Source organism: Leishmania braziliensis (assembly GCF_000002845.2).
Source record: "Leishmania braziliensis MHOM/BR/75/M2904 contig, possible fusion of chromosomes 20 and 34".
Taxonomy (NCBI): domain Eukaryota; phylum Euglenozoa; class Kinetoplastea; order Trypanosomatida; family Trypanosomatidae; genus Leishmania; species Leishmania braziliensis.
Window position 1 is genome coordinate 99,997 of NC_017948.1, and position 108,090 is coordinate 208,086.

Genomic DNA, 108,090 nt, shown 5'->3' on the forward strand with positions numbered 1-108,090 from the left:
GCTCTGCATCTCGACACTCAGGGGCGGCACACGATTTTCACGCTGTCCGAGGCTTGGCGAGAGCTTGCAGATTCATGCGCGCAGCTCACCTGCGCGTTTTTCGTTTCGCGTAGAGTTGCATACTTCTCTCTTCTTTTCTTTTCGACTCTGCCTTAGCCTCGCTTCCTCTGCTCTTCATCCGCATACATTTAGCCAGCACTCATGCACGTGACTTCCTAACAGGGGACCGAGAGAAGGCTACCCTAGAGAGAGAAAGAGGAGGGTGTGCGTGTATGCTGTGGTGCTCCAGCTGCGCCCCTGCAGTTTGCGCTTGCATGAGCGGTGTGCTCCTCTCTTTACACTTTGACGCGGCCCTCGGGCTCTTTCCTCTCATCACTGTACCGACCTCTTCTCCCAACGTGTTCTCCTTCTCCAGAAGATTGATGGGTCTATCACAGCGCTGTAGACCTCAGGTGCTCCATCTCATTGACAGCAAAGGGTCAACCTGGCGAGACACCGCAACGGCGCGCTAGCCTCCCACCTGTAGAGCCAAGAGCACGGGGCATACCTCGACGAAGACTCGCCGCAGCAACCGCTGCGCACGCTGGATCTGCTTCATCGCCCACATATCCATGCGCTCATACACAATCACGTATACCTGTACCGGACATACGTACCGAACACAAGGCGCATATATATGCGCATCCATAGAATCTGATCCACACTACACGCACCCGCGCACTTTTTCTTCTTCTTTGGGGTTGTCGCGTCGCTGACTTGAGACGTCCGCTTCCCGCAAGTGTCTTTACCCAGGTACGCCTGCACTGCTATACGTACTCTGCAAAGGTGCCTGTGCGGCTTCCTCCCTCATTTCCTCCTGAACAATGACACACAGTACATACAACAAGCACGACATTCCGCGAGAGCTGCAGCGACTTATCGACCGCACTGACCACGGCATCGAGCAGCTCTACCAACTGACCGGCCGCGGCGCCGCGGCATCGACGGTGGAAATCGACGGGAGGCCGAGAGCCGCAAGAGTGGTGGAGAGGGGGCAGAAGCGCGGGCAGCGCTGTCATAACAGAGGATTCCAGGACTCATTGCAGGACGAGAGGGATGCCGAGGTGCGGCGCAATAAACCCCACCGCAGCACCCGCAGAAGCTACAGCGATGGTCGCAGCGGCGTCAGTGCAGACCTTCAGCCGAGGTCGACGGTGCAATCCTCTTCCCGGAGAATGAGAGATTCGTACAACGATGGCAGCGCTCCAAACGACTGGCGGCGTTTGCGCGCACCCGTGACAGAACACACGAGACAGATCGAGCACAACGAGTACGGCACCAGCGACGACGACCACTTCGACAGCGACAAAGGCGATGCACTGCCCGACGTCACTGCGAGTGACGACAACACGGACGTCTACGAGAGAGATGAGGCAGGGGAGGACAATGACAACTACGAGGATGACGGAGCCAATCGCGAGCCGCTGTCCGTTAGTCGCCACCACGGACAGTGGCACGCGTCTCGTGCGCTTCGTCAGGCTACTATTGCCACTGTCGGGTCTCCGTCTCTGCAGGCGCAGCCGCCTCACCGGCGTTCTTTGCCACTGGTGTCGACGCCGCATCGAACGCTAAACTTTTCTAACGGCACCGCGCAGTCATCCCCGGCGTCTCTCGCAAAGCCACCGCGCCACTTGCGCCGCCCCGATCTGCACGCATCTTCGTCACACCTACCCGGCTTTTCCTCACCGCCTCCGTGGAGGCAGCGACAGGAACGCCAGGACTGCCGTGATCTTCCTCCTGCCGGAGCCGCCTCCTATACGCCGTCACCGGCGTCGTTCTCTGCTTTATATGGCTCCTCAGCAGCATCATCACCGTCGCAAACAGCTAAGACTACCGAGGCCACAGCGTACCGTGCCCACATGGCGGCGCAGCAATCCACGCAGAGACCTACCGCATCTTCTGCCGTGCGTCGGCGGCGCTCGCCATCGCAGCAGCTCAGCGGAACTCCCGTGTCTGACCCAGCCACACCGCTCTTCATGAGCCCTGGCTCAGCACAGAGCCGAAGTCGAGACGAGTCCTGCCTTCACACCCGCTCTGGCCTGCGGAAGACGAGGGACACTGCGCCTGCTGGGATGCTGTCGCAATTTGGACGGAGGTGGAAAAACATCTTCAAGGAACTGCTCATCGATCCTCCACCACCAGCCCCAGCCTGGGCGACGTCGTCCCCGCCGCAGCGTGCAACTGCAACAGCGACGGTTGCGTCACACCCACGAAATATGCCCGCGTCATCGTCCTTCTCGTCTTCTTCATGCACGACAGTCTCAATGGGGGAGAGGCGTGCGCACGAGGAAGGTGCTGCTGAAAGAGGCAGCCTTCCTCAGCTCAGGGAACTCATTCCACATCCGAAGAGAGTCCATGCGCCTCCGTCGTGCACTGCTGCTGATTTAGTGACTGTCGCACCCGCCGTGTTGCCACACTCCGCCACCTCTGCCACAGCATTCGCTGACGCTCGTGTCGCCGAGCAGCTGCGAGCCGAGCTGCAGGCGAGGGAGGAGGCGATGTTGCAGCTGCGCATGGATCATGCACAGGCGTTGGCAGAGCTGCGTCAGTCCCTCACCCACGAGCGGGCGAGCGCAGCGAAGCAGACGGCTGACGAGCTCGCGACGTCCTTCTCCATCAAGGAGCAGCTCCTTCAATCGTCGCTGCAGACGGAGCGGGAGCGTCTGATGGAAGCAGAGGAACAACTACGGCTTGCGCGTCGCGAGGCAGCTCAGCGTAAAATGGACCATGAAGACTCAGCCCACGCCTTGGAGGTCCTGCAAGGCAAGTATGCCGCCCTCGCGAGCAGTCAAAGCGAGTACGCAGCGCAGGTGGTGCAGTGGCGTGCGCTGGCGGAGAAAGCTGCCGCTGAGGTCGCAGAACATGAATCGCTAGTGAAGGTTTGGAAGGCAAGGGAAGTGGACTGGCAAGCGCGTGAGGCGCAGTTACAGCAGCTGGCGCGCACCGCTGAGGAACGGCGGGAGCAGCAAGAGGCATCGGCGCAGACTGCCCTAGCCCAGGTAGAGGCGGAGTTCACACAAACCTCGCAGAGCTACCAGGACTTGCTAGCGGAGGCGACAAAGCGCATGTCCTACCTTGAAAAGAACCATCGAAAGTACAAATTACTCAAGGAAGCCCACACGGTTCTCAAGGGCGAATACGAGCAGCTCGTGAACTCTTCTATGCACCGCGCACAGCAGTTGGAGGCAGAGCGTGCCTCGTTGCACGCTGAGGCACAAGAGCTGCGCCAGCAGTTGCTTCAGCGAGACTCAGCCACGCAGCAGGAGGCTACCTCCCACCAAGAGATGCTGAGCGACTACAAGCGGCGGCTGGAGCTGCAAGAGGCGAGCGCGGCGGAGCAGGTAAAAACACTCCAACAGCACATAGACACCGCAAACCACACCATCGAGCTTCTCCGGTCGCAGATGGAAAGCCTCAAGCAGGACGTGCTCGAGGAGCAGGCGCAGCACCAGCAGACGCAGATGAAGGCCGCTCAGACGGAGCTGCAGTGGAAAGAGAGACAGCACGAGCATCAGCGCTCGGCAGCGGCCTATAAAGTGCGCTCTGAAGACACCATTGCTCAGCTGAAGCGCCAGCTCCGCGAGAAGGACACAAAAATGCAGGCCCTTGCTGCAAGTGCCGCGGAGCCGCTCCAGAGGCTGCGTCAGCAACTCGACGATGAGCGCGGCCGCCGCGCTCGACTTGAGGAGCAGTTCCGCGCCTACAAAAAGAAAGCCAAGGAGGCGGAGGAGCAGGCGGTGAGCGAGATGCGGCGAGAGCAGCTACGTACCGCTCTGCTGACACCTATAACGTCTACGGGATCCCCGCACCTCCGTTTTGCCCACTCGGCCACCGCAACACCGTCGCCGTCGAGCTCGTCGGTACCCTGCTCCTCCGGCGCAAATGCCATCAGCGGTGTAGGAAAAGTGGGGTTGGAATCCGCAGCCCGACTGGATGAACCAGCTCACCCAGCTGTGCTGGTGTCTGCCCGTGTGGCGCGCGATGTTCAGCGGGAGGGCCGCCTCACCCACCCTGCTAGTTTACGGGGCGCTACCGCCCCTGCATCGAGCGTGCTTGCGAAAGCGCACGTTGCACACTCCAGGGAAGGTGACGCGGCGGATAGACGACGCGTTACAGCCGGCCACTCCCAGGTCACCCCGCTTACAGGCGCGACGCGCTTTGCCTCTGAGGAGAGTGGTCGACTCGCGCGCCTCGCTCCTTCTGCGGAAGCACCATCCCCTTCATCAAGGAGGACTACCCAAATCTGTGGTGAAGATGAAGGCGAGCGACACGATGCACAAGTCCGTCGGACGTCCTCACCAGGCATAGCCGTGGCGGCCACGGATGTATCGGCCATCTCGCCCAGCGCCACAGTAGAGTCACTCTCCGGTATCTCGAGGACGTCTCCCTGCACGAGCACATTGATGGCAGGGGAGGACGACGCAGTAGGGGCTGATGGCACTGTCAAGTCGTCGAGTGTACAAGTTGTGGAGTCGACGCTCTCTCTGCAGCCTCACCCTGCAAACAGCACCCGCCACACAAACACGTCCGTCGCGAGAGTACCTGCCGCGGTTGACGATGCCATGGCCACACGTGTCTACACCGATCCTGGGGTACAGGCGCATGAGTACCGTATGAGCAGCTTCCACACAAGTGCCTCGGAGGTGCTGCGCCGCATTTCGGGAAGCCGAGAAGAGTTCCTGGCGCAGTGTGCCGCCATCGTGAAGAGCACGGCGGCTGCCGGCCGCCGAAGTGCTCAGACGAGACGGCGACTGGCTGCTGAGGACGGACGTACTGCGGCATCCGGTAGCCACGCCAGTGTCTCTGAGACGTCACAGAGCGATGAGGGAACGGACGATGAGGAGTGCCTGTAGTATGCGGCTCGAGGGCTGTGGTGGTCATGATATCGACATACATATCTACATCTCTCTGCGCGTGTCACGAGGCGTGGGCGGGGGGAGGGGGAGGAGTGTGAGGGTGAAGCACTGGATGCCAGCAAGACGCACACGAGCAAAAGAGGACCACCGCTCGCGGACTGCCTTTCCTCTCCCCCCTCCTCCCTTCCCCGTGTGGCACATTGCCGAAGCCCCACGTCGCCATTGGACTGCGGAGACAGCACTGCCCCTACCTCAAGAGCGGACGTGCGCACGGACCGCTGCCAGCAGATGTGCGCGTGCGTTTGTTGGTGGGCATAACTTCGTCATAAAAGTGGCAGAGGGCATCGACGTGTGCGTCTGCGCGGGCAGCTCTACTACGGCACCGCCTATTAGACACACGTGTATACACATCCCTGCATTGACTCACCCAGCTCGCCGAAGGCACCACCCCCCACAGAGACCAAAGTGGTGAATGCGCACATACCGCACCTTGTCCCTGCACCGGCCTCGATCGCTGATTTAAGTCGTTCATCCTACATGACTTGAGTCTTTCGTCCCTCCACCTTCTTCTGGTTCATGTCATTGCCGTTCATTCACCTACGCGGGGAATGAAGCTACTTGTGCTTCTCTCATCTCGGCTCATCTCCTCTCCCCTCCCCCTCTCTTCACCTCTTCGCACTTACGCCCACGCTTTGCTTTTGGCATGGATGTGTAACTGGAGTGCGACGCCTTCAAACACCCACGTCTCCGACCGTGTCGTCTTTTCTGCTCTCCTCTCCTCTCCTCTCTTGCTCACCGTGTGTCACCAATGGGCCGGTGACGGTGCTCATCGTTGAGCTGCTGCTACACGCTCTCTTAGTTCTCTCTGCATTCCCTCTTCCTCTTTTTCCGCATGCGTGTGTGCCACATATTCGCACCACAGGTTAGTCTCTCCCACCCCTTATCCCCGCTGCGTTCAACTACGGCAGTGCGCTAGGGCTCTCAGACATGCTTGGCGGCCGCCACTTCCGCAAGAAATACGATAAGAAACAAAAGAAAAAGGAGGCCAAGAGAGCGTCCCAGGGACTTGTGCGTAGTAGGGGTGGCTCAGGCAGCAGCAGCAGCGCAGCAGCTGCAGCTGCCGAGGCGGCTGTCAAGCGTAAGGATGGTAGCACGCTAAAAGGGCCGGTGGTGTCACATGGCGACTACACGGCGAGCCGTGACTCGGCGAATAACCGCAAAAATGTGCCGTTTTCCAACAAGATGGAGGAGAAGATTTACCGCAAGGAGCATCGCGTCCCTAAATACAACAGCATCGTCGACCCCGGGCGGCAGAACTTGGCCAAGGCAGCCGGGGCTAGTAGCGCCGCTCAGCGCCGTCGTGTTTTGCGGCAGAAAGGTGACGAGGATCTACTCGACCACTTCCGCGCACGTCTGAATGCCAGCACATTCCGTCTCTTGAATGAGCAGGTGTACAACGCCCCTACAGCGCTAGCGAGTCGGCTGCTGCGCGATGAGTCAACCTTCCGCGACTACCACACTGGCTACCACCAACAGCTTGTGCAGTGGCCCATGAACCCGAACACACTCATTGTGGAGGCGCTTCTAGGGGATCGACGTGGGCGGTTTCTCGCGAACAAGGGGAAGAGCATGCCAGGACACCTCCCACCCTCGTGGGTGGTGGCGGATATGGGCTGCGGCGAAGCCCAGATCGCCGCGGCGCTGAAGCCGAAGGGCTACACGGTGCACTCCTTCGACTTCTTTGCTCTGAATCCCCTGGTGACGGTGGCGGACACCACCAGGGTGCCCCTCGAGGACAACAGCGTGGACATCTGCGTCTTCTCGCTCAGTCTAATGGCGACGGACTATGTCAAGAGCCTCTTCGAGGCCTTCCGCATCTTGAAGCCAAAGCGACTGCTCAAAATCATCGAAGTGCGCTCCCGTGTGCCGTTCCCACGCAAGTTTGCAGAGCTCGTCGAAGACATCGGCTTCGACATGGATTATAGCGACGTCGCCGGAGACTACTTTGTTGCCTTCGACTTCATCAAGAAGGATAAGCAGGCGGCTGCCAACACGCAACTGCGCCACGAGCCGAGTGATGTGCTAGTCCCATCCCTTTACAAGAAGCGGTGAGGACTTACGGGTGGGGAGTAAGGGGAATGCCTTTTCGCCTTCTTCTGCCAAAGGTGGCGATCCGCTGGTGTATCGCTCTCTCCAGATGCGTGGGTGTCACTAGGCGAGTGCACCTGTGTGCCGGTAGCCCCTCGGCATTCATACGTGAAGGAGAGAGAAAGCCGTTGTGGGTTGCCCCCCTCCCCTGATGTCACAGGGGCCACGAATAGCGAGCGCATGGACGCACACACTCCTCCACTCATGGAGAACTTCTCCACTGTCTCTCCCTCCCTCTAATGCACTCGCTGCTCTCTCCTTCATTTAGTTTTTCTTTCCTTTGTGTTGGTGTGCAGTGACACACGTGTAATGCATGAGTCGATTAAGCTGTGTAAGAAGCGTTGGGTATCATTCTGGCCATGTGTGGACGTGTGTGTCCTTGTTCTCTACTTCCTTGTCGGGAAGAGGAAAGCGGGGTACCTTGCAAAGACGCTTGACCCTCTGAAGTCCAGATTGTGGCGCAGGAAGTGTGCGCCGCCAGAGAGGCCGATGTACTCGTCCATGCGCCTCTACCCTTCTAAGAAAAATATGGGACGCCGTCTCTACTAGGTAGAAGGACCGTCAGGTAATTGCCTCGGTGCGTTGCGCTGTACCACTCCCCCTCCCCCTCTCGGGATGTTCTCTCGAAAACACTCTGCCGGGCAGCACCCGCCACGCTCGTATACATCAGCGTAGCAGACGCGTTGCTGCCGTGGCCAGCTTCTCTCTCCCTTCTTCTCTTCACATTCCTGCTTCTCCACGCAATGCGTCGTACTCGTTCTTCTCCCTCAATCCTCCTTTGCTTTCGTTTTTTTCCCCGCGCTTCGCTTTTCCGGCGGTACCCCCTTTGCAGCTACTGGGGGACTCGCAAAAAGTGAGGCGGGGGTCAGCGTGAGCTTTCTGCGGAGGAACTCCAGCACCTCACGAGGGACGGAGGCTAGCGGTGACACTTCTGCATACGCACAGAGAAGCAAACGGGCTGGTAGAGCGGCTGAGGCTAACTCACTCGTCTCTCCGTTTCATAGCGACGCGTTCTGGTCTCGCGCAAAGAGAGCGTTACACGTGACACTCGTGTTCCCGGTACCACCCACCCAAGCCCAACCTTCTCTTCAGTGGCATGAGCCGGCGAAGTCGTCGGCTGCACGTGCGCCTGCTGCGAGCTGCAGCCGTCGCCGCTGCCGGGACATTTGTGTATCGGCGGTGGCATCTTCGCTCCTCAAGTGCACTGCCGGCATCGACCTACCGGTCAGCCAGTGGACCCGGCGATGTCAGCAACAGTCCCGCACGCCGCTCTTCGCGCTGGGCGGCGCTGCAGCGGAGTACGGCGGCGGATCCATTTGACCTCCTTGTTATCGGTGGAGGCCTTACAGGCCTCTACACTGCCGTCGACGCGGCACAGCGCGGGCTACGAGTGGCTTTGGTCGACGCGGCAGACTTCGGCGGAGGCAGCACAACCTCGTGCATGCCTTCTGTCTCTCCAGGTGCGCTGCCTTACGTGCAGCGAGCCATTCGACAGCGCAACTGGGACTGGCTGCGGATGGCGGCAACAGTGATCGAGGAGGAGACAACGTGGTGCAACGTCGCGCCGCGGTGCGTGTCAGCCCCTGACACTCTGCTGCGACGCTGGCAGAGCTGGCGATGGGGAGGCACCGTGGGCGGAAGCAACTGCGAAATAGCGACCAGAGCAGGGGCCACCAATGATAACACCGCTTCCTCGGTACACGTGACCGAACTTCCAGCGAGAACTTCATCGTTATTGTCTGTTGATTCGACGCGTACCATAACGACACTGCTGCCAGCCTTGCACACCTTGGAGATGGTTGAGTACGTCTGCGCAGCGATGGTGAGTACGGTGATGAGCATCTTTTGCGGTCCGTTTCGTCCAAACATCGTGCTGCCTCGGTTCGCCGTCGAAGCACGTCTACCGGCCCTCGCACAGAGCTTGGCGCCGTCTTCCTCATCCGTGCAACTTCGAGGCGGCGTCATATCCAACGACTTTGCGCTGCACAACAATACAGTCGCCGTGTCGCTCGCACGCACCGCAGAGGAGCTTGGCGTGACTGTCTTATCCTACGTCCCTGTGTTCTCCATCCAGGAGGCCTCTGCGCCGACCAACACGGAGATGTGCTCATCGTCTAGCTCGACCCGCGCCTCTTCGTGCGCGGCCGTCATGCGGGTCTCTGTTCAAGACGCGCTGGCTGCGAAGGCAGCCACGGCGAGTTCGCCAGTGTCGCCTGAGCCGGCACGGTTTCCCTTCTTGCGGCGGCGGCGGGGACAGAGCAACGCCTCGTCACACCCATCCACTGCCGATTTGGATGCATCGACAAGAAGTGTAGCGTTGAATCCGGATGCGGAGACCACGGCAGACGTCTATGCACGCAGCGTTGTCAACTGCACAGGCTGCTGGGTGGATACCGTCAAGGCCATATACGATAAAAATGCCTGTGACACAGTTCCGGCTGCATTTGCCGGCTACCAGGCGTACTCCTACCTGATAGCTCCTGCCAACGCCGTGCATGCTGTGCCACCCCCACCAACGCCACCCACAGATGGACACGAGGTAAGACAGGAAACAGTGGCCTCATTTTCGCCGCTTTCGGAGACAATGCAGACCGCGGCGCTACTCTTTAGCTCTCCGAGATTGAGCTTTGCCTCAGTGATGGTGCTACCTTGGTGGGACCAGTGCGTGATGCTGGGGCCGAGCATATCTTTTCTCCCACAATTGCCGGCGACTGCGGTGGCGAACACCAACGCCGCGCTGCGCCCTGTGGACGGGTATGCCGCCCAGCGACAGCGTACGCTCTCGATGCTGAGTAGCGCCGGCGTGTCTGTGGATGCATCACGCCTACTCTCGTGCGTGTCGCAAATTGTCCCGCATATGAAGGGACCCAAAGAAGTGCCGTGGGTTGGGGCACTTTTGCATCGAAGCTACGCCTTGCACTTCTCTTCAGTGCCACTGCACCGGGTAGGCGACGAGGGTGGCGTTGAGCAAGCTGTGTCCTTTGCTGGACATTCTGCAGGCGTCACTGGTGGCGTTGCTGGTGTTGCTCGCCGAGACGTCCCGCTCCTCCACGTGTACGGCGGTGCCCCAGTGTTGGCACGCCGGATTGCTGAGGAGGTGGTCGACGCCCTTGTGTACCACGAGCCGCCGCTGTTCTCACAGAAGACGCTCAAGAAGATCCACCGGTGCCGCACGCGTCATCTTCAACTGGTCACACCGACTTCCCTCTGCACCGCTACGAATTGCGGGCTGATGGACGCACAGGCGCGTCTGGTGGCCCTTGTGAAGGACACATACGCCGAGCGCTTAGTGGACGTTTTAGCCCGCCGCACCCATGTCGCGTACACGAGCCCCATCGAAGCCCTGCAGGCCATACCGACGCTGGCGAACATCATGGGTGATCTGCTGCAGTGGGATGAAGCCAGGCGATTATCAGAGATCGAAGAGGCGCGGCATCTTGTGCACAGCGTGACAGTGGCTGTGTGAATTGCTCTGTTGATGTGGCGCGTGGTGGTGGCAGTGGCGCGGAGCATTCGTGTTGGGACAAGACGGTGTCTCTTTTGCATCCCTCGCTCGTGTGCAGCTCCAGCCGTGTTCTTGTGCGCCATGGTAGTAAACCACCTGCCAGTCCATCCCCACCATCATCGCCACCATTACCAACATAGCCCTACGCAGTTACGCACACAGAGAGGCACCCGCACTCTTGCTGCCTTTCTCTCTCTCTCCCCCCCCTGCCTGTACAGATTCTGCCCAGATGGATTTCCCATCGCCTTCCCTCCACTCCTCTGCTTCCATCGGCCTGCCCCCATCTCTCACCATGTCGGTGATATTCATGCACCACCTCTTCACCTGACTGCGCCTCTCTTCTCTTCGCTGTGACTCTCTTCCCTCCCCTCCTCCCTGCTTCAGCTCTCCACAGTAGTCGGCACGAAAATGCAGCCCTGACACAAACGGCAAGCCGCAGTACGAAGGGAGGGAGAGAGAAGGAAAAGGGTCTGGGCAATCCGATCCATCACTGGAGCACCCCAACATGCGTATGTGTGTGTGTGTCACCGAGCGCGGAGGGGGGTTATTAGGTGACATAGATGCTCCAGCGCATCCGCTGTTTCGTGCGATTGTGAGGAGTGCGACTCCTGTACGTTACACTTTCTTGAAAGGGGAAATGCATCGTGACGAAGTGCAGATCCTCACTTCCGCCTCTCTTCCACTGCTCTGGCAGAGCAGCGGATTGCGGACGTGACGGCATGCGCCGCGCTTGGCTTCGGACTTTGTTTTTGCTTCCAGCACTCCGTACATCCCCGGAAGGCCATGGTACCACAGTGCGTGGCATCGCAGAGTCCAGTGTACCCCCCACTCTGTGCGGGGAAGGCAGCCCCCTTCCCCCCTCTCCCCGCCACTGCCGAACTACCTCTGGTACGGACAGGAGCAAGTGCCTACGACGTTGGAAAGTCAGAGCGATGTACCGCTACTGACGCTGGCAGTGAGGTTGTGGACGGCGTTGCCTCAGGGCCTCCTGCAACAGCGAACACGTTTGTACTATCCACATAATAAGCAGTGTTTCAGCGTAACTCCAGTTTATTCCACCCGGCCCTCGCTGCCCACTGCTGTGGGGAGCCTGCGTGTCCCCCCGAAGGATACACCAGGTGGTGACCGGTCAAGCAGGGGTAGGTAGAGTTTGAAACAGAGGCTCTCCTCAGATCACCGAGACAACGTATTGCTGTACTGCGTGTTTACTACCGTTACGCAGGGCGTGATGCGCCTGTGAGAGGCCAGTGCAGAGTAAAGTTGAGCGTATGTTGCATATCGGAAAAGGTATACTTTGAGACCCCCAAAGTCCACCTGTACCCCCATAGCGCATCTGCATCTCTGTACTTGGGCGTTGTCTACTCGTCCGCCCTCTCTAGTGTCTGCTTCGGCCGCCACTCACTTTCTCTAACGTCATTGACGCTCCACTCCGGTTCTCCTCCTCCAACCTCATCTCTTGCCCTGTTTGTGCGAGTGTGTGGGTGCATATGCGCCTCATCCACCCGCACACGTCTCCTCTGGCTACTGATTGCATTGCTAGTGGTGTGCTGCTGCTGCTGCTGCTGTTGCCGGGGGGGGACCTCGTCGCTTTGCTCTCCCTATTGAAGTGCAGACTTTCAGTCTCTCGCCACGCCTCTCCGTTTTTTGTGCTCCTCCTTTATGCACTACGCTGCCACCAGCCGGCACACCAATTTGAGCGGTGCCACTTCGCGCCTCTGTACCCTCCCCCTCCTTGGTGTCGCAGTGACGCCACCGCCCACGCACATAGAGGAACACGTGCTCACTCAAGAGCATAGAAACCTCCTCTTGAGTTTCTTCCAACAGTAGAAACTCCTCCACACGCAGACACACAGAGAGACTCCTTTCCGAGCAGCATTTCCACTGCTGACTGTTCTTCGAGTCTGCGTGAGGGTGGGTGCATTAGTCACACCTCTGTGTACCTTCAGGTGAAGCGATTCATTGTCAAACGTGGTGGCATGAACGAAGGACCCACACCGCAGCGCACTTCTTGCTTACTCTTGTATCCGAACCCACTTGTTTGTCGCGTTAAGCAGGAAGGAAGGAAAGATGGGGCCCACAATGGACTCGAACAAGCCAAGCAGCTTTCACTACTTCGCCTACGGAACCTATGTCGATGCAGCGGAGATGAAAAAGTGTCTTTCCGCCGTCTCCGGCAGTACAACACCGGTCATCCACTCCGCTCACCCTGCCCTGCTTCCTGGATACCGCCTCCTGTGTGATGCGGTGAGTGCTGAGGGGCCGCGACTGGGCTGCGTCAACATTGCCCCGCTCAATCTCGTCGCCCGTGAACCATCAACCACGCGCCACTCCCCGAGCCCGTGCAGGAGCGAGACGCCACCCGAGTACAAGGCGGCTTTCCGCGATGGGGTTCGGGGTGTGCTGTACGAGCTTCCCGCCAACATGCGTGAGCCGCTGCTGCAAGCTGTCGCGCGCGAAGGGTCGTTCAACGTGTACGCCATGCTCATGTGCTACAAGATGAGCGACGTGCACCGAGGCGCGTGGACTCCAGACTCGCAGATGTGCGAGTCGCTCGTGATCGCCGCGCTGGACGTGCCTCTGCTGGAGCGCAAGTTCTTCGTGGAGCCCCTCATGAAGCTGTGCTGGCACCCGCTGCCAAAGCCGCAAGGGGTTCCGGCTCAACCAGGGCTGGTCGCCGCGCTTGCACCTTCCTCCGCTGGCTCACAACGCGGTGCAGAAGCAGTGGAGACGTCGCGCTGGCCTGTGTACCACTGGTGCAATTGCATTAACTCTGCGCGGGTTTCGCCCAGCCAAGCGTACGTACAGCTCCTGGAGAAGGCCTACCGTGAGTACCTACACGTGAACATGGCTGCCGAGCAAGCTGACAGTAGCCTCACTGGAGACACCAGCCGGTGCTCCAGGCCCGGCTCAGCGTCCTCAGATGGCGGTGAAACCGACTCGTACGCGACAGCGATGCACCTCATGGTGTACAAGCAGGCCCGCAATGTGAACACCGAGCCACAGGAGGTCAAGACTTGGTACTTGGCGTATGGCTCTAACATGTCATGGGAGCAGGTGTGCGTCCGCATCGGCCCGCCGTACCAGCGCCGTGCCGCAAAGTTGCTCGACTACGTGCTGGTTGCCAATAAGGTACCCATCGGCTACCCGAACGGTGATAACTTCGGGTATTACAATGTGGAACCGGTGGTGTTGCGAGAGAAGAAGGCGGCGCAGGGGCTGGTGAAACACCGCAGCACAATGCCACCTTACGTCTGCGGTGCTGCGTACGAAATCAGCCAGGCGCAGCTAGAGATGATGGACGCCTATGAAAAAGGCTACTACCGCGAGCTACACCTCTGCACTGACCTACACGATGTGACGGCGGCGCCACTGGAGTGCTGGACGTACATTGCACAGGAAACCTCCGAAGAGTTGTTGCCGTCACTCGAGTATCTATCGCGCGTCTTGGAGGGCGACGATATTCTTCCACTGGAATACATGGAGGGTATCCGTGCCACCCCGACAAATTCGCAGCGGAGTCCGCGACAGGACAAGCGTCTTCGCAAAGAACTCTGAACTGCATCTCTGACCTGCGTGGTTGGTGTAGCACGAGCAGTCTCGTGGGCTGTGCCCTTCAACGCCTCATTTCGCTGGCCCCTTACCCTCCATCTACCAATCCGCTCTGTGCATGGAAGCGTAAGGACTGCGTTAGTCGTGCACAGCTGCGTAATGAACGGCTTATTCTTTGAAGGGTGAACCAAAAGAGAAGTGAGGGCATGGCATAAGCTGGTCCGTGTTGTAGAACCTACTCACCCTCCTCTCCCTCCTGCCTTATTGTTGGCCAGTAGGTGGAACGCTCCCTACCGTGTTTCATATATATGTATGTGTGTGTACCTGTGCTTCTATGAGTGACTGCATCATGAAATGGAGGTGCTGCTCTGCCTCCTGGACTGCTCCACCGCCCCCCCCTCCCCACGCTCACACGCCTCACAGCAAGTCTTTCAACCCCTGCTCTGCGCCCTGAGCCCACGGATGATGGAAGGAAACACTTCAGCTCGTGGCACAACAGGACCCGCTATCCCTCGCTCTCTCTGGGTGAGAAAGCCACGCAGGCCCCCTACCCCTGCCACTGCCGTACCACCGCTGATGCTGGCGGTGGGGCCCTGGACAGCGCTGCGTCGGAGAGACCTGCGACAGTGCACGCGTTCGCACCACCCACGTGTGATGGGCAGAGTGTCGGCGTGACTCGAACGCATCCCGCCGGGCCCTCGCTGGCCGTTGGTGTGTGGGGCCGGGGTCGTGCTTGGGCGACTTGGTTGGCGCTTGGGAGTAAGGTGCCATAAGAGCTGCTTTGCAGGACGTGACATGCTTCTTGACAGACCGGGTTAGTTTGGTGCTTGGCTCCGGTTGTATGTCAGAGTAGGGTCGCGTCGTGGGGTGCTCAAAGTGAAAGGGGAGTACGGTGGCGGTCTTGAGCTGTCATCGAGCGGTCCAGGCGATCACTCCTGCTTGGACGAAAGCAACGATAGCCGGAAAAGTAAGTTTTCGCTTCGTAGTTCTCAACGTGCGTCTGTTGAGTGCACGGTAGCTCTTCGCAGGGCCTCAAGCAAACTCGTTGTGAGGGCGCAAGTTCGCAGCGTCTTTTGTCTGCCCACCCCCGCACACACACAGGCGCTCACATGTGTGTGTGTGTGTGTGTGTGTGTGTGTGTGTATTAGCTGTCTTAAGCCCTCTCGCCTCTCAATGTCCTCCTCGCCATCTTCCAGTTCTTCTCACGCAGCTTGTGGGCTACCTCGGGGTCGGGGCGGTGAAGGTCAACAAGGGGGTGGGGACGAGAGCCAGGAGAGGCTACCGGCCCATGGAATTTGTATTCGTGCTAGAGGCGAAAGGAAACGAACCTGCACCCTGTGGAAAGAGCGAAAAGGCGTCTGATGGATGCAAGTCTGAGCTATGCCCGCAGCAGGAGAGGGTACACACATTTCTTTTTCTCACCGTAAGTGCCAGTGAAGAATTCCATCACCCCAACTCGTGCATAACTGGGGACAAATGCCCACACGCGACGCTCCCTCCAGACTCTCAGGTGCGAGTCGAATGCTGAGGAGAGAAGAATTAACGGGCTCGTTCGTGCATAGAGGGTCTAGGGTAGTGGTGATAGTGCATACCGTGTCTGGGGTGTCGTTTCCCTTGTTTAGCCATTTCACCCCTCATTGCTCTCCGCCTTTCACCCGAAATACTCTTCCGAGGCGACGTCACACCAATCACACACGCCCAATGCCTGTGCCTAAGCCGAGAACGCCACACACGGGATCCTTTTTCCTCTCCCTCTCCTATCTCCCCCCTCCGGCCTCCTCCTCCTCTTGCTCCCTTTCCCTTTTCCTGCTCCCCTAACTAACCAATGGCGCGTCTGTCTACACGGTGTCGATCGTCCTACTTGTGCGCCGAAGAACTCTCCTTGCACTGTATGATTGGGTTGTTTCGCACTTTCTGCGTCAACCAACTGCCCCACTCTTCACACCACGTCCTATTCCTTGACAGCCGAGGCGGATAAACCCCCACCCGGCCCGCCCGCCGTCTCCACCTCCGCGGAGTTAAAGAGTCCCCGAAAGCAGTAAAACAGACCGAAAAAGAAGCGATGTCCTCTACACGGAGAGAGGTGTACGCATAGAAGTCACCGGCTGCGTATCATCGTAGCGCGCACACAAACACACAAACACCCAGACACTGGCACAGCCATCTATAGAGGGCAACAAAACGTGTACACCGGCACACACACACACACACACACACACAAAGGCCAACTCTCAAGATGATGATTCACCTTCCTCTGTATCACGAGCACTACGGGGTGCGCTATGCTCCCCGCGGGCTGTCGTCGTGACTCTTCTACGTGCTTTGTCTGTTGGCCGTCCTCATCGTCCCATTCAGCATTGCTCTTTCCATGCAGAACTTCTAGTTGAGGACGAACTACTTCTACGAGATGCCAACAGTGATCTTCACACGGCGGTGTGTGGTTCGCATCAGCACTGTGCTCGGCAAGGAGTATCTCTGGACCTGTTCCGACCTCTTCCAAGGGGCACTGCAGGGGACATCGCTAAGCATTCTACCGCACTTTTCCTCCGACGACGACAGGGACGGCGACGGAAAGACGGACTACGCGAACTTCTTGATGAGCTTTCCCCTCGGCGTCGCGCTGCGAGGTCAACTTCCTGCCTGAGTTCTCGTACTACATCAACCATCACCGAATGAAGACAAATATGACAGCGGCACCGCTGCTGCGCTACCAACGAATTGCCATGCAAAAAGAACTCGGCAATATCACAACACCCACCTCGACAACGTACAGGTGGAGCGGGGCGCCCGTGTGCGCGCTGACCAAGGCGGACATGCTCTTCTACACGACGCAAAGTCTCCTCAACTCCCCCTCCCTCCCTCCCCAAGTCTCTTACAGGCATACATATACGTTGAGCCCTTTGCAAGGGCTCGCGCACCAGTCGGCAGACTTGTTAGGCCTACCTCACTTTGCCGGCAACTATGCCGCGCGCAATCAATGTGTTGTGCTGCGTCCATACGTCGAGGTGGGAGGTGGACTTGATGTTCTGCGAAACGACGGGAACGTCGTGCGGGGGCTCTGGGAAGATTTAGACGACCTCAACCCCTTCATCTGGTACGTAAAGCTGCGCATCCTGTTGGCGGAGGTACACTATTGTGCCATCCTACGCCGAGGTGTTCAAGTGTGGCTGGATTCAGCACTTTGCTATCGCCTACGTTATCCATTGGCTCCTGTGGAAGTTGCGCATGGTACTGGTAAAGATGGCTCTGATAAACTCGCGAGCTCTCTTTAGCGCCATGCGGCGACAGTACTAAAGCGTACGTACGCCCGGGTAGAGGATCCTACTGTCATCGGTGCGGATTCTCTCACTGGTGCTTCTCCTCTCTGCTGTTCACCGCGAGAGAAGCGTGACTGCACATTGTGTGCAGCCACCACAAGGCAAGAGAACACACCTGAAGGGCCCCCACCAGCAGGCGGTGGTTCGTTCTTCGTTATCCAACCAAACGGCTGAGAAGGAGCAGCTGCTTGCGCATATCAGCATGGCTGCAGAGAAGGAGTGATTTGCACGAATCCGCTAAACAAAAGCACCCAGAGGGAGGGGCACTGCCTGACAGTGTATCCACACACGAGCACACGCACACTTAATTGAGGCTCACCACTTCGTTACGTTTCGCTTCGGCCTGGTGAGCACCGCCGCACCGCCATGAAGGCTTCAGCGCTCCCTTCCTGGTGAACCTTTTTTCCACTATCGTTGGTATCGCTGCTCCACCGCCCTCTCCCCCTACCCCCCCCCCCACACACACACCCACAACACACGCCTAGCCGTTGTTTTCCTCTTTCACACCGAGACACACAAATCGCCACATGCACGTAGCGCCTCTGCGGTGCGTCATCTCCTGTCCGCTAGGCGCCCATCGAAGAAGTTGCTCTCAGCGACGTCCAAGTGCGAGTCTGGCTGACCGCGCCGTCGCCTGGTGGCAGTGGTGCTGATACTGCAGGTGCCAACACGAGGACACGGACACACCACACTCACTTATTGAGGTAACTGGAGGAAGAGATGCACGTCACCCAAGACTTCAGAGTTGCACATTCGATCACCCCGCCCATCCTCCCTTCCGCTCTTTTTCCTCTACACCGCCTACCCTTTGTCTGCGTGTGTGCATCACCCAGCACGAAGACAGGCAATCGAAAAGGGGCAGAGAATGGCTGTTGTCGTGGTGCTGATCGGGCAGTGCGGCAATCAGCTCGGTGACGAACTCTTCACGCAGCTGGCACTGTGCACCTCCTCCGGCGCATCATCCACAGCAGTCAAAACGTCGAGGTCCGTCGCGAACACGTCGCCCTTCTTTGCGCAGGACGGCAAAGCGCGCTGCATCCTCGTCGACACAGAGCCGAAAGTCGTGCTTGGGGTGCAGCAGCGGCACCCCGACTTCATTCGTGCGGAGAACGTGGTTTATGGCCAGTCTGGCCGTGGAAACAACTGGGGTCTTGGCTACTACGGGGTGAAGACGGAGCAGAGCAGGCGCGCCGAGCGCAATGCAGCCGTGCAGCGGGCTTTCCAAAATATTGGACGGGATCAACGCGAAGAGGACGACAATGTGCTGGGAAAGGCGCTACAGGCAATTTACCGCGAGACGCGCCGCACGAGCAACGCCGAAGATGGAAGTGGCGACTTTGAGGCCATTCTTGTTCTTCACAGTCTCGTTGGTGGGACGGGGAGCGGGCTCGCATCGAAGCTAACAACGCGCCTGCGTCTCTACTTCACAGAGCCGCCGCCAGGTCAGCACGTGGACGAAGTCTACGAGTCTAACATGATGCGCAACGACGGCTTCGACGGCGGCGTGTATGGAGTGCAGCGGCGAGCGCGACACCTAGTGAACATCACTGTCGCCCCCCAGGCGCTCGGTGAAGTGGCGACGCAGGGGCTGAACGCCACGTTGACACTGCAGGTGCTGCAGCGACACGCAGATGCGGTCCTGCTCCTGCGCAACGACGACGCGATGGCACCTGGAGAGCCGAGCGGAAGCAGTGTGTGCTCAGCCGCGTCACTGCTGACGCGGTGCGTCACCTTCAAGGAGGCGAATGAGAGCCTCGTAGCGCTGCTTCTACCGGTGCTGGGCTACGGCCGGCACCCTGGCTGTATCACAGATCTTCTGATGCAATGCGTCCCTCCCACGTACCTGCAAACGACAGGCGGTAACAAGATACTGACGCTCCTTGCTGTACCACAGCGCAGCTACGCCACCATGCGGCAGTGCGTCCATCGAGCGATGCTCTTCATTGTCAAGGGCGGCAGGGCCTTCATGCCCGGGTATGTGCCAACGGTCCCCATTGACGACATGCTGAGTCGAACGGCTCTCCAACTTTCCGGTGGCGGCAGTGGTACTGTTCGGTGTGGTAGCGATGGAAGCCGCTGCCCGACTCGATCTGCTTCATTGCCGAGGCTGAAGAAGAGTACCGCGCAAGCTCGGCCTACCTACATAACCGACCCGGTGGTGCCGGCTTACCTGAGTCAGAAACGCACGTGGATAAAGTGACAGGGCAGAAGGTCACCACGACCCGGATTGCGGCGCCATTCGGGGAGACCTACGTGCCCTCTAACCAAGAGCGGTTTGTGGAGCAGCAGCGCGTAGGCGAGCTGAGCCGGCAGCGTAGCCTCGTCAACAAGCCATTCATGCTCGACGAACACGCACAGCTGAACCTGCGAAAGGAGCGTCAGTTGTGTGAGCTACTAGCCTCGCCTATGCCCCAGTTAGCGAAAGCAGACGAAGTGGCACACTTCCTGCTCAATGGCGTCTATGCGCAGAATCTGGCTCTGCAGCCAAGAACGTGTGAGTCGGTGATGCTGCTCTACTCGCACGCAAGCTTTCTCCGTCGACTGGCTGGGCCAACAAAACAGCAGCCTAGTCGCACACACGACATAGCTCAGCTGGCGTCTCGGTCAAGCGGGGCGGACACCGCCGCGGTGCCACTAACCCCGCAGGATGTCCCATTCTTAGATGACATGCGACGCTTGTACACTCACCAAAAGCGTTGCTTTATCAGCCCAACCCCCCTTTCACTGGAGCATCTCATGATGGCTCTCAGCATCGTTACAGCACCGAGCACAACGGCCTTCCATTTCGCTAACCGACTTCTCCTTGATGCGGACAAGTTCGTTCTGCTGCCGACGCGAACGACGTACACGGCGTACTTCACTGTGTGCCACGTGAACAACGCGATGCAGTTTGCCATGGCGCGTTACACTGACGCCGTGCACGCGCTGCAGCTTCCCGTCGACGCGCCAATGCTAACAGCGCTGCTCAAGGGCTTGAACGAGAGCGGCTACGTGGAGGAGGCGGTGGCGCTTCTGTCGCGAGTTCAGCACGTAGCGGTGTCCACACCGCTCCTGAACGCGTCACTGGAGACGCTGCTGCTCTCGGAGCAGCCGCTCTCGTGTTTCTCCCTCTACGACGCCATGCAGGGGTCCTCCGTGAAGTCAAGCGCAGAGACGTACACACTGCTGCTTCTCGCGTGTGAGAAGTCGCAGCAGTGGAGCCGCGTGACGGCGATCCTCGCTGAGATGCAGCGCCGCCGTGTGCGCGGCAATGAACAGACGCTAAACCTGCTGCTCAAGGGCCTGCTGCAGGAACGACTGCACAGCTTTGCGGCCCAACTGTACCACACGATGCTGCGAAAGAAGGTGCCCTTGTGGCCCGCACTGGAGTCTGGTGTGCGGCCGCTGCTGCGGTGAGCTTGAACGGTGCGAGCAGTGCCTGCTTCTGTGAGGTGGATCAGGGTGGGTCTCCCATCTCGGCTGCTCTCTCCCGCTTTCCCTACCTTACGTTACCCCTGTTTCTCTTTTCCCCGTAAGCACACGTACTTTGCATTGACACATTCAAAAAAAGCTGCAACAAACTGAGTGCGCTGCGCCCCAGCTCTTCTCGCAGGTGTGCGTGTGTGTTGTGGGCGTTAGAGTGTTTTTCAGTTTTTGGCGAACTTGACGGGGACTCCCTTTCCGCCGCTCTATGTGCTTGACGCAGAGCCGACTGCACAAGAGCGGGGGAGGAGCAGGGGGGAGGGCGTCACAAGTTCCCGTTCCCTACCGCTCTCACGTCTTGAATTCGGCAGGCGTGCACGGGTACTCCCGTTGTACTCTCTCGGTGAGTATGTGCGTCCATGTGCCTGTGCGCGCTCTTGTGTATGTGTCTCGGTGGCTCGTGCTTCGTTCCATCTTCCTCTGCTCTCCTCCACCTCCATTGTTACACAATACACCTACACACCATCGCCCATGTATACGCACCTCTGCCTGTGCTTGTGTCGGTGTGCGTGTGTGTGCCCATCTGCACTGCAGTGAAACATACGCGGTCATCGCTCCATCGACGACGCGTTTTCTTCACTGCCTGCGCACGAGTCCGAAATCGTCAGCATACGTGCAAAAGCAAAGCAAAGGAGGCGAGCGATGTCTGCGCCGCTAACCAAAAAGGAGGTAAAGCAAGAGGAGGGCAAGTACAGCGACACTGCCGCTACGCAGGAGTCGAAGCACGACATCTTCGCCACCCAGGACACTTTTGGCGACCTCGCGCAGGACGAGAAGGAAGGCACCTTGTATGTCTGTGGTAACTGTACGGCGCAGCTCTACTTCAAGCCAGACTCGCGCCTCCTGTGTCCCATCTGCTCGCACATCACCGGTGTCTCGACTGTCTTCTACAAGATCCGTACCGAGCCTACCATGTACGATACAATCTGAGGCAGTGTGGCAGATGGCGAGGGGGTGGAAGTGTCGCTCTTGCAATGAAAGGTCAGGGAGGCGATGCGGCAGACACAAAACGTTGGTCGCGGCGTTGCTAATGCGCGAACTCCCTCACCGGCCTCATCACGCATGTGTGTGTGTTTTTTTTTTGGGCTGTTTGTCGCGCCGTTTCGATAAAATGTCAGACCTCCTGACGTAGTGGACTTGCTCCCCCGCCTCTCTCACACTCTCATCTACGTGACCCATCTGCTCCCCCTCCCCCCATACACACCTCAGCAAACAAGTCCCAAAATGGGCGCTGACGATTCAAAAAGCTGCCGAAAGGAGGGGGAGATGGAAATGTGGGTGGCGTGGCCTCTATCGCCACTTGACTTGGTAATTACGCATACCTCTTTCCCTCTCTTGCTGATGACCCTCCTATCCTTAAGTTTTAGCTCTCTATTTGTGCGCGTGGGTGGGAAAGTCTTGTCAGGGATGGCGATGGCGGCAAAGTACTACTCATCTCCAACTCACCCCTCCCCCTTCCCACCACTGCATGCCTTTACGCCTTTCCCATCCTCTCATGTCTCTCTCTCTCTCTCTTTCTCTTACCGGTGGCTTCCCCATTGACTTTCAGCTTTTCGCGTGACGAGCGCTGACTGGAGTGTTATTTCCTCCTCCGTTGGCACACAACCCCGCATAGGAACCGAACCCCCCCCCCTTCCCCTCATCCCTTTCAAGAGGTATGAGCGCGTTTCCCACGCCTACCCCGTCGACCGTTGGTCGCGCCGGAGCGAAGGAGGATGGCGCGGCGGCCGCCGCGCCGCAGTGCGTGTGTGCCACCTGTATGATGCGGGTGCCGATGCCTCGCTCTTCGTCCGTTTTCACATCGTTTCAGTGCCCCCAGTGCCGCATGAATGGCATGGATGCAAAGCTCGTCTACACAAGCCGCGCGCACCCGACGGAACACTCCACTCGATGACGCGCTTGCTAGCAAGCTGAGCGTAGAAAACAGGTGACGCTTTCCCTCTGGCCCCTCCCTCCTCCCCACGTTACTGGCCTGCGTCACCATCAGACCCAATTGATGGATTTTGACATGAATGAGCGCTATAAACTGGAGCGCCAACAGAAGGAGCAACAGCTTTGTCTTGATGGCCAGGTAGCCCGTCGACTGCGCTCTCTCCCCTCCTCAACTATGCCTGTTTGTTCGCTCCCACGTACCTTGCCAAGGAGTAGACTGTCGATGGTCTCGCTATGCACATCTTCCTTGTAGTGGTTGCCACAGCGTCAGCACTAACTCGCCCATTTATTTCTCCGGGGGTGTTTTCGAGTCAACGCCCATTGAGAGACGTCGCTCAGCGGTGCTTCCCATCCCCGCACGCCTTACGATCTGCACTAAAGCACGTCTCTACTATCTTTGTACGTAAGAGTCACTCTCCTTCGTTTTTCCTCTGTTCCTCCCACCCCTGCGTTCTCACTATCGCTGATCCTCTCTCTCGCCTTTTGTTTCTACGCTGCTGTAACGCAGTACAGTCCTGCCACTTGCAGAGACGAAGACGCATGTGCAACTTCTTTCGCTCTCCTTAGTTTTCGCTTTAGACCGCCCACCGGCTCTCCTGAAGTTCCCCCCCCCCCCGACACGTTCTCGTTCGCTTTTTTGGTCTGCATCCTCTGTGGACTCCTCGTTTCTGTTTCCCTGCAGTGGACTACCGTCAGTATGTCGATTGACCTCCTTGTGGAGGCGATCCATGCCTCGCCCATTCGTCTGTCACTGTGCATCTGTGGTGCAGGGGCCGGCGTCATTCGACGCCTCACTCGCGTGCCCGAGTGCAGCCGCACCCTGATCGAAGCTAACGTGCTCTATCATCGCTGCTCTACGCAGGCAGCATTAGATGGCCTGCCACGGCATATCGTCAGTGCTGATGCGGCTCGGCGACTGGCACAGCACGCTTTTCACAAGTCCCGTGATATCGCCTTTGCCGAAGCGCGTGAGCAGCTACAGCAGCTTCCACAGCTCACGTCCACGCTACCTAGGCCCCCGCAGGATCTGCTCTTCGGCGTTGGCGCTACATCTGCGATCAAGACGAGCCGCTCACGGCACAGCAGGGACGAGGCGTATGTGTGTATTTGGGGCGGCGCGGTCAACCTACTGGAGGACGTTTCCGATCAAAGTGACGGCAGTCCTGCCATGCTCGGCGAGGTCCGCCACTATTACATGGAGATGCCGGACTGGCTGAGCAGGGCAGAGCAGGATGAGCAAGTGGAGCTGATGGTCCTCCATGCGATTGCGCGCATAGTGGAGTCGTGTATCCCTGCCGACACGGAGATGGTGAGCAAAGGCACTCACACAGATGGTCAGCGCAGCTACCCACGCGCTGTGTTTCAAGCCCTGCTGCCCAGCGCTGGAGAAAACACCGCCGCTTGTGGCGTAGGCGTGAGCGTGTCGCGCTCATCATCTGGGCTTCCCATCGTCACGGACTCTGTGCGACTGTGCTCGATGCCGTCCGAATCCGCTCCGGAGTCGGTGTGCTTGGATCCATCCGGTGAGGTGCGACTTGCGCTGCAGAACGTCCTAAGCGCTGGCACCTCTGCCACTGCGCCCGACGGCAGTGTGCGTGACGTGTGCGCGTTGTGGAACATACACGGTGAATTGCGCTGCAGCGGTATTCCACCGTACCCAGAAGATGCTCGCAACGTCGCGGCGGCGGTGATAGACCACCAACAAGAGAGTGGGTACGATCGAAGCGCTGTCCCAGCCGGGTCCCGTAAGGTGATTCGTCTTCTCTACCCTGGATCGTTTAACCCGCTTCACTACGGACACACGGAGCTTGTACTGGCAGCCACGCGGGTACTGCTTCAACAAAAGCAGCAGAACGTGGAGCAGATGGCACTGCCGGCGCTGATCGAAGTGACGTATGAGATCGCAGTGAAGGCGGTTGATAAGGGCGTTATCGAGGTGGATGACCTGATGCGGCGTGTGCGCCAGTTTTTGCACCGCGGCGAGCGGGTTGCCGTGACAACCGCGACCCTCTTCGTGGCCAAGGCGAGACTGTTCCCAGGCCACGGATTCCTCATCGGCATCGACACCGCCGTGCGCGTCCTGGATCCAAAGCACTACAGCAGGAACGAGGACCCAGCGGAGGCTGAGGCCGCAATGGTGGAGGCGCTGACCCGCGACATTGCGGGCAGGGGGTGCTACTTTGTGGTGGGTGGGCGCAAGATGAGCGATGCTACGGGCTGGCAGGAACTATCGCTGCTAAGAATCCCGGAGAGCGTACGACACTTGTTTGTCGGCATCCCAGCCACGGAGTTTCGCGTCGATGTGAGCTCAACGGAGCTGCGTGCCCAACGCAACAGGCGTGGTGCAGAAAGACGCACACTCGGGAACTAATCTCAGCAGCGGCGGCGTGGCACAGTGCGTCGCTTAACTGGAGCTGCCTTCCCCCTTCTTCCTCTCCCCCTGTATGTGTGCGTATTCAGTAGCATCTTTGGTAGCCGCATAAGGCCAATTTACACCCCTCCTTGCTATTCCCCAGCATTCCTTTGTCAGTGTGAGGGCTACAACTGCGTCATCAATGTTCTGATTTGTTGTTGTTTTTTGGCGGGCGGGGGCGGGCGGAGTTCTGTTTTACTCTTCCCTCCCTATCCCCCGAGCGCGTGTACTCCTGCTCTCTCCCACTCTTTGTCTCTTCGCCTCTCCCTTGCTCGTGCGCTGGCCTCTCGGTGTGTTGCGCCTCTCCCCTCCTCTCTCTGCCCTTACTCCCCGAATCGTGGAGTGGTGCCGTATGTGTGCCTGCGAAGCTGACGGGGTCGCACGAAGTGTACACATGCAAAGAGAAAAAGAGGCGAAACATATATGGCATGGCAAAAGTCATTTTCGGCGCCGCAACGGTGGAGGTCTACGCGCCCACAGAAACGTGCAGACCATCGCTTTGATCGATGTGCTCTACATCCAGTGGAACTGCCCCATTCAAACAGCGTATCGCATCATACGCCAGGGAGTCTGTGCTCATGTTGGTGAGTAATTTAAGCATACGAGCCCACCGGCAAGGATGGGACGAGAGAGTTGTGTGCCGCTCCAGGCGTCACTTCTACCGCCCCCCTCCCCCTTTGTTGTCCCTCTTTCCATGCCCTGTTTCCTGACGTGCGCACATGTACCTCTCCTTTCCCTCGCTTAATCTGTTCCCCATTCACTCTCCCTTCTCACACATTCCTCAACGCTTTCAAGACTCGCTCATGCAATTCCCCAACGCGCGCACGCCTCTTTCTGCATCCTGTGGACAAGTACACCCGGCTGCAAGTATCGACGAGGGTGCAGTCTGCCTCTTTGCTTCGTGGAACCGCGACGAGGGGAAACAACAGGCACGCAGTGCAGCGGTGTCGCAGGAGCACACACACGGGCGAATGCTGAGCAAGGCGCAGGAGACGGGACTGTCACAGTATTCTTGGGCCATAGACACGCCGCTCTCTTTTAAAGCCCTACACAAACCTCTCTAAGTGTATTTTCGGGTAGCGCTTGGCCCAACTCCCCTCTTCTCTTTTTTACTTCAGAGTGGGTTGTGGCCTTAGATCGATCGGCCTTTCGCTTCATCATCACTGTTCGTTTTCCTCCCTAATCGCTTGCTCCCATCCCCACGATCCTCTCGTGTCGCAGCCATGCTGTCGCACACCGCTGTCTGGCTGCGGGTGCTCAGCCGCAAGAACAAAACCCCCCAACGCATGTCGAACTTCACTAAGGTAACAAACCTAAACAAGGCGAAGAAGGCGAAGATTGAGACGATCGATGGTGACGTCGTCAAGGGTCGTGGCCGTGTGCACCGCCGCTCGCACAGCGGGTTGAAGGATGCCATCGAAGCGATGGAGCACCCAGCCATTTGGCTATGGTACCCGTGGCGCAAGAACCCAGAGCCGCCGACGCCGTACATGCCAGCGCAGCGCGCGCTCAAGAACGTTCACGGCGCCATCTTCGCCGATCTTACCCCTATTCAGAAGAAGAAGCAGGAGCAGATGCTCTACGGAGTGAACATCCCCGAGACGCGGGTCATGAGGTTCGAGCAGCAGCACCCACTCCTTGCAATGGCGCTGAAGCAGTTGGATGGGCAGCCGAAGGGGTTTCCTTTTTGGTACAAGAAGTACCCGACGCGTCGCCACGCCTATGAGCAGCGCTTCAGCGTACCGCCAGAGATGCTGGAGGGGTACAGCGACAGTATCAAGAAGGCCTTTAGTAAAGACATGATGACGATTCAGGAGAAGCAGTTCTCGCAGGAGGCAATGTACATGGAGCGGTACGCCGAGCACGACTTCGACACGACCAGCCCGGCCGTGCTGGCGGTGAAGCGGGCGCTGAAAGTGCGTGTTCTGCGGAACCACTTGCTGACGAACCCACACAACAATATTGTCAAGACAATTCTAGCAAACACCGAACGAAAGCTGAACCACACTCTTCGCCGACTGCGCAAGGTTGACTTCAAACGTTATTGGGAGATAATTCGCGACCACGATGTGCAGGACGTGCTGCAGCCGCCAAACCTTGTGACGTATAGGCAGGGCTCGTACTGGCGGTACGACTGGAACGCAGGGTTAGCGATAAGCACGCAACTTGCGGACGTGCTGGACCCGCGCGGCCTCAACGGCTGCGTCGAGACGGGCCGCTCCCGTTCCGAGGTGGCTCGAGATCTCGGCCTCTCGTACACACGCCCGTTGCAGGAAAACGAGAAGAAGCAGCTCTCGGAGCAGGCTGTCTACTACGAGCGGCTGGCTAAGTTTAAGATGGAGCAACCGGAGGCGGCACGCGCGCAGGAGCGGGAGCGCTTTGTCCGCAAGTTCTCCGGCATGTTCCTCAAGCTGGATATCAAGTCCGGTGTCCCTGACTTCCCAAGCACGTACCGCAAGCTTCTCGGAACGCAGGTGGCGCGGTGGTCGTCGAAGCGGCACGGTCCCATGTAGTTCCATGCGGACCCTTTGCGCGATGTGCTCAGTACTGTACGTAGTACGTGTGTACGTGTGTTGCTTCACACCAGCCCGTCTTGGCAAGGGACCTCTTTGTGTTTCCCTTTTTGTTATCGCCTCTTCACTTGGTGTGTGTGTGCTCAGTTGTCTGGGTGATATTGGATGAGGTAGCTGAGTGGTGGCCGATGTCGCCGTCTCTCCGCGTGCATACGTGTTTGACCTCCTCTTGTGCGCCTGAGAGTGAAAGCATGCATGTCTTCGTCTCTCTCTCCCTCTCTCTCTCTGACTGTGTCGGCGCGGGTTCGCGCCCTCTTCCCTGTTGTGTCCTCATTTATGTGTCCGCCTCCGACGGTGTCTACTCTCTAACAGCACAAAACAGGAGAGCCATTTGCCGTGTACGAGTGATGTGACGGAGCCACGTACGTGGCGCGCATTCAGAAACGACGGAGATGTGCCTTGTATGTGTGCGTGTATGGGCGGAAAGTACACAAGTCCCAATCAAGATGGCTCACGTACTGTCGTGAGGAGAGCGTGCGCCATCGATTTCATCACCAAGCCCGCATACCACCCTTTTAAGCTCTGGACAGGAGCCTCCCTCTCCCTTGCAGATCCTTCTCCCTGTGTGTGTGTGTGCTGTACTGTCAAAGGGGTTCGTGTTGCCCCCTTTATTTCCTTCCTCCTCTACTCCCCCCTCCCCTGCTCCATCTTGCATCATCTTGCGTTGCTTGGGTGGCGCAGTGACTCCGGAAAATCAAGCCTCCATGCACACGCAAGAGCATAAGAAGAGAACCTTGAGACGCGTGTCTTATGTGTATCAGCAGCACTCATCACGCGCTCCGTCAGCTGCCTCCTCGTCGCTCCTCCGGGTCTTGTAGGTTCACAAACACTTGCATTAGAGGAGGGAAAGAGGGCACGGCGCAGAGCTGGTACACCCACCTGAAACCCTCATCTTCATTTCATGTGGTGATGCCCTTAGAGCATACTCTTACCGCCTCATAGACAGATACGTACACCCAGGTGGCGCGTTGGAGCGACTGCCCTCCCCCTCCTACCGCCGCCCACTCGAGGTGCTGATGCCCAGCGTGCCAGACAAGATATTGGTAGGCCCCACCACGTACGTGCATTTCCGTCGCAAGCACAGGGACTACTACGCGCCGGACTTCTTAATCGGCGGCGATGATCTACCATCGGCGCCGTCGCTGGAGAATAGCGAGCACGTGTGGCGCTACAGCGTGTCGAAGGAGTACAACAACACCGTTTTCTTTTTCAATACATTGTCGCGCAAGTCCGTATGGGTGCTTCCGGTTGTGCACCTCGATGGCCGCACGGAGCCACTGGGTGAAGGTGAGTTGATGCGCGCCCTCTACTCCAGTGTCGTCGATGGAGGAGCTGGTTCGGTGCAAGAGACAACGAGCAATGAACTCAGCAAAGCCAGTGTGCACGGCGAGGAAAAATATTTGACCGCTCGCAAGAAGCTCAACGTCGACCTCACTGACTCATTCCGTCCATCACCTCAATCAGCGTCAGCCGTCGTGGATCATTCAAAGTCGACGGGGGATAGCTCTCCTCGCGATACCCTCTTGGCAACAGCGACTTCACTCGCTGCAGCGCCATCCGTCGGGTCTTCCTCACTGCTAAAGGCGGTCACCGGAGAGCGGACACTTGAAGCAGAAGTGGGTGGCACCTCTGTTTTGCCGAGCACAGTTGCCGAAGGAGAACACCATAGACCAACATTGCAGGACCGAATCGCTGCGTGGCGGACCCGCCAGCGCTGCTCAGCGTCGCAAGCAGAAGCCCAGCAGCAACAAACCTCTACCACTGAGAGCCCAACAGTGTCCACGGCTGCGACGGCGAAGATGCACCCTCTGGCTATTGAAGATCCCTTTGTTTACGCAATGTCATCTACAGTGCCAACCGACAAGAAGTGCTGTTCCTCGAGCGCACCAGGTGTGCTCCACACGGAGAAGAACGACGTGCTAACGGGCACGCCTGGCGGGTCGTATCACCACTTACCCGTGTATACCCAGTCGCTAGAAGCTGCCGTTGCTTCTCCTGACCCTGAGGGCGCGTTGCACACGCCGGTGTCGAAGCAGGGTCAGTCGCTCAAGAGCCACACCGTTGCGCCTCCGGCCAAGCTCACATCACCTCCCATCCAGGGGTGGGAACTCGCGACCGCCGCAGAACTTCTCCGTCGAGAAAAAATTGCCGCCATGCGGCAGGAAATAGCGGCACTGGAGTGCCGTCGCCGCGCGTTGGCTGTGGAGCAGGCAGAGGCAGAGGAGCGCGCGCGTCTAGCACAGGCACGCGCCACCGCTGAGCGTGCACGCTTGCAAGACGCGGAACAGGCTGCACGTGAACAGGCCCAGCGACGCGCTGCTGAATCGCGTGTACAGGACGTGAACGAGTACTTGTCGAAGCAGCGGCAGTTGCAGGAAGTAGCGCAGTCGACTGTAGAGGACTCGTTCACGTACGCCTCTCGTATTGCTGCGCAGCTCGCAGCAGCAGCCCCCCGACCAGAGAATATCCTCATCCCCAGCAAAGGGAATTCGAGTGAAGCGGGTAGTGGCGCGAGTGCGCGGCTTACACCGCCTCATTACCGCGTCCATCAAGTTGGCCGAGTTGTACCGGCTGTAGTAGCGCCTCAAGCTGCATTACCGATGGCAGAGGAGCCGGACCGTCATGCAGCGGTGAAGAAAGACGGAGAAAGTGCTGTGGTAGGAACACTGCGTGACACACTAACCGGCGCGCCTACGTCGGCTGGCGTGACGACGACTCAGCGCCGCCAGCAGCGCCTCGCTTATGCGATGCCACACTTGTACGAGGGAGAGGTCATCACCTACCGCCCTAGCAGCAACTTTACCCGCCAGGCAGCCCTGCACGATGGTACCGCTGCGATCAGGAACCAACCTCCTCGAACGCTCAATTCCTCGGCAGGCCCCACCCCACCGGTTATCTTGGCGTCCAAGCGCGATGGCACAGGCACGCAGTACTACGATGCGGCCCACCAGCACTTCTTCACCGGCACCTGGCGCGAGGACAACCGAGAAGGTATCGGTGTATTATCGCTGCCAACCACTGCGGTGCAGGGCAGCTGGCAAGGCGACCAACTAGTCGGGCCTGCCGTCTTGCAAACACGGCACAGCAAAGGCACGGTCACTTTCATCTCCGGGAAGCCAGCCGGCAGCTCACAGGAACCCGGGACTAGCCCTTCTAGAACCTCTTCGCGTCCCAACGGCGCACTCCCGTCCGGTGCCTCGTACACATCGAGCACCACAGCTGGCACCACCACGTTGACCGGTAACGCCGTTGTGGAGCTGGACAACAAGGCGCTGTTCGTCGGTGCTCTCAAGGAGGGCCGAGTGCGTGCTCCATATATCCTTCAGCTGGGACAGGGCGACTACATCGAATGGATTGGCGCTTCCGCGTGCCGCAAAGGACATGCTCGTGTACCTGACGGCACATCAGGCGAGCTGCTAAAGCACACCCCCGCCCATTTGGCCTCCTCGTCCTCCTCCGTCTCCGCTTTGAAAGTTGGCACTGGTGAGTGCCGCATCCGCTTTCGCAATGGCGACACCTACGTTGGGCATGTCTGCAACTTTCAACTCCACGGCTTCGGCTACTACCGCTTCGCCGAGGACGGGCACTCCTACACAGGTCACTTTGAGGGTGGCTGGCCGCACGGGAAGGGACTGCTAATCTTTGCAAACAGCGACGTCTACCGCGGGGGCTTCGCGAAGGGGCTCTTCGATGGCCACGGCACGTATGCCTCACACGCGGAGAAGTACGTATACGAGGGTGACTGGATAGCTGGAAAGATGAACGGTGAGGGCTCGCTAGCCTTTGCCAACGGCGATGTATGGAAGGGCACCTTCAAGGACGACAATCGTGTAGCCGGTGCGTACACGACGCTCGCGTAAAGCGCATAGTGAGATGCTCGAGGTTCATCTTGTATGGTTCCCCATCTCACGGATAGCAACTGACCCTCGAGTTTCGGTCGTGCGTGCTCCTGCCTTACCGCAACCCTCCACCCTGACACCGATCTCCCCCCAATCATGGCCTAGTGCACGTCTTCACAAGGTACTGCTGTTCGCAGGTGAGACCAGAAGGACAGGGAAAAATCTTCATGGAAGATCGAAGCTCTGAGAGTGAGAGTCCCATGATAGGGTCGCCGGAAGGCACCTTTTTTGTGATCTGCCAATGTAGGGGGAGGGAGTTGCTCGTCTACGCGCCGTGTAGTAACACGGCATACCTCCGTGACAGCCTTCCGCCACGCGGCGCAATGGCATGGGCGAGCGTAAAGCGACTTTAGGGGACGGGTACCATCCACTCCCGCCTCTTTAGTAGTGGATAGGCCTCCCCTCCCCTCCGCTCAAACTGCCCTCGATGACCTTGAATGTGTTTTGAATGGCTCCTTCCCCGCGTGTACCCCTCTCACACCTCCACTCTGCTCCACCTACCGCCATGCACGTGTACACACACATAAGTCATCGTTACGCCTCCCCCCTCCCACTTCAGCAGAAAGCTACAAAGGGAGAGCTGGTTGACGGAGCAGGTTTCGTCTGAAGAGCTCGCATTAGTGGCAAATCACCCACAAGCACACACAAGAACCCTCCGCAGAGCACTCTCTTTTCTTTTAGACCCAGGATGGGCTACACACGGGAGCGCACGAACCGGCACTTCTTTGTGTCCCGTGCCAATGCCTTCTTCTCTCGTCTGCCAATCGCTCGCATTCAGCGCGCGTTGGCGATGGAGGCAATCAAGAAGGGCTACATGAAGCCGTGGAAGTACACCAAAGAGCAGATCGTTGGCTCTCCCGTCACATGCAACTTCGAGTACAACCCACGGCCGGTGCGCCTCATCGGCACAGTAATGGATGCGCACACCGAGGAGACAAGCATCAAGGGTGGGCTGAAGGTATATGCGCGCAACGAGGAGGCGAACATGATGCTGTGGATCCCAGCGGGCAACCCCAAGCTGAAGTATGAGGTGACCTCCGCCAAAGGCAGCTTTGAGCATTACCTGGACGAGCGTAGCAAGTGGGACGAGGCGTGGCTAACGGGTCGCGCTCGCATGAAGTAAGGCTCGTGCTCACAAGACGAAGATAGTGGTGGTGGCAGGTGCGCATCACACGCGCAATCACGAATGAATTGATGACAGCACGCCGTCGTTGCTTTTGTTTGCAGGAATCACACGCCGATTCGATAAGCCAAGCAAAAGGCACACAAACCCCCAATGCGCAAGTCGTGTGCGTGCAGGCAAAAAGAAAGATGGCGAGTGGTAGCGATGCTAGCAACACGCATGCGTGGGCTGCTGTGACAGAGAGAGAGAGTTGTCGCTAGCCACTTCTGCAGACTCTCCTGCGACTTCAAGAGGCACTGGAGAGGGAGGAACGTGAAGGAAAACCGAGAAGAGACGCCCGTATTGACGTTCACCAAGTAGCCGCCACTGAACGGCATCTTGCACTTTGAGTTTTCCTTGACGGTGCCGGCCAGATGTGCCCCTGCGTCTGTGTTTCTTTTCGAGACCCCGTAGTGCATGTGCGTTGCTCTCTGCACTTCGCTGCCAGGCATACACTTTCTCTCGCACCTCCACCCTGTCCATGCGTCTCAGCTCCGCGACTCTATCTATCATACACACACACACCCACACACGCACGCCGAGAAACATATATATTTACACTGACACTCACACACTTTCAGCTTTTTCTCCCACAAGTACGCGTAGAGAGGCCCAAAAAAGAAGAGACAGAAGCGATAGAGAAGGAGCGCGTGGGTCAGGCGTGTGTGGCTCTCCAAAGGGCACGTGTGTGTGTGTGTGTGTGTTGTCCCTCTCTCCCTCTCTCTTTCACCTGGGCGCTTTTCTCTCTGGCGTTGGCCGTCGTTGGTGACTCAGCCTCAATCTCCTCTGCTGAGATCATTATTACCTACGCATTTTTACGCGGCCCACTGTGTGAGAGGGAGGCTGGCACCCACGGAGGGTAGTCGCTGCGCCTGCATCTGCAGCTGACAGCTCATCGCGCAGAAGTCTGTGGATAACAGACGAGGAGAGAGTCATAGGAAAGACGCGCAACATCGGCGTCCATATTCGCCATGCCACCAGCGACCGAAGCTCAGGAGATGGAGATGGAGATGGTACAGGGGATGTACGATACGTACGAGCTCCTCTCCGACGACCCGCCGTCGTACTGCGTCTCTTTAGCTGCCACGGAGGATGAGCCGCCGCAGCTGAAGGTAATCATCACCTACCCCACCGAGGACTACCCGGAATCGGCACCGTGCGCTGTCACGTTAGAGTGCATTGCCAAGACGTGCCGCATTCAAGTGGGCACCATAACGAAGCAAGTCGCCACCACCTGCGAGGAAAACATCGGCCTGCACAGCGTTGTGCTTGTGCTTCAGCAGGTGCAGGAGTTTCTGTCGCGCGCTATCGAAGAAGAAGAGAGGGCAGACCTGCTTCGCCGTGGAGAAATAATCGCAACTGAGGCGGCAAAGCGTGCCGGTGCTGTGGAGGAGGACCCGACCATCCGACTAGGCACAGCAGCCACGCGGGAGCTCTTCGAGGAGTGGATCCTCAAGCACAACGCAGAGAAGGCTAAGGCGCGGGCGGAACGCGAGAAGAAAGAAGTGAAGGTATCTGCCTCGAAGCTGTCGGGCCGACAACTCTGGGATAATAGTCTGAAATCCGCTGATTGGGCGCTGTTTGGGGGTGAAGTCGAAGAGGATGGCGGCGGGGATGTGGACTTTGACTCTATGAAGGATCTGAACGAGGATGAGTTTGATCTTGTGTAAGGAGGGCGTGTGTAGGGAGAGGCACACGAACGCACCAAGAGCAACGTAATTCCCTCAACACACCCACACACACACACGCGCACACACACACACACCGTCAGTGCAATGGGGAGGGGATTGCAGTGAAAGTCAACAAGCTTTATGCTGCTGGGGTCTCTGCATCTACTCGCAAGAGGTCGTTGGGGAGCAGCTACTAGTGTTTAGAAGGCGAGTGGCAACCTCTGATATCGTCGCCCTCCCCTGTCCCTTTCTGCCGCTGTGTGTGTGTGTGTGTGTGTGTGTGTGTGTGTGTGTGTGTTGGGGGGAGGGAGGAGGGGGTGTACATCGAAAGTGCCCGGGTGTGACGAGCGGAAGGACCATTGACATTGTGGGAATGTGGACCCACGTGGACTTCATACCCCCTCCCCCCGAGGCCACACAGAGACGTAAAAGGATTTCACTGCGGCCTTCTCTGTGACTGTGGGTCTCTCTCTCTCTCTTTTTCCCTCTCCCTCCTGACCATCTTTGCGTTTTCGTATGCTTTTCCCTTTACATATTTGTGTCCCTCCTCAGGCTCTACAAGTGCTCTCCTCTCGACGGTTTAATTTGCACTTCTGCGCTGGCAATGGTCCAGGAGGTGCTCCTGGCGATCACAGCATTTGATTCCTGCCTCCCACCGTCCCTTCTCCCCCCCCCCGCCCCCAACAGGACACGACGTGAAACGGGGTAATACGAGCAGCATAGTCCTAGCTCCCACGGTGCGATCCCAATCCTTCGTTCCCCCACCACTCTACCCTACGCGCGCCCACACAGCAGTATTAGCGTAAGCAGCACTTGCTGACATTTTGCCCCTCTTGTTTGTTTCTCTTTTTTGTATATCGCGCCATCTTCACGAATCATGCTCGCGCCGAAAGGAAGTGTGTGGTGCGGTAGCAACCGCGGCAGCCCAAGTATCCGTGTCGGCCCCCATCTACGCAAAACGACGCCCTGGATGCCTTGGCACACCCTACTCTGTCAACGCCGCTGCTTTCAAGTGATCCAGCGCGGCCACGACCTGCCACAGAAGTCGCTCTATGACAAGCTTGGCTTCGCCAAAGACACCGAGGCGCGTGTTGTGCGGCGCAGCACCACTGAGCTACGACAGGCACTGCTGCGACGCGTCGAAGAGCTAAAGGACCCAGTGAATGACCCAGCGGACAAGAAACGAGTGGCAGAGCTGAAGGACGCGTACACCCGCCTGCAGGACGACTGCTTCCGCACTAACTACACAAGTCACTACTACGCCTCCAACGACGCTCGACTACACGTCCTCTGCGACGGCGGTCAGGTGGCCGCCAACTTCAATCCAGAGCACCAACACTTCACTTATGTGGACCATGCCATTGACCGCGAGAGCACTAGCAGCGGTGTTGACTTCTCCTTGGCAAGCGGGACGGCTCCTGGATCAGCTTCGGGCGCTAGGCTGTCCAGCCGCAGCGAGGTACCGACGGCGGAGGCGCTAGGTGATGCCTTCCGAAACGCCACCGGCGTAGGCGAGAACGCCAGTGGCGCCACCTCGTCGAACGCCACCGCTTACAAGGCTGCGGACGCAGCAGGGCCGCTGAACGGCACCGACATCACCCACTTGCTCCGCATCACCCTCGAGCAGAGTCTAGCAGGCTGTGAAGTGGAGATAGTGATCCACAAAAATGTCCGCTGTGCTAAGTGTCGCGGCTCGGGTCGGCAACAGCTGCGGACACCGCGGAAGTGCCCGCAGTGTCTGGGCCGTGGCTCTGTGCACATGCCAAGCGCCACCTATCACATTGAACGCCGGTGCCTCTACTGCGGTGGCGAGGGGACCGTACCGGCCCCGCCGTGCCGCACATGCGATGGCCGCGGCATTCAGCCCCACCAGGCGGTGCGGTTGCCGGTGGGCGTGCCTGCTGGTACCTTGTCCAATTCCCTCTTTCGCCTTCACCACCACGGCCATGACGGGGTGCGTGGCGGCCATGCTGGTGACGTGCTGGTCACTGTGCTAGTGAGCGAGCACCGCTGTTTCTACCGCAACCCTGAGAGGAGCCACGAGCTGCATGCGATGCTGCCACTGCCGCTCTCAGTAGCATTACTCGGCGGCCGTGTCAAAGTACCGACGCTGAATGGATTCGGCATGGTGCACGTGCCGCCGTGCGTGCGAAGCGGTGAGGTTCTCCCGCTGGATGCGTATGGGGTACCGGATGCCACAAGTCGAGCCTCTGTTGCGGCAGCAGCCCCACATGCGATCCTCTACCACGTCCTGGTGATAATTCCAAAGGGGGATGCGCTGTCAGGACAGCAAAAAGCGGCACTACAGCGGTACGAGGCGCACCACAACCATCCGTCCATGACAGGGACAGAGGCAGAGGTCTTGGAGCCGCCTCACACCTTTGGTGGCGAAGTCCCGCAACAACAGACACCAGCGTCATCTGGCAGCACCGTCTCCCGCGCGCAGCTGATGGAAAGCTGCGCTGCCCTCAAATCTTCGTACAAGCACTGGTTTAGTGCAGGCTAACAGCACACATGAGCCGGTGCAGTTTGTCTTTCACCGATCGCCGTGGCGAATGCGGGTAACGTGGATATGTGAGCTCCTCTAGACCTGTGTCTGTGTGTGTGGGTAAAGTGACAAGATCGAAAGTGCAGCAGCGCGATGCACGGGGGGAGAGGGAAGAGGGAGGGGTGCTGTGCGAAGAAGGTAGAACGCGTCGTTAACACAATGAGCAAGTGAAGTGTTCGATTCAGATTCGATTGCTAGGCAAGAGAAGCACGCGCATCGACAAGCACAGACACACACACACACACATCAATCAGCACAGAACGCACAGCCGTTCGGCGAAAGGTGGGGACAACGGAAAGGCAAGAATTGCTCTACTCCCCCCACCACACCACCACCATCACCACTACCCTCTCCCTCTTCCCTTTGCTTTCTCGCTCATCCGTAAAAGAGCGAGTAGCACAAAGAGAACGACACAGAGAAGACACACGGAAACACTTAAAGAATGCAACAAATCGCCTCGGTTTGAAGCAAGCAAACAAGCAAAAAGCGATGCTTCAAGACAGGCCTCTGTCTGCCTCTCTGCCTACCTGCCTGCCTGTGTGTGTGTGTGTGAAAGTGAACCACTTGCGCAGTACCACACCGTCACGCGAAAAATGCGTGCTTTTTTTCCATGTTTTCTAGTCTGTTTTTATCAGCTCTGCTCTCCCTCTCTCATTGCCCTCGTGCTGCTTTGTGTGTGTGTGTGTGTGTGTGTTGTTTTCTCGCTCAGTGAGTCCGCGCTTCCTAGAACCCAAACCGCCGAGCAGCTCTGCCGCAGATCTCCGCTCTTTCGCTCACCCTCGCCTGCCTTCTCAAGCCACCCCCCTCCTCCTCTTCCTCCCACTCCACCGCATCACGGAGAGTCCGTCCTCTCTCTCTCCCCAAAAAATAACCTCAAGCCGAATCGACCCAAAAATACGAAGAAACCCAGAGAAAAAAAACGCCTCAACACACGAAAACGCACAGAGCGGCGTGTCAGTACTGCTGCATTGTGACCCTCATATTTGGCGCTGGAGGCTGCCCTTTTATCCCTCGCTGTTCTCGTGCGTTAGGCAGTAGGCAAAGTCGGTTTGGCTTGCTGCTGTGACACATGGCGGAGCGCAAGACCGCGTCAGGTAGTGCGTACTACCTCCCCTCACCGATGCTTCTGTCGCAGAACCAGAGTGAGGAACGGGCAAAGTTTGTCGTGGTGAGCGGTGGGGTGTGCAGCTCCCTCGGTAAGGGTATCACGACTAGCGCCATCGGTGCCTTGCTGCGCGCTGCTGGCTACCGCGTGTGCAGCATCAAGATCGACCCTTATATCAACATTGACGCAGGACTCATGAGCCCGTACGAACATGGTGAGGTCTACGTGCTCGAAGACGGCGGCGAGGCGGACCTCGACCTCGGCAATTACGAGCGTTGGATGTCGGTCCATCTGACACGCGACCACAATATAACAACCGGTAAGGTATACCAGAAGCTGTTGACGAAGGAACGCGCTGGAGGCTTTTTGGGCAAGACGGTGCAACTCGTCCCGCACTTCACGAACGAGGTTGTGAACCACATCTTTAAGATCTGCCAGACACCCATGAGTGGGTCGAACAAGCGGCCAGAGATTTGCATGATTGAGCTCGGAGGCACGGTGGGCGACATGGAATCGCAACCCTTTGTCGAGGCACTGCGCCGCCTGCGCTATTCAATTCTGCCAGAGGACTTCTGTCTCCTGCACACGACGTACCTGCCGGTGTTTGGCGGAACGCAGAAGACGAAACCGACGCAGCACAGCTGTCGCGCACTGCTCTCCCTGGGGCTGCATCCCGACTTCCTTGTCTGCCGCAGCGAGCAGCCGCTGGCTGCGGATGTGAAGGAGAAGCTATCGAACCAGTGCGGTGTGCAGAGCAAGGATATCATCGGCGCCCCCAACGTTAGTTGTCTCTACGAGATTCCCATCGAGTTCGTTGACCAGGGCCTGATCGATCGTCTCTCGCACAAACTTCGTCTTCGGCCGAGCGTGCCGCCGATGGATGTGCCGACCTATCAGACCTTCAAGAAGTTTGCGAAAATTCTTCAGAACCCAAGTAACCAGAAGGTACGCATCGCTTTTGTTGGCAAGTACGTGACAGGTGGGTCGGACGCGTACTTCTCTGTGCTTCAGTGCTTCGAACACTGCCAGCTTATCCTCGGTATCAATGTCGAGGTCTTCTACCTGGAGAGCGAGGAGCTGGAAGGCGAGAACGCCGAGGAGGCAAAGGCGATGCTGCTCAAGTGCGACGGCATCTTCGTGCCTGGCGGCTTCGGTGTTCGTGGCATCGACGGTAAGGTGAATGCGGTGCGGCTGGCCCGCGAGCACAATATTCCGTACTTCGGCGTCTGCCTCGGCATGCAGGTAGCCCTCATCGAGTTCGCTCGCAACAAGCTTGGCTGGCAAGACGCGAACAGCGAAGAGTTCGACGCTTCCAGCACGCACCAGATGGTTCGCATCATGGACGCAGATCGAGAGCGCATGGGTGCCAACATGCACCTTGGAGCGCGTGAAGTGCACATTGTGGAGTCGAACTCGCACATGAGCGCCATCTACTCTGGTGCCAAGGTTGTACTGGAGCGCCACCGCCACCGCTATGAGGTGAACGCCAAGTACCTTGACGACCTACGCAGAGAAGGCCTCGTCATCTCCGCCGTCTCAGACCCCGACGCTGGCGCGAGTCTGCGCGTCGAAGCCATCGAAAATCCGTCGCTCAAGTTTTTCTTTGCCGTGCAGTTCCACCCGGAGTTTGTCTCCACCCCGCTCGACCCTTCTCCACCCTACCTTGCCTTCTTCGCGGCGGCCGCTGGCAAGGAAGTCAATTGGCCCGCCGAGTGCACCGGGCGCCGCCTGCCCGTCTCTGATCAATCAAGCCAAGTGAGCAGTTAACGTCTTGACAAGAGAACAGAAGGCGACGGGAGGCACTCTTGTTGAGCGTGTTTTGGGGGAGGGGGGGTGTTGTGGCCTCCGCTTTTCGTGTTCTTGAAGGACGACAGAGTGGGGGAAGGGGGGGAGCATGAAGACTCTCGACGCGGGCGGACGACGAGAAGCAAAGGAGGGGTTCGAAGCGCGCTTTGTAAAGGACTGCACGCCTGTGAGCGACCCTCTCTCTCTCGTTGTGTGTCTGTGCGCTCATCGATTCTTCGCAAAATCTGCGCGAGCATTGCATACGCCGGAACATTTGGGCGCACACTCCGGAAGGGGAAAAAAAGGTGGCGTGTGAGAAGGACGCACATGACCTCCCCCTCCCTCCCTTGACTCCCCCACCCTCCTTTTCTCCTCATCGACCCAGGCGTCCTCTCGCTTGTTTTCCTGCCGATTTGTCACGATGGCTGCGCCCTGTCACTCCTTGTCGCGGGCCGGTGTGGTCTTTTTGCGTGCTTTTTCGAGATGTGGTGAGTGTGGGGACTCCTTTGTCCGCTGATTTTCGTCCGCCACGCCTGTTTTTGCAGCCCCTTCGCGCCTCCCCCCACCCACCCACACGTCGGAATGGCGTAGGCGCGCGAAACACGTGACGAGGATGTCCAATGAAAGCAGCTCATGACTCTCTTGCGTCAAGCCCCTCTCTCCCTCTTCCTTAATGCGTAGACGCATGCAACGGAGGAGGGAACCCATACAATGCCGATAGAAGGCGCGCTTCGCTCTTCCTCTTTCCCTCTCATCCTCTTGCAGCTGAGGGTACCTCACCGTCGTACAACGGAAGCACAGAAAAAAGTGGTGAAAGGGGTTGTTAACAGTGTAGGAGAGCTTCTCCCTCCACCGAACTCGAAAGAGAGAGCAAACATACAAGCAGGGAGAACAGAAAGCAAAAATGAGCAAGGCGGGCGCAGATCCTGTGTCAATGGGTTAAGAAGAGAGCGCTGTGAACCACTTTGCGCACCCCCCGCCCCCTCAGCAGATCCGTGAAGGTGCGAGCGGAGTCGGCAACAGTGCAAGCTGCGAAGGAGGGTCTGGGGGAGAGAGAAGCTGAGATCTGAGAGTCGAAGGGCAGGGAATTCTTTTCACGCTACTGTTTTTGTTTTCTGTTCTTCGCTATGCTGTCCTATCATTCTTGCGCCCTCCCCCCTGTTCACCCCTCCACCCACACCAGCCCCCCTCCTCCTCCTCTCTTCTTCCTCTAACTCCAACCTCCTCGTTGCGTGCCTTTGCTTCTTCCCCTTTTACTCTTCTTCACCTCGAGGCTGTGATGCTCTCCCTTTCCTGCTCGGTCCCCTCTTCCGCTTTTAGCTTTGCCCATCTTTTCGCTAGCTCGAGAGCACAGGCCAATGACAAGGAGGTGAGAGCAAAAGAGAACAACGCCATCCCGTGTGACGGTGAGAGACGAAGAACGAAAGAAAGAAACAAAACATAAAAACAGGCGCTATGCACGCAGCGATAACTCGAGCATGGAAAGGGGCAAACTGTGGGGTGCCTCTCGTCGGGCCTCTGTCGTGCACTCATGCAAAGGAGGGCTGTGATGGTCAAGTGATGATGCACTACGCAAACTCTGTGTGTTTGTTGTTAAGCAGTGGCGGGTTGCTAACGGTTTCTCTTATTACCGCTAAGCCCTGATTTCTTCCACATCGATGCGTGTAATTTCTATCAAGGAGAAGGACAACAAGGACTAGACGGGCACAGAGTCAACGGCGGCTCACTCCTGCATGGGTTTGCACGTGGCTAATGCCAATGTTGGTCCGACAACGACGACCTCCATCCCTCCCCTGCGACCAAATGCCTCAGCTCTGGACTTTTTATTCAGCAGGTATGTGTCTGCGTAGGCGAGGGTGTGTATGTGGGGGGGGGGGGGACGGGGAATAAGAATATGCGTGTGCGGCACGTGCCACATTCAGGTGCAGTCCTGCCATCTTCACGCACAATAAAAAAGGGCAACGCAGCAGCGTTGGGGTGATCCTCTCTCCCTCTCTCTCTCTCTCTGTGCCGCACCTTTTTGGCTTTTGTTGTCTTTTGGTTACTTCCATTTTCCGGTAAAGCCGCCCTCACGGGCGTGTCTCAACTTTTTCGCTTTCATTTCTTTATACCCATTCCTTCCATAGCCTCTGACGAGGAACCGAGAAAGGGTCGCAGTATCAGTGAGCCACCAATACAGACACATACACAAGAAGCTCCCCCTGCCTATCCCTTCCAAGCAGCCGCGGCTCACGTTTGCTTCGACGTGTGAGGCGCGTGGGTAGCGCGTGTCCACGCATCGCGTTGTGCTTTGAGTGTCGCTCCCCCGGTTTCACCACCTCATTCGACTGGCGCGGATTCGTCTTGGCTTTGCGCAACTTTGACTGCGTGCGTTCCACTTTGGATTCGTACAATGGATGCGGCGGAGACTGGAGGCACTGCCGTAGTTGAACTGGTAAGTGACCACTACTTCCCCTCTGACACCAATGAGGCGGAGTACCAACAGCAGCAACTCCGCGGTCATGGTAACCGTGATGGCGGCCCGTCGACGCAACTGGGCTTGACCTCCACCAGCGGGCAGGAACTCGAGGGATACATCTATTCCGACGCCGCGGTGTTGGATCTGCAGCCGCACGCGTGGATTTCAGTGCCCAGCGCAGCGGTGCGGCGACGCCGCTGGCGCCTCGTGAACTGCATGTGGGAGCAGAACCCGCCCATCGCCATCACCATCACGGATCTTTCTTTATCGGTGAAGCCAACCCAAGAGTCTCTCTGGGTGGTTCCTCAGGAGGCCAATGCCTCCACCACCGACGCGTTGCAACAGGACTCTTCTTCTCTGCAGGTACCACACGAGAAGGCAAGCGCCAAGGCGGGCGAGTCTTTACGCGATGAGCATGTCGTCACTGATGGCAGCGTAGCGGCTAAAGACTCGCATCCGCTAGTGATGGCGCCAGGCTCAGCGGGCTCTTGGAACATAACGAAATGGCGACTGGCCGATGCACCGTACTTGCAGCGAGGCTTCACAAGCGACGTGTTTCCGTCCGAGTGTCGCCAACTCCTCGAAGACCTCCCCATTGGCACACAGATGGAGGACTGGAGCATGTTTGTTGTGGCGGCCACGCTCAGCTTTTACCAGCGGCAAGCACACGAGTGGGCAACCTCATGGTGGACGTGGTGTGCTGAACTGAGTGGCAGGGGCGGCATCCTACTCCCTGGGTGGCTGACTGCGCCAAGTGCAGGTGCTACCGTGGATGGAAACCTATTAAGCGTGGCCGGGAGCGTCACTACCACAGCCACCGCCGCTGCTTCAGCAGTGCTTGCGCCACTGCTCAGCGTACTGTACGCTCTGAGCTGCCTGCTACGCGCTGGGCATCATGCGCTCGCCCAATTGTTGTCGTATGAGACACTGCTCACTCTTCCAGCGAAAGATTCCATAATGTGGAGCCTTGTCACCAACGATCTGTGGAGGCTGCAGATGGAACTGATGCTCCTCAGCATCGCCTTCATCTTGCTTTTCGTGTGCGCGGTCGTGGTCATGCGCTACCGGAAGTACACCGAGACTTTGGAGTCGTGGGAGGCAGAGATGACGAGACACAATGCGGCAGAGGTGGCGAAGTGGGCAGCGGAAATGGACCTGCGGCAGCGAGTGGTGCGCACCACAACATCCGCTGGCGTCGCCACAGGAGAGCCCTCCACCCACGCCAATGCGAGCGGCGACAGCAGCAGCGGCCTTTTCAAGGCCCCTGCGAGAGCGTCATCGGCGTCCCTGAGTGGCTGCGGCAGCCTTCGAAGGGAGCCGTTGGCAGAGATGCCGCGTGAAGTGTTGGACAGCGTCTCCAAGTGCCAAGATAGTTCTTTGTGGTATGTTGACAGCGAGGGAGCAGCCTCCATTGTTTCCTCCCAGCGCCAGCTGCGCGAGAGCAGCGACAGTGGTACGAGCGACGCATCGATGCCTCAGTTCTCTGGTGAGCTGCTTCAGGACTCTTTCCGAGGTTGTGGCGCTACTGCTGATGGCGGCGTTGACGTAGTCGGAGGCAACGCAACTAAGCCGGTAAGGGTATCTGCTAGCCTTTTCCTTACTGAGCAAGAACCTTCCGTTGCCACTGGTGATGAGTGGGTAGTTGCAGGGGGTAGCCGATAACGTGCGTCGCAACAGCGACAACGGCACCGTTTACGCTTATTGAACCAGATGGTCGTTAGTAATAAGAATGCTGAAGTCTCCGAATGCGTACGACGGGCAGGGCAGCCAAATACTACCATGGATGGGCATCGTGCCACCGCAGGTCCTCAACAATACATCAAGTGAGGCGGCAACGCCGAGGGGGGGTGAAGGCAGCGCCGCGAAACAGAAAGTCCAGTCCAAAGACAGCGGCTCCAGCACCTGTCCTCTCTCCTCCGCCCACGTGTTTGTGGAGCAGGGCGGAGGCACAGGTGGCGACGCTGCTATCGCTACGGGGACGTCTCCGGTATTCACCATGAGTGTACCGCCGGTGTGAACCGAGACGCAGAGCTGCAGCGGGGGGAAGGGGAAAACAGCGCGGAGGAGACGCGGCAATCGTAGCAGCCGGCGTTTCCTTTCAACAGCAAATCACCTTTCACCCGTTCCCGCCCTGCCCAACCGCCGCCTGTGAGGATGAGACACGTAACACCGCCCAGACCTCCTACGAAGGTGTGCTGGCGACTTTAATGTGGAGCGATGCGATGATTCGACTCGGAAGAGATCGAGTCAACCGTCCTTCTCATCCCGGGAGGAGCATCGGGGCACTGCGACACACTAATGATACAGCGTGGATGCAGCGCGGCGCCACACGACTCCGCTTTGCCGCGTGGCTCTTCCCCTGCTGCCACACACACGCTCGCAGTAGGATTTTTTTCGAGCTTGGCTACTACTCACTTCGATGTGCTGACATATATGGGTGGATGTGTTTGTATTTCAACGTGCCCATTCTGCCATACAACCGGAGCCAAGCACTTCACTAGGCCTGTCACAGGTCCATTGCGTGGTGTAAAGCAACTCTTGGGGCGCCTTGCTCCAAAGCGTCAAGCCCACCGCCCAAGCACAGCCCCGGCCCCAAACCCCACCCACCCACCCACCCCTCCCGGCAAGGATGCGTTCGAGTCACGCCGACACTCTGCCCGTCACACGTGGGTGGTGCGAACGCGTGCACTGTCGCAGGTCTCTCCGACGCAGCGCTGTCCAGGGCCCCACCGCCAGCATCAGCGGTGGTACGGCAGTGGCAGGGGTAGGGGGCCTGTGTGGCTTTCTCACCCAGAGAGAGTGAGGGATAGCGGGTCCTGTTGTGCTACGAGCTGAGGTGTCTCCCTCTGCTTCTTCCCTAGTCATGGCTTTCATATGCATGTGTATGTGTACAATCACCTTTTTACCTCTTCTAGAAATGGTGCGTCCTTGTTGTAGTCCTTGTTTTTTTTTTTTGAAAGTTGCCACCTACCGATATCTGCAAGTTTGCGGAGACGGTGGGCGGGTCAGTCGAACAGCTTCAGCGTGCGTGCCTCTCTTTCTCTGTCTGCCTGTTTGCTTGCTTCTTTGTTTGTTTGTTTCTGTTCGGCTGTGTGCCTGTGTGCACTTCTGTGAGCTAAAGGTCCACAGGCGCACGGTTACATCCGCGTGCTTATCGATTCAGTCATGTGTGCTCATTAAGAAATATAGTCGTCGCTCATGTCCACTCTACACACCTGTGCGCTGCTACCCCCTCTCTCAATCACTCACAGCCAATCATGTCCTCTCATAGGAGCCTTGCTGTCGCGCTTGCTCTCCCCATCGACTGTGGGCAGGCGTGTATGGCCATACTTCTATAGATGTATGTGTGTACCCGCGCGCCCTACGGGTCGTCCACCAGCTAGAGAGAAGGCGATCTAGGCAGCAGTTCAGCGCACCTTTGCCCATCTACGTGCTGGTGAACTGTGCTTTTTGCTCCCACCTTTACGTGCCTCCCTTTCGCCCTATGCTGCTCCAAGCCGCTTGCTAAGCGGATAAGAAGGCCGGAAAGAAAAGGCAGCCCTCTTTGCGCTTTTTCCTGTGCTTTTCTACTACGCTCCCTCCTCCCACCCCCACCGCTTCCCTGCCCTTTTCCTCTTCACTCTGTCAGCCGATCGCACACACAGACACGCGTCTATCATTCTCTCGACAGAGTAGTAACGCGGTCGCACGTCTTGACTGACCTTGCTTAGCGGTCTTCTTGCGCTTCTCCTCTTTTTCCTCCCTCCCTCCCTCCCTCTCTCTCTGTCTGTCTGTCTCTTTAGCGCCTGGGCAAAGTGCTCTACCAAAGGCATGGACATGCATGAGGTCCACGTTGCCGCCACCGCTGCGGATACGACGGCAACTGCGCAGCAACCCTCTGCAGAATTGACTGCCACCGCTCCCTTCGCAGAAGATCCGACTGTACACCCGAATCCGCAGTCACCGCCATCCTCGACAGTGTCTGGCACCTTCAGTAAAACTACTAGTGTAGCGGAGGCAAAGCGGGTTACTGCCACGCTGTCAACCGCAGCAGACTCGCTTGAGCCAGTGCTCGTAGGCAAGGTCGTGTCCGCAGAGCTCAGCGAAGCGCGCTCGACACGCCAGGCCTCTGACTTGAACGCCGTACAGAACGACACAGGCGCACCACGCCGAGTCCACAGCGGCGAGCAGAAGGAGTGCTTCCCACCCGCGACATCGGCATCGTTTTCCTCCTCTTCGAGCAGCAACAACGATTCCAGCAATGGGGATGCCAACTTTGACCACATAGAGCTCATCTTCGACTTTGGCCGCTACGTCGGTCAGGTGGATCCACTTACGGGCCTTCGTGATGGTCACGGGTGCCAACACTACAATAGCGGCAACGTCTACACCGGTGAGTGGCGTAACGGTGCCGCTGACGGCTTCGGTGAAAAGTGCTACAAGAACGGCGATGTGTACCGCGGCAACTGGCGCCAGGGGAAGCGCTCCGGCCGCGGGGCCTATCTCTTTGCACAGGGAGACTTCTACGACGGCATGTACCTGGAGGATAACCCGGAGGGCTATGGCATCTACACCACCCTCAAAGGTGACCGCTACGCAGGGCGGTGGAAGGCGGGGCACAAGCACGGCAAGGGCCGAGAGACGCTCGTAAATGGGCAGGTGTTCGTCGGCAACTGGCGTAACGGCAAGAAGCAGGGTCGTGGAAAGTTGTACCTCCCTGGCACTGAGCGGTACATCTACGGAATTTGGAACAACGACAAGTTTTTCCGCGAGCTCACAGCCACCGAAATGGGCGTGGAGGGCGAGGAAGACATCGTCGACGAGTTCGGTGTCCCGCGCGACTCGTTCGCGCCACCGGTGGCGCCGCCATGGAAGAAGCCGCCGCCCTCAGGTGGCGGCATAACGGATCACATCCTCATGGGGGTGACGGCGCTAGAGGACCGCATGGAGTCGCTCGGCAGGGCGTTGGAGAGGGTGATAAATGATGATGACGGGGACAAGAACATGCAGGCACCACCCACCGTGGCCGCTGGGACTGCCGATTCAACGGCAGGTAGTGTAGCCTCCTCAGAGGAGTGCACTGGACTGCCGCTGGATGGCTTCATCGTTAACAACCCCCACAAGGGGGACGAGGAATAGAAAGAGGAAGAGGGCTAGGTGGTGATGAAGAAGACTGAATGACGTCATTCCGGACCATTCCTCCCCGCCGCTACTACTACCATACCACCAGCAGTGATGCTCTCCACACCACGCGATAACTCCCAAACGTGCCGAGCGAGAGTGAGGTGCAGCCGTCGGGGAGGGGGATCGGAAAGTCGCGGTAGTGCTCATTGTGAAGTGAAATTGATGTGGATGCCTGTGCCATGACGGCTGGCTGATACCCCATGTGTTGATCCCTCTCTCGCTCGCTTTCTCTTGACCTTGCGCATGGGGGAATGCAGCTGCGTGAGTGGGGTGTGTCTGTGTGTTTGCACGTAGACATGTTCACTGAGCTTCCCAGCGCAGATGTTGAAGTACACGAACGCAGCGGGAATGTGACACACACACACGCACACACACAGCAAGCTCGATATGCGTCTCTTTCTTTTCGGTGACTTTGCTCAATTGAAGTCACTGTGTGGTGCTGGGCATGACTGGGTCTCCGCCGCACACCTTCCACCACCATATCTAGCACCACCGTCTTTTACCGCATCACAGCGTCGTAGTCTTCCTCCTAGCCACCTTTCCCCACCTACCCGCTAATCACTTTCACTTCATTCGCACGCTTTTGTGTTTGTCGCCGTTTCTGCTGGCTCTCCCCCGTTACTCAGTCTCACTCGCTTGTGTGTGTGTGTGCCGTATGCGTTCTTGTCTCCCGATCGTACTCTTTCCACAACGTTAACTCGACACTTTACCCCGAAACATCTCCCGAGTTGCGAGAATGCGCGCACTGGACGCACGCGCTGTCAGAGATAGCCGGTACAGTGTAGCGCATCCAAGCAGGACGCGAGGAGACCCACACCAGTCAACCCCAGTGTGTGTGTGGGTGTGCGAAAGATGCGGCATCCCCTCCATCCGACCGGGTGGGCTGGGGAGGCGCGGATCCTGGAAGCATGGCGAGGGCACCCCGAATCGCACCATCGACCCTGCAGACTCCCATGTGGAGAGCCCCCACGCCACATTACGGGATGCCGCGGCTTGAAGCGACAGAGGGGGGAGTGTGGCGCACAAGCAGAGCGCCGGGTCCCGGAGAGGGCCCTGGCCTCCACCGTCGAGCAGCACGCGGGTCGCGGCTGGCGTGGGTTGAGGCGTGTGGCCCACCCTGGCCCGTCTGGCGCCGCGCGTGTCCGAGGAAGGCGAGGACGTGTCGCCAGCCCCATGGCCCCATTCCACGGCTGACGGCTCGTCCTGGACGCCGAGGCTTTAGCCGTGGTGCACCACGGAGGTATGGGTGAGCTGTGGTCGTGCAGGCGTGTGTTTGCTGACTTTGTGCGTGGTAGAACGGACACTCATCACAGAGAGCACGAGGGTCAAGTTGCTTCCCTGTCGCACTGTGCCTAAGCTGTAGTCTGCTGGGTGGCTCTTCATACTTTGGTATACGCGCATCCCTCGCTGTTTGTCCGTGTCGCGGAACTGACGTTCCAACCCCGCACGCCATGTGCTTGCGCAATGGACCGCGCTTACAGGGGCAGCGGAAAATGCTGACGAAAGGGATAAAAGGAAGGCGTATTCCGCTGAGGTGTGTTCGGTGTTGCTGCGTGATATTATTTTGGTTCGTGCCGTTGTACCGCCTTCGCATTATCTGCGGTATATCGCGTATGCGTGGTGGGCGTTTTATCTATTTATTCTAGCGACCTGAGCGTGTGCATACATCAAAGCAAACAAAGGCTACCGGAGGAAGTTGCCAAACGGGTGGCAGGCAGTCCCCATCGCTGTGACGCGGTGACTACAGAAGCACGAGGTTGTCTTTCCCGGCTGCTGTTGACCCTTCTTTGCACCCCGATCGTTCCTCATATTTCTTTGGCCGCAATGTGTGTGTGTGTGTGTGCGTTGGTGGGTTGGTGTAGGTGTATCCTTGTTCAACTCCCACCGTCACTGCTGCTGCCTCTACACTCTACTTTGACGGGACTTCTAGACCGCACATGTCGTTCTTCCCTCTATAGTCTTTGCCATCATGTGACGTTCCGTCCCAGTACTTCTCTTCTCGCCATCTCTTTGAAGCTGCAACCCTGTCCTTTGCATTAACCTTGGAGTACATCCACCCACGCACATACGCAGCTGCTCATCAGCACCTACTGAGGCCCCCTTCGCTCAAAGAAGAGTAAGTGACTAGTGGCACGGACCACAGGGCGGCCGTAGACACCGGCACTCGACATGCTCACCACCTTTCTTCATGTGGTGCTCATTGTTGCTGGACTCATTGGCCTCCTCGGAATCAAGCAGCGGCGCATTCGACACATACCGACCCGTCGCACCCACATCACGCGGCGCAATGCTGAGGGTACGCTGTGGCTGCAGCGGTTTGTGAATGCAGTCTTGGACATGCTCCACAGCGCTCTGGCTGAGCAGCAGGCAAGCGAGTCAGCGGAGGCAGCCGCGGCACGAGGCGGCGCGAGCGACTGCTCCCCTCTTACAGGGCAGGTGCCTGGCGCACCGGTAGAGAATGATACTTCAGCGAAATTCGCTGCGTCAGCGGGAAGCGACGGCACTGTGCGTCAAGACGACGCTGACAGCGTGAGCAGTGCCGAGGTGCTATCGGAGCTGCCGTTCCTCAACGCCCTAAAGGTGCAGCTAGAGGAGCAGATTAGCGCGCTGCTCGAAGACAAGGGTATTGCCTCCTTCGCCGACTTCCGCGTCAAGGACTGGGGCGGCAAACCTCCGGTCATTAAGGCAGTGTACCTCTCCCACGGAGGTGGTGGAAGCGGAGGCAGTGGCAGTAGTGCTACGAGTACCACAGGAGCCTCGGCGTCGTCCTTTGCCTCGCCTGCAACACCTTTGCCTCGCGGTCTTGGGAGCATGACCTCCATGGACAACATAGTTGCTGGTGGCGTTGCATCTGTGGCACAGCAGCGCGCCGCTGCAGGGTTGCCGCTGGGCAACACGAGTGGATTAGGACAGCAGGCACACAAGCAGCTGCAGAAACAGCACTCACAGATGCCGTCGCCCGTGTCGGGCGGCTCGTTCGCATACTCAAGTCCAGAGCAGCAGAACGACGTCAGCGAGGACGCCTTGAACGCAGCTGGCTGCTCAGCAATGAGTCCGTCAATGCTGCCTAGCCTCCGGTACCGAAGCTCCGGCGAAGAAGCAGGTGTTACCGCAGTTGCAGGGACAGCTGCGCGTGAGCGCAGCTTGCCAGGTGTCATGGCACACTCTGCTCCTCTTGGCCGTAGCGGTGATGCGCACGGAGGAGCTGACACGAACTTGCCAGCAGCAGGGCCATCCTCGGTGGTTACCGCAGCAGGAGTGACTACGGCGCGTACTTCCAGGGCGAGGGACACCACGGGCACAACGCGGTCCCTCTCCGTCCTGGACGCCGAGGTCGAGGTGGAGTACAGCGGCAACTTTAGTGTCTCCCTCAACACCGACCTCCCCATCGCGCGCGGGCGGTATCTGCAGGTGTATGTGTCACTCAGCGATGTGCGCATGCTCGCCGCGCACGTGCGGCTGCGCCTCTCCCTAGAGTACGAGCCAGCCACGGTAGAGTCCCCCCAGCCACAACCTTATCTGAGCGGCAGACTGTGGCTTCTTTCGGACCCGATGTTCGACGCCGCCTTTCATTCCACCCTCACGCAGTATCACATTCGCGACTTCTTCATGGTACCAATGCTGGTGAAGTTCTTTCTACTCCGGTTTGTGCGAACGAAGTTGCGACCTTCCTCACAGACGGTCACCTCCTCCTTCTCTCTTGGTAGTCATCGCCGTCGCGCTGGCGCCGGTGTCAATGATAGTGGCGCCGCCGCTGGTGGTGCTGCCTCGGGAACAGGTGGTAAAAAGAACGGCAGCGGCTCTACAGGCATGCTGGATGACCTCAAGGACGATGCGCAAGGTGGCGCGTCCGAGGAGTCAGGGCTTTCATTCCGAGTTCAGCTCCCTGCTGACGTGGTGGATGGTGGGGAGCAGTGTTGGTCGTCAATGGCGCGTGACTCCATGAGTGAGCAGCCCGTCCCCTTCACCAGCGCCTACTACGCCCGTTGAGTGAGAGCGGTGCTGTGGGTCTGGCACCAACACGCGCAGAGAGAGGGAGAGATCACGGAGGCAATACTGCAAGGACAGCCCCGGCCCCCTCCCCCCGAAACCTCTGTGCGTGTGCTTTGGCTGTTTTTGTATGGCGCCCGGATCCTGCAAAGAAAAAAGAGAAAAGAATGTGAGGAATGGGCCGATCGACTGCGCAGATGGACGGAGGGGAAGCGGGCGGAAGGCGAGTGTGGTGCCCACCGCATGCCACTGCCTTTTCGTGCTTTTTTGCTGGTTTGTTTCGCCCCCTTTCTGCGCTGTCGCTTGTAGGTGACTCAGCTACACCACCACCATCCCTCTCCTTCTCTTCGCCCACTCTCATCTCTCCCTCGTTCTCTTCTTGTCCTCTGTGTATGCGCACACACACACGCACTCTCTCTCTCTCTCTTTGCTCACTACTACACACTCACACACCTCACACAGACACGTGCTTGGGAAGACATCGCCATTTGATTCCTTGTGGTGAAGGAAACCCAGCAAATGACGCTTCCTCCTCTCCTTTGGTTGGTGTGCCTCTCCTGTACTTTGACCCCCCCCCCGCCATCCTCTCGCTCGCTCTCATCACGACACAGGTCGGCTTGTGTAGAACGTCAGGCAGAGAAGCACTGCTGTGTCCTCTCCGCCTTCGACTCACGGCAGAAAGCCGCGCAGACGTGAAAGCGCGCGTGCGCTGGATCCAAGCCATGCGGGATGCCGCAGGCCACGCTAGCCCCACATGCAAGGGGGGAGACGGGTGACTTTATCAGTATTGAAGTCTGATTTGAAGGAATGTCGATCTGTGAGTGTGTGTGTGTGTTCACCTGCACTGTTGCAGCACTGTGTGAACCATTCGAGTGAACCTAGAGGTGCAGACAGCAAAGAGAAAGTTTATTGCGGAGAGCATCGCCAAGTACAGGGCGGCCCAGCCGGCGCCAAATGATAAGGGAGTTGTCGCTGACCTCATGGTGCGCATGCTCAACCTTTGCTCGCGGTGTGTCAACAAGGCGCCGTTGGTGCTTTTCGGCTCGCTCGCCATGGGATTCTGCACGACTGGAGCCGATACTGATCTGTCTCTTACATTCCGTAACTCTTCTCCATGGCTGAAAGGGATAGAGTGAGTAGAAGAGAAAAGCCGCAAGCGGTTCACACGCGTGGGGCGCGAGGCTGGTCAGATGGGAATGGAAAACGCCCGCCTCATCAACGCCTGTATCCCTGTTGTGCAGTTCCAGAGCCCAACCAGCGGAATTTGCGGTGACCTCACAATCGGTAACCTTGGTGGTGTGGAAAACTCCAAGATACTCGCCGAGATCAACCGCGTGCTTCCTGACTTTTACGGTGTCTGCGTGTACCTCGTCAAGGTGTGGACGAAAAAGTGCGACGTGGTGGCGCCGGACAAGTCCATGCTCAGCAGCTTCACCATGACCACGATGACGTCGACGGTGCTACAAGAACTGGACCTGCTGCCCATCCTTCTGCCAACCAGCACATACAGCGAGCTCACTTTGCCCAATGCTCAAAGGACCCTCGACACCTTCCAGCAACCACACGTGTATGAGGGAATTGAGCAGGACGATGAGCTCCCCGGTGAGGTTGTGTACTTCTGACTTTTTATGCTTTGCGGAGTACTACTCCAAGTTCGACTTTAACAACAGCACCGTGAACCTCATGTATCCGCGCCGCCATCGCTCTCTCTACGCCAAGATTGTGAAGGAGCACATTGAACCTCTCGGCGTGCGGAGGCAGAAGGGGTGGGATACCTATCTGCTCGGCGATCACGGCGACAGCGCGTCGTCCACCCCCCCCCTAGTCCCTTCCCCCAGAAGTCCTTAGAGGAGTCCATGCGCCACGAGGTTGTCCAGCGGCAGGCAGGCATGGCCTTTGCTGTGGAGGATTTCGTTAACTACGTTAACTGAGGTCGGCGTGTGCCGGCTACACGCAGGCTGAAGATACACATGGAGTTCAAGCGCCTGTATGAGCACCTGCACGACGAGGCGCACGTCTCCTTCCGTGACGTGTTTCACGAGACGCAGGGGATTCCGCTCACCCACAAGTCGGATCGACCAGACTCGCGCGTGGAGGTCTTTGGGACGAGACGATAGCCGATGAATGGGCGTGTGTGTGTGTGTGTGTGTGTGTGTGTGTGTGTGTTCACCAATGACTGGTACTCACAGATGACCAAAGAAAAAATGGGAAAGGAAATCGCCTTAATGTTGAACACTGGACGCCAGTGATCGCTGTTGCGGATTTTCTCGTGTGCATCGGCGGTGTTGAGGCGAACAATGCAAGTAAGAAGTGGTCGCCTTGTTCGCGTCGAGTGGAAGTCACCGGGGGAGAAGCGTGTAGTGCACATGGCACTGAATGAATCCAGGCCTTGACTTTCTGGCGAGGTGGAGCCACTCATCACATGCGCTCAAAGTGAACCGAGAAGGAATCGTCGATGGGGTGTGAAAAGCCTGTGCGGCGCTTTAGCGTGTCACTCATAGTAAGCCATTCCATTTCTACGCGCCCCTCATGCGCAGCATTCTGGCAGTATGCTCGCTCGATCTTCCCTGACTGCGCTCTCGGTTGTGTTCATTGTGGTCTGCGTCTGAAAGTGATGCTGCTCTCGGGTCTCCAGGTCCGCTGGTGCTGTTACGCCCTGGATATCGTCATTTGTTTTTGATTTTGAAGCTTCCTGCTCGTAGGTACTCATTAAGCCTCCTCTCACCTGCTTTGATTGCTCTCCTCTCTCACCCGCTCCTCCGCCCTTGCCCAAGCCTCGACATTCACAGTGAAGCGGCGGACAGGGACGTTGTCAAGACAGCTTTGTTGCCTTCCTTCGTTTATATGACGGGTTTTGTGCAAAGGAAAGGTGAGGCTCACCCCCCCCCACCACCACCCCCAGAGTCTCCTTTTCCCTCCTCCTCCTCCAACGCTTCGCTGGAGGGGATGGCCGATGAGTTGGCACCTATTCTAGCCTCTCCCTCTGTGGGCCTCCTTCTGGCACAGGCACTGACGCATGCACAGATGTCGTCGTGCGTTCGCATCAACCGCAATCACCTCTGCCGCGTTCCCCCGCTTTTACTCTCCTATTGAAACAGCCTGATTTCTCTTTCTTCTCCTCCCCTCCCTCCCCCGCATTACCTCTTTGCTTCTGGGGGGTGGGTGGCTACATCCAGGGTGCAACGCCCCACTGTGTCCCGCCAATGACGGAGCTCATGTCCCACGGCAGCAGCGGAGCCGCAGCTCCTGAGTCATCTCTTGTTCTTCCGTTACCCTCCTCCGTCGCCCATGCGGCCCCAGCTGGCCCCATAGCTGGCGCACGTCGTCGACCAAGCGATGGTGCAGTCGCGGCTGGCGATGGCCTCGCTGATGGGGCACCAGTGTCAGGTAGCGGTGGCGCCACACGCCAGTCGGTGACTCCGCCTGAACCGGCTGCGTCGACCGACACGCAACCCTTTCTTCGGCAGCGCCGCCTGCCTTCCATCCTTCTGGACACCTGGGAGTTCCGCAAGCTGGCCGCGGAGGGGTCAGTGCTCGCGAACGCCATGGTCTCGTACGACGTCGACGGCGACGGACTTGAGGAGGTGATTCTGGGCACGACGGAGGGCCTGCTCTGTGTTGTGAAGCCGGACTGCCGGGAGCCGCTCTTCCTACGTGTCCTCGCGGCGACCATCTCTGTGGTGCTTTACGCACCCATCCAGAGCCGCCTCGTCCTCATTACCCTTGAAGGCCACTGCGAGGTCATAGACCACTTTCTGAAGCTAACTCAGCAGCCGCAACAGCGGGCAGGCAGTGAGCCCGCCAGCATGAGCACGGCCTCGCCAGCCGATGGTGGGGACGGGGGCGCTGCAAGCGCGGGGGGACAGCCGTATCAGCAAGCCGACAGCGCCAACTCACTACCGCTGACTTCAGCGTCTCTCAACGGCGGTAATCGGTCCGCTGGTGGTGCTCGCGGCAGCGGTGCTACCGCCTCTTCGCACTCCACAGGCAGGCCCCCGAGTGCTGAAGCCGCCATGCCCACTAAAGTCTTTCACATACCGTCCAACTGCCTCTGCGCCGACCTTTCGCCGGAAAGAGGCGCCGACCTTGTCTTCCTCGGCTCTTACGATCGACGGTTTTACGTGTACTCCATCATCAATGGATCGTGTCTGCTTTCCCTGTTCCTGCACGACCCCATTACCTCAGTGAAGGCGTTCACTATTCCGACGTCCACGGCAGACGCTCACTTGGCCACGACCTCGTCGCACATCCCCGTCTACAACAAACGAGCCTCTACTCAGGCTAGCAGATGCGGGAGAAGTAGTGGGTCACGAAGAACACGCGCTAGCAGCAGCGACGGCAGTGGTGCCCTTGGGCTGCCGGACGACTCCCCACAAGAAGTGGAAACAATGCCTGACAGGCTGACAAAGGCGTCTGCGTCATCTAGCATTCCGCTGGTGTTCGCCTCGACCCCGACGCATCTCATCCTCCTCCCTGGCGGACTGAGCGATATCCAGCGATGGCGCAAGCTGCAGCCCAAGTCAGCGCACTTCCCCTTGGCGGTGCAGCTCCATAGCGACTATCCAGCACCGACAGTGCACCCCTCACAGCAGTCGCAGCCGCCGCAAACACAGCACGAACACACTGGCCGGCATTCCTCACTCGACAGCGGCGGAGCAACAAATGTGAGAGCAACGTTGTGGACACCGGCGGCTGTGCGTCACCGCAGTGACGATGACCATCCGCTTGAAGGCGAGAGCACCGTGCCGCACCCCATGGCAGGCACGCCGCTGACTAGCTCTCCTGCTCTGCGCCCACCTCTGTCGATGCCTGCAGACGCCGGCCTCGGAGGCGGTCTGGAAGGTGCTACTTCCGGAGGGCAGGCCTCGAGTCACCCAAGGCGACGTGGTGGCGCCACGACAGAGCACTGGCGCGACAGCGCTGGTGTGCTGACGGGGGGTGCGCAGCACAACTCCGGTGCTTCAGTGTCAGTCGCAACGGTGCCGGCACCAGTAGCGGCTGGGGTGGCCGCTGGGGTGTCACTCAGCAGAAGTCAGCTGCGCCGCCAGGCCAGCAGGCGTGCCATCCAAGCGGCGGAGATGGGTCTGCCAGTTCTTGTGAAGCCTCTGTGGGCACTGCGCATTGGAAGCCATGCACTCGATGTCCCACTGCTTCAGACGATGCTGAGCTCCGACGGCGGCATGGGCGGCGGCTTTGTATCAGCCGTGGCTACAGCAGGAGGACTGCAGCCTTCTTCGGTTACTGGCGCCATCGTGCAGGAGGCATCTGTGGTAACCGCTGCCGGCACCACATCCTCGCGTCAGTCTTACAGAGGTAGACCATCCTCCATCACGCCCGTACACAGCTCTTTGGGTGGCACAATGGTGGGCCAGCTGGCCATGAGCTCATCGGTCTTCTCTGTCAGCCCACCGTCGTCCGTGCTAGCGCTACATGAGGGCGCCGCCGTCAGCAGCAGCATCTGCAACAGCGTTGTCCTGCGAAGTGGAACTCTCGCGCCGTCTTCGCTGACAGACTCCGTTGCCGCATCACCTGAACTTTGGCATCCCCACGGCAGTGGCCTGAGTCCAGAGGGTGGGGAGGGCACAGTGGATTCCTACGCCACCCCAACAGTATCGGCGATGGGCGTGGAGGCAGAGCAGATCATTCGACGATCAAATTTGCACATACAATTCAATCCACCTCCCCCGCGACTGTGGCAGGGCACCCCGAACAACAGCAGTGACGACGACAGCCAGGTAGCGGGTGTCCGACGAAGCAGCAGCGGCGACGACGATGACGATGCAGTACTGCTGGGCGACGAGGAAGCTTTCAGCTTTGTAGAAGGCGCCGCCCTGGTTATGAACACAGACGACATAGCGGACGGGGAGCAGAAGGAAGACGACATTGGCAACGCGGACTACGGAACGGCAACCGATGAGGACTTCGGGTTCGACCAGCCAGGTGCCAGTACCTCAAGCGTCTATAGGAGCGGCAGTGATGCCAGTGGCCGCAGCTCAAACGGCGAAGTCGATGAAGTCATTGCAAATGGTGGGCACCACAAGCTGACTAGCAGCTTGACGTGTCACACGCGACACCATCACGGCACCGATGCTGTCGAACCTCCTCTGCTGGCGCGCAATCTTCTTCACAAGCGCGCAGAGAGCGCCCCGACGATGCTGCTGCGCGGAACTAGGATCGCTAGCGAAGCTCGCAACGGCTGTGGAGGCGGACTGCTGAAAACCGCTACCACAACGGCGGCAGCCGCGCACTTGTCCCTGTTGGACGTGGCAGAGCTGGATTGCAAACGTTGTGCGCATCGACTCCATCGATCGGCGGCCGAGAGAAGTCGAGGTGAGAGGGGAGGTCGCGGATCATCACGTAACCGCCACCCCCAGGCGTCGGCTTCCCGAGAGCACTACGCGCAACAGCACCACTCGGCCTACATCACATCGCCTCCCCTGGGCGCTGCCGCATCACCTCCGCACAGCGCGGAGGTGCGACTGCCCACCTCTGTCGATGTGTCGGTGGGGGCGTCACAGGTGGCAGTGGCGGTCAGCTGCGAGGATGGCCTCGCACTGGAGCTGCGCTTTTCAATTGTGCGCCTCTCATCCCTCTCACGAAGCGAGCGGCGACTTCCCCGCGGGACAGTTCGGCTATACGACACGCGGAAGCCGCGGCGCAAGGGTGGATCGAAGGTGACGTATAATATATTTTTGCCGACGTCAACGGCAAGAAAAGCGGGGACAGCGGCGGCACTGGCACCACTGACTCATCGCTCGGGCTCGTCTCTCGCATCCTCGCATCAACGGCAATACAGTCGAAGCTGTCGTCATGGATGCAGAGGTGCAGGCGGGGCCCCGCCAACAACTACGCTAATGAACACCCCTGCAGGCGACAGTGTCGCTAGTGCTATGGGCGCACTGTTGGCGACTGATGACACAGGGTGCTCTGCATCCGCCTCAACGAGCTATCCTCTAGGGAACACAACTGACGATCCGGCTATGGTTGACGCCGACGGTGGGGCCAGCAGAAACAGCTGTGGTGCGTTGGTGCCATACTATGGGGAGGATGCCATTGTGCTGCGTGCGCAGTGTCTCTGGGCGGCGCGCCTCAGCGATAGCCCGCTCGTGCAACGTGCTCGCGTGCTCTGCGTTCGTGATCGGCACCCCGACGAAACATTTTGCTCGGTGTTTGTGGCTGCGAATGGTACCTGTTTTGTAGCCAACGGCGGCACCCTGTCCATTGTGGAGTGCTGCGTCAATGAGGACTGCAGCTCCTTCACGCTGATAACTGCGCCATTCTCCGCGACGCCAACGTTGCCGACGAGGGCAAATGTGGTGACAATCCGGGAAGCAGCGGCGAACACGCCAGCTTTGGCCCAAGATGGGACGGTGAACGGCGCGTCAGCGGCCGCGATGAGCCTCAATCTTCTCCGCGGTATGGTGAGGCACACGGTGTCCTGCGTGTGTGTCAGCGTTGATGAGCTGTCCGTGTACTCGTTCGGAGAAGCAAACCAGTTGTGGCGACACCCGGACTGCTCTAGCAGCACATCCGTCCCCCCTGGCACCAACGAGCCAATCTCGCCTCTCTCACGGTGCTTGCCAAACAATAGCTGCGCACATGTGACGGGCACCGTCAATGCTCCTACTGGTCAAACGGCCCAGGGGATGGCTGTCACTGCGGCGTGCGCTCTGCCTTCCACGGATTTTGAGGAAGAAGTGCTGCTGCGTCAGCTCGCCATGCGACTCCGTCAGCATGAGCAGCACGCGAGGCCCCCCTCCCACCATAACAGGGGCAGGGGTGCTGGTGCGGCCTCTGAAGGCGAGCATGCCGTCGAGATGGATGAGGAAGTGGTCATACGCATGAAGGAAATGCTGCTCTACGACTACTCGGAGCAAGAGTGGGAGAAGTTGCAATGGCTTGAGCATGCCTCGACGTGAATGTGTCGGTGCGGGGAGGCCCTTGAACGGGTTGGCTGGGAGCGGTTTTTCATCTTTTGCCTGAGCGGCGAGTTTGACGTCATGTGCATGTATGGCCCGATTGATCGAGTAAAAGAAGACAAACAGCAGCGAAAAGGGGAAAGACAACCACACCGCGCGGTCGCCACTATGGCTGTACTGACTCGCTCCTCCCCCCCCCTCCCTCCCTCCCTCCCTCCCTCCCTCCCTCCTTCCCCTCTCCGTGTACGGGGGGGGGGGGGTAGTTGTGGAATGACTGGAAGAGTGGGAAGAGGAAAATGGGCGTTCTTTTTCTAGGGAGAAACGATGTTTTTTTTTTCTGCCACGAAGGGCAGGACGACTGCTGGATGACGGAAGGCGCAGTGCACCAGTGAATTACAAGCGAAAAATGGAGCCCAGCAAGAAAGGGAGAAGAGGAGAGGCCGCACGTGTGTTCTCCCTCTATGCCCTCTTCATCACACAACCCCTCCTCTCTCTCCCTCTCCTCCCTAGAAGGCAACTTTTGTTTGCTTCAGAGGAAATACAAGCGAACAAGTGCATCAGTAGGCCGCATTCGAACTCCACCAACCTCTCCCACGCACGCCGTCACAGATAGGGAAGAACGACAACAACAAGAGCACGACAGTGCACGCGTGTGCCATGCATAGACCTGGCAGCCGCGTGCAACGCACTTACTGGCCCGCCCTAGCTCGCGCGCACAGTGACCTCTTTAGTGTGTGTCTTTCAGATAAGGAGCTAAGTGAGCGGAGGAAGAGGTGAAAGCCAAACGTGCCTTAGGTATTGCACCAAGGTTCGCTGGACTCACCGCCACCTTTTTGTGGGTTACTGCTTCTGCCGCCGCCGCTGCGGTTATTATGACTTGTGGTGGTGGTGGTGACTCTTGTACAAGTTTTGCTTCACCGCTGGGTGTCCTGTGTTTCTCCCTTAGTTTTCTTCCTATCCGCTTGTCATTACATCAGTTCCCTCAATTCACGCACCCCACCACTATCACCGTCCCCTCCACCGCCTATCACTGCTCTGCTGCTCGTCGTTTTTTTCTCCTACCCTCTGCACATCCTGCTGCAGTGGCCGGGCTTCGTGTGTGGGTGTGGGTGGGGGTAGGGGTGTTCTATTTTCGCTTTGAAGTGCGTGAATCATCTCCGCCCTCTCCTTTTCGCCGCTTCCCACGGACACTTTACCCCCCCCCCACCACCACCACCACCTACCTCCCTCGCCCTCAACCGCCCCCTCTCCCTAATGCACAGATCAGCCTACCCTTTTTTTTTTTTTTTTTGGATTTAACACCCCCTACCTCCCTCGCCCTCAACCGCCCTCTCTCCCTGAATTGGCACAGAGACTGAAGCGCCATCACACGCGCACAGTTTAGGCGAACGTATCCAACCCCGTCTGCGCAAGTGTGCTTCAGCACAGACTGCTGGACTGGTCGACCGGACTGCCGAGAAGATAAAAAAAAGGGCAAACTATAAACCCACTTGCCGTGATGCAAATACCGCGACAGACACTGGCACCGCTGAACGTAAATGGGGCGCCACTCTCGTACGACACATATTCGGCCGCACTGCAGAGCACCGGCGGTGGTGGTCGTGCTGAGGGAAGCCCACGCGCGTCAAAGCACCTTCAGGTTTCCAGGAACGGTCATCACCCTTACAAGCACGACACGCTGCAACCCTCGTCGTCGTCATCGCCTAGTACGGCTGCTGTGCATGCGCGGACTGTCGGAGAGCAGCAGGGAGACCATTCAGGGAAGGCGCATCTCTCTCTCTCAGTCGGCGTGTCCCTGCACACTGACGCCGTTCTGGCCTCCTCCGACGAGCACGTGGGGGTCAACTCTAGAACACCTCACGTCCCAGCGCCACATGACAACATAGCATCCTCTGCTTTGGCAACATGTGCAGCGCCTTCGCCTCATTCAACGCGGCGTATTGAAATCGCTGATGTTAACCCTCAGCCTAGTGTGATGGGAGCAACTCACGTATCAGAAGTGGCGGCACACTCACCACCCTCTAACAAGCCGAATGCACCGTCGCGTCGCTCATCAATAGCACGACTGCGGGAGCAAGTCAAGGCGCAGCAGAAGGGAAAAGAAGCTGCACAGCCCGCCAACGCCACAGCCCTGACCTTGGTATGTGACTCTAATGCCGCTGCTACGGCGCTGCAAGGCGCGGCAGTACAAAGAGGGGAGAGTATAGAGCAGCAACTGCTCTACTCGTATCGACCAGCATTACCGAGCACTTGCCTGACTTCCTCACCCTCCCCGACGTCAGCGGAGGTGACAACGCTCAATCGAAGAGGAGTTACCGCAGAAGCGCTCGCCATGCCGGCGACGCTCTCGGTTGGCACCGCGAAAGTGCTGCCAAACGGCCTGCGGTCTCCCAGCGCCATCACAGACGTCGGCGCAGCGCCGCTCGACTACTCAGAGCTGGACAATGAAGCGACTGGGCTGGTGAACAATGTCAGCCCTTCATTACACCACCACGAGCAGCAGCAGCAGCGCTCAGCTTCGTTGTCCAAGCGGCGAACTGCCGACGTTGCCAGAGGTCAGGTCGGATGTGCGTCGCAGGCTAATGCCCCGTTTCAAGCGCTGCAGTTTCTGTCGTTGGCTCCGACCAACACGATCGCATCACCGCCACTCTCAAGCCGCAGCGGAGAGCCACACCACCTGCACAGCCCACACCAACGTCACAACCTCCGAGCTGGTGGAGAAGAGGGTGGCAACGCAAGCTTCTTACCGGACAGTGGAAAGGACAGAGAGTTCTACGACGCTGCCCCCTTACGAACCCGATCAGCGCACACTGCGAAGGCAGTCGCCGACAGTAACCCGATCATCTCTTCGTCAGTCGTCAGTGACTGCAACCTGCCGTCGCTGGTTGTGTGTCCCTTTGCCTCCATGGCCTGCTGCGCCGAAGGTACTCACAGGAGTGTCGAGCTACATAAGGGCTCCACGCTGCATCAACACCTCATGGCCGTTACAAACTACCTGCAGTGGATGCGAGGGCGTCAGCAGGAACTCGAGCAGCTGGTGTGCGGACTGCAGCTGCAGGTGCACACGCAGGCACTGACACTTCGTAAGGCGAGAGAAGAGCTGGTGAGGGTTCAGCAGCGCCCAGCCGCCAACCCCAGCGTGCTGATCAGCTCACAGAGGTCGATGCTGAATAGCTGTCTTGACTTCGTGTCGACAGCAGCCAGTGGAAGCAAAGCGCAATACCCGCACGATGCTTGCAAGGCGCTCCCACGCGACGTTAGCATTCGTGAGCCGCTTGTCATGGACTACGAGGACGGTGACGGCGTTGGGAGGGACGCCAGGGAGGACTACGCTGGTAGCGACTCGCGGGCTCGATGCGCACGACCATCGCACGGTACCCAAACACAACGTGGTGGAAGCGACAGGAATGGCATCAGGCTTTACGCGCGCCAGCTGCGCATGCGTGCCTCAGCAGGGCAGCAGCAGCCGGATATGGCCAACGCTCAATCGAGTACAAGCATATCGCCGATTCCCGTGCGGTGCGAGCAGCGGTTGGTGGCAAGCGCGGGGACAGCGACCGCAAACCAAACGAAGACCGCAGCAGGCGTGCAGAGGCGTGGCGGGAAGATGCAACCTGCAATCTTAGGACAGCCGAAACAGCGCGAGGAACGGCAAGGCATCACAAACTGTGACGCGCACGCCCTGAGTGGTACTCCGCAACGGTGTAGGCTGCACCGAAACAGTCTCGAGGATGTCTCCGGCGTTTCAGGTGATGGACAAGTCCAAGGCAATGCCGATGGTGCCAAGGGGGAGCGCTTTAGGACAACATCATCTGTGCCGCGACTCTCCGGCGCAGACACCGCTACCGAACGTGGTGGTTCACTGGTACGACACGGCAAGTCTCTTGCCTCGTCCTACATGCACTACTACAGCTACCCACGGCAGCAGCCCGGCGCGGCGGGCAGTGCTGAGGTGAGCGGGATGAGCAACGTGCCGCCTTATCAACCCCCGAACGAGTCCATGAGCCCAATTAGCAGCGCCTCCCTCGACCTCAACGACCACGAGGACGACACTGACGCTGGCCACATGCGGCAGCAGCTCTTCGACCTGACGGCGACGGAGATCTCAGTGCCCCCTAGGGCTGACGAGATCTACTTCACCTGCCGCGTAGACCAGCCCGGCGCGGATGCGGAGGGGAAGGCAGATCTACAAACGTCCCCTGCCGCGTCGCCTCGCTCGGCGCCGTCGCTGGTGAGCGTGACGTACCGGCCTTCTGAGCTCGCCCGGACGGACGGCGGCAATGCTTCGGAAGCCGTGAGTTTCACAGGTCGTGTCGCATCGACAAGAGGAGGTGCAAGCCCGTTGGATGCAAGGAATCCGCAGGTGCACGCCGGTAACACATCAGTGCCTCTTTTGGCCGGGGGCGTGCGGCTTGCAGCTTCCCTTCAACGGCCAACGCTGGTCCGCAAGTCAGACATTGCGCCACTGACCCCAGCAGTGCGCAACTGCGTGGATGAGCACAAGGTCGTGCTTCCAACTGTAACACCACCTTCCTTGACCGCTCTAGCGGGTGTTTCAGCTCCTTCCGCCACCTCCAACATCCCCAGCAAGTCAGATGTCGGACAGAAGCGGCATATTACCGTGCCGACATTATCTGGTATCAACCTCGACGCACCGCCATCACACCTGGGCGTGAGGACATCACTCGTAGTCGCAGCACCCAGTGGAAGTCTCAGTGTCAATCACAGCGGTGTCCACGCCTCGTACGACGGCATTTCCATGGCTGCCCCTCTGCTGAAGCCGGTGGTGAAGCGAAGCTCAGCCTCGATGCACAACCCAGTGCACATGTACGGCTACCGTAACGACAACAATACGATCGAAGGACGTAGGAGTGGCTTTGTTCGTAGTGCGGATTATCTGCCTGACGTGCCTGGTAAGAGCGGGAGGCATCGAAGCAGATCAAAGACACGTCGTAGCACAGCCATGCGGCTTCCATCGCACGCGACAAGCATTCTTTCTCCTCAAGAAACCGCCGATCAAGGGGTGGTGGTGCCTCGCCTAGGCCTCTCCCCATGGCGAGACTTAGAAGTGTAGGAGAGTCTTGTCAAACCTGCTCACGGAGAGAGCCCGGGGGAAAGCAGCGGAAAACTCGGTGAGAGCTCAAGGGAGAGGCGAGAGTTAAATGAGGACGCAAGCGGAAAAAAAAGGACAAGGACTAACTATCGACGACGCAACTCGAAGGAGACCGCACCACACGTACCCCCTACCACCCCGTTCTCTGGCGTGTGTGTGTGTGTGGGTGGGTGGTGGGGGGAGGGGGGTTACGGAACGCTTCCCACACACACACACACACACGCACGCACAGCTCATCATTGTTGTCTCTTGCTTTGCTCTGTGTAGATCCACTCATAGCGCGCGTGTGTTCATAGATGCACAAAGGCGTGCGCACACATCGTACCTAAAACCCCGCAGTTACATCGAAGTGCGAGCTCGTGTTTCAACGCGGTAGGACGGCACTCTCGGATCGTGCCTAAAGGGCGAACACTTTCGAGGAATGAATGACTCCCTCCCTCCCTTTCCCCCTTCTCTGGGACTTCTCGCTGGGTCCTTCCCATGTGTACGGTAGCCCGAAAAGTCTATAGTGTCACGCTCATGGTTTTGCTCGCATGCGAGTGTAGCATAGTTAATTGATAGTGCGTTTTCTATTTTCTTCACGCAAACACACCGGTCCTTCTTCATTCCCTCCCTCTCTTTCGCTCTCTCCTTCCTCCCTTCCCTTTTTCCCCTTGTGATTGCCTCCTGCGTCGACCTGTGCAGAGGTTACTGAGCTCCAAAGCGCTGATGTGGTATCATCGTCCGTCACAGTACTCCTACTTTCCCTCCCTTTTTCTTGCTCTGTGTTCTCCTTCCACATCAGCACTCTGGCGCACCAGAGCCAGTGCGCTTCTGTCTCTCTGTGCGATAGTGACCATCACATCCTACTCATCGTACACATCCTCGTGTATCTAGCGTCCGCCACCACAACGTTTCCTTTCATCTTCACCTCGCCCTCTGCGTTGCTGCGAAGAACACATCTACCCTGACGCACCCGCATACTCACAGACGCTCATGAAGTCCTAGACGCGCTCTCTCGCCTTCACGCACACCTTCTGTCTCTGCCCACGGTGCCTTAGTTGTTCGTTCTTTGGTCTCTCCTTGTACTTCACTTGCCCTTTCTTTCGTTTGTTTTATTCGTTCATCTCCCGTACACCTAACACCGGAGTGCCTGCCTGGGTATCTGTTAGGTCAATAGAGCGTGTGTAGGGGGAGAGGAGTGAGGCTAACTGCTTGAGCTTTGCTGTGCATGTGCGGTATTGCGTTCCCACGAGTCACACATAACTTTCCCCCAGTCCCCTTCCGCCCTCCCTCTTCTCATTCTCCACAGCGTAGCCTCTATGCGGAGAAACTGGAGAGCTAGACAGGCATTCACCCCACAAGCACGGGTATTCTTCCCGCAGCGATCATTTTCCTTGCCCTTTTTTTTTCGGTTTCTCTTTTCCGCCGGACCTTCTCTTGTTCGGCTGCGTTGGTCGCTGAATGAAGACAATGCGTGACTCGATCGATCACGTTCGCGTCTGCTGTCGCGTACGCCCCCTCACCACGAGCGAGAAGCGCATCCATGATGACGTGTGTGTATCGTTTCCTGACGAATGCCCTGATGCCGTTGACTTTTATATGGCTCCTACCGCCGGCAATGGCGCTGTGAACAGTGGCAGCGCGGCGGGTGGTGCGGCAGCGGCGGGCAGAGGCGAAGGTGTCGGCGACGTCGGTACTCCGCCAGGGAGGCACTCCTTTACCTTCTCGCACGTCTTTCGGCCAAATGCTAAGCAGGCCGACGTCTACGAACACGTTGCTCGTCCCATTGTGGCCGATGTTCTGTCCGGATACAACGGTACCATCTTCATGTATGGGCAGACGGGAAGCGGCAAGACGCACACGATGTTCGGAGACTTGAATGGTGGCGCGTGGACAACCGGCTGCGGCTCAGGCCGGACCTCTGCAGCCGTCGCCTCCAACTCGCACAACAACGAGGAGGACGTAAAAGAGAAGCTGGTGGAGGACGACAGTCATGCCCGCACGCCCCTAAGCGAGGAGGAGCCTGGAGAAGTGGAGTCCTACCCATACGAGCACCAGAAAGCGCAAGAGGAAGAAGACGAGGAGCGACAACACGAACCGCAACAGCAGCAAGCACCTCAGCAAGCCTTTCATGCGGTCGGCATATCACTCAAGACAATGCATCCAGGGATGACTGACTATCCTATCCAAGCTGGTCACCGGGCGAGCTCAGCGCTAGCGACATCAAGGAGCACCGCCACCGCGTCACCGCCGCCAACAGCGACGACATCCTTCTGTCGTACCCGCGCCACCGTCACTCCGCTTGGGGAGCTGCTGCAAGTCAACGCACTTCAAAATACGACCGACAGCAACTCTGCGGAGCACTTCTATGTAGCGGTGAACAAATCGGAAAAGATGTTTGCTGCCGCTACTGCCGTTACTGAGTCGACCTCGTGCGCTCCACCGCCGGCACCAAGATCCGCAGCGTCATCGTCCTCTGCGTTTTCCCGTAGTGAACTGCCTCGATCTACGGCGAAGAGCGCGACAGGCACGCGCTCCGCCTTCACCGGCGACGCCGTCAGCGGCGTTATTCCGCGCGCGGTGCATGACATCTTCGACGCCATCGCCCGCGCAGACCCGTCCAAGGAGTTCGACGTGCAGATGTTTTTCGTAGAGGTGTACATGGAACAGATTCGCGACCTCCTCGTCCCCAACTCATCCACCGCGACGCCATTACCTTCAGCTGGCTTCGCACCAACCCTGCCGATGGGGCCGCGTAAGCTGCAGCTACGCGAGGATGTGAACACGAACTCGTTCTACGTCGATGGATGTCGCAGCCCGCACGTGTCGTCTGCTAGAGATGTGCTGCATCTCGTGAAGCGTGGCCTTAAGCACCGGGCCACCTCAGCCACCGCAATGAACGAGACGAGCAGCCGTAGTCATTGCCTGCTGAACCTGACGGTGAAGAGCGTTGACCGCACGCAAGGGGTGTCAACTGTAGGGAAGCTCTACTTGGTTGACCTCGCTGGTAGCGAGAAGGTCAGCAAAACCAATGCGAAAGGGATGCGCCTGGAGGAGGCAAAGCTGATTAACAAGTCCCTCACCACTCTCGGCATGGTCATCATGTCTCTAACAGATCACAACGCCACGCACACGCCGTATCGGGATAGCGTGCTGACGAAGATCTTAAAGGACTCACTCGGCGGCAACTCGCACACGGCTCTCGTGCTCTGCTGCAGCCCATCTCCGTACAACGCGCCGGAGACGCTTTCGACGCTGCGCTTTGGTGCTCGCGCCAAGGCTATCAAGAACAAGGCTGTGGTGAACCGTGACCTCACCGCGGCGCAGCTGCGACGCATGTTGGAGACGGCCAAAGCGGAGATCGAGCGCCTGCACGTGACGGTTCAGCAGCTGAGCATGACAAATGGAGTCACAAGCAGCTGTCAAGAGACGCCGGACTTCCCTGTCGCCGCGTCACGCAAACTGTCGAGCTCCACCACCGCCACGGCGTCTCCAAAAGCGACTGAGACGGACACGTTCCACATCAGTAAACTGCTCGAGGAGCGTGCCACGGAGCAGGCGCGGTTGCAGAATCTCCGCGCTGAGGTGGCGCAGCTGCAGGATAGCCTCAACGGCGCCCAGGACATCATCAGTGCCCTGCAGGAGGAGCGTGACGGCTACATCGACAAGGCACAGAGCTTCCAGGAGGAGGTCAGCGTCTGGGAAGAGGCACATACGGCGTCCTTGAAGCGCGCGGCTATTCAGAATGCACTGCTGCAGCAGTGTGCGGTGCTCCTTCGCACCCAGGGAAGCGAGATCAAAGACCTCACCCAGCGCATGGAAGCCTACAGTCAGCCCCTTCAACAAGCCCGACAGGCCGTCGACCAGCTCCACGCCTACGTGTTCGGGACGAACACAAGCCGTGAGCGACGACAAACGCTTCTCACCGCGGAGGCGTGCCAATCGGATGCCATCACAGCAGCCTCCCAACTGACACCTGCGGGGAATGTGCCGCTGGTGTTGGCCAAAGAATGCGCGCTGCATGGTCTCATACCCTATCCGCCGGCCTCCGTAGATGCAGTGGATGTGGACGCCTTGGGCAGCGTCACAGAGGATGGTTGGCGGCGCGACACCAACAGCAACCTTCCGGATGGAGAATCACCTAATCCGCGTCGCCATCCAGGTGCGAACGCTGACCCTCTACAGCCCAGCAGCTCGCAGCCTCAGCCTCAACACCGTGTTGCAAGCCAATACCGCGACGGCTTCTCGTCGGGGTCGATAAGTGTGTCGCCTGGGACGGCGGCGGCGCAACAGTGGCTGTCGCGCACCGCCTCGGCAGGGGAGTATGACAATGGTGCTTTACACGTCAGCTCCTGTGGGGGAGGCAGCACGACGCCAGCAGCACCTGCAGAGTGTGTCCGTCGCCTCGAGGAGCGGCTTTCTTCGCTCCAGTCTGACCACACCGCACTGCAGCAGCAGTACAAAGAGCTCCTGGCTGAGCTGCAGTCGAAGCAGCGTATTCTGGACCTCCGCGGCAGCCACCTCATCACTGTGAAAGATGAGCTGAAGCGGGAGTACATGGTAAACAAAGAGCTACGGGAGCGCCTAGAGAAGGACCGAGACAGCCTACGAGGGCCGCTCGAGATGGCGCGGAATGATGCCAACTACTGGCGTCGGCGGTACGAAGAGCTTGCAAGTCGAAAGGCACAACCACGCTTCTCTGAGTGCCAGCGTGACTCTCTCCTCTATGCCTTTTCGTCACTGCCACCACCCCCGCAGCAGCACGAGTCCGGGCGCGGGAGCTTAATGAACACAGATTCCTTGAAGGCCACAGCTATCCACGCGTCTGAGGCTTTGACAAGTGGCGACTGCACGACTGCAGGCAGGAATTGCCCCTCCATCCCAGATGTCCCGTCAGGCGGCCTGTCGTCGAGGGCATCGGGCGAGGATGTGCTGCTGAGCCTCTCCTCGAGCACAACTCCATTGCGATCAACTGTGGCACGGCTCACCACAGAGCGCGAGGGCTGACCGCCCTCTACAGTTGAAGAACGCATCCCTCCCTCTCCCGGCGTGCGCCTGTGCCACTGTGTTGCGAGGACATCGTCTAGCGTTGCTACTTCGTCCCCTGCACCGCAGTCGCTCTGGTCGGGGGAAGTGTTTGCATGCCAGCTGCCGGACAATATCGCGTACGCACCACGTTGGTGCCCAGCTCCTCGTTTTCGACGTCTTGGAGGCCACACTAACCAATGGCATGGCTGGTGGTTTGCGCTTTATGTGGTATTGTTTCAGGAGCGAATGACACCGTTGTCGTCCCCACCCACCCCGCCTGCGTACTGTGTTGTCTCGTGCCTCCGCTTTTCTTGTACGGCAAGGCGACCGGAGAAGTCGAGTCGGGGGGCGAGTGAGTGACGAGGGGGGAGGGAAGGAGGGAGGGAGGGACTTGGTCTTCTGCTACTGACCGACGGTATTCCTTCTCTTTTTCATCTTGTTCAGCGATTTAGATACCCACACACGCCCGAGAGCGGCGGTGATGTCCAGTGGAGGGAGGGGAGGGGCGTTTTGTTGTTGTTGTTTTTCGTTGCCTCCTTCTCTCCCTTTTTTTCCTCCTCCGCCTCTCACCCATTCCACACGTACAGGCTCATCTTCTAAGCACACGCTCACACACACACACACACAGTCCACGCATGCACACAACAACAGCAGGGAGGGCAGCAGATGTAGGCAACACTGCGCAAGAGAGGGGGAAAAGATGCACCGCGTAGAGGTTTTGATACGTGGGTGTGTCGGCTGTGCTTGACTGCACTCATGTCCGCGGTGAATGCGAGCATATCATGTTGATAAGCAGTTTTGGCACGGCCACACTTCCTCCCTCTCCCTTCCCCGCTGCTGAACGTCGCTCTATCTCACACGGCACCCCTCCTTTTTGTTTGACTATCAGCGTTGTGCGTGGGGGGGAGTGTCAACCCCTTCCACCTCTGCCGCTTCCCTCTCCAAAGATTGCTGTTCTCCTTCTCGGTAGACGTGCCTGCACGTGCAAGTGAATCAATGCCATCTCGCCCCATTTCTGCACGGCTTCTATCCGCCTCTCCCATCTCTCTTCAACTGCATCGACCGTAACGTATCGCTCCATCTTTGCTTCTTATTACCGGGGACAGCCATCCTTGTACGAAAATATGTCAGGCACCTCCACCGCTGCGGCCACCTCCGCGGCCCCACTCTTTCGGGAGTACCGCGTGCACCACACCACTGCCGATGGCATCCTTGTGCAGCTACCCAAGAGTAAGGGCTTCGGCCGGCTCACCACCGCGACTCTTGGCAATGATCTGCTGGCGAAGCGTCTTCACACGAGCCTCTCGACCCGAGAGCACGTGATCGCCATACCAATGCGCTCGCGCGATGCCCAGGGGTACCGGCTGCTAACAGTAGACTTGAAGGAGGGCTTTAGCGCGATACTCACCTACCCCGAGCCGGTGCGCCGCCTTGTGCCGAGGCTTCTACGCAAGCACATGCTGGTCGGACTCGGTACTACTGCTCCAGCTCGCCTGGTGCGCGGTTCTGCCAAGGGCTCAGTGCTGACCATTCAGCCTCGCATAACGGCGGTGGCGGCACTGGAAGACCTGACCAAGGATGCCGCCTCCGCACCCCTCAAGTCCTTCAGCGGGGCCGCATCGCGTCCCCATCAGCGGCAGAAAAGCCGCGGAGGCGGCAGCGTCGGTAGTGGCAGCGGCGACGACGATGAGCACCACACCGACCATGCGCAAGAAGTCAGTCCACTGAGCGCAAACGCAGAGGGACAAAAGGCGGCGGCGTGCAGAAACGCCATCGAGGTGCGCATTCTCAACTACGATGTGAACGCCGACGTCGTCAATGTGACAGCGAAAGCGGAGGTGGTTGAGGGCACGCCGCTCGACACGGCCGTCTCCGAGGCAGCGCTGGCCACACTGCACCCTGGAGACTTCGTATCCTGCACAGTTCTCCTCTCGTCAACGGATGACGGCTGTGCTGTTGTCCAGATACCTCTGCGGAGCGTCACCGTAGACTTGCATGACAGCAGCAGCGCCTGCGCAACTGTGCTGGGCTACTACGTGTACGACTGGGACGGCAAAGGGGTCTCCGAGGCGCCGGTGGTTGGTCACACGGTGGATCTCGTGGTCGAGTTCTGCCCTGAATTTTCGGCTCTGCGTAGCGTGGCGCCGTTTGTGATTTTGTCGGATCGACTTCGTCAGTTTCACCGCCTTCCAGCAGTGCGTCAGATCCCCAGGGTCACGATCGAGACCTCGACGCCGGCGTCGGCCTCTGCTTTGCCTGCGACCACCACCCCCACACCTCCTGCTGCGGCGCGCGGACTGCTGGGGTTCTTCCCGTGGCGGACCGAGTACGCGGCGATGGCAAACCGCTCCGAGGAGAGCGAGGACATCGAAGACGCAGCCGAGGGTCTCCGCTGCCACGGCACGGCTCAGGATCGTCAGCAACGAGCGCGCCGCCGAAAACTAGAGGAAGCAATCGATGCCTACGAGCGCGGCATAGAGACGGCAGTGCCGACCAGCCCGGAGGAGTTCCAGCGTCTGCTGCTTGCGAACCCGAACAGCAGCTACATGTGGACACAATATATGGCCTACCACGTTGGCCTGCAGCAGTACGAGACAGCGCGTCAGGTGGCCGAGAAGGCACTGAGCACCATCGGTGTGCGTGAGCAGGAGGAGCTGCTGAACGTCTGGGTAGCGTACCTCAACGTCGAGAACCTGTACGGCACGGAGGAGTCGCTCTCAGCGGTGTTCCGGCGCGCGCAGCAACGGCAGCTGAACCAGCTCGCACTATTTGAGCGACTCGCCGACATTTACACGGCGTCGCGCAAGCCTAATCAACTCCTTGCATTGTGTCGTGCCATGACAGGCAAGTTCCGCACTGAGCGTCGCGCGTGGGAGCGTCTTGGCATCGTCCTCATTGATCAAGGCAAGCGCGATCAGCTGAAGCGGACTTTGAAGGACATGGGCAATATGCTGAAGCGCGATGACGCGACGCTGGCTATTGTGCACATTGCTATTCATGAGTACAAGCACGGGAATCCCGAGAATGGGCGCGCGCTCTTTGAAGGTCTGCTGCGCAAGGTGCCAAAGCGATCTGACGTTTGGTCAACCTACACGGACCAAGAGATGGGACTGCTGATCCGCAAGGACCCGACGGGGTCAACACTTCAGGTACGGCAGATCTTCCAGCGCGCTGTCGCGATGAACTTCTCAGCAAAGGTGATGCAGCAGGTTCTCACGCGCTTCCTCTCCTTTGAGAAGCTGCACGGCACGCTGACTGACGTCGAGGCGGTGAAGAAGTGTGCGCGCACCTATGTGGAGGCAAAGATTCACACCATGACCGACCCCAGCATCCCTGACGCGGCGGACGCGTGAGGCTTCGATGGCGGCCGTCCTTCTCCCTCTCTAATGTTTGTTCTCCCTCGCGAGTTGAGGGAGGTATCTCGAAGCGGTGCAGTCAGTACGGTGTTGTTTCTGTAAGACCATCTGTCTGTCTGTCACACACACACAGAGAGAGATTCTCTCCCACTCTGTGCCTGTGTGTAGTTTTAACAGTAATGTTTTGATGATGTTAGGAGCTGTGCGGTGAACCTTCTGCGAGTGCGTTGGTCTCGGTGTGTGCGGGCGCTTCTGCGCGTGCCGCTGCCGCCATATGCACTTCTCGAGGTGGTCATCGGCCACGTGTACGCGCAGGCAACTCTCTCAGTGGGGGGGGGGGGGGGGGGGGGCAAGAGACAACGACGCACATACGGATTCACACAAGGCGCTTTTTCATTTGCTTCTCTGATAAGGAAGAAAAACGCGGCAAGGGGGGGGGTCTCCTCATCGGTGCGTGCGAATGCAGTGACTGAAGCGCTACGTACGAGGTGGAAAGAGGCATAAAGCCGACCAATGAAGAACAGCGAAACGAAGGTGGAAAACAAAAAAAAAAAAAAAGAGGAAGAGAGAGGAGGGAAAAGGAGATCGCATGCAGCAATGCGCGGGGTGCTATAATACTGTCTTAGGAAAGGAAGGTTACGGAGAGTAGTTTGCCGGAAGAAGTGTCTGTGCAGGCGGGCGTGGTGTGGGACTTTACTACGACAACCAAGGGTGCAACATAGAGGAGAGCAGCGCACGTCGAGTGTGAAGCAGTGTAGGATGGTAACACTGCACAGCAGTGCCGTCGAATCCTCACCTCCTCCCTCTCCCTCAGCTCATCTCTTCTTCCTCTCTGAGGCAACTGCACCACACGCTTTTATTCTTCCGGTGCGCGTGATGCACGAGTATGCTGCCTTTCTGCTTATCAGTTGGCAGCGTCTTTCGACCTACTCGCATCGTTTTCCCTCTCTTTGGCGCCTTTTGTGTTTTTGTTTCGCGCTGCTGAATGACGTGGCTGAATGACGTGACTCCCTTCTTGCGCTCACGGGTGCACCTCGAAGGTCTTGTGGCTTTTAGCATCGTATGTTTTGACGCTGCTGCGGGAGTGTATCTGGGCACGCGTGTGTTGGCATAGGTATGTGTGGGGGAGGGAGTCCGCCTAGTCTGCACAAGACAAGCACGCACGTACGCCACCAGCACAGAGAGTAATACATGCACTTATTAGAGAAAGTACATGCGAGAGCGTGGTGCGCTTTACCTCTTGCTCTTCTCGGTCATTCCTCTATCTGTCTGTGTGGGTGTGGGTGTCTCACACTTGAAGGCTGATCCAATTCTTCCATCCCCTCCTCCTCCTCCTCTGACTCCCCTTGTATGTACTCTATCCCACTAACACGAATAGTCCACTGCGCACCGCCATCATCATCATGGAGCAGTTCGAGTCTGTAAAGACCATGATCGACAACCTCCGGTCCGAGGACCCGGAGGCGCGCCTGAGCAGCATGCGCGGCATCCACCTCATCAGCACCACGCTGGGCCCTGAGCGTACTCGTGACGAACTCCTATTGTACCTCACGGACTACCTCGATGACAACGACGAGGTGCTGCGCGTGTTCGCGAACGCGCTGGGAACGATGCTGCCGGAGGTAGGAGGCGTAGAGTACACCAGCAGTCTGCTGGTCCCACTAGAGATCCTGGGTAGCCTGGACGAAGTGACCGTGCGCGACGAGGCTGTCGCATCTCTCCAGCTCATTGGAAACCAAATTTTCATGCCTGGTAGCACCACAGGCAGCAGCGGTGTGTCTTCGGCTGACAACAAGCACAAGGACTCGAATGCAAAGGCGCAAGGTGACTTCATCAGCATGGTCCGCCGTCTAGGTGAAGGGATGCCGCAGTGTCGCAGCACCGCCTGCTCGCTCATCTCCACCGTCTATCCCTGCTCTGACGCCAGCACGCGCGCGGACTTGATGAGGCTTTTTCAGAGGCTCTGCGAGGACGACGAGATCCTCGTGCGGCGTGCCGCGTGCATTGCCATGGGCAAACACCTCGCCCGGGTGCTTGGCCCGAAGGGGTGCTCAGAGCTGGTGCCGATCCTGAGCGCGTTTGCCAAAGACGAGAGTGACGGTGTGCGCCTGCAAGCGGTGGCGACGTGTGCGTCCCTGCTTCAGATGCTCCCTGAGATGCAGCACTCAGCTATCCTCTTAGCTGTTCGCTCGCTCTCGTCGGATAGCTCGTGGCGCGTTCGCTACATGGCGGCAGATTCTTTAGGCAACCTCGCGGCCGCTCTCTCGCCACCGGACGTCGTCAAGTATGCTGTGCCGGTGTTCCGCTCCTTGTGCCAAGACTCAGAGCCAGAGATTCGCGCGGCTGCGGTGTTCAATATGGCTAACGTGCTTGCCGCTTGTCGAGACGCCGCCGGCAAGAAGGATATTCTCGTGACCGGCACTCGACTCGTGTCCGATGACGTCAGCCACGTCCGCATGAGCCTCGCGAGCGCGGTGCTGAAGTCGGTGGCGCACGTGGCCAAGGACCTTTGGGGGACTACCATCGTCCCAGCGTGCACCGCACTGCTGCGGGATGCGGAAGCGGATGTGCGGCTGGCGCTCGTGTCTGGTTTTAACTCCATGGGCAACACCCCGGAGGCAAAGGAGCTGGCCCCGAGCCTGGTTCCTGTTGTCATCAACCTCGCAGCGGATTCGAAATGGCGCGTGCGGGAAGTGGTCGTGACACAGGTTCCCTACGTGATCACGTCGCTGGGGCGGAACGCGGAGCAGGTGCTGCAGGTGTGCATCATCCGTCTGACCGACCGGGTAGCCGCCATCCGTGACGCCGCAGTGCAGTCGTGCTGTAAGCTCGTAGCCGAACACGGGAGCAACTGGGCGGCCTCAAAGCTCCTGCCACAGGTTCTGAGTCTCGTGACAGACCCTAACTACCTCCATCGAGTCGCGCTCTGCCACCTGTACGCGGGCCTTGCGAACGTCGCCGCTTTCGACACGACCGCATGCGAGTCAGCGGTGTGGCCGCAACTTGTGACGCTGCACAAGGATCCTGTGCCGAATGTGCGCCTGAACGTGGCCAAGGCAATCATGGCGCTCAGCCGCGCTGACAAGATCCCTGCGCGACTAACAAAGCCGGTGCTGAGGAGCCTTAGTGAAGACGCCGAGGTGGACGTACGCGATGCGACGGCGGCAGCACCGTCGCTAAAAGCATCCACGTCAAAGAAATAAAAGAAAGGAGTGACAAGAAGCGGGGCAACCACGAGGAGTGGGGGAAAACAGCGGAAGGAACGCACGGCGAGTGCAGCCGCAGATGCTGATGCCTGCGTCTCGCGACGCTGTTGTTGTCCTCAACGAGAAGAAAATGCTTTTTTTCCCAACGCGACATCCTCTCCATCTCCCCATCACCACCACTACCACCACCTGGCCGTATCCCTCTTACGCCTTGAGCACAGCCATTGACTGGGGACGAATGAGGTGAAGTGGGACCAGAGGGGCAAAAGGAGAAGGAAGAATTAGATGGCGGACAGCAAGGATGGTGCACTCTTGATGTAGCCTCATGGATATGTAGGTGTGTGCATGTGTGGGTGGGTGGGTGTATTGTCGGTGCACGTGTGGCCGTCCCTACTTGTGTGTATGTTTGCTCGAGTAGAACCTGTCTTGGCTGTTTTTCTACGCTTTATTTCTTTCCCAGTTTCGTGTTCAGTTCGTATGGCTGTTCTTCCCTCCCTCCCACCACTCCGGCTCTCTTCTCTTTACCACGCAAGTGCAGTACATACCAGACACCCGGAGCGAGGGGGAGGAGGAGAACGTTAAAGCTCCGCCCTATTCCTCCTCCTCTCCCCTTCCTTCCTTCCTCTGAGCTCCTCGGGGATGGGCATCGAGAAAGAGGTTTCCTGCGTGAGTGCACAAGTATGTCAAGCGGTAATAAATGGGGTCCGTGGACCAAGAGGTGCGTTGAGTGCGGGTGGTGTATACACGCACACAACAAACGGCAATCTCTCCCAAGCGCTGGTGGCTTTTTCCGCCTTGGTGCTTCAAACCTCCTCGGTTGGTACACTGCTTGTTTTATCGGTTATAGCCAAGGTGTACCAGTGCAGCGACAGCAACAGCAACGGAGGGGAGCCTGTAGGCTGTAGAACTCTCACAACAGACCAGCTCACGCCCACACTTTCTCTCTTTCGTCCATGATAATGAGCGCCTGCTTCCGCTCATGTGACTTCCATATCTCACATATGACTTTTCCCCACGTCACTGCTCACCACCACCACCCCTCCCCCTCTTCTCTCTTTTTTCGTTTGTTATCTCCTCTGGCTTGAAAATGCGCGCTGATGCCGCAGTGGGTTCATTTCTAAGAATGACGTTCACCGGCTCTTAAGGCGGCTCCTTCCCTCACTTTCTCTGTTTTTTTTTGTTTTACTTTTTGGGAGGCGTTCCACTAGATGGGACAACAGCACAAGCGCTTTGAATTTTTGGAAGCGTCACGGAGTATACGTGCTGTGTGTGAGTGCACACGCGCCTTTGATCGTGCATGGGCACATCAGTGAAATTAGTGCCCTGCCGAACGGTTCAGTCCATCGACAGCGCCAGTCGTGCTAGGAAGTGTCAGTAATCCAAGCCCTGCTCTCCGTGCAGTTGCAGCATCCACACGAGAAGGCAATTGCGACCGATTGACTCTATGCCAAGATGCTGCGCCGAACGCTCTCATGCTGCAACAGACCAAAAGGCCCGCCAGGGCTGCGGCCTGGGAAGGAGTACCGTCTTACCGTTCCGTACCGCAGTGAGGTGACAATGATTCGCCAGGCTAACTTTAAGAAGTTCAACAGCAATATCCGCGAGCTCTTCAAGAAGCCGTTGGAGATGAACAACATCAAGGCCGTGCCACGTGACCTGGGTGAGCTTCCCCGAAACTACGTTTTGAAGCTGCTCTTCTTTCACCAGCCGATTCGCCTGCTTGACTTGTGGGAGCTGTGCAAGCAGCACAACGATGTTCCTCTCGACTCTGCACGGCACCTGCGCCTCGTGCTCAAGATTGCGAAGCTGCAGAAGTGGGCGTATGCAGAGAAGAATCAGACAGACAACCTCTACTACTACTACGTGCACCAGAGTCGCATTCATGAGGTGCAGCAGATGGTGCGGCACGACGAGGTTGTGAAACGGGCTCAGGAGGCTGATTCGAAGAGGCAGATAGTGCGCCAAGAGGAAGAGCGTCAGGCGCGTGAGGCGCAGAGCCTTGACGACCACATCATCGCACTGCAGAACACGCTAGTAAGCAACATAGGCCACATACGCGCCTTTGACCCCACCTTTGTGGACACTAAACCCTACGTCATGGAGTCAGGGGCAGTGAACTGCGCGTGGCACTGGGAGGGAGCAGTCGATGCGGCGACACAGGAAGCGTCTTCTCACGCTGAAAAGAACTCCAAACTGTGAGAGCGGAAATTGATATCCATCGTCCCCTGCCAGTCACTTGCGTCTGCATACTCCTACTGTATCCCGTTGCGACCGCTGCGGCTGTCCGTCGCATCATGGATGCACAAACGAACGGGGAGAAATTCAGGCCTGCAGGCAAGTTAGCTGCCCACGTTCTCTTGGGGGGCTTTTTTCTTGTTGTTTGGGTTCCTGTCGGGGTGGTGAGTTGTGCAGGTACTGCTTGTGTGAGTAGGAGTGACGGCGCATCGTGGGTGGCTCACTGCAGTATGCGCGATGGTTACAAGAAAATGTTCGCAAAATACAAGACGCTTGAATAGCTATTCCGCAGGAAAGACCGGTAGTAGTATCTATAGGTTGGTAGGCCCACCTTCCGTTGCTTTCCAAGAAGCCAGTCATGTCCTGCGAAGCAGCTCTTGGGGCACCTTACTCCCAAGCGTCAACCAAGTCGCCCAAGCACGGCCCCGGCCCCAAACCCCACCCACCCACCCCTCCCGGCAAGGATGCGTTCGAGTCACGCCGACACTCTGCCCATCACACGTGGGTGGTGCGAACGCGTGCACTGTCGCAGGTCTCTCCGACGCAGCGCTGTCCAGGGCCCCACCGCCAGCATCAGCGGTGGTACGGCAGTGGCAGGGGTAGGGGGCCTGTGTGGCTTTCTCACCCAGAGAGAGTGAGGGATAGCGGGTCCTGTTGTGCCACGAGCTGAGGTGTCTCCCTCCCGTCTTCAGGGTACCGGTGAGAGGGACAAAAAAGACGAGTAGGCAGGGAGCTTGACAAGTCGGCGGCTGACACCGCGTCAGATGTGCCCCTCCATGCCAGGCAACCTCGGCGTCTCTCTCTCTCTCTGTGTTGCTCGCGCATCGCTCCTTTGATCTATGCATGACGCTTCGTCTACGGTAGGACTCCACATGCACCTTCTGGAAGCCGCTCGTCCCCTGCTTTCTTCTCCCCTCTGAGGTACTTCCTACGCCGAGGTTAGCTCTATCTCTCATTTCTGTTCGCCCTCTGTGTCATACGCCGCAGGTGGTCCGCTTGCATAGAGTTTTGTTTTGGCTGTATTAGAGCCCACGCGCGTGGGGGGACTTGTTGAGTACAGAGTGGGTGGACGCGCCTTGTCCATCCTTCTCCCCTGTCCTACCCCTTCCCACGCAATCTCTCTGCCTGCCTCTTATTGGCCTCATAATCTATGGTATGGTGGTCTTACCTTTATATATCTTGATCTCTTGCATCAGGGCATCAACGGAATGCAGTGGCCGGAGGTACCGCCGGGACTAGCAGCACCCTATACAGCGCCGCTCAGTAGCGCCCCATCGCCTCTCTTCGGCGTCATCATTCCCGGCTACCCCGTGCAGACTAATGTCTCCCTGGTCGATACCGGGCGGTGGACCGTCAACCTTGGCGTGGCACCGGAGAGCTTTGTCGTGTTTCTCACCATGTCAGAACCGCTCCCGCCCGGCCACGGCATCGGTCTCTTTCTCGCCCGCGAGGACACCATGAGCTTTCAGTATGTCGGCGCCCTCACCCAGCAGCAGGCAAGCTGCATCGTTAAAGTGTCGGCCATCTTTCTCAATACCTCCGAACCAACCCGCGTCGTGCTGGGGTTAGCGCTGGAGCGGGAGGAGGAGCTGCAGAACCTCGGCCTCACGCAGGAGCAAGCGTTGCAACAGTCGCAGGTGGCCACCAAGGTTGCCATCGCTGAGCGAATTCTCGAGGATCTATACGGCTTTGTTGTGAGCTACGCCCGTACCATCACCCTGGGCGTCGGTAGCGGCACCAGTGGCATTAGTTCTATCGAGCCTGGCGACTATGTTGTGATGCCAGCATCTTTCGTGGACAAGTGGCGCGCGCGCCTACAGACGAAGATAGCAAAGGATAACGCCTTCTTGGCGTAGACTCGAATGCAACAGAAAAGAGGGAGGAGGTCGTGCACGGCGGTGGAAGAAATGAGAGATTGCAGCAGCGGACGGTGGAGCACACACGGTGGTGTGTGCGTTTGTGTGTGTGTGTGTGTGTGTGTGTGTGTGTGTACGCACTGCCTAATGCGCACGGATCCGACCCCCTCCTCCGGCAAGCTCTCTCTCTCTCTCTCTTGCTCGCTCGTTCTCCCTCTGCTGTTGCCGTCGGTGCACAGAAGGGGGAGAGGCGCGTAATCTGTGGATGCACTGCCTTCGCTCAACGACGGCTGCCCTTGCTAGGGTCGTGTGCAACCTTGCTGGGTAGCTTGGCGGTCATCCTAGGTAAAGGTTGTTGTCTGGCTTACTCTGTATCTCGCCTATCCTCTCCTGGTATTCATGGTTCACTTGTCCGTGTGCACCGCCGCTTTGCATGTTGATCTGTGTCTTTGTATGTGCGTATGTCTACTGCACTCTCCCCTCCCCCTCCCGCCCTCCCCGTGTCCGTGTTGGACATCTTCGAGAAGGTAAATACAACATTATGGATAGTAAGCCCTGTGCGGTGGTTGATTTCTACGACCCACCATGTTGACTTTGCCAATGAAGCAGCACCCATGTGCGAACATGCAAGGGCATCTGTTTTCACCCCCGCACCGCCCCCCCCCCCACACACACACACACACAATGAAGTACAAGTAGGAATCTGAATACGAAAACAACACCCAACAAAAAAAAAAGCAGGAAAATGGGAAAGGAGGCAGTTTCGTGCTGCAACTAAAGGCACAAACAAGTTTTTAGGAGAGCCACCATTGACGTGAAAACGCCAAGGCCGCCTCCTGCCAGCGCGCTCTCATTCCTTGAGAGCGTCTTGACAGCATCAACCGCATTCTGGCGTCACATGGCATTCACCCTCTCTTTGGGGTTGACTTGCACGCCACAGTGCTCCTCAAAGAAGCGGGGTCGGCGGCACCCCCTCCCCTCTCACCGTTGGCCTTCTAGAGGACTTGATGCAAAGCGTGATGTCCCTTTTCTTCGCTCCCTCTCTCTGCTAGGCGGGCCCCACATCATGTGAGCCAATCGAATAACTGCTCAACTTCTCTCTTTGTCAATTTCTCTCTCTGCGTCTTTGCTCGTTCGCGTTTCACTGCCGGCGCGCCTCCCTGTGTCCCCTCATTTGCAGCTATCAGCACGTCACACACCGACACATACACACACACACACAAACACGCGCGCGCGCGCAACATATCACGCAGATTTTGTGTCGTGTTTTTTCCTTCCTTCCTTTCTCTGACCTCCCTCCTCTTTCGTGTCGTTTCGCCGCTTCCCTCCCTTCCTCGTCTGCCACACGCGCATAAACATAAAAGACGAACCCACCACCACCACCACCACCATCACTACCGAAAAAAAAAAAAAACGAACAGAGAAAGGAAGAGCGTAGGAAGTGGGGGAGGGGAAACAAATAAGAGGCCATTCTTCTGTTGTTGATTTCTGGGCAGGCGAGAGTCTCTCGCCGTGCGAGAGAGAGAAAGGGAGAGAAAGTGGACCTATTATCAGTGAGGTCGCCTTTACGCGTAGGCACGCAAGCAGAGGCACGAAGACGTACGCGCGCATTCCATCCCCTCTCCTACGGTCTTCACACACGTCGGCAACGTAGACACCGGCGAGCAAAGGGGAGAGAGTAGAAGAAAATAACGACGTGGAAAGGGAAAAAAGTCTTTGCCCGAAGAGGCTCACGACACCTTGTGTCCTGTGCCGCGCTTCCCTCGCTCTATTTCTTTCTTCCATTTCCTTTCACTGGAGCCTTCCTTGTGTGTTACGGGTGTCGTCTTGTTGTTTCTGTGCTTTACTCGCGTATAGGAACGCTGCACTGGGTTCAGCTGCCTGTTTCTCTCAGCCTCACTCTCTTTCTCGCTCGTCTGTGCATTCTATCCCCGCTATCTCCACCTCTCCCTTTTGCTGATCTTATCCTCGTCGTCGTTGCATCTCAGAAGCCTTTCTTCTTTTTCTCCTCCTCTTGTGCGCTTGTCTCTCAGCTTCTCCTTTCGCTTCATTCTCCCTCCCTCTTTCCCCAGTTGATAACATACGCACACCTCTACACCAGAGTCTTCCCCTGCCCTCACGGCCCTTTTGGATTCTCCTTTTTGTCTTATTTTGCTCTCCTCTTGTGGTTTTCCTCCCCCCTCCTCACACGCACACACACACACACACATATATATATATATATATGTCGGTACGCGAGCCAACGCCCCGTCCACCTACGCACCGATAGACATACAGACATACGCACAAGCTTCAGCAGAAGGGGGGAGAAGGTACTAGAATCAGACTCTCTTGAGCCGCCAGGTCCCCTCTTCGTGTGTGAATTTCTCTCTGTGTCTGTGTGTGTGTGTGTATCTTATTCCTCTCCCCATATCTCTTCGCTGCTCGCCCTCTCCCCGTTTGCCATTCCCACAGCAGGTCCTCTCCACAATTCTCCAGCGCTTTTTAACCACTCTCCTTCTCTAACGCCCTCTTCCCCTCTCCCTTCTTCTCTACCTTGATTTTGTTTTTTTGCCATCTCTCATCCCGGCAGGAGGAGAAACACGAGATAAAGAAGAGGGCCAGAGGGTGTGAGACCAAGCGTGCGACTCAGGGAGCACACACCCCCACTTACAAGCACATAGTAAAAGCGGTTGCCGCGCTATTTTAAAAACTTCACATTCTCTTGTTTTTCTTTTCTTCTTGTTTCCGACTTGTGTTGCGGTAGTGCTTGAAGAGACGGGAGAGAGAGAGGTGTACGACCTCCCTTTGTTTGTTGGTGTGTCTGTCTTGGCTTTCCTTTTCACTCCCCTTCGCTTTCCTTTTCCCTTCTTGGGTGTCTTTCTCGCCCTCTTTCTCCCTCTCCTCGTCCCCACGCCGGTGTGCCTTGTGTACACTCTCTTCTCTCCTGATTGTTTGTTTGTTGCTTCTTAGTGAGCGGGATAGAAAACCGGCGCCGCTGCCATCGCAAGGGCTGACCACCGAACAGGGCCAAGCCAGGTAGACCAGGACCCACACAAAATAGGATACCGAGCGAGCAGCGACAACGAGGAAGTAAAGAGACGGGGTAAAAATAGAGAAGAAACCCAGGGAAAACGGTTGGCAAGCGACCGAAAAAAGGGGGAGTGAAAAAAAAACGTCGCTGCATCGTTTTATCCCCCTCCCTCCCTCCCTTCTCTCTCTCTTTCTCTTACGGTGTGTGCTTGTCGTCGAGGGTATATATATTTGGTCACAGTGCTTCTCTCACATTCTCGTCGTGAGTCCAGGTGCGCCCGACTGTGCGTCTTTTTCTTCTCGTGCGTGTAAATCGCAAGCAGTAAGACGATAAAGATCAAAACAGAAGGAAGTGCTCTAGAAGAAGACTAAAGGAAAATATCAGAGACGGAAACGACAGAGTCGCGTACACCAACGACTGAGGAAACACAGAATGTGAAGGGGGAAAACACACAGAACGTAAAAGCAAACAACCAAGACCGAAAGATAAGAAAGGAGGAGAAGCACCCGACGAAAAGCAGGAGGCTTCTCCTTTGCTTTCGATTTGGTGTTTCTCAGCGCGCTCGCCTTTTCAGCTGTGCTTGGCTTTACGTCTGCTCTTCCTTCCCCAGAACTTTCTCGCTTTCTCGCTTGCTCTCTCTCTATTATCCTTTCCCCGCTGATCACTATTCTCCCCTCTCTCTCTCTCCTCCAGAGTGTTCGTCTCTCCTCGGTATTTGTGTGTATGCGTTGAAGCAAGTATTTGTCTAAGCTCGCGTGCCTATGTGGATGTGTGTGTGTGTGGGTGTGTGCCTTTACACTGGGTTTATTTGTCAATTTCCCCCCTCCCCCTCTCTCTCTCTCTGTATCTCTCTGTGTCTCTTCCCCCTTTCTATCTTGTGGTTGTCTCCTTTTTTACGTCTATTTGCCTCGCTTGCCTTTTTTCTTTTCCCATTCGGTGGGTGCGTGCGTGTTGCAGTGTCCCACTTTTGAGCTTTATTGCTGGACTTTGTGCGTGTGAGTGAGTGAGTGAGTGTGTTGTTTATGTTTCTTCTTGTTGCTGTTCACCTTGACTAGCGTTTATTGGCACATCTTTTCTTTTCTATAGTTCTTGCCTCTCTGTGTGTGTGTGTGCGCGTGCAGCCGCACGTGAGAATCGCCGTTGAGCTCTTGTGTTTTTTTGTTAGTTTGATTGTTGTTGTTGTTGTCGGGTCCCGTGTTCCTTTTTTTCTCTTTTCATTTTCTTCTTTGCTGGTTCGCTTCGACTTGCCTCCTCGTCTTCCTACCGCGCGAGTTGGTCTACCGCTTTCTCACCTACCCACAACGCCTCTCTTCTTCGTGACGGTCGCTGGAGCGTAACGGACACATACACTCGGTACTGAAACACCATTCCCCGTAGGTCTCGGAAAGAGTGAAGGGTAACCAGACAGAAAGGAGAGACGTGAACAACACTCTCCATCAAGAACAACAAAATGGGTGGCTATCCTTCTCATGATGCGCCGAACTTCCTGTTCGCAACGGCGGCGCAGCATCCCAACAACGGCGGCACGACTGAGGTGTGCCTCGTTCCGCTCCTGCGGCGTCACTTCAACGATATGAACAGGCGACTGAAGGATGCGGTGGCGCAGCTCTACTTCAACGGGCCACCCAACACGACCGCGCTTGCCCTCCAGGCCATGCAGAGCGGCATTCCCTCGACCGATATCTCTGCGCAGACGTCCTTCCACAACTTGAACGATGCGTCTGGCAGTATCATCCTACCCGCCGGCCAACCGCCGCCGCTGGCGCCCAACTCCGCCATAGCGAGTAACGCAAGTTTTGACTCCATCACCGAGACGCAACGGAAGGCTGTGCACGCCTACAAGGCCATGGACCAACTGCTGAACGAGATCGAGGCATCTTTCGTCACGGCAACTCGCGTCTTGTATGACTCAGCTGCACTAGCGAGCGCGAAGGTGCACGAGAAGCGGGCGTGCTCCACCAAGGCCATGGAGAAAGCAAAGAGCCCCGGAGTTGCTCCAGCGGCTGGTGGGAATGTGAAGGGGGATCTGGCGACCCTTCATGTGATTGGTAACTCCTCACGGCCATCGCCCATGTCACAACAGTCCACGGTGCCTCCCCCGCCCCCGATGCTGCGCCCGGTGCCATGCGCGATATGCATCATTGAGCCTGACACCTCAGGCCGTCGATCCTCGTCGGGACAGCAGAACACAACAGCTCCCAACGTCACTCAGAACAATAACACTCTGACGGCCCTCAATGTGCCGACTCCGACAGCGGGACCTAATGGGCTGCAGATGCCCACCTCCAGCAACGGTGGGGGAGGCATTCCGTCCTCACCGGAGTGGGTGACTGTGCAGAGCCGTCGACTGCGTTGCATTGGGTACCTCTCGTGCTTCTCGAAGCCGAGAGCTGTGGACTACGAGTCGAGGGAGATGTACGGACCGGAGTCCAAGCCGCCTCTGCACGTACCCCGCGTCAGTGAGTGTAGCTCTAAGGGTCTGGATGTAGCATTCGAGCTGATCCTTCAGGATGAGAGCAAGTACGTGCACCTGTTGGAGCCGGTCGTCTTCTTGGCCAGCATAATGTTCCGCTCTCAATACCTGACCAGCAGCATGCTGCAGCGTCCCGTACACTCCCCTGAGGTAGAAAACGCGTACTACGCTCACCTGCAGCTCCTTAACATTCACGTAATGCTGTCAAAGGACCATGTGCACCAGTTGAAGATGCTACAGGAGCAACTTCCGCTCATGGACTTCGTGGAGGAAATGGGTCTTAGCGAGCGGCACGCCGCGACAAACGCCGGCGGTGAAACGGCCTCGTGTGGTGGTGCTCCTTCGCTGGAGACAACGATAACTGTCGGTGATGGGTCAGCAGAGATTATCGGGCCTGTGGCGGCTGACGGAGATGCCCCGACGAAGGCCTGTGATGAGCTCTTGAGGTCGCGCCGGCATGCCCGCGATGATGACTCAGAAGACAGGGAACACTTGGACAAAGAGGATAATGGGCAGAAGAACGGGGCACCCAGCGATGCTGCCGAGGTGACATCAGCGGAGAACTCGACGAAGAGAGCGGACTACGGCGAGAACGAAGACGAGGGGGCGGCCGACTCGACACGCGACACCGCGGGGGATTGGGAAAAGGATGTGAAGCCTAGCAACATCTCTACCTCTGCGACAAGTCGTCGCACGCGCCGCAGCCGCCGCCGTCAGCGCAAGCAGAAGACGATCGAGCCGCAAGACGAAATCTATCGCAAGACGCACTGCAGTATGCCTGAGGTCTCCCTGTATGAGCTGAGCTCTGGCGAGCGAGGAATTGAAGTTGTCTTTGACGGCGCACTGCTTGCACGCATGATGAAACTCGTTGCTGAAACGGCTGCCTACGAGACAGTCAAGAACTCATACATCCGATGTGATATGGGGCCACTAATGAAGGAGCGCCGCCACCTCAACCAGAGCCGTCGCGACGCCCTGCAAGAGGAGGGCAGCCTTGAGCGCGAGGAGGAGCGCGTGATGGGCAGCACCATTGTCGCTGCCACGGTGCGTCGCTGGGTAAAGGAGGGCCTTGCTGCCGAGGAGGAGAAGCACAAGAAGGCGCAGCAGACCGCGGCAGCTACAGCGGCCCAATCCCACCTGCCCCTGCTCCCGCAGGGGACACAGATGCTGCACAACATATCTGTGATGCACGTTAGCGGGGCACAGGGTGGTGGACCGAATGTGATGGCGGGATCCATTGCATCCGCCAGTGCTGTAAATCCGATCCTCACTGCGCAGGCAGCAGCGATGGGCCAAAATACATCCCTGCTGCAAATGGCCATGGTACCGGTCAACCAGCCGACAACGGCGGCGGGAGCCTCAACCTCGGCTGCCACCCCAAGTGCCCCGATGCTCATGTACGTGCCCGGTGTTGGGTACATGCAGGTCCCGAGCAATTCCCGAGTCTTGACGGCCCCAGCTGCGCCGCAGCAAGCAGTGCTTCCGACATACGTGATCAACCCGGTGACGGGCCAGCCAATTATGGTGGCTCCTCAAGCCGCACCCGCATGCGCCACTAACCCTTCCGGCACACCACCGCAGCAGCCACAGATGACAGCCGTTCCGTCTATGATGCATATGTACAACGTACAGCAGCAGCAGATGATGGGTGCTTCGCCACAGTACTTTGCTGCCCACGCTGGGCCGCAAGCAGTGCAACAGTCGCAACAGCAGCAGTACCACTACATGATGGGTCCCGGCGGGCAGTTGCTGATGGTGCCCATCGCGTCCGCGCCAACACCGCAGGCCTCGCAGCCACAGCAGCAGCAACAGCAGTATATGATGACCGCTATACCGCCTCAACAAGCCTCACAATTGCAGCCGCAGCAGGTCTACATGAACCCCTGTATGATGCCTGGAATGATGAACATGGCCGCCGCGCAGCAACAAGCCCAACAGCAAGCGCAGCATCAAGTACAGCAGCATGTGCAGCAACAGGCGCAGCAACAGGCTGAAGGCCAGAAAGCTTACCAGCAGTTCATGGATGCGCAGGAGGAAGTCCAGCTGTTACGCCAGCTCCAGCAGCAGGCCCAAATGGCTCAGCAGGCGCCCCTCAACGAGCAGCAGCAAGCGCAACTCCTGAAGCAGGCGCAGCTGATGGTGCAGGCTCGGCGGGTCTATCAGTCTCAACAGCAACAGCATACACAGAATCAGACCCAGCAAATGACTCAGCATCAACAGGCACAGCAACCGCAGCAGACAATAACCAACATGGCAGCAGGGGGAAACCCGCAAGGCTTCAGCCCGCAAAGCTCCACTCGCACACCCGCTGGCACGCCTCAGCAACAAGGCAGCGCCGCCGCGCCACCAGCGCCTTACAGCGCAGCACTCGGCTCTGCCATGTCGCCGTCGCTGTCACACATGCCAGTGATGCAGCACCCGAATATGCAAAACATGTACGCGCAGCTCCAACCGCAGCCTGCGCCCACGACGAGCACGTCTGGCAAGGAGGCCTCATCGTCAGGGCCAACGGCAAGTGCAAGCAACACAAGCGCCAAGTCGGCCAGCACCAATCCTCAGTCCACTTCTACTGGTGCTGCAGGAACGATCGGCGATCAGGCGGCCGCCCCGGGAGCGGTGAATACGCATCCGAAGATGAACCCGTACAACTTTGCCGCAATGAACGACGATGACGACGACGCCGCGGTCGCGCTTGCGGCTGCGACGGCTACAATGGAGGCCATCCGTGGTCACGGCGGCATCGACCGTGACGATGACGACGAGGACGAGGACGGCAGCCAGTTTTTCTCAAGCGGTCAGTTTTTCTTCCGCACCCAGTAAAGAAGATCGAAGCGCAAGAGGCAATAGCTGTTCGTGAAGGGGTCAGGGTAAGGGGAAGGAAGACTACCGACTCCTCGCTCCCTTTCTTACTGGGGCTTCCTCTTTCTCGCGCTAGTTGTTTCCTTTCTCCCATCCGACTACGAAGAGATGAAGAAGGAAGCACTTTAACACTCCCTCTCTCTCTCTCTTGCCCTCTCGCGCTTGCTCGCATATGCTGTAAAGACAGAAAATGCACGCCGACCTGCCTGTACTTGTGCATGGCAAGTGCGTTGCATCCCCCCTCCCACTTGATGCTTCGGTTGCTGTGGTGGTGGTGGTGGTGGTGGTTTTCCTCCTTTGTGTATGCGTTCTTTCTTGGGCGTTCTTCTGTTACCATTGGGGTTGTGGTCCATGTCACTTCTTATTTGTTCTCTCTCTTTCTTTGCTGTGTGGTGTTGTGTTTCCTCTGTTGCTTCGAGATTACCTCTCTTTCTGTTATATTCTTTTTCTTCGTTGTCGTCTCCGTTCGTTTCTTTTCCTGCCTTCGCGTTGTTTTAGCGTTTTTATTGCTGTTGTCGGTCGTTTGTTTTTCTCTTCTCCTTCCCTTGGTGTTCGAATTGCCGCCGTGCCTCCCCTCCCCTCCCCTCCCCTCCCCCCTCCCTCCTCTCGCTGCGGTGCTGATGGTGACGCACAGACACAGACAAAGAAAAACACGGAAAGGGAGACAAAAGGTGCCGAGGAGAAGGCAGAAAGAAGATGACGCGCCAAACAAGTGCATTCCTGGTATAAATGCAATCAGGCACACACATACAGAGAGAGAGAGAGAAAACTCTCGGGCAACCCTGTGTCAAGACACTGCTCCACCCATCCCCTCTCTCCGCTCCTCTCTCCACTCCTCCGCTCCACCGCCCACCCACCCATCCACGCCTCGGCTACAGGCAAAGGCAGACCCACGAACAGGCACCCCAAAATCCTCAAAAACACTTTATGCACGCCCACACACACACACACACACACACACACACACACACTCGCATAGTCAACAAGAGAGATGACACTCTTGTTCACCTCTTTCTTACCCCCCTCGCCCCCACGCTGGCCCTCTCCCTCCTCCTCTGAGTCTCTCTTCGCCCACACAATGAGGACCCCATTCTGCGAAGGTAGTAGCAGACCTTCGGCACCAAGGGAGAAGGAGCACGCGAAAAGTCTATGAAACAGGCACTGGTGGGAAAGGGAAAGCCAGAGAGTCACATTTGTTTCTCATTTTTTTTACTGCTCAAGTTTTCCGCTTCTTGAAGCTCACCACCTCGCCTTTCGCGCCAGCAGCAAAACAGCGGGCTGGAGGTTGTCGGGGCACAAAAACACCGGCAACCTCATTCACCTTCTCCCTCCTGTGCGTGCACGGGCACTCCAAGGCAACCCACATACTTGCACGCGGGCATTCCCGATGCATATTTTCGGCTTCTCTTCGTCGCTCTGCTTTGCTGCTGCTGTTTGCGGTGGCCCCTTTCATTTGAGTCAATACTTCTGTGTTCTTTTTCCTGCTCGCTTCCCTCCCTCAGTTGCAAGTCGTGCTTTCGCATACTTTTGCCTGTGGCTGGACCTTTTTGGTTTGGTTGGTTAGTTGCTTCCTTCCCCTCCCCTTCTTCTCTTTCCCCATGTGTGAAGGGGATTGCTACGCGGCTCGAATTCGACGCTTGCCTACGCTTTCTTTTTTATAGTTGCGTAATGTGGCTGTCTGACCCCTTCCCCCTTTCTTCTCTTGTTTGTTCAATTCATTTTGCTTTCCAATCAGTTTGACTGCTGAATCTTCTTTGTTTTTATTTTTCCTTTCTCGTCTTCTCACCTTTCGGATGCAGTTTTGTTAGCTCTGGGCACTTTGCTTCATCTCTACGGGTTTCTCTTTTCCTATTTCTCTAGGTATTTTTTCCCGCTATACTGTCCTCTGCAGTTACTCTTCAGGTGTGCTTGTGGGCATACACATACACACACACACACACATCTATACATACATATACATTCACCTGCACATGTGGAGAGCGAAACGAATACCCCTCTTTGCTTCTCTCGGATAGTGGTGGATGGACGAAACGAAACTGGTGACTGAAAGGCGCAAACCCCTTGCTAAAGGGGGCTCTCTTGGTGAACGATTGGGTATGGGTAGGGTTGCGGATGTGTGTAAGAGACGCGTGCTCAGCGACTGCCGATTGAGCTCATAGGCTTTCGAGCTGTGGTTCACCTTTCTTTTTTCTCCTCTTTTGTTTCTTTTATTTTCCGGTGCGTTTCGCTCTCTGAGGCACCTGCTCTGCTTCACAACTGTGTTGATCGGTGTGTGTGTGTGTACGTATGGTCGCACAACGTACATTCGATCATTTTTCACTCTTCCCCTTTAAAAAAAAAAATGCCTCTTCTCTCCCTCTCCAAACAAGCGCAGAAGCGAGCAAAGAACAAGACCATACGCCCTCCTCTCGCCTTTTCTCTCTCTTTCGGATTGCTTTACGTATTTCAACCACCTGCCCTCCCCCCCCCCCCACCACCACCACCACCCACGTCTCCTCACCAACGAAACAAGCAAACAAAACTCAACTAAACACACAAGAGACAGAGAAGAAAAGAGAAAGAAGAGGTGCACACTGCCGCGTGTGTCAGCTTGTCTCTCTCTAGCTTCTTTGTCACCCCTGGTACCGTCACTGACGATGGGGGTGGCCAAGCCAGTTAATTGACTCGTATTCACTCATCTGCTATGCACGTGCTACACAGTGTGAGGACTTTTTCTCTGCGGCACACGCACACAATACTGAAAAGGGGTCAAAAAGAAAAGCTAAAAAAAAAGCGTGCAAAGCATCAGAAAAGAATCCGTGCTTCTCTGCTGCTGTCTGTGTGTCTGTGAGTGAGTTGCTACTGTTTTCCATTGTGCTTATTTCAGCCGTCAGGCCTTCGCTTCCTTGCTGTTGTGTATTCTTTCTCCCTTTTGAGCTCATCTATTCACCCACCTCACCTCCTCTTCCACTCACTTTCACTCCGCTTTCCAGTTGCATGCCCTACCATCCTTCACCGCTCTCTCGCTCACCCCGAAGACTTAAGCAGGAAAACGAACAGCTGTACCGGCATCATAATCGCTCCGCAGCAGCGGAAGCAAAGTGCATCCGCGACAACAGCTCTTCTTCTACTCGACTCTGCCTCTGGGTCTCCCTTGCGCTACCCCCGCTCCTCTTACTTTTCTCAGCTTTTCCCCCATCTCTATCAGTCGCCATTACTACCGCAGCTGCTCTGTGAGCTTTTTTATTCGGGTATTTGACTCCCCCCACTCCAGCTGTTTTGCGTGCTGCTTGCTCGCTTGTCCTGGTGTCTGCTCGTCGCCATTCATCCGTTCATCCACACACAGAGAGGCTCTTTGCCAGAGCTCTAGACCGACTCGTTGCCGCGTTGGCGCATCCCCCTTTTTTTGTTTCAGCAGAGCGTTTCCAACCCTTTCTTATTTGTTTTCTTGCTGCTAGTTGTGCTGCTGATCATTCTCACTCCTCTGTCCCCACCCACCCCCTCCCGTCTCTCTACTCTCTCATTGCCCTCTTCTCATTCTCATTGCTCTTCTTCTCTGCTTTGCTCTTTTCTTTCTCCGCTGTCGTGGCCTTTGCTCTTGTCTGTCTCACCATCTGTGTCGACGACGAGGACACATCACCGGCGAAGGCAAGCGAACAGGGAAAAAGAAAAGGAGGGAAAGGGAAAAAAAATGCTTGCGGTACTTGAGGACGTCTGGGGAAGCGAATGAGAATCTGCTCAGTTAGGCTGGTCTCTCTCGCTCTCTCAAGCGCCTTTGCGCGTGGGTGCGTCTCGTGCTGGGTTTTTCACAAGTCAAACGAGGAGTCACTTAACTACAGTTCAGCACAGGCCCACATAACATCAACAAAACTTCCACGGAAACGAACGGCAATTGAACGGACGAAAGCCGAAGGCACGCAATCGAGCAAAAAGACACCCCCACTCCCCTCCCCCTCCCCTTCCCTGTGCACTCCAGCCTCATCGTTTGAAGAGGAAGGTGGTAAACATGCGAACTAAAAGAAAGAGGAGCGACGAACAAGAAAACTGCTGTGGGGTCTCTGTGCGCACGCGCGTGTTTGGGCTGGGGAACACTTGCAGTGAAGTTACAGAAAAAAAAAAAAAATAACAGAGAAAAACGTCACTTAACAGAGTCGAAGAAATACAATCGACTCAAGCGGCGCGCTGATTCACAGACACGTGCACACACACACACACACACACACGCACACGCACGCACACGCACGCACATGCATAGGGAGGCAGGACTTGTGGAGTCAACGAAGACGCAACGTTGTGTCAAGGCCTTTTCTAGAACACGTATGTATATATATGTGTGGGTGTGTGTCTATATGTGTGTGTGCTCTTGACTCACTCGGTTGTTTTCGTTTGCCTGTTTGAGGCCTCTTCACCACCACCATTGCCGCTCCCCTGACTCATCCGCGTACTCTCTACACGCCTTGATTTTTTGTCTGTGACTTCGTTTGTGCGGACTTGCGTTGTATTGCTGCCCTGTCCCCTGTAAGTCCCGCGCCGTGTTCTTTTTCGGTTTTTTCTCTTGTCTCCGCTCACACCTTCGTATTCGCGCACGTAAGCGAGCACAGCTTTCCTTCTGCCCCTCCCCGCTCCTACTCTGACGTACACACATATTAAAACACAAAGTCCTTAGCGCACAAAGCCCAATACTCTTCACAACGGGCGTGCGAGCTTTGCCCCCACGGCAACAGAAGCGTGCACTTCATAGCCACGCAGGCGCCTCCGTTCTCTCTTCGTAGTTGTTTACCTGCGCACAGTCGCATCCACGCCCGCCGATCTCATCATCCCCACCACACAGCTCTTGCTCTCTCCCTCGGCCTTTGCGTCCCATCACCTTCTTGCTGTTGGGATCTTACTCACTCGTGCTCTCCTCCCGTCGTTCTTTGTTTCTCAAAGTGGGACTGACTCAGAGGGTAACTGAGAAGGCAGCAAAGGAGCGAACACTCACACCACTTCGAGATACACGCAGAGGAAAAGGGGGGTAGGAGGAAAGAAGAGACGGCGAGGCCCAATCGAAACGTCGGACCACCCGTCCTCTGGCTTCCTTCTCTTTTTTTTTCCGTCCCGACTGCATCATATTTTTTCATCTTCTTTGCTCTGGCCTCATCCGTCGACAGCGCGAGGGGGGGACAGACACAGCGACCAGCCGGAGGAACACACACAGGCAGATAAAAAAAAAGAGGAGGAGTCCCTCTTTCCGCTACTCCCGTTCCTCTCTCTTTACCTTGCGCGCCATTACGAGTCGAAGAGCAGATACAATTGATCGGCCTTGGTGTTTTTTTGTTTTCCTATTGCCTCCCCTTCAGTGCAGAGCGAAGCCGCAAAGAAGGAAAGATCGAGACGAGGAAGCTAAGAACGCGAAAAGGTTACAAGGTAGAGACACGTGCAAAAGACAAAAAAAACACAGCTCTGTTTCGCTACCGCTCTTCTTGATCTTTCTAGCACACTCTGTCCCTCCCCCGTCGTCCTTCCTTCTCTCGATCTTGCATCTTTCGCCTGTGTTGTCCCGGACATCCTCGCCTCTCGTCTACTTCGCCCTCCCTTTTTCTTCCTCACTCTCGTCGCGCGCTTGGCCGTGTTTTCTTTTGGCTTGTTTTTTCCTAATTTCGTGTTTCAGTTTCGTATTGCTCTGACTTTTCCCTCTATATCACTTAGTGTGTGTGTGTGTGCGTGTGCGTGCGTGTGCACCCGCATCTCTTTTGTTTTGCTATTCTTCCACGTCAGTTCCCTTCCCAAACTTTCGCCTTTTCATCTTTTCTGTTTGTTTGGGTTCGCCGTTACTTCTCTCATCCCCTCTCTCCCCCAAGTTCTCTTTCTCTCTACTACAACTGCTGCAGCTGCTTCCCGCTCTCCTTTGCCTACCTTGTGTACTCTGTCTCTTGACTTGGCTCTCGCGTTGCTGCTACTGCTGATCTCTTTCTTTCTCAATTCTGCTGCGCGCTTCTGATACGGTTGATTGTGTGTGTGTGTGTGTGTATGCGTGTGTGTGTGTATCTCACACACAGAGAAAGGGAGACAGAGACACACCACTACTGCCAGTGCAGTTATTTGTTCCCTCGGTTTTTTCCCCCGCACACTACCTTTTTTTCGCTCTCTCCTCTCTTTCTTCGCTGTCTAGCTCAGTCGTCGACTGCGAATATCTTCTCGCATTTTTTGTCGTTTTTTGTCGTTTTTTTTTCCTTTCCGATTTTCTTTTCCCTTCGCTCTCTTCGCGTGGTTCTCTCTCTCTCTCTCTCTCTTCCCCTCAAGTGTGTCTGTGCCTCGCGGTTTCTCGATAGTGTAGAGAAGGCAGCTTCGTCCGGTTCTTCTAGTGTAAAGTGAGCTTTTAGTTTCCTCGTCGATTTTTTACGCCCAAAACTTGCACGCGCACACATACACACAACTTCAGTGTGCACTTGGCTTATCTTCGCTTCATCATCTCTCTTCGTGCTCGACCAGTGTGAATCTGTTCGTGTGTTCGTGTGTCTCTCTGTGTACGTGTTACTCGTGATCTTTTCTTCTTCAGTCTTTTTTTTTCCTTTGCTGCCCTGTTCGTACTTGTGTGTGTGTGTGTGTGTGTGTGTGTGTGTGTGTGTTTGTGTGCCTCACACCCCTGTCTCCTTCGTACCGTCTTGCCATCACGTTACGCTCAGCTTTTCGCTGGCAGATTTATTCCCCCTCCCTCCCCCCTTTTTTTTCCGCCCAGCGAGTGACGCCACATTTTAAAAGGGGGAAACGAAAACGAAGCAAAGTGGGTATCGAACAAGAAAAAGAAAAAAAAAAAACGAAATAACGTTAAAGCAAAGAAGAGCGAACGAAGCGTGCTCCTCCGCCCGCCCTCCCCCCTCCCCTCCCCTCCCGCCTTTCCTTGTCTCTCTTCCTCAATAGCACAGAGTTGTTCTGTCTTTCTGTCTTTTATTTCTTGCATACTGAAATTGGTTTGGCCACTACTACACAAGGCATACATACCAGTAATCTCTACAACATAATCGGCGCCCCCCCTTTCTCTCCTCCTCCCCATCCTCGGTGAACACAGACGAGCAGGTACACACAAGCATACACACCTACACTCAAGACGAAGAAAAAGACAACGGGTAAAAGTGCTAATCAGACACGGCAAAGGTACCTTTCAGAGAGGATCTCAGTGTTGTATTTTTTCTTGGTATGCATGCATGGTTGTGTGCCCGTGTAACTAGCACTCCCTCGATTATTCGTATTTCATCCAAGCAACTTGCTCACATCGCCTCTTCACCTTTCTCTCACGAGCTCCAGATCGAGTGCACGGGCCTCTTTACAACGCACGTCGCCTACCTCATCGCCACCCTTACACGCTTTTCCCGCTCTCTAATCACCATCAGCACCACAACTCGGTAACGCTTCGCACTCATCAGTTCACGAAACACCGCTACTCCTGTGTTTCACCTTATTTCCTTTTGTGTGTTTCGGTTCGCTTTTTTTTCCCTCTCCATTTCTCGCTCGCTCCCTGTGCATGAACCCCGTGGACGTCATTATTAAGTACCCCTTTGTTTTCTATATCATCTCTCTCTCTTGGTATTGTTTGATCTTTCCTCTCCCCCCCTCCTCCTCCTTCCTTTCTCTTCTGTGTTTTTTTTTCTTCGTGTCGTTCTTTTCCACATTCTTCTTCCCGGTCTCCAGCTCCGCAGCCCCTACTCGCGTGTGGTGGTGTGCTTGTTTGTATTTGTGTTTCGGTTTGTACTTTGCCTCCATCCTTATTTCCCCTTGACCGCTCCCCTGTTTTCTTTGTTTCTTCGTCTTGTTCGTGGTTCCCTTCTGATTTTTCTGATTACCCTCTTTCTCTTCTTGTCGGTTGTGTGTGTGTGTGCGTGTATGAGTGCGTGTCTTCCTTCGGAGTGGACTTTTGCTTCGCTTCTCTCGTCTCTCTCTCTCTACAGCTGTATCTGTTTTTTTTTTCGTTTCTCCACCTCCTCGTGCCCTGGCTGGAACTTCCCCTCCCTTCCCTATTTTCCCTACGACTTTGGTGTAGCACTGTCATTGCTCCTTCCATTTCTTCTGTCACCGCTCCCCATACCATCTCCGTCTAGTACATTCGAATATATTTTTCACTGTCGTCGTTTCTACCCCCTTCTACAATTCGCTCTCTCTCTTTCCGCGTCCTTGTCAGTGTACTTGGCTGGCTTCCTGGTAAAGTGTAGCGGCTCGCGTAAGTGTCTGTCTGTGGGTCTGTCAGTTCGTTTGCAGTACAGCTGCGCGCACATTGTTCCACCAGTTTGTTCGCCGTTGTGGTCAGTTGCCCTTGTGGTTTCCTTTCTGTTTTCTTTTTTGGTGTGTGCTTGCTTCTTGAAGTCTCTCTGTGATTTTGTTTTCTTTTGATCTTGCTGTGTGGCCGTCACCGACGCAGCTCGCCCGCCCCCAATCCGCTCAGCCTAAAAAAGATAATTTGATCTCTTCCCTACAATCACTCGCCCCCCCCCTCTTCGTCACCCCTCTCCCCTCGTTTCCTTATATATCTTTGTTTTTCAGCTTTTTCTTGCCTCTCGTCCACCCCCCCTCCCCCCGTCCTGATCTTGCGTGTGCCTGCGGCTGTGTGTTTTTTGCGCCTCACCTCCACACGCTGCCTCCTTCCGCCAGAAACATCCACTTCCGCTCTCTTCTACCCCGCAAGAGACAAGCCTCTCTCTCTCTCCCTCTTCCTCTTCTCGACTTCTGTCACCTTCAATATCCGTCGCCGTGAGCTCTCTTTTTCGCTTGCGTGCTTTTTTTTTTACCGTCTCCTCCCTCATTCTTTCACCCGTCCGCACTTCCATCTCTCTCTCTCTCTGTGGGGGGAGGAGGATAGCTTTGGCTGTGGCTGTGAGTGTTGTTGTTCTCTTTTGTACTTTTTTTCCTGTAGCCTTTTAACTCGACTCGCTCCTCTTTTGCATTCTAGGCCGTGGTGGTGGTGGTGGTGGTGTTCTTCTCGGTTCTTCGCCTTCCTTTTCCTTGCACCTCTCGTCCTCTCTTTCGTTATCTTCTCGTTTTCTCTCTCCCTCTTTTATTGCCTGCATTGTTGTTTCAGTTTCTTCTGTTTCGTTGGTGTGCTTGTTTCGCTAATTTTTCTTCTTTCGCCAGCCTTTCTCGCTTTGGTGTGTGTGTGTGTGATTCACGTGCTCTAAGAGCAGTTTCTGCTTTGTTTTTGCTTTTCGCTTTTCTTTCGTCTGTCCTCTGTGCCTCTTAAAGTGTTTACTCATTTCCTTTCGTTGTCTTATTCTTGTCGATCTTCTGCGATTTTCCTTCTGCTCTATTTTTCTTTGCTCTTGCTGCCCCAGCACCTCTCTCTCTCCCTCCCTCCCTCCCTCCCTCCCTCTCCCCTCAAGCGTTCGCGTCTGTTCTTCTGTGGTTGCTTTTACCACCTCATTTCTTCTTTTTCCCTTTTCCAGCATACCGCTTTTTTTGTTGTTGTTGTTGTTTGTTGTTATCACCCTCACTCTTTCTGAACTACTTCGAGTGCCCGCCAGCCTGTCTTGGTGTGTGTGCCTGTAGAGCTGCGTTCTGTACAAGAAAAGAGTGGCTTCATTTTTTGTTTTCGTTGTTTGCTCCGCCTCCCCCCCCCCTCCCACACACACACCCCTCCCTCCCTCCCTCCTCTCGCTTCTCTCTTCAGTGCATCCTCTTCTTCTTGTGCTCTTCGTATAACTACTTTAACGGCGTGCGTGTCCTCTCTCATTCTCCCCCTCTTCCTTTTGTGCACAACTGAGTGCGTGTCTGTGCGTATTTTTTCCTCTTTTTGGATCCGTGTGCTTCACCGTGACCAGTCCGCTCTCTTCACCTCCTTTTACCACGACCACAATCATCACGCCTCCTCTTCTCGCCACTGTTGAACCCTCTTCATTCCTACGTCTCCCGTTGCAGCGCGGTTTCCCTCGTTTTACATCCTCCGTGCTCTATACTCTCCCTTTTTCTGTTTCAGTTCTTAGAAAAAGGCCCCTGCGTTGTATTCCCTGTTGCTTTTTTACTCTCTCCTATTGGAAAGCTTGTGTGGGTGTAGGCGCCTCTCCTAATTGTGCTCGCCATCTTCCCTCTCCGGCTTGCTCCCCAAGCAAAGAAACAAGCTGTGAGTAATAAAAACCAAGTCACAAAGCTGAGGGGAGAAAGGCTTTGAACAAAGAATAGATAAGGTGGGCCTCTTTAAATCGCTGTACATACTCGCTCTCTTTCTCTCGTTCTCGCTCTTTTTTCGTGTCTTTGTTTTTTTTCTTTTCCTTTTGGCTTTTCTACTATCTGCTTTATTCGTGCTCCTTCTGTGTTCCACTGTTCCATTTCTTACCTCCTCGTCCACGCTCTAACGCTCTTCTTCATCTGTTTGTTTGTTTTTTTTTCCTCCCTAACCCTAATCCTCGGCGCACGCTTGTCTCTCCCAGCAGCAGCAACGCACAACTTCTGTTACTGTGACGCCCCCTCTCTCTTTCCTACTTTCCGTCGTTTCTTTCGGCTTCCGTTCTGTCTCTTCCTCCCCCATCTCCATCTCCACCTCTACCTCCACATCCGAGTGTTCTGTCTGACAGCCACCTCTCCCTCGATCTCTGCCCATTTCTCTCCATCCCTCTCTGCTCTCGTGTGCCCAGTGGCTTACTGCTGCGAACGCGATACTCATTGCTGTCGCACTGTGCGGGCACGAATCAGACAGGGAACGGGAAAAAAAAACGCGCAAAAATAGAAAAAAGGAAAGAGGTGACGCCAAAAGATCCGCATCTTTTGTTCGTGTTCGTGTGCTTGTGTTTCACGGATCTCGCAGGAACACGACCAAAACAAACCGCTTCAAAACGAACGAAAATACTCACGCATTCATTTAAATAAAAAAAAAGAAAGGGAAGCACTCAACACGGTGAAGTGCAGCAAGAGCGCCGCACGTATCTTCATTTCCTTTGGTGCTCGCGCCACTTTTTCCCCCTTTTTGTTGGGTTGTTGCTAAGTAGCTGCGGCTGAGACCTTCGTGTGTGCTGCTAACCCTGTACCCCTTTCTCTCTCTCTCTCTGGCACTCTTTGACCTTGGCGGTGATTGTTTTGCGTGTGTGTGTGTGTACGTTTCTCTGCCTGTAGGCCTTTTTGGAAGCACCAGCGTCACTCATTTTGATCTCGAACTACACCTGTTCGCTTGGCTCTTGTTGTTGGGTTTTCTGTTTCTCTCCCTTTTTTCCCTTCCCGAGGGAGGACTCGTTGGCTTGCTGGGGTCTCCTTTTTTTCAGGCGTGCGCCACACTTTTCGCTGCCGCTTGCCTTCTTTTTTTTGGCTTTTTTTCTCCGTAGTTGTTGAATTGCCTTTTGCCTGGTGTGTTGTGGTGGCGTGCGTGTGTTTTTTTTTTTTTGCTCTTTCTTCTCTGCCTCTCGCGCGCACGCCCTCTCTCTCTCTCTTGTGCGCTCGGAATTCGAGCACAAGGAGTTTTACGCGACGCCGGGCTGTCCTCCGTGTCTCTCTTCCTGTACAGCTGTTCGTCTTTAACCACAGTTGTGCCTTGAGCTTTGCTCCTTTATATATATATATATATATTTCGTCTTGCTTATTTCTTATCGCTTGTGCGTGACTTGTAGAGCCCCCCCCCACACGCTGCCACCCCGCGACTCTACGAGGAACGCTGGGATCCCACAGGTGTACGTACAGTTCACCGGCTCAAGTACAACTGTGTGACGCTTCAGCAGCTGTCCCCTCTTTTTTGTTGTTTGTTTCGTGGGTGTGCGTGTGTGTGTGTGTGTGTGTGTGTTAAGTCTCAACACCTCAAGAGCAAGATGGGCGCTACCCCGTCACGCGAGGCGAAGCCGACCATTCGGTCGCTGCGCTACGGCAACCACGAAATCGGCCTTATTCCGATCACTCGCACCTACTTCAACAACCAAAACCCACAACTGCGGCAGCAGTTCATTCGTGTTCGCAATGACCCGAACGTGCGCTATAGCCACACACGCCTTCGCGGCTACAGCATGGCGGAGTTGCCACCTGCCAGCTATACTGAAGAAGACCTGGAGGCTTATCTGGACACGGTCGAGCGCGGTCTGTTTGACACGAATGAGGAAATGCTCGACGCTGGGGCGCTGCAGACGCCGATGATAAGCATGATGCAGCTCCAGCACCTCCTGCAGTGTGACGGAGAAGTGAACCTGTACGACCCAACGCTCGAGAAGGAGCTGGAGAGCGACAAGGGCAGCCAGCCACCCACTTCCGTGGAGCCGTTCTTACTCGGCGCCATCGGCACGTCATTGCTGCCGTCCTGCAATGGTGTAAGCTTTAGTGACGTGGCGACTCCACAGAACCCAGGCCCACCGCGTGAGAATGGCTGGCTGCGCTCCACGTCCCTGTCCTTGCGCGCCTCCTCGTCGGACGAGACTCTCAAAAACAGCCCCGTTCACCCGGCGTCCGTTGTGTCTGCCACTGTATCGCTCAGCGCCACTCCATCGCACATGCTGCTGCCCCCCACCATGCCGGTGGCACCCCCGCAGGATGAGAAGGCGGAGAAGATGCCGAGCGCCGAGGACTGCGCCACCGACTGGTTCCTCAAGCTCAAGGGCTTCCTTCAGTCGCACCACCGCCGCACGGACGAGTTCTGCCGCCCCAGTTGCAATGCCACCTGCAAAGACAATGGTCAGTCTTCATTCCTGCCTCAGTTCTACAAGTCTGAGGAGTACCTTCGCTTCAAGCGTGCTGTGCGGCCCGTGCCGTGCGCGGTGCTGTTTATCTATGTCAACAACCGCGAGGAGCACGACTGCTTCACGTTCCAGGGCCATCGCGTGAACGTCATTGGAAGCTTTGACATGCGCAGCCACGATGACGACCACGACGACTTCGCACCGACTCTGCAGATCCGCAAAGCTATTCTCAAAGCTGCCGGCGACCGTACCCTTGAGCGTGTGCTCGCTCTGTCGACAAAGTACTACCTGGATAGCTTCACCGAGATTGTCCTTCAGCAGCTGCAGCGACGCCCTGCTGCGGAGCTGTTGGCGGGCCTTGGCGAGGAGGCGCGGAGCTTGTTGTGCAAGGTGCCCACCGGTGCCCCCGCTGGCGGCTCTGACAGCTGCCCATCCATGTACGACCCTCTTTCAATTGCGAGGGCGCTCTTCTACGAGCGCATCACAAAGCTACCGCTGGTGGTGTCGTCCCCCTTTAACAACTACCCTGCCCTCAAGTTCATCTATGACTTCACTTCCCTCACCCACAGCATCGAGGACAGCCAGTTCGTCCGCCCAGGCGACCTGCGTCTGTGCACGTACGACCGTGAGAAGGGCGAGCGAGGAATCATCTTTCTGTTTCACGGCCGCGCCCTGGCACTTAGCTGGCTGTGGGCGACGACGCAGACACAGACGTCCACGGTTCGTGAGTCGTGGGCACAGTACACACTGTGCGAGCACACCCAGTCCCGTGAGCGGCGCGTACAGCACTGGCTGACCACGGACCCACGAGCTAAGACGCTGCTCGGAGACTCGGACATCACCGCGTGCTTCGAGCAGCACCTCGAACACCTCCACAGCGAGATCGTGCGCGCACGCAACACCCCAACAGAGGACGCGAGGTCGTGGTCCGACGTGCAGGAGTACAGTCATGACATGAAGCTTTATCGCATCTTCCTGTCCCCACTCTGCGGGCCTCTGCTCACGACGGTAAAGACGGCAAAGCCAGAGAAGCCAAAGGACCGTAGCAATGCCAAGAGGTCGCCAGCTGCCAACTCTGCTCAGAGCGCCGCAGACGGCGGCAATGCATCGACGTGCTCTCACAGCAGGGCCGCCTCGGATTTGCGGTTGGTGATGTCGCCGTCGGCGAGTGCTTTGCCGACCAACAGCCGTAGCAGCACGCAGGCACGCGGCAAGAAGTCCCCAAACACTCCACTGACGGGCCTCAGCACGTCTGGGCGGACCCTTTCCACCTCGAACTTCTCCACCAGCGCCACAACTCTGGGCGGCGGAAGCAGCAGCAGCGCGCCGCTTTACATGAGCGGCACCGCCCCCGGTGCCTTCCTGCACCCGCCACCCTCCCTCAGCGGTGATGGCGCCACGCGGGTAACAATGCCAAGAAGCTTCATGGCGCCTGCTGCCTTCGCTAGCCAGTCAGCTCCGATTGCCGGCATGCCTGTACCGATGCCCATCTACTTCACTGACTCGCTGGAGCAACCACAGCTACAACCGCAACCGGTGTCGCCGATGCTCGTGACCTCGCCACCGACAGGGATTTCCTTCCCCATGGCGACCGCGCCTTGGCCCCTGCACTCCTTCATCCAGTCGCCGCAGCCGCCACAGTCGATGATGACGTCACCGAACCAGCCACCTGCAGCAGTCTCCACCTCATACGTTGTTCAGGTTTCGAGCAACGGTGTGCAGACGCTGATGCCCATCACATTTGCGTCGACCCCGAGCTCGAACACGCCAAGCATGAGCTTCCAGACCGACGCCTCCAACTCGAGGAACACGAACTTCCAGCACGCGCCACAGCAGCCACCACCGCCGTCGTTTTCAGCGCCGATGATGGTGCCGAACGGGAAGGGCGATGCGTCGTCGCTGTCCTCCTCGCAGCAGTCATTTGGGAGCAAAGGCACGCCGTACGCAGGAGCTTCCATCCTCAACAGTATGACCCCCCCAAACCCGCATCCAGCTCACAGCCTAGACAGCGCCGCTACCGCTGCCGCGCTGTACCCAAATATGATGACCGCCTTTGCAACCGGGAACGGCGGTGCCACAATGCACGCTGTCCCCCATCATCTGGCTCCGCAGCAGACGACCGCACCAATGTTTGCGGCGATGCACCCCGCGTTAGCGCAACTTACGGAGAATCACACGGCGTGTTTAGCCACCCCGAAAGCCTACGTTCCTGTCGGCTACTTCAGCACGTCTGTGCCCGGATCTCCTCATATGCCACAATAAAAAGAGCGTCCCCCCCCCCCACCCACCGAAAGGCGAGAAGGTCCGGAGAAAAAAAAAAGCGTGTTTTACTCGTACAGGCACACAGAGAATCATAATAGCACCGTCGAGGAAGCGTTGCCTCTTCTCCTGCACTCACTTCAACACAAGCGGCAAAGAAGGACATATTCTCCGGCGCAGAAAAAGGCATATGTTTTTAGGCCCTTGGAACGTTTAATGTGACTGTGTGTGTGTGGGGGAGGGGGGGGAGTGTCACTCCCCCTTTCTCTCTCTCTTTCTCCCCGACCCCTCCTTTCACCCCTCGGGGTTCATACAACCTTCTGTGATTCACTTGTGTGTCTGTGAGTGTGTTTGTATGTTTTGTGTGCTTGTTTGCATTGCTTCCTCTGTAATCTTTTTGATTGCTCTTTTTCTTTCTGTGGTTGTGTGTGTGTGTGTGTGTGTGTGTGTGCGTGCGTGTATGTCTTCAGTTTATGTGTTTCTTGTTGCTTTTTCCGCCTTTCTTTCTTCTTGCTTCCTACTCTCCAGCCCTCCTCCTCACCCTCCCCTCCCCATTGTGTGAGTGTACCTTCTCTTCACTTGATGAGTGAGTCCATCAGTGCTTCCGGGGCTTCTTTCTCTCCCTTTTCGCCATGCGTGTGTGTCATTTCTTTTTGTTTCTCCGCACATGCGACCGCTTGTTTCTGTAAAAATGTGTTTGCCACTTTTCTTTTCTCCGTCTACTTCCTCAGCCCCTCCCCTCCCTCCCCCCCCCTCCCCCTTCCTCCTTTTTCTCTTCTTCCTCGACTCCTCTTGGCATGCGCGCGCTCGCCTGTCTGCGCGTTCCGCTCTTTTGATTGGCGTATTTCTCCTCTGCCTTTGGGTGTTCGTGTCTTACTTTTTTTTCTCTGTCTATGTGTGTGTGTGGGTGGGTGGGTGTGTGCTTTTCTGTCATCCTCTTGCTCTGCCGTTTCTTTGGCCTATAGGCGCGTTTCTGGATGTGCTCGTGGGTGCCAGGAGATTTTTGTTTTGTGGCTGTTTCCCTCACCTCTCCTCTCTTGGTAGCTTCATCCCTCGTCATCCCCCTACCCGCCCGTCCGCCCGTCCGCCCGTCCGACTTCTTGTCTTGGTCTATCTTGTTGCTTGTGCGTTTTTTTTTTTTACGGGGCTCCGTGTGTGTGTGTGTTGTTTGTTTCGATATGTCTTGTGCTTTTTTTTTGTTTTCGTGTTCGCTCCTCACTTCACTTCTCTCTCGTTTTGCCCTCTCTCTTTCTCTCTCTCTTCCCCCCCCCCTCCGGCGGATGCGTGTTGTTCTTGCGCTTCTCTCCAGTCTTATTTCTTCGTTTACTGTATTTTTCCCCTCCCCCTCTCTCTCTCTCGGTTGCGTTTGCCGAAGATGTTTACCCTTCTCTCTCCCCCGCTCCTTTCTGTATTCCTTCTCGCATGTGTGCATGGCAGGTAGATCGGTGAGTGGGGTTATTCCTGCCGCATGGACATCTCTTCTTCAACCCTCTTCTTTTCACAGCTCTGTGGGGGTGCGTTTGTGGCCTCCTCACCACTCACTCTTGCACTAACTCCTCTTACGCCTCCGCTCTCGTCGATGGTGCCGATACGTATGTCTGTGCGACTGTGCATGAAAGAGAGAGAGGGAGACTTTTAGACGGAGACGGGAGTGATCGATCGTGCGTACGCTCCTGCGTACTTTCCAATCAAAAGTGGTGAGACAAGAAACCGAGACCGAGATAAAGGAAGGGCACAAGACACCGACGAAGCAAAACGAAAAAAAGAGTACATCGATGGGCTTGTCGCCAGTAAAGGGGAACGGGGAGCTGAGCATGCTTTGCGTTTGCTATGGTTGCTGACGCACGAGTGTACGAGAGAGAACAAGAAAAGGACGGAGATGACGAGGTTTGCGTTTTTCGTTTCTTCTTCACGCCCATAAGTGTCTCCGCAATTCTTCCTCCCCCCCTCCCCCAAATGTGCACAATGCTATTAAGTTTTTTTCTCAGATATGCTCGCTTTCTGTGTCTTAATCTTCCTGTTGTACAGCTGTGGTGCAGTAGGTAAGCGCTTGATGGTGACTAGTGGATAACGCAAAGCAGGCAAGGGAGAAACGGCTCTCACGACCTACCCAAAAAGTGTCACCCGCACACACACACTCTCTCTCTTCTAGCTTACCGCCCTCTTCTTTGGGAGTTGTCTTTGTTGTTTTTGTTTTGTTCTCACCTCATAGCTGTGCACGCATCTTCGGTGTTGCTCCTTCTTTCTTCTCTGCATCATCACGTTCAATTCTACTTACCTTCCTTATCTCCCTCGCCCTTTGTCTCTTGTTCTCTCAGTCTCTTTCGCCTTACCGTTGTGGTTTACTTTTGCTTTGTAGTCCCCCTTCTCCTTGTTGACCCCATTTCCGATTTTTGGCCGCCACTGCAAAGCAGAAGTCAACGCGAATCAGATGATGGCAAGCGAAACTATTTTTAAAAAAGGGGGAAGAGACTGAGGGAGAGAGAGCGCGCGTAAAGACGAACGAAGAACCCATCAAGGTACACACAAGTAAAGAGAGGTATGTGAGCACCAACGGCAACTGGTGCCTCTTCCCCATCCCCGCTCTCTCACACGAACTACTGCGCTCCCCTCTTCCCTCCCATCTCTCTTCCCTTCCCCACCCCACTGGCGGTCGACAGCGCGCCAGTACAGGCGTGCGGAGGGGTTAGGTGGATAGACCCTTACGTATGTGCAGGATTTCTGCCCTTCTTGTTTGTGTATGTCCTTTTCGAGTGAGGGGGCTTGTTTCGCCTTCCACTACCACCACTCCTCCTGCAATACGCCCGCCCCCTCCCAACCCTCACCCTTCCCCCTATACACATACACACACCTACTTTTACCCCCACCACCACACCCTCAAACCTCCTCGGCGAGTACCTTCTCTACTCTCTTCCTCTGCCCTAACCAGTCCCTTCCCATTGACAACGTTCTTTTTTTTTCCTCTGACGCTCATCGGATCTTTCAGTGTGTTTCACTATTCGTTTTTCCCTAACCCCTCGTCACCTCTTTGATCGTTGCCTTTCTATTGTAACCGCCTCTTCACTGTTTCGTCTCTTATTCATTCCCTGAGTTTCGTGCCCCTCCCCCTCACTGTCGCGCAAACCTCAGCCTCTCTTTTCCCCCTCACCTTATTCCTTCTTGTCTTCGTGCAGGGTACGCTTGCAAAGTGACTGTCGTCCGTGCCTGATTGCTTTGTGTGGATATGGTGCGCTCCACTACGTATCTTCATGCTCACCGTTGTTTTCTGCCTCCTCTCTTTCTCTTGGTGTGGGCGGGTGTCGAGTGTTTTTTTTTTTGGCTCACGCGTATCCTTTTAACGCTATCCCCCCCCCCCCAAAAAAAAAAAAACTGAACTTCTTCCTTTCGCAGTCGTCTGCAAGGACAGTGCCTTCCACCCTCCCTCTCTCCCCTTATTTAGCCCGTGACTCATGTGTGCTCCTTTCACGCTACCCACCCTTTTCACTACCACCTCCGTCACTCCCTCCATCGTTCTCTACAGCTGATGTACGGTATGTGAGAGGAGGAGTCGGAATGTTGTCTCTTTTGCTTTCTTGGGGTTGCAGACCTGGTCGCCCGTCTCAGACGCCAGGCCGACGTTCCCCGGAACCGCGATACGCAGTGCGCCGCGCTGCGGCAGAGGTGCCTTAGTGGCAGCTGTCCCACACCAGAGAGCAAGGATGCTGAGCTTGCGCGACGACATGGAGTGCGGGTGGTGCGCCCACACCCGCCTGCGTTTGGTGTGAGGGCGTCCTACCCGGCGCTGGGCCCGGTGTGCTGCGCGAGACTCCCTGGTCGCTGGAGGCTCGCAGCGCGCTGCACTGCACTCAATGAGCTGACTACGCGCATCTCACTCACGCTGCGTCGGCTTACCTCGTCGGTCGTCTGCCGCTGCCCCCCCCCCCGGCGCCCCTTCAGAAGGACAAGCCACGAGCTCTATGTGCGCAGCCACATGCCTATCCGCGGACCCGCTCTGCTTGGCACGCCCGCTCCTGTCAACGGCGCGCGGATCCAGGGGGGCGGGGCGAAATGTCGCTTGCGCCGCAGACTCGTGGCAGCGTCCCGTCTGTCGCGGCACATGCGGGCAAGCCATCCAGACACGCCCCCCTCCTCGATAGCAACGTCGTCCTGGAAAGGCCTGAGGGGGCAAAAATGCGCGCACTGGACGCACACGCTGTCAGAGATAGCCGGTACAGTGTAGCGCATCCAAGCAGGACGCGAGGAGACCCACACCAGTCAACCCCAGTGTGTGTGTGGGTGTGCGAAAGATGCGGCATCCCCTCCATCCGACCGGGTGGGCTGGGGAGGCGCGGATCCTGGAAGCATGGCGAGGGCACCCCGAATCGCACCATCGGCCCTGCAGACTCCCATGTGGAGAGCCCCCACGCCACATTACGGGATGCCGCAGCTTGAAGCGACAGAGGGGGGAGTGTGGCGCACAAGCAGAGCGCCGGGTCCCGGAGAGGGCCCTGGCCTCCACCGTCGAGCAGCACGCGGGTCGCGGCTGGCATGGGTTGAGGCGTGTGGCCCACCCTGGCCCGTCTGGCGCCGCGCGTGTCCGAGGAAGGCGAGGACGTGTCGCCAGCCCCATGGCCCCATTCCACGGCTGACG

At 57.1% G+C, this 108,090-nt stretch overlaps 26 protein-coding genes and 2 pseudogenes across 28 annotated transcripts; all 28 read left to right on the forward strand.

The window, feature by feature from the left end:
- Positions 1-863: 863 nt before the first annotated feature.
- Positions 864-4,892, forward strand: LBRM_20_4660 (conserved hypothetical protein; the record flags this gene model as incomplete). The annotated part of the gene is made up of 1 exon (XM_003722969.1): positions 864-4,892. The coding sequence occupies one exon, from the start codon at positions 864-866 to the stop codon at positions 4,890-4,892; it is 4,029 nt and encodes a 1,342-aa protein (XP_003723017.1).
- Positions 4,893-5,882: 990 nt separating this feature from the next.
- LBRM_20_4670 (conserved hypothetical protein) lies at positions 5,883-7,007 on the forward strand (the record flags this gene model as incomplete). The annotated part of the gene is made up of 1 exon (XM_003722970.1): positions 5,883-7,007. One exon carries the CDS (start codon positions 5,883-5,885, stop codon positions 7,005-7,007), a length of 1,125 nt encoding a protein of 374 aa, XP_003723018.1.
- A 1,132-nt stretch (positions 7,008-8,139) lies between these two features.
- On the forward strand, positions 8,140-10,509 carry LBRM_20_4680 (glycerol-3-phosphate dehydrogenase-like protein; the record flags this gene model as incomplete). The annotated part of the gene is made up of 1 exon (XM_003722971.1): positions 8,140-10,509. One exon carries the CDS (start codon positions 8,140-8,142, stop codon positions 10,507-10,509), a length of 2,370 nt encoding a protein of 789 aa, XP_003723019.1.
- A 2,118-nt stretch (positions 10,510-12,627) lies between these two features.
- Positions 12,628-14,103, forward strand: LBRM_20_4690 (hypothetical protein, unknown function; the record flags this gene model as incomplete). The annotated part of the gene is made up of 1 exon (XM_003722972.1): positions 12,628-14,103. One exon carries the CDS (start codon positions 12,628-12,630, stop codon positions 14,101-14,103), a length of 1,476 nt encoding a protein of 491 aa, XP_003723020.1.
- Positions 14,104-16,333: 2,230 nt separating this feature from the next.
- LBRM_20_4700 lies at positions 16,334-17,369 on the forward strand (annotated as a pseudogene). Its single transcript is given in 3 exon segments — positions 16,334-16,402; positions 16,409-16,719; positions 16,721-17,369. Coding segments are annotated over 3 exon segments (1,029 nt in total).
- Positions 17,370-18,279: 910 nt separating this feature from the next.
- On the forward strand, positions 18,280-19,614 carry LBRM_20_4710 (putative zeta tubulin; the record flags this gene model as incomplete). The annotated part of the gene is made up of 1 exon (XM_003722973.1): positions 18,280-19,614. The coding sequence occupies one exon, from the start codon at positions 18,280-18,282 to the stop codon at positions 19,612-19,614; it is 1,335 nt and encodes a 444-aa protein (XP_003723021.1).
- A 137-nt stretch (positions 19,615-19,751) lies between these two features.
- Positions 19,752-20,810, forward strand: LBRM_20_4720 (conserved hypothetical protein; the record flags this gene model as incomplete). Its single annotated transcript, XM_003722974.1, has 1 exon — positions 19,752-20,810. The coding sequence occupies one exon, from the start codon at positions 19,752-19,754 to the stop codon at positions 20,808-20,810; it is 1,059 nt and encodes a 352-aa protein (XP_003723022.1).
- Positions 20,811-21,518: 708 nt separating this feature from the next.
- Positions 21,519-21,806, forward strand: LBRM_20_4730 (conserved hypothetical protein; the record flags this gene model as incomplete). Its single annotated transcript, XM_003722975.1, has 1 exon — positions 21,519-21,806. The coding sequence occupies one exon, from the start codon at positions 21,519-21,521 to the stop codon at positions 21,804-21,806; it is 288 nt and encodes a 95-aa protein (XP_003723023.1).
- A 1,699-nt stretch (positions 21,807-23,505) lies between these two features.
- LBRM_20_4740 (conserved hypothetical protein) lies at positions 23,506-25,179 on the forward strand (the record flags this gene model as incomplete). Its single annotated transcript, XM_003722976.1, has 1 exon — positions 23,506-25,179. One exon carries the CDS (start codon positions 23,506-23,508, stop codon positions 25,177-25,179), a length of 1,674 nt encoding a protein of 557 aa, XP_003723024.1.
- Positions 25,180-26,444: 1,265 nt separating this feature from the next.
- Positions 26,445-27,734, forward strand: LBRM_20_4750 (conserved hypothetical protein; the record flags this gene model as incomplete). Its single annotated transcript, XM_003722977.1, has 1 exon — positions 26,445-27,734. The coding sequence occupies one exon, from the start codon at positions 26,445-26,447 to the stop codon at positions 27,732-27,734; it is 1,290 nt and encodes a 429-aa protein (XP_003723025.1).
- Positions 27,735-28,810: 1,076 nt separating this feature from the next.
- Positions 28,811-31,654, forward strand: LBRM_20_4760 (conserved hypothetical protein; the record flags this gene model as incomplete). The annotated part of the gene is made up of 1 exon (XM_003722978.1): positions 28,811-31,654. One exon carries the CDS (start codon positions 28,811-28,813, stop codon positions 31,652-31,654), a length of 2,844 nt encoding a protein of 947 aa, XP_003723026.1.
- Positions 31,655-32,381: 727 nt separating this feature from the next.
- LBRM_20_4770 (conserved hypothetical protein) lies at positions 32,382-32,816 on the forward strand (the record flags this gene model as incomplete). The annotated part of the gene is made up of 1 exon (XM_003722979.1): positions 32,382-32,816. The coding sequence occupies one exon, from the start codon at positions 32,382-32,384 to the stop codon at positions 32,814-32,816; it is 435 nt and encodes a 144-aa protein (XP_003723027.1).
- Positions 32,817-33,826: 1,010 nt separating this feature from the next.
- Positions 33,827-34,525, forward strand: LBRM_20_4780 (conserved hypothetical protein; the record flags this gene model as incomplete). Its single annotated transcript, XM_003722980.1, has 1 exon — positions 33,827-34,525. One exon carries the CDS (start codon positions 33,827-33,829, stop codon positions 34,523-34,525), a length of 699 nt encoding a protein of 232 aa, XP_003723028.1.
- Positions 34,526-35,495: 970 nt separating this feature from the next.
- On the forward strand, positions 35,496-37,031 carry LBRM_20_4790 (chaperone protein DNAJ-like protein; the record flags this gene model as incomplete). The annotated part of the gene is made up of 1 exon (XM_003722981.1): positions 35,496-37,031. One exon carries the CDS (start codon positions 35,496-35,498, stop codon positions 37,029-37,031), a length of 1,536 nt encoding a protein of 511 aa, XP_003723029.1.
- A 1,111-nt stretch (positions 37,032-38,142) lies between these two features.
- On the forward strand, positions 38,143-39,945 carry LBRM_20_4800 (putative cytidine triphosphate synthase; the record flags this gene model as incomplete). The annotated part of the gene is made up of 1 exon (XM_003722982.1): positions 38,143-39,945. One exon carries the CDS (start codon positions 38,143-38,145, stop codon positions 39,943-39,945), a length of 1,803 nt encoding a protein of 600 aa, XP_003723030.1.
- Positions 39,946-42,355: 2,410 nt separating this feature from the next.
- LBRM_20_4810 (hypothetical protein, unknown function) lies at positions 42,356-44,083 on the forward strand (the record flags this gene model as incomplete). The annotated part of the gene is made up of 1 exon (XM_003722983.1): positions 42,356-44,083. The coding sequence occupies one exon, from the start codon at positions 42,356-42,358 to the stop codon at positions 44,081-44,083; it is 1,728 nt and encodes a 575-aa protein (XP_003723031.1).
- Positions 44,084-46,231: 2,148 nt separating this feature from the next.
- Positions 46,232-47,539, forward strand: LBRM_20_4820 (hypothetical protein; the record flags this gene model as incomplete). Its single annotated transcript, XM_003722984.1, has 1 exon — positions 46,232-47,539. One exon carries the CDS (start codon positions 46,232-46,234, stop codon positions 47,537-47,539), a length of 1,308 nt encoding a protein of 435 aa, XP_003723032.1.
- Positions 47,540-49,753: 2,214 nt separating this feature from the next.
- Positions 49,754-51,574, forward strand: LBRM_20_4830 (conserved hypothetical protein; the record flags this gene model as incomplete). Its single annotated transcript, XM_003722985.1, has 1 exon — positions 49,754-51,574. The coding sequence occupies one exon, from the start codon at positions 49,754-49,756 to the stop codon at positions 51,572-51,574; it is 1,821 nt and encodes a 606-aa protein (XP_003723033.1).
- Positions 51,575-52,764: 1,190 nt separating this feature from the next.
- Positions 52,765-53,505, forward strand: LBRM_20_4840 (annotated as a pseudogene). Its single transcript is given in 3 exon segments — positions 52,765-53,195; positions 53,197-53,380; positions 53,380-53,505. Coding segments are annotated over 3 exon segments (741 nt in total).
- A 1,272-nt stretch (positions 53,506-54,777) lies between these two features.
- Positions 54,778-59,493, forward strand: LBRM_20_4850 (conserved hypothetical protein; the record flags this gene model as incomplete). The annotated part of the gene is made up of 1 exon (XM_003722986.1): positions 54,778-59,493. One exon carries the CDS (start codon positions 54,778-54,780, stop codon positions 59,491-59,493), a length of 4,716 nt encoding a protein of 1,571 aa, XP_003723034.1.
- A 1,498-nt stretch (positions 59,494-60,991) lies between these two features.
- On the forward strand, positions 60,992-64,567 carry LBRM_20_4860 (conserved hypothetical protein; the record flags this gene model as incomplete). Its single annotated transcript, XM_003722987.1, has 1 exon — positions 60,992-64,567. One exon carries the CDS (start codon positions 60,992-60,994, stop codon positions 64,565-64,567), a length of 3,576 nt encoding a protein of 1,191 aa, XP_003723035.1.
- Positions 64,568-66,415: 1,848 nt separating this feature from the next.
- LBRM_20_4870 (putative kinesin heavy chain) lies at positions 66,416-69,595 on the forward strand (the record flags this gene model as incomplete). Its single annotated transcript, XM_003722988.1, has 1 exon — positions 66,416-69,595. One exon carries the CDS (start codon positions 66,416-66,418, stop codon positions 69,593-69,595), a length of 3,180 nt encoding a protein of 1,059 aa, XP_003723036.1.
- Positions 69,596-70,740: 1,145 nt separating this feature from the next.
- LBRM_20_4880 (rRNA biogenesis protein-like protein) lies at positions 70,741-72,969 on the forward strand (the record flags this gene model as incomplete). The annotated part of the gene is made up of 1 exon (XM_003722989.1): positions 70,741-72,969. One exon carries the CDS (start codon positions 70,741-70,743, stop codon positions 72,967-72,969), a length of 2,229 nt encoding a protein of 742 aa, XP_003723037.1.
- A 1,406-nt stretch (positions 72,970-74,375) lies between these two features.
- On the forward strand, positions 74,376-76,175 carry LBRM_20_4890 (putative serine/threonine protein phosphatase 2A regulatory subunit; the record flags this gene model as incomplete). The annotated part of the gene is made up of 1 exon (XM_003722990.1): positions 74,376-76,175. One exon carries the CDS (start codon positions 74,376-74,378, stop codon positions 76,173-76,175), a length of 1,800 nt encoding a protein of 599 aa, XP_003723038.1.
- A 1,455-nt stretch (positions 76,176-77,630) lies between these two features.
- On the forward strand, positions 77,631-78,377 carry LBRM_20_4900 (conserved hypothetical protein; the record flags this gene model as incomplete). The annotated part of the gene is made up of 1 exon (XM_003722991.1): positions 77,631-78,377. One exon carries the CDS (start codon positions 77,631-77,633, stop codon positions 78,375-78,377), a length of 747 nt encoding a protein of 248 aa, XP_003723039.1.
- Positions 78,378-79,621: 1,244 nt separating this feature from the next.
- Positions 79,622-80,269, forward strand: LBRM_20_4910 (conserved hypothetical protein; the record flags this gene model as incomplete). The annotated part of the gene is made up of 1 exon (XM_003722992.1): positions 79,622-80,269. The coding sequence occupies one exon, from the start codon at positions 79,622-79,624 to the stop codon at positions 80,267-80,269; it is 648 nt and encodes a 215-aa protein (XP_003723040.1).
- Positions 80,270-84,732: 4,463 nt separating this feature from the next.
- Positions 84,733-88,575, forward strand: LBRM_20_4920 (conserved hypothetical protein; the record flags this gene model as incomplete). The annotated part of the gene is made up of 1 exon (XM_003722993.1): positions 84,733-88,575. One exon carries the CDS (start codon positions 84,733-84,735, stop codon positions 88,573-88,575), a length of 3,843 nt encoding a protein of 1,280 aa, XP_003723041.1.
- An 11,771-nt stretch (positions 88,576-100,346) lies between these two features.
- Positions 100,347-103,463, forward strand: LBRM_20_4930 (conserved hypothetical protein; the record flags this gene model as incomplete). Its single annotated transcript, XM_003722994.1, has 1 exon — positions 100,347-103,463. The coding sequence occupies one exon, from the start codon at positions 100,347-100,349 to the stop codon at positions 103,461-103,463; it is 3,117 nt and encodes a 1,038-aa protein (XP_003723042.1).
- Between the last annotated feature and the right edge of the window lie 4,627 nt (positions 103,464-108,090).